Genomic DNA, 144,179 nt, shown 5'->3' on the forward strand with positions numbered 1-144,179 from the left:
CGCTTTAGACCACTCGGCCACTCGGGGCCCCTTCAAAACATTTTAAAAAAACATTTTAAAAACCGTCATTGCAAAACTGAAAACACTCTTAGAACCATACAACTTTATTTAGACTATGACATTTTTCTCCTTTGTCCCTCCCAATGAATGTAGGTTGTCTGAATAAAATTAAAATAAAACATTTCACCTGTAAGAAATCTGACTTATAATATCGCAGACACGCACACCTCTTATTACAGAGATCAAGGTTGTATGAGATAGGTCAGTATATGCAAAGGCTTGAATTATCGCTTGTTGCTGGGAAATGAGAGGAAGCGACCAGTTTACAGTTTTCTATATCAATAGTGAAGGGGGGAGGGGCACATTAGCAACAATGGCAAAATACATTACAGACACCCTCCCCCTTTGGGCACGATTAGCGGAAGAAAAAAAACTTTTCAGATCACCCAGGGCACGTTTAGCGACAAAGGGAATTTAAAATGGAGAATATTGGGCCTATATACCGACAAGGGAAAGTTGGGTTGTTGTATAGGCAGGGTAGGTAAACAAAGACATACAAACACACCTATATGGCAAAGGGAATAAGTATCTTTTCTAGGTATATGAGTGGCCCTGAAAAGGGCCTTTGATGTTTTTCTTCTATTTTCTCCAGTTCTGCAACCATCTCCTCACTTTCTCACTGACTCCTTTCTACTTCTTCTTTTAATGGTCTGGTATACAGTCAGGATGTCCCATCGATCTATATTTTTCCTGCACCGTCATCCAGTTTTCCTTCATTTTGTCAAAGTTCTCTATTTTTCTTTCTGTTTTCTTTATCCTTTCTTTCTTTTGCCCAGTATCTTTAATCTTTTTCACCTCTTCTTCCAGCACCTTTCTCATCATTTCTTCTGCTTTCTTTAATTGATCTAACCCCTATTTTACAAAATACCAATATGTCGTCAAAAGCACCTCACTTTGATCACATTATCAAGGGCCTGATTCAATGTTCCCAGTCTCAGTACTTAAGCTGAATGAAGCCTCTTAACTTTTCTACTTCTTCCTTTATCATGCCGTTCACTAGCTACTTTCAGGCTGATCACTTGACCTGTCACAAAGTCTTTGTTACCCGGATAAAGCGAAAGCGTTGCTTGCTTAGTTAAATTAACGACGTGTTCGCCCATTAGGGCATGTACGTCGGTTTAATGCATGTACGGCAGGCTTTTAATTTGATCGTGGGGGAAGGAGTTTGTGCCTCATCCCATCCCCCACGCATTTATGTGTTCCAAGAGCACTGTTAATTTAGCCTCAGGTCGGGGGACTATTTTAATCCCTAACGACCTGAATAAAGGGCTTTTATAAGTATGAATGGACCCAACACACACTCACGTTCTACACGAAATTTATCAGTCTGTTATCAACTGAGCCAGGTGTCTACAAAAACAGTATGTGACGCCCGTAGCGACTGGTCGCCACTATGACGTTACATCGGGACACCGTGAATTTGGGCGGGTAGAAATGGTTCCATATCTCCGTCACGGTACAGAAAGTCCGGAAGAGGCTAGGGAGGATAGGTACCCGGCAGCAGGCGCAAACGCACAGGGCCCTGTAATGCCATCCCGTACTTAACCAAATCTAGTCCAGTTAATTTAACGGACAATAAAAATAACAATTATGTGTAAGCCACCTGTGCAATTATTCAAATCAACTCAGTCAAAAGAATTGAAAATGATTCATTTATAAAGTTTGAATTTAGTTTAAAAAAGTGTACATACAATAAGCCAATTAAAAACCAATCAGTAAAGTCAGAATGGCTTATGCAAGGTTTGTATCACGCATACAAAATTGGAGAATAAAAAGTTTGATGGTGGTAACCGAACGGATCAAATTAGGATATTGACCAGCGCACCGGTGTAGTTTTTCCATCGACGTTCCCTGTCTTCCAGTGAAGTAATTCTGCAATACTCTTTGCTGTCCACTGCTAACAACTGTCCATGTAGGGCTGGTGGCTCATCTTCTCCCTTCTAAATGGTTCGTTCAAGGCCGCACGTGGATGCTTGGAGGTAGTGCTCTGCAATGTTCACTGGACGATGTTCCCTGGTTGAATGAATGAACATGAAAGTGTTGATTGATTGATTGATTGATTAGATTAGATTATAGATGTGTGCGTACAATTGTGAATGTGCCTCTTGTTTATTCCTGCACAACAGGATATTAATTGTTCCTGGTGGAAGGAATTTGAACCACATCTCACGGAGCACTGTTAATATAGCCATCGTGAGACTAAGTGTTCCTAACGATGTGAATGAAGAGAGTTCATGAGTGGGAATGAACCCAACACGCGCTCATGTTAAAATATGTTATTTCAGTCTGCTATCAACTGAGCCAGGTGTCGACCAAAGCAGTGTGTGACGCCCGTAGCGATTGGTCGCCAATATTACGTCACATCAGGACATCTGGGTTGGGACGGGTGGAAATAGTTCCACATCTCCGTCAAGGTACAGGATGTCAGGGAGAGGCAAGGGAGGAGAGTTACCCGGTAGCAGGCGCCAACGCACATGGCCCTGAAATGCCATCCCGTACTTAACCAAATCCTGTCCAGTTATTTTAATGGACAATAAAAAGTACCAATTATGTGTAAGCCACCTATGTAATTATTCAAATCAACTGAGTCAAATAATTTTGAAAATGATTCATATAAGAAGTTGAAATTTAGTGTAGAAAGTGTACATACGATAAACTAATTAAAAACCAATCAGTAAAGTCGGAACGACTTATGCACAGTTTGTATCACGCATGATTGAAATTGGGAGGATAAATATTTTGATGGTGGTAACCAAACGGATATAATTAGGATATTAAAATAGAGATATTATCAAAAATGGTTCTCAAGCCAAAATGAGAACCATATACATTCAACCAGGCAATATGATTATTGCTCGATATTTTCACATCGAGGTCAGGGACGTCTTCCAGGCAGGTCCGGAAATGGTCTACAATGCTACTGGGGTTGGCGGGTCCCTCATCCGTAGGCAACAACATAGGTACACTTCCTCCAGATGAAGTCAGCCATTTTCTTTTCGCAGTCATGAGTACTTTTCGGTTTCAGCGTTGATACTGGACTTTTGGGTATAACCGGTCACTGGTAAAACCGAGCTTAAGTCTTCGGAGTCGATGGTTAGGTAGTTGGGTCTCCGCGGGCTACTACACGTGTATATGGCCGTGCTCCCTTTTCTTCTATATTGTTGGATAGTCACGGCTCATGTGCAGCATGCTTTTTCCGCTCCCTTCTCCTTCTGTGTCGATTTAGTGACCAGCGCTCCGGTGTAACTTTTCCCCTACAACGTTCCCTGTCTTCCAGTGAAGTTATTCTGCAATGCTTTGTACTGTCCACTGCTAACCCTTGTCCTTGTTTGGCTGGTTGCTCGTCATTACTCCATTCTTAGTGGTTAACTCATAGCCGCACGTAGACGCTCGGATGTACTGCTCTACGATGTTCACTGGACGACGTTTCCTGGTTGAATGCTTGTCAGTGAATGACGCAAAAGCGTGAATGAATGAATGGATTAGAATTAAAGTCGCTTACGCATACTAAGTGCTTTTGCGACTGTTTCAATCTTAATGGGCAAGATTTTTAATTGCTCGGGGCCGTTGGAATGGTGCCACTACGACCCAACTTTTATATGCGATTGTCGCGTTTTTTAATTGCTAGTGAGTCCGGGCAAGAGAAAGAAGGAAAGAGACACTCGGGGTGCGACAAACGCCACCGGAAAACCTGAAACGCCAGGACCTAATTCATCAAATCTAGTCCAGTTATTCGATTGGACAGTAAACGATATTCCAAAGAAGTGTGGGCCACTTGTGTAATTAACCAAATCCTACGAGGCTAAAGATTTTCTTTATTATCATTTGTGTTAGTTTGAATTTTGTGTACGCTGTGTACTTGGGTTTTCCAAATTGTAACCAAAAGCTATGTGTTAGTCACCGTTGGTTTTTTTTTTTTGTTTTTTTTTTTTTTGGGGGGGGGGTCACGCATTTTTGTAAATGTTCCTAATTGTTAATTCTGAAGGCTGTATGGAAAAGATCGTATCTGGTCTATGTGGATAGAGCTATTGCCGAAAGAGGTCTTCAATACCCAAAGGAAGAACCTCACATATTCTTCAGGCAATTATGAAAGTCGTATTCTTTCTTTATTCTCGGTTGGTCATCTGTCTGGGGCTGTGACATCGTCCGAAGATAAGTAGGATGTTCTTGTGTGAACTTCCTTGTCGCTTAAGGCCTGATGATTTGCGGCTTTCTGTTGAATGTTCTTGTGTTCTCGTGTGACTGCCTGATGTTTGAATATCATTGTGCCTTTTTGTGAGCAATTGGTCTGAGATAATTGCTGGGTGATCATTGCATAAGTTTTACGTGTGGTGTGTTAATAGATTATTGTCTGCTTGTAGGTAATTTATTTTAGTTCCGCCTTGTGCGGGGAGGGGGGCCTGGTGACTGGGCTTTGGTCACCTTATAATGCTAAAACTTGGAGGGGGGGAGATCATGGTGTTGTGCTGTAGTTATCCTGATGTTTTGCTCAGACCGATATTAGTGTAAGAGTAGTTAGGGCTTGTTAGATACATGCATGGATAACAAGTAAAAAGGAGAATAGTGGTGAGGTGAAAAAATCTTTTTTCCTTCCCCCAACCCCTCCATCCCCCATCTTCTCAGTGTCCCTAACTTCCCTTGTTGTTGTACATTTATTTATTATTATGTACTATTGTATTATTATGTATATCATTTTTTTTATTAATTATGTTTTTATCTCGCTTTTTTTTTTCTTCTTCACATTTAATGAGTTAAGAGGTGCAGCGTGTCAGCCCCCCCCCCCCCCCCCGGTGATCGGTCTGAGTTCGCACACATGCATTTTTCACCCCTCACCAGTAGGTTTGCACTCCGCTCCCCCCTTGGGGTCCTTTCGTATGTGTTTTTTTTTCTTTATTTTTCTAATATAATTAATTATTTAATTATTGTTAGGGGCTATCTTGATTGTTATTAAAACGTTAATATTTTAATTATTTTATTTGAAACATATTTTAGGGGGTTAAGAGGACGGGCGCCTTTGCTGAGTACTAAGGTCCCCAGGGACATATCAAAAGCGTCCGTCTGTCGGTGTATATTTTAACATGGTTCGGTGAACGACGGCCCAACCCCAATGAGCTTGCGCTTAAGCTAGCAGCGTCCAGGTCTTGTGTGGCTCCTTTGGCCCCAGGGGTCGAGCGCGGCATTCATCCTCATACGTTTATTCATTGGTTGCTGTCAGATCTTGATATATTTGTCAATTTGTCTTAAGAACAGTTATTATGTTTTTATATGTAGTTTCTATGTTGACGTTACGTTGGATATCTAGGAAATCCATGTACTTAAGGGGGTGAGAAATCCGATCCTTTTTTGGTATGCCTGAAGATCAATTCTCTGAGTGTGGTATTTAGGGCAGTTATTGAAGACGTGTTCCAGGGCCTCTGTTGCAGTGCAATCCGGACAGTTAGTTTCTGTTTGGTTCTTTGCTGAGGTGTTTCCCAAAATGTCATTCAGTAAGGTTTTCCCGGTTCTTATCCTATTAATAATCTTAAGGTCAGAACTTTCCAGGTTTTTTGGTAATGTGATGTTCCTAGTGACTTTTTGCCACTGATAGCATTTTCGTCAGTCTGGCTTTATATTTGTGAAGTGCGGACTTGAATGTAAGCATACACTGACACCAAAACTCAAACTTACTATCCATTACATGGAATGGGCGAACCTAAAAGAAACACTCACTCACTATTTTACCTACAAACACTAACTACAAACACAAACACACAGACTGTTTGACAAGCTACTGAAACGAAGTGCTTATAGGCATGCTTCTATTTTCTGATACAAAGTGAAAGAGACGTCACTAGCCTATCTCGTATACCTAAAGTTGGATCCAATATACTCTATCGCGAACACTCAGTCTGTTGTTGTCATATGTCTATGCAAAATAATGGAATGTGTAAAATTAAACTCTGCTTGCACAGGCCTGACCCAGATTGTATTATCATGTATTTTGCGATTAACCGAGGAAAAGCCCAATGTAATCACAGATCATGTTATCTTGAATTGAACGGCGAGGAAAAGTCCAGTGTAATTAGGTCGCCTATTTAAAATAAAAAAACGCCTACCCAGAAAGTCAGCTTCTGCTGGTCAAAGATTTAATCTTTCTGATATTCTGTCATATACCAGCGGAGCATATTTGTGGAGAAAATTCACAAATGGTTACAAGATCAATAGAGATTGGCCTTTGCTGTTAGTTTGGTATGATCTGTTGCTAGACCTGTATTGGAAGGAGTGAGTAGCTATGAATAAAAAAACTTCAGAGAAATTAGTATGTTCCATCTATTATCATACCTATGAATGTTTTCCACTTCGTATCATCAGTGTTATCGATATTCATTAATTCCTTCTTTGTATCATTGTGAGCTCGTGCAGCTTTTTTTAAGCCCTTTGTAGGCCCGTTTGTGATCTTGAGTAAGAAGGCAGACGGATTAGACACGTACAAGAGCGATCACTTCAGAATGCTTCACTGATTAGATAACTTAGAACCTTGGTTTCGTCATTCATAAAGTTAATAACATAAATACATTTAATTTCTTTTGATTGTATGTTTGAGATATTAAGGGCAAGACAGGACAGGTTTTGAAAAGAAAGAGCTTAATAATATTTACCGGCATGTATTGAAGGTACAAGATGGTTGAGCGAATAAGAAGCTGTTTAAAATATTATCTTTAATTATTCTTAAGATTAAGTATTAAAAAGGAAAAACAGTCACAAGTATTACAATAAAATCTCCATATCGTTACGGACAAAGAAAATGATCTTTAAGACATAGACACTCTATGTGCGATGCACAACTTGAATGTACTAGAGTTTCGCCGTTTTCAAACTAAGACAATGTCTCCACCTTAGAGTGCAAGAAAACGTTAGCTTAATACCAAATTCTGTCCTTGTGTACAGCACGTGATGCTGAACTCTTTCCCCTCTTCACCCACAAGGCTGGTCCGTGATTGTATTAAATTTATGGTGGCAAAACGAAAACCGTAAATTTGTATGAAACTGAAGAACCAAACCTGCCTCATGCAGAATTAACATTTTATAATTTGCAACCCAATTTCTATTAATGTTTATCAAGCGACAATGGGTAGACGTTTAGTGAAATAATTAAAGCTACGAGGGAAAAAAGCGAAAAAAAGTGTTATAAATTGTAAAACTCAACTGATTCCACACAGCATTGACAGTGGACATCTTTTGAAACACTTCCTGGATTTTTAACATAAGGCAATGCATGTGCTTAATTTTGAGCTCGTTCCTCTCCGTCCTGTTTAACGTCTTTTGAAGACTGGGTGTGTAAGCACGCTTAGCTTCCTCTCTTCTTTCGCACTAATTATTTCATAAATCAATGTATTTAAAATTAGGTATTTATTTCAGCAAGTTGTAGATTCTAATTCCAGTATATATAAGACTTTGATAATGCTTGTTCATTGACTTTTGAACGCGGTTACTAAATCAGGGAAATGAAATGTGAGCTATTGAGTTGGACAAATACCCATGAGAATAAGAAAATACACTTTCAGGATCTGCAACAAAGCATCAGAGACAAAGTTGAAACCTTCTATGAAGTTTGTGTTGTTTCAACATTTTAATTGCAACTTGTAAAAGCAATAATAACACTGTGCGATCCAAATTATCAAATATCGAGAAACCCGTCACTTTTAAATATTAACTCAATTGCTTTACATTAATTTAATTTAAAATTAAATAGCGTATTGTATGTGCTCTTTGTATAGTGTTGTTTCGACTGCACTAGAAAGAATGTTTCGAATAACTGAGAGAGAGAGAGAGAATATGATTACATATTCATGCACAACGACGGATCCCTGTCGTGCATTCCTCTCAGATTAGTTTTCATTAGCGTTGTAAATGTATACTGTTCATACATAGTTAATGGTGATTTAGAGATTTAGAGCAGTTATGACATATCCATGCTTACCTACAATTCACTGCAATCGAAATGTCCTAAGAAATGAATAGGATAATTATCTGACATATTAACGGATCATGAGAAATGATGTGAACTTCGGACATTGTGAGTGTTTCGAGATGTCTGTCCTCTGACTATCTGCAAAATCCTGCGTAGTTTATTTATTCGTTTGTTATCTGTGACATTTGTATATCTAAATTTGTTTACGTTAGATATAGAATTTACTATGCAAAAATACATATTTATTATTTTTGAAATTTACATCATGTTACATACTTGCCATCCTTCCCGATTCCTATATCTCCCGTTTAATTCTGTGTTGAAAATGGTGTTTGAAAATGTTGCAAGCTGAAAGGATGAATAATTAAAAAAAATACCACGAAAACTGATATATAGTTGAGTTTTATGCTATTTACACTGATTGTCTTCCTTGACTGCATATTAAAGAAACGTTCTTTTTCCAAATATATGGGATCACTCCTGATGATGCACAGTGTCGGTGCAAGCTTAAGTTTTGACCTACTGTATGGTACACGTACTCTTTTAAGGTGGGATATAAGAATCTTGTGAGATATATTTACAAGTGTAGGATAATTATTTCCGTAGATATTTCAATTCTATTGATGCATATCGGAATATGTGCTATATAACACTGATCAGCACGTCTCATCGCACCTATGTAGTATATTTCACCCCTGAGCCATATTGCAAGTTTTATTTGGTTATATACGTGACACAAAATAAAGTGGACAAGCGCTTTCCGTTTCTCTCTCTCTCTCTCTCTCTCTCTCTTGCATAGTAAATTTCTAATTCACTCAATATTTTTCTTTATAGTCACGTCCAGCTATTATTTTACTCTCAGTGGAACGTTTCAATTACTGGACCGATTGACCGACTGAGTTAAAATGGTTGACGAGAGCTGTGTTGGCCTACATGTGGCTTTTGTGAGTATTCATTGTTTATAAAGCGTAAACTGGTTCACGTCAGCTGTTTCGACAATATAATTTAATATACTATCACCATACTGGCTGGTACAGATGTTGCACGCCTGGATATACATGAATTATTTACTGACACATTCTAATTTTCGTTGTCATTATGGCTACAACGTTTACACGAGTAAACGGCTTATTTTTGTTCACTACCTATAAAAGTTTACAAAATTGGTACCCATGTAAACAAAAATGCAATTAGCTGTCATTGCCGCAAGAAATACCCATTTCAAATAAATATAATATTTCATCATCTCTACTTAAGAACACTGTTTAATGTTATTTTTCTGGAAAATCTTTTCTTACAGATTTTTAGTTGGAATCCTGCATCTCAACTAAAAAGTCAAAGTTAACAATAAATGGGTGTAGAGCACATTGCACGTGATTACTGATGATGCGGACAATACTTTATTTAATCTAACATTATTTACCTTTAAAATGAGTTTCTTAACGGAACCTCTGATTATGAACACTTTATTTTAAATAAACATCGGTTCAAGTTTTAAAACCACCGTCCAGTCACTTAGTGTAGTTCTAGTTTATACAAAAGCATCCCATGCCCGTGACCATATAATACATCAATCGCTTTATCGGTTTCATTATGTACATGTATGCAGCAACAACAAAAAAAATATCACAAGGATGGTGGGAATGTTTGACCTAAATTGCAAGATATATTTTCAGCAAAGGCATATTGAATCCTATAAAGATTCCACCCTTAGTTGCTATTGTAAGTAATTTTTGTTGACTGTTTTTTTAAAGTAGTCATCACGGGCATTTGTCCGCAGATAAGAAAACATTCGTCTTTACATTTGTATGTTCCGTCTTCCTTATTTTGTATTGAGTTAATCTGGGCACACACAATGCTATACAAGTATTTGAAGTGTTTGGGTCGTCGATAAGGGATCGATCATACATGGTTCTTAACTCTTTGAAGTGTTTGATTATATTGCTCCCTCTCTCTCTCTCTCTCTCTCTGGGTGGGGTTTACAAGCTATAATCAAAAGGATATATTGATATACTGCACAATGGATTTGGGGGAATTGAATGGTAGTGGCGACTGCTCTACCCGCGATGCCTTGGACGCCCTTGCACATAGCTACATCCACAAATTGAAAGAAACGTCATTATCTAACGTCACATACGTAAACCAGGGTCCAATATACTTAACAGCGAACACCCAGTCTGTTGCTGACATGTGTCTATGTAGAACCATGGACAGATATGTACAATTAAACTGCTTGCACAAGCCTGACCCAGATCGTCTTATCGTGAATTTTGCGGCGTAGAAAAACCCAGTGTAATTAGGTCATATATTTAACACGAAAACACTAAACCAGAAAGCCAGCTTTTGCTGGACCAAACTTACATCTTTCCGATATTCTGTTACGTACCAACGGACCCTATTTTTGGAGCACACTCACAATTAGTTATAACATGAATAGAGATTGACCGTGTGTGTGTGTGTGTGTGTGTGTGTCGAATTCCGCTAACGCACTGATTGCTGTTGTTCACTGAAGGAACAGCGGTCCTTTGCGAAAGATAGCCAATTCAGGTTCAATTATTCATTTTCTCAAAGTGTTATTTAGAATGAGGCATTATAATTCTTACGTATCCTTACGCAAATGTTTAAGAGACATGAAACAGAAGTTTGAAATATTCATTAAGTATCTGATTAGTACTGTGTTGGTACTTGTGCTGTGTTAAATCGATTAATATAGATAAATCTTATCTTTTAGTTCTTGTTTTATAATATCTAACACGTATTATAGCAACTCATAACGGGACGAAACTGGCATGATGGCATCATGTAACAGAAGGCCGTAATAACCGAGTCACTGTCATGTCATTATACTAATGTGCGGTTTTATCATGTAAAGTCAGTATTTGTCTTATATATATATATATATATATATATATATATATATATATATATATATATATATATATATATAATTCACATCCTTTACCTCAAACAATAAATATCAGCAAAAACACCAACATTAAATTCATACAATCAATACGAAATCTAGGTGTTACCCTGGACAGTACACTCACATTGCACCAACATGTCATGAACATATGCAAGGCTGCATATCTTGAGCTGAGACGCACCAGCTCAGTTCGCAAATATCTTTCAGCTGACGCCACTAAAACACTTGTGTGTTCATTAGTACTTTCAAGACTGGACTATTGCAACTCAATTATGTCTGGTTCATCTCAATATCTAATCCAGAAACTTCAAAAAGTTCAAAACACAGCAGTTGGGATCATACTTAGAGTACCACCATCAGAGCACACCTCCACGCTGCTCTGTACCGTACACTGGCTATCCATTTGATCCAGAATCAAACACAAAATTTGTTCTGTGCTACGTTTCACTGACGGATTCCAGTCCAACATACCTATCCGACCTCACCCATGTGTACACACCAGCAAGATGCTTGCGCCCCTCTTCTGACAATCGTATACTCATTATTCCCACTATGAAAACACAGTCATATGGACAGCGTTCTGTTGCATACCAGAGCCCAGCAACGTGGAATGAATTGCCCACTGAACTTAGACACAAAGACACAGTGATCCCCTTCAAGAGTGCTCTTAAAACTCACTTATTTCGACTGCAAGAACAAACGTAAAGACTTAAAAATGTTTCCTACCTTACATATTTTCAGCATGTTTTATGTTTTCTAATTTCATGGTGTTTGTTTTTGTAACTGTAGTAGGAGCATACATTTTATAATTTTATATATTCATGTTTTAATTAGGCAGAGGTAGGTATTTTATTATTTTATGTAGTTAATATTTATTGATGAGTGAAATAAAGTCATCAGTTGCAATTATTGTGTTATTCTCATTTTACACATATTTAGTTACTTAGGTAACCTTGAACCAGGATTACCTGTTCGAGTTTTGTTCACTGAGCAATGACGCTACCCAGATTACTATTCATGCTGGCTTGTTTTATTGTATGAAAAGTGGTAAGTAACTTTCTGATTGGTTAGTTTACTACTTGTCTGTATAAACAGCATAGTATGAACAGCATATTAGTGGTAGTCAGTCCATTGGCGCTTCTGAAGGGTGCTGGTCATGGCATTGCATTGCATTAAGAAAAATGCCTGATGATTCTTTTGCTCGAAGGAAAATGTGAATTGGCCTTTGTCCCATATGATAAGGGTGTAACAAAGCAGGATAAATGTATCAATCTCCGCTTATCAACCTCAATGCACAATAAACCCAATAATGAACAAATACTGGACTTGTATCGTCTATTCAGTGAGGAAGGCAAGTGCTTAACATAATCATATCATTATATGGGTTTTTTTATGTTATAGGTGTTGTCTAATGTTGTAAAGCGCTTAGAGCTTCTGAAGATTAGCGCGCTATACAAAGTCCTCGTTATTATTATTATTATTATAGTGTGTGTGTGTGTGTGTGTCTGTGTGTGTGTGTGAAAAGCGATTAGGATGATATCCTCGAGTTATTTGGCAAACTATGATAAGGAAATGCCAATGAGTCAAAGATATACGTGCTCGTTGAACGACGAGGATTTCTACCTATGCTGATAGGAACCTTTTTAAAACTGGCTGCCAGTATGTTACAGTTTATTGCTGGACATCTTTTAGAAAGAGTCATGAGACGAAACAACTAACAAGGGCACGTTTCTGGAAAGCCATGACACGTGTACCCATGGATCTTCTATTCTCAGCCTAAGAGGCAACATATTACGTCATCTTCTCGTTGTTTCCGGTTTCGTTTTTAAATGTTTGATCTTTTGATGACAGCAGGTGGTGTAAGTGTGATTTGACTAAGGTACCCTCTGCCTAAGAATAGAGAGCTCCAACACAAAATGAAGACCATCCTCATCTTTAATTTTTGAAAATTATCCCGGCTAACATTGACTGAATTGCCAGCTTTGTTTTTTCGCAAAGAACTTCAATATAGAGAATTGGTTTGTTTAAATCTGGCTTTTTGCCACACATTAACATAAGTAACTATTAATTAAAAACGTCCGAGACATTAGTATGTTGTATCTATTTTCTTATGCATGAGTATTTGTCCCTTCGTATCCTTAGTATTATCGTTATTTATTACATATTTGTATCATAGTGAACTCATGCAGGTTTTAAAAGCCTTTTGTAGCCCATTTGTGATCTTGAATAAGAAGGCAGACGGATTAGACACGTACAAAAGCGATCACTTCAGAATGACTCACTGATTAGAGACGTACAAGAGCGATCACTTCAGAATGTCTCACTGATTAGACATGTACAAGAGCGATCACTTCAGAATGTCTCACTGATTTGAACACGTAGAGCCTTAGTTTCATCATTCCTAAAGTTAATAATTTAAATACATTTAAATTATTTTGATTGCATGTCTGAGATAATACAAGCCAGACAGCACATGTTTCAAAAAAGAACTTAAGAATAGTTACCGGCATGCATTGTAGATACAAAATGGTTGAGAGAATAAGCAGCTCTTTAACAAAATTATATTTAATTATTATTAAGATTAAGAATTAAAAAGGAATAAAGATATACAAGTGTTACAATAAAATCTCTTCCCATTTATGGACAAATATATCTTTTAGAAAAAGATATTCCGTGTACGCTGCACAACATCAATGTACTGGAGTTTCGCCGTTCTCAGAAAATATCTCAACCTTAGAGTACAAATAAAAGCTTAGGTTAATGCCAAGTTCACACATTATTTTACAGTGTGTGAAGCTAAACTCTCGCTGAATGTATTAAATCTCTGCTGGAAAAACGAAAGCCCTAAACTTATAACTAACTGAAGAACTAAACCTGCCTGATACAGAATTAACATTGGATATTTTGCAAAACAATTTCTACCAAGCTACAATGGATAGACGTTTAGTGAGCGTATTAATTCTACGACGGCAAAATTAAAAACAGAATTATAAATTGTACCCCAGCTGACTCCACACAGCATTTACAGTGGACATGTTTTGAAACACTTCAAGGATCATAAAATTAAGCCAATATCTGTGCTTAATTTTGAGCTTGTTCTTCTCTCTGTCCTGTTTAATGTCTATATAACATATGTGTGTAAGCACTCTTACCTTCCTCTCTTCTTTAATTCTACTTATTTCATAAATCAATGTATTTAAAGTTAAGTGTTTACTACAGAAAGTTGAACACTCTAATCCCAATATATTCTGTATAAAAGACTTTAATAATGTTTGTTCATTGATTTTTGAACACGTTACAAAATCAGAGAAGTAATGAAAATGAAATGTGAGGTATTGAGATGGAGAAATCCTATGGCAATAAGAAAATACACTTTCAACCTCTGCAACAAAGCATGAGAGACAAAGTTAAAACCTTCTAAGAAGCTTTTGCAGCTTCAACATTTTTATTACATATTGTGCAATCAATAACAACACTGAGTTCCAAATTATCAAATCTGGAGAAACCGGTCACTTTTAAGTGTGAACTTAATCGTTTTATATTTTCCGACTTTAATATTAAATAGCATATTTTTTTGCTCTATGTATTGTATTGTTTCGACTACACAAATAATGTTTCGAATAATTGAGAGAGAGAGAGAGAGAGAGAGAGAGAATAAGAGAATAATTACATATTCATGCACAACGACGGATCCCTGTCGTGCATTCCTCTCAGATTAGTTTTCATTAGCGTTGTAAATGTATACTGTTCATACGTAGTTAATGGTGCTTTAGAGATTTAGAGCAGTTATGACTTATCCATGCTTATCTACAATTCACTGCAATCGAAATAATATAAGAAATGAATAGGATAATTATCTGACATATTAACGGATCATGAGAAATGATGTGAACTTCGGACATTGTGAGTGTTTCGAGATATCTGTCCTGCGTAGTTTATTTATTCGTGTTATCTGTGATATGTCCTCTTCCTGATGAATGCTAGAGTGATTCTCCGAACCGCATTTATTTCGGCTGATAGATTTCCAGACATTTTTTTATATCGTGAATATTATGCGTCTTGTCGAAAACTTTACTGTGTGTGACTTCATACAAGCCCTAAAATGGTATTCAATACAGCGTATATAGAATCTGTTTTGATTCGTGAAATCGCCTCTCACAAAGCATGAGTCACAGGCGCAATCTATTTTTAGTTTCGATTACAGTCTGAATATACCTCCCCGTTTGTTTGTACCCCACTACCGATTTAAAAGACGAAGGGCACAAAGGATAAAAGATGCACAGAACTTAGTCTTTTCATTTATTGATTTATAATTTCAAACACCTTATCGTCTTTGCGTTTCATTTCAAACGGAAGTTTTCAGTGTAAAGGACGACCGGTCATTTCCTGTTCCTTATACACAGGGTCTCATATGATTGCTTACAATTGACCTGTCATACGTGTACTATTTAATAACTACAAGGGATGATACTTGTCTCCTTGATGGCGCGACCTATTTAAGAATAAACGCTGTTATTTCAAGCTACGCTTTGCGTACCTTAATAAATTTGGTACAGATATTTAGCGCAGGCATTCGACTGTGTGTCCATATCAAAAGTTTTACTTAATATTATACCTTTAAGAAATGCCAAATCATTTTCCCACGCTACTGCTCGACATGGCCCTGATCGCGACCGCTTAATCTGCAAGTGAGAGCCCGCTGAATGGAATACTGTCATCTCATTGGTTAAAAGATAATGACGTCGTGTATTTATTTATAACTTTTTTTTCAGTTGGCCAATGAGAAGGTAGGTTTCCATTCAAAGCGTTGTTCTTGCATTTTAAGCGGGCGCGAAAGAAAAATAAGCATTAGATGCAGATAAACAACAGAAATATTAAGTTTAAATGTATATATGTTAATAAGATACAGACAAAGCTGTGTTAAACGACTCCTCAGTGGACCATCTGGGAATTAGCTTTATATGCAAGTGGTTGCTAATGCAGGTTTGACTGCATTTTATATCATAAACGATAGTTCACATCAGTAAATCTGTTATTTAATGTTTAATTCTGGATATGTGAATTGTAATGAAAGTGCAATTTCCTACCTTGAAAGTGGATGAGCCTCTTTTTGCATGCTGATCTTATTCAAACATTGTTCGTTTATAGTGTGCCCAATCGAGTACAGCAAAGACCCAGATCTGCGGGTGCACTTTATTACCACAAAACTGGAGGTACTGTTTGCAACTGGCTGGAGGCAAAACACGGATGAAATACAGCAATGTGTCTGTTTTACACGTGAAAGACATTAAACATCACTCTTTTATAACTTCCTCTGTCCCATAGTGTCGAATTCCCTTATGAATGTTTAAAGGTTTTCAAGAGTGAATATTTCTAACAATGATATCATTTCCCAGTGCACAGTTCAGTGTTGATCTTCGCCATATTCGGGCACATCAATGCATGTTTTCTTCCTAACGCTGCTATTACACCTGCATTGATATATCGAGGTCAGTTTTGTTTATATTAGATAATACAATTAATTACGAAAATATAAGACTAATGATCAAGGTTCTCGTCTTAAACACGTATATTTCGGAGACTATATACTATTATGCGTGAAAAATGCAAACATTGTAATTAACTCCACGTGAGTATGACCATAGGTGACAACGTACCGCCTGTCCAGTTCGGTCGATATCGACTTACTCCATTATTTGTGAGTTGCGGCAAAACAAAATGTCCGTTTTATGCATTTTTCTGTGACAGCTGTAGATTTACCAAGAAAAGTTTCAAAATTATTTTCGTAAAGTAGGGAAAGCGCATGTCACATGTTATATATATCAAAGCAGTTGTTCAACAGGGAATATGTTGCTATGGTACGCGTTCTTCGGTACTGCCACATTAAAAACTCTTCGTCAGTGTCAGTGCTTTATAAAATTCTCTCTAAACAACGAGAGAGAGAGAGAGAGAGAGAGTGAGAGAGAGATTGTGCAGCATAAATTGGGATATTTCGACATACAAATTTTATTATAACTGGAGGTAGATATTCCTTGGTTTAATAAGACACAATGAATATAGAAGCTTACTCCATTGGGGAGCGACACCAATATCTTGTCGGACTGTCCACTACCACTTCGACTAAAGATGTAGGCACATTAACGAGTCGTAGTCAATTATCTTTCAAATAGGTGGAACCACAGAAAAACCCGGTCCCGATAGTGGGTTACCTTCGGAGTTTATCGTTAGCCAGACCACTCTATTTGTTGATCAGTCCAGCGATAAGCAATTCTAAACACTACAAGAAATATGTGTAAAGTGTCGAATTTGGAATTGTATTGTACCTTAAAGTTGAATGGATTGAGCGTTAAAATTGTATCACATTTAAGCCAGTAAAGTCTTTGTAAAGGGTCACTTCAACCTTTCTTCCTTTCTCTCCCTCTCCCGTGTCAGTTTTAAATCTTGAAAGGCTAGAATTTATGACTTAGTGAGATTGACCAGGGCATTGCTACGCTGTCCTGAGAAAGTAAACATCTGAGCTACCAACCTTAACCGCTTGATAGGAACCCATGTCAAATTATCATTTTCAAAGAAAAAATGATATGCCCCGTACTTCATAGATTTTATGCTGTCTGAAATCTGACGGAAGAAATGATTATCTCGTGGACAATTTAGAAACCGCTTTTTACAATTGGCCAGAGTAAATTAAGTTGTACACTTTGAAAGTAATGTATTTTTACAGTGACGACCTTAGTCGAAATATTTTAGTCTGAAATCCTGAAGGAGGAGAAGCCGCTTCTAGGACGCCTAAAAAGAATAGGGCTTTCCTCGTTAAACAAGAAAAGGGGATCAGGTGTCTGTCTTGTAAGAAAAGACAAGGTTTAGTGCTAGGACGCACCATTTCTGAAAGAGAACAGCATTAAGATACTCAATTTTAATTTTCCACGTCATCTTCTAAATTTGATTCTTTGTTTTATGCAAATGTATTTGATATGACTGGGATCCATATTATGTACTGTTTATTCAGTTTCATGGAAATCTGTTGATGCTAGAGTTTTTATGCAATTTTTCTCTTTAATTTTATCGTTACCAGTTCACTGATAGCACTGACGATTGCATGCTATCCAAATTTTAATATGTGTAGGATTTCATAGGGTTATATGAAATAATTTTCTTTGTCTGTTAGGACGATACTGATTATCGTGAGTTAACGATAATCGCATTTTTATATCTGATTCTATGATGTTTGAATAATCTTGTAAGTTAGGGATAGATGTGAGCTAGAATTTGCGAATTTAATGCAATAGTAATCGAGCATGTGATAGCGTAGGTAAAGAGACAGGGTAACGTTAGATATACCGCTAACGTGTTAATTATGGCCTGTCGCTGTGAAGCGAGGGTGATGTAGTACCGGATTAGTTCAGAATGTATGCAGTGTGGATAGCTAGTATGCTTCTGAGTAACGTAAGTGAGGGAATGTTATGTACATGTAGAAAGTTGTACATATGGAGATTTAGAGGTAATTTTGTCCTCTTTAGGAACAGCTTTCTGGGTAGAGACGGGACAGTCCGAAGACAGAAGTCCTAGAAAAGCAGTTACGAGTTCAGAATAAAGAACTAGGAAGTCTAGGGAGAAGGGTTGAAGCGTAGAAAATAGGAAGGCTCGAATAAACAGGAAGACGTTGATATACGGTCACGGGAGGAAGGTGATGCAATAAATCGTAAACATTGCGCTCTTTTCACTGCTCGTTATTATGATGAAATAAATCCAAAGTAGACAATGATATTAAATTCTTTTGACATAGTTCAGACTGAACTAGAATTGCCGCTATTAATTCGTTTTGATTCAATTTGTTATTTTTCTTGTCTAAGGGGGCTTGTATTGCATTAATTCTTCCCAATATTCTTGTTCGGTTCTAGGTGAAATTCTATCTTTCCACTCCCACCGGGCTGTAATAGCGAGGGAGGTCGTCCTCTACATAACGCCAGCCAAATCCAGTTAACCACCCCTGTTACTAAGAGTGGGACGTTGCAACATGTATCGCTGAAAAACAAATATTGTCTTATTTTACTTTTCAGTGAATCAAATTATATACTACATGAGTTCTACAAGACAATAAAATTGCCATTTGTCTTATTTTCCAGGCTAATTAAAATAGTATATATTACTACTTTTGGACTCCTTCTGTTCAAAGCTTTAATGCAGACCTATTTTATATCACATCTTAATGCTATTAACGTTATTTTCTTATCCGCTTCGTGAAAATCTCCTGATTAGTATGGCTTAGTGAGTGTCTGATTAGTATGGCTTAGTGAAAATCCGATTAGTGTGGCTTAGTGAAAATCTGATTTGTGTGGCTTAGTGAAAATCTGACTTGTGTGACTCAGTGAAAATCTGATTACTGTGGCTTAATGAAAGTCTGATTGGTGTGGCTTAGTGAAAATCTGATTAGTGTGGCCTAATGAAAATCTGATTAGTGTGGCTTAATGAAAATCTGATTTGTGTGGCTTAATGAAAATCTGATTTGTGTGGTTTAATGAATGTATCCTCAACAAAACATGCAAAGGACATGCTGCAATTTTCTATTTAGTACATAGAACAAATAACTTTATAAGTCAATACAAAAGAACAACTTATTGCCTTATTATTTGTATTCACTCATTATAAGAAAAGTAAATATATGCACATCAAATATGCAAACAGTTTTTTGTTTAAACTTTCAACAAAACTTTTTAAACATTGCATATATTTCCTGAAAAAAATTTGAATTAAATAGTCACGGGGTAGGTAGATCGACTTAAATTTATAATAACTGCATCAAAGGACAGAGTCAGGCCTCGTTTAAAATAAAGGATTAATACATCAATCAACAGGTGTGTGTATGTGTGTTAATCAGAAACAATTCCCTTTAAAATATTACATCATATGTTCTATTGCGACAAACTTCAATGCAGTTTTCTAAATCATTACATTTTAAAAACCGTCATTGCAAACCTGAAAACACTCTTAGAACCATAAAACTTTATTTAGACTATGACATTTTTTCTCCTTTTGTCCTCTCACAAGTAATATCTTGGGTATAGGTTGTCTGAATAAAATTAAAATAAAACATTTCACCTGTAAGAAATCTGACATTTATTATCGCAGACACGCACACCCTTTATTATAGAGATCAAGATCGTAGGAGATAGCTCAGTATACACAAAGGCTTGAATTATCTCTGGGAAATGAGAGGAAGCGACCAATAGACAGTTTTCTATATCCGTTTCACAAGTAAATGACGTTTAAATGCAGGATGGTTTGGAATGGTCTCCGCTAAAAAATGTAGGCAACAACAGCAAAATTGATCGCTCCGGTGGCCTAGTGGTTAGAGCGTCCGCCTTGGATGCGTAAGGTCGTGGGTTCGATCCCCTGCCGAGTCATACCAAAGGCATACAAAAATAGTACTAACAGCTTCCTCGTTTGGCCATCAGTATTACGAGGTTAGTGTTAGGACTGGTCGGCCTGGTGTCAGGATAATGTGACTGGGTGGGACATCACGCGACATGATGCCCCAGTGTTAGACATCACTATAAACTGCCACACTGCAGACATTGTAGCGATATAACTGAAAAATTGTTAAAGCTATGCTAAAAATCCAAATCACACATACACACACACGCGCGCGTTTCACATGTAAATGACGTTTATATCCTGCATGGTTTGGAATGGTCTCCGCTATTGAAAAAAAAAGTAGACAACAACAGCAAAAGTGTTTTCGACGGGTGTCTCAATCAGTCGTACAAATATGCTGCAATTTTCTATTTAACATAACATATCACGATAAACGATACGGTGTGTGGCCTTAGAGGCCTTTTTTAATTTGAAACGCATTTTTATTTTGTGTAAAGTGACTTTTTCGTGTAGAGCACCGGCAAGTACCGACGTAAATTTATCGCTTAAATTCAAGCTTTATTAAGACGATCTTTGCATACGTAATTGAGGAAGTTAATTTTTAATAATAATAATACTCACATGATTTGTCTTGGACAAAGAAGATAGTGTTTTTTGTTGGTTGTAAAGAAATTATCATAATATCATAAAAGTTGATATATATCTTGGATGTGTATCAGGGTTTAACAGAACATTCAAAATTGACAAAGATGTCCCGTACAAATATGGATTAATAGTGCTATTCCAGTACAGTCCGCCCTTTTAACTCAAATGTGAAATGCACAGTTTGTATGCACGTAACATTCCAATAGTCTCATATAATAATGACACGTGGTTCGTGAAACGAACTAGAAAATACAGATATGTGGCATTGATAAAAAAAATTTTAAAAAAGCGTTGATCTAACCGAACCAAATTCTTCGGTGAAAAAAAATCCACAGAAATTTTGAAAATTAAACATACAAGTAAATAAAAATACTACCTATGTTATTTGTTTAAAGCAAAAAAGGAATTGGGAAGATACACTATAATTAGCAACATCAATGTGTATGTTGTGAAATATTTTTTTCGTTCAAAAAATGTTGTAAATCAATGTGCCAATACGGATTTAAATGGCAAAATTTTGTGGCATACGTAAACGAAATATCATTAAACAAAAATTAAATTTATAGTATATGGTAATATTTTCGATGTTAAACTTGTCAGGTCAATTGCCCCCGACATTTTCGGCCGATCTAAAATGCACCACGCTGTTAGTTAATTGGCATTACATACTAAGGGAGGCAACTCATGAAATCCAATAGATGTCGCTAGGATAAAGCACTAGTATATCTGTTCGATCCGCCAATGTGTAGATCATATCGAAACTTTGGCTAGCGGAGACGTATCCAGTTGAGAGATTATAGAAATAGTGGCCACTAGGGGACATTACTCTTTGTTAAAAGTCACCCATTTTATACGAGTTAAATTTCTTGCCCGGAAGTTGCGTTTACATTGCAAGAATGGCTGTATTGAGTCTGACGTGTCGCTGCTGCAGCAAAATATGCTTCATCTTCATCATTTTCTATACGTTGATTTTTACAAAAATGGTGTGCCCTGAGTCAGATGACTTGCTTAAACATCAAAATGTGAAAAATTTTAGTGCAAGTGAAGATGAGAGACTTCGACCAACCATTATTGTTGCAATTTTGGTCCGTAACAAAGCACACGTATTGCCATGGTTTTTCGGGCAGTTGGAAAATTTAAATTATCCGAAAGATCGTATAGCGCTGTGGTGAGTATCTTGCTTATTGATAATATTTGCTCGATGTCGGTTGACATCGGAATGAGTAGTCTCAGGAGTTTCAAGAATCTCACACACTTGGCTGCCTATATCGACACTGTTCCACTAATTTATGTGTAATAAATATACTTACTGTGCTGTGTTTATCCTGGCGGAATGACAATATGACACTAGCAAATGGACGCATTTTCATGTTCCGTTGACATACATTTGAATTTTGTTGCAATGTGACGGTAGTCGAGGTATGCCGAAATTTGTTAAGAGGTTCATGTGTGGGGATATGTTTCTTGAACGAAACAAAACGTTGCTTACAGTTCCAATAGGGATAATATATTTTTATTCAGTTCGTTAAAGATTAATATTTCACCTTAACCCGATTTTGGCATTCCTGGCTTTCATCACTTTCCAGCCAAGTGAAATGTAGACCAGCAAAACTTGAAAACAGGTCCATTTCTTTTGTGAGAATTTGAATTTGTTAGAGAAAAGACATCAGGGTAAGTAAAGTCTGGCAGAAACATTATAACTTTACTTTGTAGAAAAGCGTTGTTATTGGTTGCCAGTTGTGTATGATATTTCTGAAAATGTGACTTTCATTACACTGTTAGTCGACATCAAAACACGCTACACATCGCTGTTAGTTTGGCCGTAAGGCCCATCACCCCCCCCCCAACAAAAATATTGGGTGATGTGTCTTACATTGTAGGACGAAGTCTAGTTTTTGTTGTTTTTGTTTTAGGTTTTGTCTTAGGATAGCTGAATCTTTATAGATACATAGATCCATATGGATCGTCAGACTACGACTAGAACACTACTTTGTATTCCAGTCTGGCCTCAGGTCCAAAGTAGACAAATCCTGTTCTGACTAAAACATTGGGAGTAGGGTAATCGTTTCCTGTCCTTAGGCAATTTTATTTAAACTTTTTTCAATCGATTGGCACAGTCGCAATTGTCAGGCAAAAAGTCATGAAATTGGTATTCTTTGACAGGGATTAATATTAAAAATGTGAGTGTTCTGAAGGATTTAATGACATTTGTCAAAGAAAGGGTGATTTTACTTACCATCCTCATATAAATGTCAGCCGAAATAAGTGTATTAATTACTAGCGAGAGTCCGATAGTTAGAACTGATTGGGGGGTGGGTTGATATTCCTACAATATAAGATATAGCACATGTCTTACTACCCAAATAATGGGCTTATATAACATGTCCCGAGTGAACAAAGTTTCAGGTATAACTCACACTTGGCAGCCCATATCAACACTATTGCACTAATTTATGTGTAATTAATATACTTACTGTGCTGTCATTATGCTGTGGAATCAAAACCCTACACTAGCAAATGGATGTATTTTCATGTTCCATGGACATACATTTGAATTTTTTTACATGCATTGGTAGTTGAGGTATGCCAATGTAGGTTCATGTTGTGGATACATTTCTTGTACAAAACGAAATGTTGCTTACAGTTCCAATAGGCATAAGATATTTTTTTAGTTTTGTTAAAGATTAATATTTCAAGTTAACCTGATTCGGCATTCTTGGCTTTCATTGCTTTCCAGCCAACTGAAATGTAGGCCAATGAAACTTGAAAACGGGTCCATTTCTTTTGTGAGAATTTGAATTTATTAGAGAAAAGATATCAGAGTAAGTAATGTCTGGCTAAAACATTATGACTTTACATTGTAGAAAAGCATCATGATTTTAGTTGCAAGTTGCATGATTGTAAAAGTCTGTACATATTGGTAAAACAACTGGCATGATTGTAAATGGCTGTACATATTGGTAAAATAACTGGCATGATTGTAAAAGTCTGTACATATTGGTAAAACAGCTGGCATGATTGTAAATGGCTGTACATATTGGTAAAACAGCTGGCATGATTGTAAATGGCTGTACATATTGGTAAAATAACTGGCATGATTGTAAAAGTCTGTACATATTGGTAAAACAGCTGGCATGATTGTAAAAGGCTGTACATATTGGTAAATGAAATGACATGATTGTAAATGGCTGTACATATTGGTAAATGAAATGACATGATTGTAAATGACTGTACATATTGGTAAAATAACTGGCATGATTGTAAATGGCTGTACATATTGGTAAAATAACTGGCATGATTGTAAAAGTCTGTACATATTGGTAAAACAGCTGGCATGATTGTAAATGGCTGTACATATTGGTAAAACAGCTGGCATGATTGTAAATGGCTGTACATATTGGTAAAATAACTGGCATGATTGTAAAAGTCTGTACATATTGGTAAAACAGCTGGCATGATTGTAAAAGGCTGTACATATTGGTAAATGAAATGACATGATTGTAAATGGCTGTACATATTGGTAAATGAAATGACATGATTGTAAATGGCTGTACATATTGGTAAAATAACTGGCATGATTGTAAATGGCTGTACATATTGGTAAAATAACTGGCATGATTGTAAATGGCTGTACATATTGGTAAAACAACTGGCATGATTGTAAATGGCTGTACATATTGGTAAAATAACTGGCATGATTGTAAATGGCTGTACATATTGGTAAAATAACTGGCATGATTGTAAATGGCTGTACATATTGGTAAAATAACTGGCATGATTGTAAATGGCTGTACATATTGGTAAAATAACTGGCATGATTGTAAATGGCTGTACATATTGGTAAAATAACTGGCATGATTGTAAATGGCTGTACATATTTGTAAAACAACTGGCATGATTGTAAATGGCTGTACATATTGGTAAAATAACTGGCATGATTGTAAATGGCTGTACATATTGGTAAAATAACTGGCATGATTGTAAATGGCTGTACATATTGGTAAAACAACTGGCATGATTGTAAATGGCTGTACATATTTGTAAAACAACTGGCATGATTGTAAATGGCTGTACATATTGGTAAAATAACTGGCATGATTGTAAATGGCTGTACATATTGGTAAATCAAATGGCATGATTGTAAAAGGCTGTACATATTGGTAAAATAACTGGCATGATTGTAAATGGCTGTACATATTGGTAAAACAACTGGCATGATTGTAAATGGCTGTACATATTTGTAAAACAACTGGCATGATTGTAAATGGCTGTACATATTGGTAAAATAACTGGCATGATTGTAAATGGCTGTACATATTGGTAAATCAAATGGCATGATTGTAAATGGCTGTACATATTGGTAAAATAACTGGCATGATTGTAAATGGCTGTACATATTGGTAAAATAACTGGCATGATTGTAAATGGCTGTACATATTTGTAAAACAACTGGCATGATTGTAAATGGCTGTACATATTGGTAAAATAACTGGCATGATTGTAAATGGCTGTACATATTGGTAAAATAACTGGCATGATTGTAAATGGCTGTACATATTGGTAAAACAACTGGCATGATTGTAAATGGCTGTACATATTTGTAAAACAACTGGCATGATTGTAAATGGCTGTACATATTGGTAAAATAACTGGCATGATTGTAAATGGCTGTACATATTGGTAAATCAAATGGCATGATTGTAAAAGGCTGTACATATTGGTAAAACAAATGGCATGATTCAGCATTAAGGATATAATTTAAAGGCAGGTACTTGTCACAAAGTCTAAAAGAAGTGTTTGAAAACTTAATCCTGACTGAAGATATTTTTTTAATATATTTTTTGCAGGATCAGAAGTGACCATAATATAGACAACTCATCAACAATGCTGAGAGAATGGATAGCTGCCAATAGACAGTTGTACCATAGTATAGATTTTATTCTTGAAGAGGACTCTGGTGGTATTTGATCATTCCGTGTCTATCCTACATCAGAATCTCTCATTACAATTATTTTCAAAATAATACCACTTTCCAAAATTGCCAGCATTCATTCAGCAACAGTTTCTTTGTAAAAGATCAAATCTTGTGTCACCATCAGAAATTGTCGCATTATCCATTAGCTAATAATTTTCTCACATGGGCACTAAATGTAGTGACGAAGTAAAAGGAAAATTTAAGTGTTATGAATGCACCAAAACGAAGATAATTTTTTAAAATTTTGGACAGTACTGAAATTATTTTAGTGGTAGGTGACCTAGAAACTTATTCCTTTTAAAATCAGTCATATTTCCTTGAGACTATTTTTCTTTCGTTCAGTTAGTGCTCTCATTTGATACGCTTTTAACTTAGTGCTCTTGAGAGGCTTTTCAGTGCTTATTGTTTCAAATCTATCACAAAGAATCACCTTCTTATGTGCCCTTTTTTCTTTTAAATTATTATGCTGTAAACTGCCTTTATTTTTGAGTGAATCCTGTTTACAACTTGATATGTGGAAGGGGCCAGAATGCCCGTAGCATGTGTCATGTGACCTCTTTGACCCTTCAGAGGTGCCTTTGGCATAATGAATTGCCAGTTTCCCTGATGGCAGTCCCAGAAAGCTTTATATTTAACATAACAATTTCTTGAGGATCAGTATTTCTCATATTGGAAAAAAAACATTGCAAACAATGGTGCTTGATAAAAGGTTTTTAAATTTGAGAAAATTTTTTTTTTACATAATAGAAGAAAAAATGTTGAAGTAATTAAAATGTGAACATTTGATATGTTCTGTAATGCAGATTGTATAGGTGACTCTTCTGAGTTTTGTCCTGACCACTTGACCAACCCAAACGTATGAAGTCAAAGTAAGCTTTCACACCTGGCTCAGTGATTTGATTGGTCAGAGTGTTATTAGAATGTGTGATATTTGCACCCAACAGAGAGGTCAGTTCAGATGAACTGAACATAGTAGTCCCGAAATGATAGTACCTTACTCTGGATTGACAAGCATTTAAATGATATTCATCACAATCACCATTTTTTTGTTGTAATTGTTAATTTTCAGAGTTCTTATATTCTATAGGAGCATCATTGATTGCATATGACATCTACATTGGAGAACTACTGTTCATTTGATAACCTATGGATCAAGTTTTCTTTTGGGGGAGAGAAAGCAATTTAGTGCTGTGAACATGCGTTTTTTAAATTGCCTTTTTGCAGGGTACTCCGATGAGCGTGGCCCCTGTGATTGGTCAGAACAAAGGTTTGATAATGTGATAAAGTTACGCCAGCAAGCTCTTGAAGCTTCCAGGTCCAAGTGGGCAGATTATCTCTTTGTAAGTATGAAATCTTCGTGCAGCCTGGTCCAAGGCTGTGGAGGTTTTGGGGGTTTCGATTTCGGTATTTTTAAAGACAAGAGACAAAAATATGCCAAATCCAAGATAAGTTGTTTCGCAAGGTTTTCTGGTTTCTTCCACCACCAAGACATTTTTAATTAATTAATTAATAAATTGAGACTTGTGAATAAAAGTTGGCAGATTGTTAATGTATGGTACAGTCAATTTGTATAAATACATACTTTTTTCTATGATTGAAATTTTGCAGCCGGGGGTCCTTTCAATCACTTTGCAATGATGGTGCCATAACATGCTGTAGGAAGCTTGTAATAAATACTATTCATACACAAATTCATATATGTATCTTGTATGCACTGAAAATCAGTTATGATGCTTGGACACCATTGTCACTTAAGGTACTGTATGCTTTTTTAAGTGAAGTACAGCTGCAGACAGCATGGACCTGCTCTGACATCGCATAATGTGCTTTCAGATCTGGGTAATAGAAGTTTATTTGGACTATAAAGTACAGCAAGCAATATAGATTCAGATCTGTGGGTGCATTATACTGTGTTGTGTGTAGTTGGGCTTGACATTTAAACAAGTAATTGCACAATGCAGTTAGTGATTTTTCTACACTGGCCGTGGCTTTGTCCCATCGTTTTGGTAAAACATTACAATTATTAAAATAAAATGTTCAATCAGTCCTTTATATATCTTTTCATTTTTATTATTTTAGATGCTGGATGCAGACATTATGTTACAGAATGAAGATGTTTTGAATATTTTAATAGAGCAGAAAAAGTAAGTATAAATTGTACTCCGTTGATAGACCAGTGTTGATGAAACATAAATTAAATTATACATGAGTATAATAATAATACCAGAAGGTGACATAATTATGTATGTGGAAACAGTACAGTAAAATACATTGTAAACAGCCATCTTGAACAGTCACAATTTTTGTACATGATGTTCAAACTTTGCTTTGCCTGTATTAAATTGCATACACTGTTCTTCATCAGATATACAAACTCACTTCATTCTAACTGTAATTTAGTTTGTTTTTATAATGTCAGTAGCACTATTGAACTGTATTGTGTAGTTATCATTGTAATTGTTGTCTTTCATGTTAAGAAATGTACCTTGACTATTAATAGGTCACTTTCTTAAAGAGCACTATCACTTGTACATATGTCGAAATTGAGATATGAAAACACTTTACTAGATTCTCTTGTTCATTAAGCCATGAAAATAGATATATGTACGTGTTTATGTGTGTTACATCACCACACCCAAAATAAATCACTAATCAACTTTTCATGCATAGGTGCTAAAACTTTTGTTGGGTGGTTTTCTTGTTAAATTTATTAAGTATTCTATGTTAGTACTGATTGAATGTTTAAATCTAATTTTAGGCAAGGAATTAAATGTTTCAGAAAATAACCATACAAAATGTCATATTTTGTATAATGTGTACAAAGTTTCGCTTTAATTAATTACATATATGCTTTTATTTAAAAACAAGGCTTCGATATTGGTTTTTATTGTAATGTCCATCACAAAAAACATATAATATTAAAATATATCTTTTCCCAAAATTAATTTTCATGTCAGTGCACTTTATTTATGTGCTTGCATAGAACTAGGGTCTAACGGCAAACAATATAAAAACTCTAATCTGCCATCATATAATGTGGCAGCGGATCAGGGTTTGTGTTGTTTGTTTTATTGATTGGCCCTAACAATCTGCATAGGCCCAAATCCACTGGCACCTTATGTCATGGCAGATCAGGTTCTTTGCATTTTGATCTAAATTGCATGTGTGTAAGTATCGTATTTTCTAGCCCCTAATATTGCTTCATTTTAACCTGAACTGTGTGCCATTAAAATCATATAAAAAAAGGCTCGTTAAGATTTGTATTTGGATGTACCTCTGCATTTTTTCACATAGTTTGCTTGTCAAGTACTTTGATGCTTTAAAATGTGCTGATTGGGAAATGTAAATTAGACAATTGAATGTGCAATTTTTGGATGGTAGCATCAAAATCATTCATTATATGTTACATAATGTAGGCCAATAGTGATAGTATGATACAGTTATTAAAATGAGCAGAAAGTTGATTCGGATGATTGACAGTAAGTCATAAATTGCTAAAGATTCCAAGTGTTCTTGCTTACTTTGCAATGACTTTATCCTTTTTTTTTCACATATAGTGTAATTGTAAATATTATATTTGGATGAGAAATTTTATTTTTAATTTTTGAACAGGCATTTACAACCACTTAATTTTTACATCCAGTCTCTCCAAAGTTCAAAGAGCTATGAAACACTTCAGTACAGAGTGATGTCATGTCAGTGACATGGTAATGTGATGATGACAGTATTTTCGTCTGTGTAATAAGCAATGACGTTACAAAAGCAAATCACCTTGGAGGTGATTTTGTTATTGCAAATTTAGTTTTAGCAGCAACATGTCAATGGAACAATTGACACCCGTAATAATAAAATTAAAACTACCATTGTACAATTCAGAAATACACGATTGTTATCCAAAATTTGTTTTAATTTTGTTAATGAATTATTTTAAATGTAATTCGTATTAGTACTAGGTTATGACAGTGCAAAAATAACATAATAGCATCAAAGTTTCGGAAAGTATATCATGAATTATGCCATAGTGGAGCTTCAAGTTTAGCCATTCAAAAAGTGCATTAGATGCAGACTAGATATCAGTTTCAGATTTGACCAATCAAAAAGTGCATTTGATTCAGACTTGTTAGCAGTTTCAGATTTGACCAGTCGAAAAGTGCATTAGATTCAGATTAGTTTTGAAATTTCACAGCAAGCACCAGTGAAATACATGTGATGTATCTCATTTGTGGGCAGAATAATACATTTGTAACACATTCACTTTAAACCTTTTTGGAGCCAGTTTGATCTCCAGCTGATGCACTTGAAAGAGTGAGCGATCACTGTTGTACGGTTATTGCTTTTTATTAGCTTCTTTAATTTATGAGAAATTACTTTCCAGTCGATACTCAGTAGATGAAACATAATGTTTAAACCACCACACATTTACAAGCAGCATCACTCTTGCCCTCAAACGTACTCATATTATAAAGATTGTCTTTGTACAGAAATATATCGCAGTTCATTGATCATTACATTATTTCCTCATGATAAAATGCATGTGTATTAATTACATTGTAAAATGTGTATGTATTAATTACAATCAGAATGAAATAGAAGTTGTATTAATTTGCAGGCCAATAGTTGCCCCGATGCTAAATGCCAGTATAGGAGAAACCTATTCTAATTTCTGGGGAGGTGTTGATGAGGAGGTAAGTCCTGATGGTCAATGCCATCATCAGAGAAACCTATTCTAATTTCTGGGGAGTGTTGTGAGTAGGTAAGTCCCAGTGCTCAATGCCAGCATCAGAGAAACCTATTCTGAATTTGGGGGCGATGTTGTGAGGAGGTAAGTCCCAATGCACAATGCCAGAATCAGAGAAACCTGTTCTAATTTCTGAGGATGTGTTGATGAAGTAAGTCTCTGTGATCAGTGCCAATATGGGAGAAATCTGTACTAATTTCTGGGTTAAACCACACAATTAAATACATACTGTTATGAAAACTTTTGACCCAAAAAACCCCACATATTTAAGTATCCATAAAAATGACTTTCTTTACAAAATCCAGTAAGTTGAGTCCCATAAAAATAAAATGATATTACAGTATCTTGCTTTCATCTTATTCCTGTCTGTCTGTTAGCAAATGAGTAACACATGCGATGTTGGCCTATTTATGTTGTCCATGTGTTGAATTCCCAGGGACTGGGTTAGGGTCCTCATCTGTTCTGGAGCCCATGTCCCAGTGAAAAACATTTCTAAATCATTTAAAATTTATAATTCAGCACATATAAAAGTTATGCTCCTAGATTCTGATTTGTTCTTTTAATAATGTACTCGTTGCCTGATCTTCACTCTCCAAAAAAACAAAAACAAATTCCTATTCATAGCATTGGACATAAGACTCTAATATAGTAACACAATACTTGAATAACTTAAAGGTGTCCAGAGTGACTGAATGGTCTAATATGTCCACCATTACGGATCACCATTTCACCTCTATATGGGTTTGAGCCATGCTCCTGGGCAAGTGAGAAAGCTTGCCAGTAGCTATCCATGGGATTATGGTTCTTCCCGGGGTTTTCCCATGTTCTTTCTCCACCAGTTATACTGGCAGCCATGTATAACCTATATTGTGCTGAAAATGATCTTAAACCCCATAACAGCTTTAAATATGCCAATTATTAGAGTAACAAGAGATCATATTTCAAAACCTATAGTAGCTAAAAATTTATACAGAAAGTTAGTTTTCGGGTTTTGTCCATTAAATATTTACATTGATTTCTTGTATTTTCAGGGATATTACAAACGGGTGCCTGAATATTTTGACATTGTTGGTAGAAAAAATTCTGGCTGTTTTGTGGTTCCAATGGTCCACTCTGCGGTATTAATTGATATGCGACTTAGAGATTCACAAAAATTGTCATACATGCCATCTCCCTACTACAGTGGACCAAAAGATGACATTATTATTTTTGGCAACAATGCGCGATCACAAGGTTTGTAGATTTTCAATTACGTGATGAAATAGAATTGTACAACACAATGTGTGTAACGCACATTCAGCACAAATATAAGGAAAAAAATGTATATCTTAACAATAAGTCATGACTCAAAGCAGTTTACATTGCTCAGTTTTAGTCTTTCCTTTGTACAAGTATGGGTACACTGCTCTTTTGACTCCATTCCCCATGAGCTGTACAAATGACACACAGTATATTAATGGCAAATAGTTATTGAGGAATATCCCAAAAAGACCGTCATAAATTGGCATGAACATGCAAAGGTATTTTGAGATTTTAATCCATGGTTTTTGTCTCATAAAGAAAGAGTTAAAATTAGTTGAAATAAATTGAATTACTATAATAACACAAAATTTACCCAGTGAAATGGATTCCATTGCCACACATATTGTAAATGAGTTGCAGCAGTGTATTAATGAGATATATATATACAGTGATAAATACTTAGACAATCCAGAATATGCATTATCCACTTATGCTTGTATTAGTGACATTTTGTCTAACTGTCTCTTCATCCATTTGTCCGTTCTTGCAAGGTTTTTGACATTACTGCACAAATTCCAGTCAACGTACACCTGTTTAGGTAGCATGTTATAAGTGTGTATGTAAATAAACTATAGCTAAATATTGATACTAATATCTTTAAATTTTGTAACACATTTATGAACTTTTTGTATTTTGACATATTTGATATAACCCGGTTAGCAAGACTGAACAAGAAAATACTTAAGATAGACAAATTATATTTTTAGGTATATCTTTAGCCATACGTAGGTGACTTGATTAGACTTGTTGAACAATAGAACACATTTTAAAGTAAATTTTTAACTCAGTTGGCCATAATGCTACATGAGTTAATTTTAAGGCCATGCATGTATTGTATGTTGGCTGTCCATTAATCTGCAATTGCTTGCTACCATTCTGGAAGCCATATTCCTAATCTGATTTTGATCAAACTCATGTATATTTTAAGGTCATTTATTTTGGGGTAAAAACTCAAGATGGATTTCTGTTATTTCAGGCCTGATTGTGTACTGTCTTGTAGCTACAGGACAAAGTCAGTTTCTCTTGAGTTTCTCATGTTTAAATTACAGATATGTGAGTACTGAAAGTTAAAAAGCATTTATTAAATTTAAAAAAACAATACATACACAGTCAGTTTTCCTTCTAAACCTTGTGCCAGCTTAAAATTGTATCTGTCTGCATGGTTTTAATTGCATGTTTATCCATTCAAAAATTGGGTTGGTGGTTCTTTCCAGGGTTTTCCCAGGTTCTTCCTCCAACATTTATACTGGCCACAATGTATTATGCTATCTTGTGCTGAAACAATGGTGTTAAACACAACAACCATTCAAAAATATGGCCTACCATAGTTTCCGTTATGGTAGCCCCTTTGGACTGACACACATATTCGTGAATTGTACACCCCTGCTGGTAGTTTACAAGCTAGGATAATGTTTATTTTTAAAAATATATGCATAAAATTAGTTGGATATCAATTGGAAGTGGTTTGTTTTAGAAAAATAGATAATCACTCTTTATTTGTTTTGGTTACTAATGGTCGTTAATTATCCTTGTCCATTTAGTTTTTTTCTATCTGTTCCTACTTTTTATATAAATAGAGACATTCTGCAATTTTATATCTTCATAGTATAAAGGGATTTTTAATCATGTGATAATTCAAGAACAAAATGAAAACTGAAAGGTTTTATGGCAAAATTTTCCTGTTGTTTGATACTAAAATAGAAACAACACTTACTTTTAAAAACAATTTTACATAATGAGGGATCATGGCCAGTTATCTTTCCAACAGGTGGAGCCACAGAAAAACCCGGTCCCGATATTTGGTCATCCTCGGAGTTTATCATTAGCTAGAACAAACTATTGTTCATCAATCGAGCGATAAATAATTGCCAAAACTGCCATAATACATGTATCAATGAAAACTAATATTGTCTTATTTCATTTTTCGGTGTATCACAATATAAACTATATTAGCACTACAAGGCACTAAAATCGCTGTTTATCTTCTGTTTCAATTTAATTAAAATAATATAACTTACCACTTTTGGTCTCCTTATGATGAAACCTTTAGTGCCAATCTGTTATATATAAAATCTTAATGCTGCTAACTTCATTTTCTTATCCACTGATTATTGTGGCTTTAATAAATCTGCGTGATGAGTGTGGCCTGATGAAAAATGAGAGTGGCCTGATGAAAATCTCTTAAACAAGAGTTACAAATTAAATGCTGCATTTTCTAGCTAAGTACATGGAATAAAGAACGTAATAAATAAATGCAAAATGTATACCTTATTTTCTTATTATTTTCATTCACTCTTGATAAGACAAATGAATTATGCAAAACAACTGTGAGAACAGTTTCGTAATTTAACCTTAAACGAAAATAAATAATTGCAGTTGTTTTGGTCAGCAAAAGTGAAATATATGGTCATGATGAGACAGATATACTTGGTATGAATTTATAATAATTACATCTATGAAAAGGGTAAGGACTCATATACATAAATGATTAAAAAAGGAATGTGTGTGTGTTAATCAGAAACAATTCCCATTTAAAATAATACACCATATGTTTTATTTTGACAAAATCCAATGTAATGTTCTATATCTTATTGCAGAATTGAACTTAACTCACCAAGAACAATACAACTTTATTTAGACCATGATAATTATCAATTAACTCCTCTTTTCACCTTGATAACTTAGCTTCTTGTCTTTTTTAAATCACCTCACTGACAATAACATCTATAATCCATCCGATTGAGACATTTTATTAAGCAAGGTGAGAATGCTGTATTATTATTGCTTGTTTGTTGAGATGGAAATATATACTGGAAATAATCTTGGACCGATTTGTTCCATGATGTCACCTATTGGTTTAAAGGGAAGAAAACTAGCTACAATCCCTCACTGTTAAGATAGATTTATGCTCTTTTTCTTCTGGTGCTTATCACATTAGTTGACAAACAAATATAGCATAAAAATATTAACCAGTTTATAAATTTAATGTTTTGAGTGTTGTCATATTCATTGATATTTTTTTATTCCTTGCAGTTTACCAGTGCTATATACTTTTTAAATTATTTGTTACTGCATTTTTTTGTCTGTCATTTATTCACATATATATTAGTTTAAAAATAAAAAAAAGTCAATGATAAAATATTAATGAAACTTCCAATAACTATTAGGTGAAACATAAAGTCTTTTTTAGATGAAGATCTAGAAATGAAAATTCCACAGACTGTATCTTAATATACATTCTCTAATGAAATTTAACGATAATTTAGGGAAATACATATATTGTAAAGATTATTTAGAGCATGGACCATGAACAGCGGTATCTTGGAGTTATCTTCCATGCAATCTGATGTAAGTTAGTTTCAATGAAATCCCCCAACATCATCAGGATTCTCAGTACTTTGATATTCTCTGCCTACTGGAAGGTAATAGGTGTTAAGTGTACATGTCTTGCCTGTATATTTACAACATGAACATTATATAATTCTTTTTATTTGCAGGTGTAAATATGTACATTTTGAACACAGCCTACTTTGGTAGAATGATGGTTCCATTAGACTGGTACCATAACCTGTTTACAGAACGAGAACAGTTTGTCTATATGAAAAATGAAGCCATAGGTGGGTACCATCCTGTTGTCATGCACAGGACTTGAATGTATTTATTAACTACCTTTACATTTTAATTTTATTATAGTATAGTAACTTAATAAATTCCGTCAAATAAAAGAGGAATATAATAGGTATGTGCCTGCATAATGTTTAATGCAAGGTGCTAAACATCATTTTCACAGAAACCCATGTAGAATTGGGTGCTAAGATTGCCATTTCAGTTGCACAAAAATTGTGAAAATTGTTCCAGTATAAAATGAATTTATTCTCACATGGGAAGAATATAGTAGGTATTGGCATGACTTTTCATTTTTGGGGTTAAACTTTATTTATTGTATAGTTATGGTGGCAGTTAATATAGGTTATGAATATATTCATCTTTTGGGGTCCCGCTGCCACCCACTTTTTATGGCTACAATCCCTTGGCACCAACGAGTTTGTGTTCAAAACTACACACATAGAACAACCACCCCTCTAATGCAACCATCGGCCAGCATATTAGTGCAAAAGTGTCAAATTTACCCCTCACAAGTGGCCACATTTTATTTTAATATGTGTCCAGAACCAATTAATTCATACAGTAAGGTATGTAATCTATCGTTACTGATGTCTGTTTCCAAGTGTCAGGTTTTTGTTACTGAAAGAAGTGTTGGCTAAAGTCCATGTACCACTTAGTTTGATATCATATCATTATCTATAAACACTAACATTTACAGGAAATTGGGTCAACAATGTTGGGATATAGTTTTGGGCTTCAAACAGCTGTTGTGTGTCTTCTCAGATGAATATTATCGGACGTAATTAACAGGATCATAACGTTGTCAGCAGTGGCTAAATATTTTCTTGGGATTAACACAAAGAGAGAAATTGCCTTAAACAGGGTACCAGACAAGAACTGAAAAGTCATGTGACAGTACATGTATTACTTTATAAACAGACATTCCAAAGTGACATTTACAAATCAAAACCTTTGCAACAAGAATCAGCAATACCCCAGACAAAAAGCAAAGTTGAAATTGTTCACAGTTCACACTCACCAAGACTTCGCTGCAGATTTTTCCCTAGCTCCCAGTGCATTGGCAAACTTCATCTTCATTAGGTACCATGTTCAGAAACACCGAGATTTGTTCTTACGGCTAAGAGGGTGTTTTTATTGTCGGCATAGGCCTCTGAGATGCATACCTTCACAAAACCATTCTCAGAGACTCAGGAATTCATAAGGTTCACATACAGTGGCAGTGTTGCACCTTGACTGCAAGCTCACAATTTTGTCGCAATTTTTCTTCCTATGTCCACCAGATCTTGACCCTGTGTGCCTCCATGGGTGCACCTTTTTGTGATAAAAAGAATCAGAAACATTGTCAACGACTGTTCTTAAGTGGATGTCCATTGGTGACTGTGTTAGTGCTCACAGTGACTAGAATCACAAAAGGTGACACACTAATAAGATTGCAATGAATATGCCTTTCTTAACATGTATCTAGCAATGAAAACATTGAAGGTTTGTGATAGTCAGCCGAGTTACAAACTTAATGTAAAGTGTTTGATAGTCAGTAGTGTTACTTATTTTCAAGGTTAAAGTCATCCTTTGATGAGGAAGAATTTATTTTGAGGCTGAAATAATGACAAAAATACTAAATTTAAGCAATTACACAATCATTATTTTATGATTTATTGATGTGGAAATAGTAATTCAGAAAACATCAGTATTTATTGTAATGAATTCTGGTAGATAATTAGTGTGCACTAAAGTCAAATGAGAGCAAGTTGCATAAAAAGAAATATTCTGTGGTGCAGCTCCTAAAACAGCTTCTCTGGTGACAGCTAGAAACAATTGCTATGAATAAGCTTACATGTGATGCATCAACCATGCATGATATGTATACATATGTACTTGTTATTTCAGTTATGGCAACAGCATGGTTAAATTTAGTTAATCAAGTTGGGAAGTTCATCATTTGTTCACCAAAGCTATAAAAAAAAATAAGTTTTTGCCACATCTTTTAGGGATATTTTTAGCAACATGAGTGATAGAAGTCATCAGCTTAACAAAGTGGAAGCCATGTAAGAGTGGTCTCCTCATGTATAAAAGGATTTATGTCAATCATTTGAAGAAAGAAAAACTGGAAAAACTGTGCATTGTTTGTACTTTGTTATTACTTACAAAGAAATGTCTCATGCTATTTTAATTTCATTCTTAGATGCTGACAATCCTGGTGCAGGGGATGGAGTAGATTTCAAAGGTAATACAAAGTCTGATTCAGCATTATTAACCTCACTTTGACATAAAATCCATCACTCGGTATATATAACCTCACCATGAATTAAAATTCCTTGCTAGGCATTTTTTAACTAATCCTCATTTTAAACTGCCTGGCTACACTGATATAATAAAATCCCTGAATCACCCTCTTTAACTATATTGTAATAAAAAATTTAAATTCCCTGACTAGGCATATTCAATCATATGTTGATCTAAAATCCCTGACTCAGCATATTCAACCACGTATTGATCTAAAATGACTGAATTAGTATAATAATCACACCCAGACATAAGAATGATGAGAAAAAAATTGTGTGTTTACTTATCCTTAACAGGTGGTGAATAAAGTGGGATAAACAAATATGATTGAATCAGATATCATACCAGTTTTTTAAAAATATTCACACAAAGTTATTGTGCAGAAAAACCATTATAAGGAGAAAGGAAAATGATGCCTGTCAAATTTCCAATTTGGCCACTAAAGAGGCCATCTTGAAAATCATTATCACTACTGAATGGGTGGTCATAATAACCAATATGGCCACCATGGCAGCTATCTGGAAAATCTTACGTTTAGTCCTTCAAAATAGAAAGTCATATCAACATGGATTTCTCCTGGAAATACATTACCTAACCATATTACATCAGGATAACTGTTTGTGCAGCCTCTGAATCCAGTCCTCCTAGAAAGATGGAGAAAAAAAAACATCTTTCTGATCTTGTATTCCAGGCTGTCTCCCCTTTCTACCCACTAGGTGGCTACCAGTATATTGAGTTTAAACCAGTTTTTCACTTTAGCTCCACATGCTCCAACAATCCAGTTAATTCTGTCAAGCTATATATATTAAATTTAAACATCCACCTTTCTTTTTCACTGATACAGGAAATTAAAATATTTTTTCTGGTCAATGTGACCTTTTTATAAAGTCCAGTGAATTTATTCATATTTTTTATTATGGTACCTTTTGTTTTTGTCACATTTGACTTGAATTGCAACATATTTTTCAGCAGTGGAATTTTCCAGGCAGTCTTTAAGTATATATATATACATATCTTTCAGTTGATGCCACTATAACACTTGTATGTTCATTAGTACTTTCAAGACTGGACTATTGTAACTCAATTCTGTCTGGTTCATCTCAAATATCTACTTCAAGAAGTTCAAAACACAGCTGCTCGGATCATACTTAGGGTACCACGATCAGAGAACACCTCCCCACTGCTCTGTACCAAAAAACTGGCTATCCAGTTGATCCAAAATCAAACACAAAATTGGTTCTCTGTGCTACGTTTCAATGACAGCCTCCAGTCCAACATACCTATCCGACCTCACCCATGTGTACTCACCAGCAAGATACTTATGCTCCTCTTCTGACAATTGCATACTCATTATTCCCACTAAGAAAACAAAGTCATATGGACAACGTTCTTTTGCATACCAGGGCCCAGCAACGTGGAATTAATTGTAAACTGAACGTAGACACAAAGACACAGTGATCCCATTCAAGAATGCTCTTAAAACTCACTTATTTTGACTGCAAGAACAAACTTAAAGACCTAATAATGTTCCCCACCTAATATTTTCAGTATGTTTTGTATATTTTTTAATTTCATGGTGTGTTTTTTTTTAATTGTAATAATATCATTATATAGGTTTTTTATGTTATAGGTGTTGTCTAATGTTGTAAAGCACTTAAAGCTTCTAAAGATTAGGAGCCATACAAAGTCCTTAATATTACTATTATTATTATTATTATTATTGTTGCATGCACTTTATTTTCTTGCATTATAGAAATGACAACACTGCAGTAAAATGTAAGAGATTCACAGTATTAGAGAACTTTCATGAAAATGTGCCTGCAATGTACATAGTGCACTTCGTCACAAACTTTTAAGGTGTGTGCAGTGTGGACAGAGAATACATGGTTTAAGCTCACTGGAAAACAGCTCAAGGGCTGCAAAGAATAAAGAACAGTATCTATTTCTTCTCAGCATGAGATACTGACTTTACATCCCACTGCAGAATCTTTGATAGGTCTCATGTGGGATGCCAAAATGCCCTTTCTACTCATCATAAGGATTCAAAAGACGTTGCCAGATCTACAGTTTGAGCAAGAGACCATCCATTCCAGCCAGTAATTGGAATTGTGAATGCTCTGTAATAAAAATTAATATAACAATGCAGATCGACATCATTTAGAATATTGTCTCAGTCACCAAAAGTTGCAGAAATCACCAGATGTCTATTGAAAAGATTTGTGACCCCAGTAATGCAAAAGCCTTGATTTTCACGAGTCGGTTGCCACCTCGCTTCTTATCTTATTCAGATACATAATGTTCATAAATACCTAATATTGACAATGATGTTTCCGCTTGCGGCATGTCTACACCACTTTGTTATAAATTGGGTCAGTAAGTTTTCAATGCCACCTCCAAGCTGGTGAGAAACGTTATATTGACTTTCTCACTTCTTGACTTCTTGGCAATTTTTCACTTCGCTAAGGATGATAGTGAACACACACAGGATTCTGTGAGCCACACTGTAGCTATTGCCCTGATGGCCTTATGCAGTCCTGATTTAGTCGGGCAAGATACACTCTTACACTCATTCTCTCTGAAGTCCCACCCTGCTGCAGTCTTGCACACCCTCCCATTCTGGTGTTCCTTCCTTTTACATGGTCAAATTGAGGACATAGCAGGTGGCACAAGAGATGGCCCTACATCTGTAAGTGCAAGCTCCTTTATCCAGATATCCTACTAAGGGTTCTTTCCAAAGAAGGGACAGTTGTCAGCAGGGATGCAAAAGGGGAATTTCCCAAAGACGACATAATAGCCATGGTCTGGTAAATTATAGGAGGTCATACACCTCTACTTCCCACCGTAAATCAGTGAGAGGAGATAGAAAACAATGTTTCTCCTCTAATCCTTCTTCCACCTGTCAGTGATTTAAACTTTCCCCTGCCCGCTACAACCCACCTGTGGCCACCAGACACCTTTTTCATCAGGCTTGGATCAATCTCTTTCCACAATGATTGGGTGATACTAGTTATTACATTGATTCCGTGATACAAGTTATTACAATGATTGGTTGATACAAGTTATTACAATGATTGGGTGATACATGTTATTACATTGATTGGGTGTTACAAGTTATGTCAGAGGAGCATAAAATATCATTTATCAGACCTCCTCCACTTTTGACATCCCACTTCATAACAGAGACCCCAAGCAATCACATGAAGGTGGGTAAATCTTTCACTCATAAAGCAGGAAGTTGTACAAAAGCCATACACTCAAGGCTTTTACTCTAGACTGGTGATGAAGTCCATTGGCAAATTGAAACCTGTATTCGACCTCAGCAGGCTCAGTTGACTTATTTTGACCCTAAAATTTAAGATGCAGATTGCATTTCATTGATGAATATCTGATCAGCTTAGACTTGTCCAACGTGTAGTTTCACATCTTCGCTTTTCCTGTCAGGGCACAGTATATCAGTGCTGTACTTTTCCTTTCGGATTCAACCGCAGCCCTTGGGGCTTCACAAAAACATCAGGCTGTGTAATCTCAAGGTTCAGGACAACCTCCTGCACAGAGGCATAACATTCTTCAAAAACATTGGGTATGTTCAATTTTGGTCCAAGACATGAACAACCCTTTTTCACTCATGTGCAATCTAGGTGAATAATAAATGTGGAGAAGTTGGATCTTATTCCTCTCTCCCAAACTCAATGTAGGCATCATACACGCGTCGGAGATGAATTCAAACAAAATGTTTATTTTGGCGAGGGAGTGTCTTGGCTTGTTCAGTTCTACAGCAGATTTGTTACAATTTGGCTGCATTTACATGTGTCCTCTACAAATGGCTTTTGCGATCTAGATCAGAATATTACAGTACCAACCCACTTCATAAACTTCCTTTTCCAGTGGCAAGACTGGAATTGAATCACATCAGGAATACTCCTCAAAACCCAGAACTATAAATCTTGATTTGTACAGATACCAATTAGTCATGTTGGGAAACCTACTTGCTACTGGACTTTACAATGATCAATGACAAGTGTATGTGTCAAGAGATGGCGCTTCACATCAATCAACCTCCTGGAATTGAAAGCCATCTTCAATGTATCCAACACTTGGGTAGAACACTTGCATGGACATACAGTCCTAATACTGTCAGACATTTCTGTAGTTGTCATGTATCTTCTGAAACAGTGTCATAGTAAGGTATTACCTTCAATTTTGTGCCCAGTACCTGATAGATATTCAGGTCCACCAAATACCATGATGGTTCAACATTTGTGGAGCAGAGGACAACTATTCCACAATGAGTGGTCTCTCCATCCCTCTACATTTTAATCGAGTTTGCACCCTATGGGGCTACGTGATGATAGATCTTTTTGTACCAGGGTGGAATAAGAAATCACCCACCTTTGTCTTCCTCTTTTCTGGACCCAGAATCATGAGCCGTTGATGCTCTATCAGTCACATGGGCCTACACCTTCCCTCCATCTGTCCCAATATCAATATTTGTCCAGAAAACGAGGGACACAAATTGCCAGGTAGTTCTGACCACCCCTTTACAGTGGGACAAGTCCTGGAGCCTTGATTTTAATTCCCTGGAGAAAAACATACCTTGGAAATTCATAGCTAGCCTCACCCTATTAGTAGAGCATGCATCCTCCTCATGACTGACACTGGTAGAGGTAGGCTGCTCAGCATTTCTCTTCCTCCTCTTACTTATTCTCCTAAATGTAATGCATTTAGGTGTGTGTGTGATTAGGATTTTTAATGTAGCTTTAACAATTTTTCAGTCATATTGCTACGATGTCTGCAGTGTCGCAGTTTATAGTGATGTCTAGCATGGGGCATCATGCCACAGACATGTAGCATGATGTCCCACCCATTCACATTATCTTGACACCAGGCTGACCAGTCCTAACACTAACCTCTTAACGCTGAGCGCCTAGCAAGGCAGCTGTTAGTACCATTTTTGTAAGTCTTTGGTATGACTCAGCTGGGGTTCGAACCAACGACCTCCTGCTTCCAAGGCGGACGCTATAACCATTTGGCCACTGGCATGTTTGCAAGAGAAATCATATATTTTAGTAAATTATGTTTCTCGTATAAGTCTTACCTTTTCACATTACAAATAATCCCTTCCATGCTTTCCCACAATGCGAACATCCTTTAAGTTCTCGCTCAAATAAACCCCAAGGCAGGTTTAAGGCAGATTTTCTGGTAGCAATTTGGCTAGTAGAAGGGGAGATAACCCATAAGAGTTGTTTCCCTTCATCTAGCTCTGTATATACACAGAAACGATGTTTTTCCGTCTTTCAGGGGAGGGATGCATTCAAAGGTAATCTACTCAAAATTTTGATTTTTGACAAAAGAATATGATATCTAGTTTTTCTGAAATGAAAATCTTGCTGATTTGCAAAAAACTCCCTGGTTTTGCTCTGTAATATAGAGATAGTTTCAACTTGAACTATATGTTAGAAAGAAACAAATTTCTTATCTTTTTTTTTAATTTATCTATATTTTTTTCAGTCAGTAGAGTGTCCACCCTTGGAGAGACTAGTTAGTTTTGTCGATTTTTTTTGCACAAGTCATTTGTTTTTCAGTGGAAGGTGCTGGCTACAGAAAATCTCCCCATATGACAGTCAAACCACTACCTGCTGATAAAATGGGCTTTGATGAGGTAAGAATTTTTCTCAGGAGAAATTTTGATACAGTTTCCTTATTCTGACTGAAAGATTAAAATGTATAATTAAGTGTCATTATTTTTTTGTTCTTCACTTTCTGAAGTTTCACTAAACCAAGCAACATCTAAAATTAGCTCAGATTTCTTATCCATAATGTTTTTGATGTCTGTTGATGGGTGGGTGAGGGAAAAATAAATTGCTATTCCACTCCAGTGAATATTATCAAAAATATTTCTCTTAGAACATGCAGTAATTCATGGCCTCACATGAAATATGGTTGGTTAAAAGTAAGTGCTGTACAATTTATTTTATATAAGTTATTTACAGGATGCTTCTTTGGCAGGTATACTTGATTAACCTTATTCGAAGACAAGAACGCAGAAAAAGAATGCTATTAAATTTTGAGGAGCTTCAGATAAAGGTCAAAATCATTGATGCTGTGGATGGAAAGTAAGTCGCAATATACTGGATTCATTTTTTCATGAGCAGTTTTATTTCTTTTTAGCATATCTAACAAATATTTTAAAGTGAAGCACTGTGAATTTAAATATTTTTCTTGGTCTTTACAGATGACTTATATTTGATTGGGATTTTACATTTGTCATTGTTAGCAATCAGAAAACCCTGGAAATTTTTTATGCAAAGAAAGGAAAGAATTAATAGTAAATTTATTTTATGTGTATTGGGTCAGAAGTCATTTAATGTAGACACATTGGGCACACAGAATATGTTGAATACGAGAGTTTGTGGGATTGCGTGGATTAAGTGACGTTTAAATTTTCAAGATTTTGATGTAAATATTTTAGTAAAGAAATAATTTTATTTCTTTCAACGAATTTTGGGGTGGGGTTAGTGTAGAAGACCTAAAATGACACTTTTCAAATTAGGAAATATATGATCAAGAGTCTGGGATTTGATTTGTCCACCAGCAGGTAGAGAGTATATTAAATCATGTTTTCTTTTCATCTGTTTGTCTGTTTCTGATTTCATTTCCACACTATAACCCAAGTCATCCACCATCTACAGTTGTGGATGGCTTGCACTTGGACTTAGGAAGAAATTATTGAGTTAAAAGTTGAAAGGTTAATCTCAGTGACTGAAAGAAATAAAATATACTGGGTTTAAGGAAGAAATGGATGATTTTAAGGCCTAAAAGGTCAAGATTCAAGGCATTGAGTCTGAAAGAGAAAAATGATTTCTGCACAGTAATGGATTCTCCATCTACAGTTACCAGTATTTGTTGATTTGACTTGGGTTAAGGAAGAAGTCTAGATTTGAGTGTCCAGTGGTCAGGGTCACTAACTGAAAAACGAAAAGCAATCCTTCCTAATACTAGTTATATATCATATTCCGGAACCTGACTTTGTGGACGACTTGCACTTGGAATAAGGATGAAATCTGTTGAATTTGGGTTATGAAGGTCATGGTCACTCTGACAGAAAAAACAAAAGTGGTTGCTGCACAATCACAGGTATGAACCAAACACAGCAGATGGTTTTCAATGCTGAAGGCTGGGGTCACCATAACTGAAAGAAAAAATCTGGTTTCTGCAAAAATATTTAAGTTCTTGATCATGTACCATCACCAATGTTTGTAACTGATTTACAAGTAAGAAGCCTATATAATTTGGGGTCTAAAGGTCAAAGGTGAAGATCACTGACCAAAAGAAGGAAAACAAATTGCATAATAATTTTAGTTTTTGTCCAATGTTTGTGCAGGAATTTTAGTGAAGGTATATATAAAAGCCTTGTTTATTTTGTATTTGTTCAACCCTATGCACTGTTTCCTCCATACATTCACAGATTTGTCACAGATGTTTTGATCTTTCATTGCTCCAAAGGGCTTCATGTATCTTGTTTGTCATACAAGAAAAGCATATTGAGAAGAAACATGGATTTTGGTGTGGGGATATATATGTCTGTGACTGCATTTTCTTAGTTTTAGAAATTTTATTCTTGCAGGCTCCTCAGTGGGAATTACCTCCCTTTGGTAGGTTAACACCATTGCTTCAGTGTGGTAAATTGGTGGTAAAATGCCACCAGGTGAAAACCATACCCTTGATGATAACTTTATGACTGTTAATTTAGATAATTATATTTATGCTGTTCTTTACTCTTATTTGTCTTTTATGCAGAATCTAAAGATTTTGTCTAATATTCCAGAGGGATAAAGAAACTATTCAGATTCTTTACTTTCATTGATGGAAACTGAGGTAGATGACTTTATAAAACAGCACATGAGTAGACCTCATGATATATTAGTAATGTCTCAGTACAGTGCATCTGAATCAACACAGTCTGGTTCATTTACCATCATTCTTTGAGATTTCATTGCATGCAGTTGGAACTAGTCAGGGTTCTTGTGTAATAGTCTAGAAAGATGATGCTCCATGGCTTGCATGACCTGGGGGTAGCATTATATTCTGAAAGAGCATGAGCTGTGTTCCAATTATTTCCACCAAATGCAATAAAACCACTTGAGGGACCACAGCTAAAACCTGTCTTATGAGGGCACTTATGATAAAACAGTGAAACCTGCCTATAAAGGACAGCCAAGAGTCAACATTGAGACCTGTTAGTAAAGAGTAGCACATTAAGACCTATCAATAAACACCCACTGAATGTTAGTAAAGCTTGTCTATAATGGATACACAAGGGATCATAGTAAAATCTTTATGTAAACAAAACTCCAAGGACCATTAAAACCTGTTTATAAACAACATTACAGGGACCAAACTGAAACCTATACTTAAGGATCAACAATGAAACATATCTATAATAGACACTCATGAAACTTAAGTGAAACCTGCCTGTAAGGAGTACTCATTAGACCTTAGTCAAACCTGTCTATTGAGGACATTCATGGGATCATAGTATATTATGTCTATAAAGGACACATGGGACCACAAAATGTTCTTTATGACAAGGTGTCACATATAACAAGGTACAATTGATCATAAATAACAGGAATGGATCCATGAAAGTCAGTCTGTTACTGAGGTCTCTGACAAGAAAGGTCTTGCTATATACAGCTTTTGGTGTTAAAAATTGACCATTAAAATATTTTCTTTTTTTTTTCTCACAGACAGTTAAATGACAGCTACATAAAGGAGAAAGGAATAGAGATGTTACCTGGCTTTGCCGATCCATATCATGGCAGGTTTATAATTACCTTTCTTTTTTCACGAGCAAGAGTACATATCTGAAGAAGATAACATAAACCGACACACAGTACCCCTTCATTACTATGATTTCCCTTGAAGCCATAATATGCCATATTATAGTGAAACTGCCTTATACCACTACATGAATGGGATCTGTGACCATTGTTACCTGATGACGGGTATTGTGTTAACATTTATCATGAAAGGCCTTATTGCAAAGTAATGCTGTGTATGTGACACTTTGATGTGCCCTACCCTTTTAGGGACCCCTTTTTAATGATATAAATTTATCTTACAATTTCATGTTTGACTGCATACTTATGTTCATCTTTTCACATTGACAGAAGTATATTTTTTCAGATCCATTTTTTATATTTCTTATTAAGATTAACTATATTGGTTTGAAGATTTATCTTTTTATTTCCCTTGTAATCTGCATTTTTCCCAAGCTACTTGTCTTTTTTTGTAAACCTTTGTACGCAGATTTCATTATTAAAAAGAAGGCTTTAATGATTGAAAAATATAGTGTAATGTAAATTTTCATTCCAGTCACTTATCAAGATGTATATTGTTTTCTAATTAGATCATGCACCTCATATTTGTATATAATATTAACTTAGTGTATTCATTTGATCATGTTCTCATGTCAGTGAAGCCTGGCTTTTCCTTTATATCATTTTTATTATACAATGTAAAGGATTGATCATATAAAGAGAATATTAGGTATGATCATTAAAGTACCATTGGGCTCTTGGTTCTCTTTTTCAAAGACATTATTTGTGATAAAAATAAGTATGATTACCTAAACACTGTTGGTATGTTGCAGACCGTCGAGGTAACAATACACTTAATTGGTAATTGTTTTAATAAGCAACCCCAGCCTAAATTTCACCACCAACTTATGTCCGACATAAAATTGTCTAGTCAGATGTCTTAAGTCTAATTTAACATTTATGTTGGTGAAATTAAGTCCTGGCATCACACCTGTGTTCTAACAAACATTTCTTTAAACGTTTCTTTAAATTATGTTCCAGGTAGTTGTGGCAGTTAATTTCGTGCTAAGCCCAATCTATTAAACTGAATCTTCAATACCCAAGATTTCATTACCAAAATCAAATAAACTTGTTTCCATTAACATTGTTGACAGCGTGAAAAAAAGTGTTAGCTAGTATAATTTTATTTGGTTCTGGCTAAATTCAAACTAATTTGTATTGTTTTTCTGTGGTTTCGGATAATAAAATCAAAAAAACATTATTTTTTTGTAGGCCATTGAAAATGGGAGAAATTGGATGTTTCCTCAGCCATTATCGCATTTGGGAGGATGTAAGTACTAATGTGATCAAGAAACAAAGATGTAAATAAATTCATTGGTTATGACTTTCTAAAGGGGTGTATAAAACCTGGTTCAGTGTAGTCATTAAGGCCCAGTTCCAGGTAGTCATTTGTTCCCTGGTCCAGTTAGTAATTAGGGCACCGATTAAGGTAGTCATTAAGGCACAACTCTGTAGTCATTAGGGTACCACTCAAGGTGGTTGTTAGGACACAGCTACAGGTAGTCATATGGCAGCACTAAAGGTGATTATTAGGTCACAGCTCAAAGTTGTCATTAGGTCACAGTGGAAGGTGGTCATTAGGGCACCACTGAAGGTGGTTATTAGGGCACATCACAAGGTAGTCATAGGGCACAACTCAAGATAGTCATTAGGGCACAGCTTAAGGTAGTCTTTAGGGCACCACTGAAGGTGGTTATTAGGGCACAGCTCAAGGTTGTCATTAGGGCACAGCTTAAGGTTGTCATTAGGGTACAGCTTAATGTAGTCATTAGGGCACAGCTTAATGTAGTCATTAGGGCACAGCTTAAGGTTGTCATTAGGACACAGCTTTTGATAGTCATTAGGGCTCGGCTCAAGGAAATCAGCACAATCTTATAGCAGTCACTGTTGTCAGTCCAGCTAGCAGTCTGGCTATAAACATTTTGGTTTCCACAAGCAAACTTTACTGGGAATACCATATATCCTGACTTACAAGTTGAGTCCAGCTGCAAACAACTTGGATCATGATCTGCCATGTAATAATGTTCAGGCAGAACAGGTTCTGTGTTGTTTCTTCTGCTGATTGCTACAACTAAGTACATAGACCTAGATCTGTAAGCACATTATGTGAAGGCCAGTCTGGGTCTGTGCAGTTTACAGTTAGACTCAATTATGAGTGAGTCTATTTGGCAGTAAGATTTCAAGCAGATTTTGGTTTATAGCTTTATGTTGATAACACCTTGAATGAGTTAGATTTTCAGTTGTAGAGGATATATGGCCTCAAGTTGTCATGATTGCCAAGTTTGTTTTCCAGAATATAACTTTACTTTGGATTGTTGGATTTCAGATTTGGCATGCAGTTTTATACTGACGTGACCATTGTTGGGTTTGCTTTTCAGCATTCTTTAACATAATTTACAAATGTTATTGCTTCTAATTTCCCAGCCTTCTAACATTTTCTGAAACTTTGCAACAAGTTGTTGGACTAAAATCAAATTTGGCATGAAGCTTTATACTGATGGGACTTTAAAAGTGTGATTTTCAGTATTCCATAACATTTACAGGATTTATAGCCCCTTATTTCCAATCCTTCTAACTCTGGTTTCAGCTACATAAGTGTGATTGCCAGCATTTTACATCATTTTATAGAGTTATGGCCCTTTGATACAGGATATACTCCCACTTTTATCCACAAAGTTTCTATGCTCAATGATCTACTGAACAAATTGTAGCAAGTGTGGGCCAGATATGGGCCCAATTCCCCATAAAATATTCATGCTTAATTTCCCAATTTTACATTCCTCATGAAATACCCCTAACTTATTTATAAAGATCAAAGACAGGCACAAATAACATTACAAGCAAAAATAAAGTCTTGGAGACACCAGTATCTTCATTTTTTGTGTACTGGAAAATTTCCCAACTCGGTCTGATTGCATGCAGTTTTCCCAATTCCATGACCATCAGCCCAAAGTCAAAAGATGGAAGGAAAATCCTGACTAATGTCTTAGCTAACAAAGGATTTGACAGTTGTGTAAGGTTTGAAGCAGTTTAATCACTATGATGTCAGTTGTGGTAGATAATTAGTTTCCGAGATCTGAACATTGTGTAAAATTCAGAATCCACAGAATCAATACCTTAGCGGTTTTAGAAACTTTTCTTTTATTTCACTAACCAAACTCTTTATATTTTATATCAAGTGTGTAACAAGTTCTACCATAATTGCTCTTATTAAGCACTCTTGACAGTCCTTTTAATAGAATTTTGAAGTTATGTTTCTTTGAAGAAGAAAAAAATTCCTATTTTTTTTCTTCAACAAAATATCAATTTTGTAGCCATTTTTGTTTTACATCATATTAATATACTAATAAACTGGTATGGAATGATATTACACACCAATACAGTTACTGATGGTAGATCTTAACTATAACAATTTAATCCAGATTTTAAAATCCCAAGTTAAACTAACCTTATATCAAATTATGTTTATTAAACAAAATAAACCAATACAACAGATGGGTGGTGGCAGTTTAATGTTTGTTTTATAAATCTGTTATTGTACACAGCTAAAAGTAATCGCAATTGCCTGTAATGGTCACTTTTCTACCTGCTTGCACAACAAATAATGCAGCTATGAAATAAGTATGCTATCAATTCAACATTTGCCTGGTAAATGGAACATTTTAGTATGATATGGCTTTAAATTGGCCAACACTATAACAATTTACATGTAAATATATTTCATTAGCAATAAATCTGTATATTCAACGGATATTGTGTACTAGGGTTTGTAATTGTGATATGTTTTGTATTGGAAATGAGTGACTTGTATCCATCCATATTCAGTTTAATTTCATATATTTATGAACCAGTAGAATTTTTATTTTGTAGTTTTGGCAGGTTGTACAATTAATTAAACAGTACATAAATTTAACCCCTACATGGAAATTCAGTTTTCAAAACTGAGAATTACAGAATTTTGAAAGAAGGAAATTAATCCATGTTATTTTCTCAAGATTTTGTTTCCATTTCTCAGATGGTAAAAAACAACTACCAAAAGGTTGTAGTGTTTGAAGATGATATTAGATTTGAGCCATACTTTCGAACCAAACTAGAGGCCCTGATGGAAGAAGCTGGGAAGAAAGTACCAGAGTGGGATTTGATGTGAGTGATCAGCAGTTTCGGGGGGCAGTAGCAATTGTCTCATTTTTATTTTGACTTTGTTTTTGTATACTTGCTTATAAGTTGACCCACCCCACCCCCAGCCACATGTCTATTTTAGGGCTGCAATAGGCCAGTTTCTCTTCAACCCTTATATAAGTCAGTTTGTATTTTGCAAGTCAGATCCATCAGAAAGAGTGACTTCTCATCGGTGAATTATGTTTTGCACTTTGGAAAACTAAATGAGCCGAACGAGAGAGAGACCATTAAATCCGTTAAAATCCATGATATTGACATTTTAAATCCATTTATATGATAATTAAATTAATTTAGTTATAAGTCACATGCCTTTAGAATAATAGTTCAGAATGATCCAGTTCACAATATCCCATGATATGGTAATTCCACATGTCTTACAACAAAGTTAAGTCCACAGGTTTGTGAGCCACAGTATCCCATTAATGTCACTATCTGATGTCATCTGTTACGAAGTCCAGGAATTCGTAATCATCTGATAACATTCTGAAATCCTCCAGTGTCATCTAGACATTGTAAATCATTATTGTCTAGTCATCATAAATGTCATCCGACCTCATTGCCTAGGCTTAGTGTCTGAGCTTGGGCTCTGCAATAGTGCTTTGATCATATATTCTTTGAATCTATTAAAGGCTGCAACTGAAAACATGTCAAAATTGCATGGCACAATCACAGGGAGAGGGAGTTCAAATGACCACCCTTTTACTTGGCACTGAGCAAGTATAAAACTCAGGCTGGATCAAAGGGTTGTCGTGTGGGAAAACAAAAGGTACTGCCTTTACAAGGTAAAGGATTAGGGTTATACATTAATGAGGAAAATGTAAAACTCTACTTGGCACTGAACATCTACACATATGAAATTTTTGGTTCAATCAAAAAGATTGTCTACTTGAAAACAAAGTGAGTATTTCGTTTACATGCCAAGAGCTTTTTGTGTCTTATACACTTGCAGAAAACTTGAGAAATTTCCTTCGGGAATTAAGTCCAAAACATTTATTGTATCAAATACAGCATTTGTGCAGCAGAACACAAACATTAATACAAATATAAGTTGTTAGGGCTCCACTTTGCTTTGGATAGTATTTAATTGAACTGTAATATTTTCATATTAATAAGATCAAAATATCTGTCGATAACAAGTATTGTGTAATGAATACCATTATGAAATCAGTGTTTCCCTTTATGCACATTTGTACATCAGGGATGCATGCTGTAGAAAATTGATGCACACATTTTGTTGCTGTACGTTTTTTTTATGCAAAGGATTTTCATAATGTGATCAGGATTTATTTAATACCCGATGCATTGGACGATGGATGGCATTGTATATACCTAGAGCATGGGCATTGACTGGTTCCCCGCTTTGTTTGCTCCCTGCCTTGCGCTCCTCTATTCATATAGCAGAGTGCAATGCATGGAACATACGAAACAATGAACCAGACTAGCATCATGCGATTTCCATCGAGCTCAGCAAGCTGTCATCTAGATGTTTAACCTCAATGCTTGTTGCACAAGAAAATGATCTCCAGATTAAAACATCGTGCACTAAGAATCATTAGCGAAGAAAGTGAAAGAAGCAGAACACAAAAGAGTAACTGTGGATTTAACTTTAATGAAAAACGGAGAAAATAATTCCCCTGACTGGAATACAGCACATCCATTAGGATTACCAGTGTGACTTCTGATCACGTGATTGCGAAGACTGCAGAAGTGAATAGGGTTTTAGAATTTTTAAAAATCTGCACTTGTTCGCCCCAAGATATCTGGAAAACACATTATAACCCAAGACATTCTTTCACAACAAAGAAATCAGTAAACTTGCAGAGACAAATGTGTTATTTGGATTACAAAGTCAGCGGGTCATTGCAGCTTTTGTTGGTTTTTAACTTTGTTGCAATAAAAGAAAGATCTTAAAGTTCAAGTTTAACTTATTAGAAAGAAGAAGAATCATTATCCTCCTTGATATTTGGATAAATGTGTTCTAGGACAAAGTACAATGAAACCAATGATAGTACACATTTTATGAAAGGTAGTAAATTAACTGCCATTTGGTTAAAAAGATTTATTTGGCTTTTTGTATTGGCTTGTGTGTAATGTGTTGGGCTATAATATTGCTTCATATTGATTATAAGGAGACTGTTAAAAGTACGACTTTAAAAGAAAAATGAACTACAGTAGTCCCCCTCTTATAAGGCCACCCCTAGTGCAGCAGGGAAGTGGCCTTATAATGAGGGTGGCCTTTCTAGAGGGGGATGACAAATGCAAATAGTAAATACATATGAAGAAAGTCACAAATACATTTAATTCTAAAACATTTAATATTTTCAATAAAAAATCACATGCATGTTGTGAAATAAATGTAAAACAAACTGTGTCATCATTTTCAAAAGAATGCAATGAATAACCATTGATATAGTTTTAAAAATGTCTTTATAATTATATTACAGATCACATCATCTGTCACTTTGTTGATAACAGTCTAAAACACAAACCAGTCTCGTCACAATTAAAAATATCCTTGCTGTCATATTCCCTGCATATATCATTTAGTCTTTTGCTCCAATCTTCAACAACTTCATTATTAACATCAGCTGATTATCCACTAAGGACAGAACACTTAATATTGTGTCGCACTTGAAATCTGTGCAACCATCCGTTACTTGCAATAAAGTCGTCATATCCCAATTCAACTGACAAAATTGTTGCTTTTTCTTGTCATTCAAATCAGGATACAAACGTCTCCTGGCTCAAACAATCTTCCTTTCTCCATCCATTTCACCTTCATACTTTTGCAGAATTGTTTCATTATCTTTCACAATATTGTTCATCTGAGTCTTTCCAACATCAGTTTTCTGCAAGGATCCTCGACCCCCCCCCCCCTTTTCAGTTAGGTGAATTAATTTGACTTTCTCTTCTAAACTGAGAATTTTTCTTTTCCTCAATGACATGTTGATCTTTTTGCAGTAAGTTATTCATGTTGCCAACTACAATACTGATAAAACAACTTTGTATGCATCTAAACAAATTGCTGTGTTTTTAAAGGAAGTGATCTTGTCACGTGATACGTTAGTCGCAGTCTGGTACCCTATTGTTTTTATACATTTCTTTACATTAAGTGAGAGAAGCCAAAACTGCTTCGATATGTACCATTAACATCACGCAGATTGACCTCGTGGCCGTTAGGATTCATAATTTTGACAATTATTGTCAGTAGTAATATCCACTAATCATCAAAGTGAACAAGCTCAACATCTTACTGAGGGAAGCTATAAAGGCTATCAAACCATTTTCCTGCTGACTTGGGTATTGTACATCGATACTGCCACTTCTCTGCTGTTAATACTGTTCAATAATTGTAATCTTAACAATTATCAGAGTGACTAAACTGGACATCTTATGATATCACAGCAGTAAGGTTAATTGGATTACATGTACTTACCCGTTTGTATGGATTAAAATTTGAGTCTTTCTCGTCTTTTATGGAATAAATTTGGCTTCTCGTGAGGCGTAAATGATATAATATTAACCTTAGTGGTACATGTACTTTACTCAACACTTCTTTCAGCAACGAAAACCTGACATCAGGAAACAGAAATTGGATTACTTAACACACGTTATGAATAAAATACTGGTTCTGGATACATATTCAAATAAAATGCAGCTGCTTGTGAGTGGTAAATTTTATATTATTGCACTAATATGATGGTCGCATTAGCCGGGTGATCTTTCGCCAGGGGTACTTTTGAACACAAACTCGTCAGTGCCAACAGATTCTGGCCTTAAGGAGCGGGTGGCTGCTGGTCGGGGGGGGGGGGCGTTCAAGAGGGGGACCACTGTAATAAAATTATTCTTTGAATGGACAATGCAGTTGTTCGTTAATTGTGCATGTTGGTTTACTTGTATGTTTAGAGAGAGAGAGAGAGAGAGTATGTCGTGCAAGTTGCAATATCCTATTTCAAGCTGAAAAAGTCATATGAAAATTGTGTCAGTACATTTTTGACTCCCACATTTTTTATTTGACCCCCAGTTCTGACACCAGGGGGTTTCTTTTGCCCTCAATTTTACACCCCTGGGGGATACACTGATGAAATGGATAAAGACAGCACATACCATATGTGCATTTTCTGAATGGGAAGAGTGACATGAAAACATACAAATATATGAATTGATAGTATTTTTGTGTCCTGCAAACATCTAGAATTCCAACATAACATTGAGATCTATAAATTATATTGTATACTATATGTCACACATATAAGATGACCCCTGTTCTGCATGAATTGAATTTTCAGTTTTAAAAAATAGGTCGACTTATAATCGAGTATATATGGTAATTGTCAAAAGAAGGGATTGTGTCAACCAGAGAATTAAAAGTATTAGTGCCCCCAGTCATAATATGCTCAGATCTTTTGATTTAAACATGTTGGAAATACTACTAGAGACACCATTGCATATGCATGTGCATTGTATTACACGTGATGATAGCATTCATTATGTTGACTCAGATGAGATCATTTGTTCTTGGTCAAAACATTCTAGAGTATGCTTATACAAGCATAAACTCAGTTGAGAACATTCTTACTCAACTGGTGCATCCAGTACCATACAGGTATGATTTTCAGTATTACCTGGTGTACTTGAGTGCAGGACTGAGTTCTATTCCACATACTAGCACATTTTACACTGTATCTCTCCACTGAAGTAACTGAATTCTTAAAAAATCCACAAGTTGTTAGTTCCCTAAAACAGAAAGTGAAATTTTATATTTCTCTTTTTTTTTTTCTTCAGATATTTAGGCCGAAAGAGGCTGAATCTAAAGGATGAATTTTATGTCACTGATTCACAGACTTTGGTTTGGCCAAGCTATTCTTACTGGACACTCAGTTACCTGCTTAGTCTGGAAGGTGCTAAAAAACTGCTCCAGCAGCAGCCTCTACAGAGAATGATACCGGTCGATGAATATTTACCAGTCATGTTTGACAAGCACCCATAGTAAGTAATACAGACAGTTTTGGAACAAATGAAAAGAAACCTTTTTGAAGGTCTTGGAGCAAGAATAAGTTATGGATTTAATGTTTTCGGAAGGTTTACTTTTGTTACAGAGATTGTTTTGTGTGTGTATTTGATGAGATGTGAAAATGAATTACTACGTTAGACAAACTCGGCCATATTCATTGACTCATAAATTTAAAGATGCAAGGAAAATGTTTTGAGTTTTAATTAAGTCTGAGACAAAATAATAATTACTAACAAATAATGAATAAGCAGAAAGTTACAGAAAAATTAAATTTGTTGTCAAGATGTATTTTAGAAAATAAAACTATAGAATTTAAATGTTTTCGATTAGAACTTCATAGAGGATTATTGGAGATAACTTGAAATCTTATGTCACTTGTTTAGGCTCGAATAAACAGTAACACAAGAAAGAGTGAAAATAACAAGCTTTTAAAAAATAAAATCATTTATTTCCCTGGACAAATTATGTAAAAATGAAGAAGAGAAAATGAACATATGGTTTTATAGAACAAAATCCAAAAATGATCCAAAAAATGATCAGAGAATAAAATTTTAGTAGTCCTAATAACAAAGTGTTCTACTGATTTCATGTAAGAATCTCGATGAATCCAAGATGGAAGATGATGATGTATGCTGCAATCTGTAGTGTTGAAGTCTACTGTTCCTTGTAGAAATAAGAATTATCACTGGTTTCTGATAGCTGAATAAATTTTTATGCAAAAAACTCTTCTTGTTCCACAATATCACATGAACACATATTTTTCAGAAAAATAACAGAATTGATCCTTTTTAATCTAAGTAATTTGAAATAACTCCAAACCAAGTAATTTGAAATAACTCCAAACAGCACAACATACAACTAACAATATAACAGCTCAACTTCTACTGATTAATTCTCCAAAACATGGGTTATATGGGTTTTTTAAAACGTAAACAAGGGTCACGTGATCATCTTCTAGAAGTTTGTAGAAGCAAATACTTGTTACAGCTCACGTTTACCCAGTGTGACCCTGCCAAAAACCAATCATTTTTACTCTAAGAAATAAAAAAATAAAAAATTGTCTATATCTTAAAGACAAGGTCCCATCATGACCTTGGAAACGACCAATCATTTTAAAATAAAATAGAATTTGTTTACGAAGGTTGCTACAAATTCAGAAACAAGGTCAGGATTTAGATCAACACCTGGTGTTTATAAACTAACAGTCAAGGTCGAACTATTTTCTAAAAAATATATAATCTCTAGTGAATAAATTTATATTACAATATCATGTAATGAAAATAAAAAATGTAAAACTGACAATTAAATTCAAATAAATATATATTAAATCATATAATTAAATCAAATATACATAACAAAAAAAGTTCTCACTTTTTGTGTGGATTATTCTGGTACATACATCCTTATAGCTGGAGAGGGGGCTGGATTTGATATTTAAATTACAGTAACTCTTAACATCTTTATTTTCTTTCCTTCATAGTTCTGACTGGAAGACCCATTTTTCTCCACGCAATCTTGTGACATTGTCAGCAGAACCATTGCTGGTGTACCCCACACACTACCTTGGAGAGGCACATTACATCTCGGATACAGAAGATTCAGAAATTATTCAGTCTGGAGATGGTGAAAGCGATGAAAATGAAGTAGTTAAAGATGAATTATGACACAAGATTGTACTAGATTAAGAGGTACACCTCTTTGAATCAATCCATAAGTTTATACTGTTCCAAAAATCATATAAGGATGCTGTATGGAAAAAAGTTTACAGCTTTAGTGTAATCAGTTGAATGGAAATAATGACATTAGCCCCTTGTTGACAAAATATGCAAAACTCATTGAATCACTGAGAAATTCTGTAATTATGGTGAGGTAAAGCTTAATAGAAATACTTTTTAATTAAAGCACAACAGATTAGTAAGTCAATTTTCGGCATAAAAAGGCATCATTCACATATATCATAGCAAAGGTCTAAAGTATTAATTTATAAACAGATTACAGGTGACACATTTTTTCTCTTTATCTGTAAATGTTTTAATTATGCACTCTTATAATGATGTAATTATTTAAACATTTTCTTTTTTCATGGCAGATAAATGCTTTGCATGTTTTTTTTTCTTCCACATGCTAAATAGAGTTTTTGCCACGGTCATTTAATAATAAATTAGCCCAGTATTCTCTCTTTTTCTACATGATTTTGTTTGTTAATATATGACCACTACATTTTTTTTCTTCATTATCAGATACCAGTGGTTTTCTACATGTATATTCAGCAGTTACTTAAGAAAAGATTAAACTCTAGCCATTTTCAAAACTTCAGTCTGAATTATTCATTATTAAAAATATTTTTTTTAAAAGATGTTACTTTGTCGATTTCCATCCAGCATCCATAAATGATCACCAGTTGATTAGAACTTTGTTATATACATGAATGGAAAGATGGAGAAATGTACAGAAGATGTTAGCTACAGTTCAATCAAGTTAGTTGAAAATTCCTAATGAACTCTTAGATTTTATATAGGAGAGGGTAAACAAAAATTTCATTAAAACCATTCATGATGATCCAGAGGCGATCTGTCATTTGTTTTTGTTTTTGTTTTTTTTTTTTTTTTTTTTTTTTTTTTTCTTTCTGAAAGTACATTTTGATCATAATGCATATTGTGATGGAACTACCCAATCAAGTCCATCACTTGAGTGGAATTGGTCTTACCCCTTTTGGATGCTACAAATTATCAACAATTTTTGATAAGTATATATACATGTCAGACATTTGTAGAAACAAATTACTCAAACATTCAAGTGGGTATGAGTGATTCGGATTTTTAATGTAGCATTAACAATTTTTCAGGCATATCGCTACAATGTCTGCAGTGTGGCAGTTTAGTGATGTCTAGCACTGGAGCATCATGCCGCAGACTTGTAGCATGATGTCCCACCCAGTCACATTATCCTGACACCAGGCCGATCAGTCCTAACACTAATCTCAATGCTGGGCGCCATGCAAGGCAGCTGTTAGTACCATTTTTATAAGTCTTTGATATGATTCGGCCGGGGATCAAACCCACGACCTCCCACATCCATGGCTGGTGCTCTAACCACTAGGCCACTGGATCAAAGATTTAAGAATATTTGAAATGTATTTTAATTTTTTAAAACTTAATAGCTGTTTTGGGGAAATGGTTTGTTGGGGAGAGGGGAAGCATCAGAAGGTACCTTTAATTTTATTTTATATGGATCTTGGTGGTAATTGAGAATCCTCATTTTTCTGAAATGGCCCTTGCATATAAAAGGAGTGACATTATTCATGGTGTATTCACACCTTAAAAATATTAAGCGATTCACTTTTGGATAGATTCAAAGTTTCTATTGAACATCTTGTTTTCATATTGTCGGTGAGAAATAAAGTTATTGGGATTATGATAGGCATTTATCACACATTAGAACTCACTTATCCGTGACATTTTTTACTGCTGTTGTATCTTGATGCATTAGATTCCAGTATGTATTCTCTTTTTGATCTTTTTTATGCATGCTTAATTTTGAGGGTAATTCTTTGATATGACCATGTAGCTGTAATGACTTTATTGCTTCAGCATAATATGCATGGCTCTTATCCTTTTTAAGGGGTTGTCGACATTATATGTATATCATTTGTAAAATTATTTTATTTTTGTTTGTGGTAGTAAATTTTCTCATGGTGTTTAATTATTTGTATAAGTGTATAAATTTTTCCTTACAGCCAAATTTGTATTCAGTTAATGAAATACACATGCTGTTGGCAGGTACCTGGTATTTTACGGAAACTAAATACATTGATTTTTAGAATATTCATTAACTCTCAGATGGTAACATTCTCTTTAAGTTCTGTTTCTGAGAAACTGTTGACAGGAATATGCCTGCCTGATACCTATTTTGATTTTCCAATTTAATCTTCAGTTTATCTACTGACACCAACATTTATTTTCTGGGTAATAAATATTTAAATTGACTTTATCAGCTGATCTTTATAGGGGACTGTCCCAGAACATGATCTGGATGGAGTAAGTATTAAATTATTTGCAACATTTTGTTTTTCAAATTTTTTAAAATCAACATTATCTTCTCAAGAGATCTAATGATTCCATCTTTTCCTCCTGTTTGTTGGACTCTCTTTTTGCCTCTACTTTTTACAAAAAGGCCCCACTACCCCAGCTTTTTCTTTTCTTCAGTTTTATATAGAAAATTGATTACACGCTTCAAAAAAAAGCTCTGACAAAGCAAATTCAGATATGGGGTTCCTGTCATGTTTAGCTGGGTATTTAAGACAAAATAGGCAACACAGTTAATGGGACAACTGTTATATTAGTAAGATAATGATTTTTTTTCAAGTTTACAAAGTTATGTCAACTAAAAAATTATTTTTTCAGCAATTCACATAAATTTTATGCTGTTTTTTTAAGTATAAAATATCACTGTTTTGTGCCTACTTTATTCCTCCTTTTTTCACACAGCATTGCTAGAAAGACAGAATAAAAGAAAAAAGATATGCAAAATCTAAAAGAAATGCATGAAATGTCTTTAGAAGTTAATTTCAGTAAATCTTGTTAGACAAATAACAAGAAGTTGTATTGGTACATTGTTCTTTCATCACAATCACTTAAATTTCACATTGGCTTGATTTAAAAAATTTTAAATTCAGTCTGTGAGGAAAATGTGGTTAACTTTCTAGTTAAATCTTGAAAAAGAAATTTCTTTTTTTCTTTATCATTCCCTTAGAAAGTTTGTTATGGAAAACAAAATGGCATAAGTTTTTCATTATAAAGACATTTGAATGTACATTTATAAGATAATGACTCTTTATATTCAGGCAGCCAATATAATCTCTCTGTTAAGTTTAGAATAGTGACAAAAGGAAGCTGTATTATGTTACATGACAACCATGGTAGTGTTTAGTAGTTTGTACTCAGTTCTGAAAATTACCAGAATATGTCGGCATGTGCAATGCATTAAAAAGGTACAAATCTGACATTTAATTGGAAATGTAAACCATTAATTGGAACTGTAAACCAAAGAAGACCAACAGTTTTATTGAGATGACAATTTTAATGAAGTTATTGAAAAAAAATTAACTTTTTTGTGCTGAGTAATGTGTGAAGTTCACTGGAGTATGTTTTAATTTTGCACAGGCGGTGCATAAGCAGAATGAAACAATTCTGATTGTCAACATTATATAATCAAGAAGACCGTCAATAGTCTTTTCTTGGAATGGTTACCATGTCATCTGCTTTCCCACCACCACCACCGCTATCAACACCACTGATATTCAGAGTCAAATTTTAAAAAACACTCATTTATTTCCCTGGTTTCCCTATTCTAATAACTTAGATAATTTGTCACACCCTGCTTCTGAAATGAGCATAATCTTAATGGCATAACATGAGTGTAATATTAAAGATTGTTTTCTGTTTCTTTAGCTGTTAAAATATTTGTAAATTCTGTGGCCATTTAGTATTAATGTAAAGGTATTGGCTGCATTTGTCATTTTGTTACCAGTTTTATGTTTCACGTTTTTTGACAGTTTACAGTTATATAAGACTTCCATTACAAGCAAGCAAGCTGGTGATAAAATACTTTTGTTAATTCTTGTATTCAAAAATTTTTCTATTGAAGATTTCATTTGTTGTCTTTCATGTTTTTAACAAATTAAAATATGCATAGTTTAGATTAAAATAGGTTAGATTTTCTATAAATGGTCCAAGTAAAGTGTTAGTTATGTCCTTAGCTTGATGTCAGAACGATAACACATCCTACCTCAATAATTATTTGGAGGTAGATTTAGAATTTTGTGAAGTATACGATATTTATACTCGCTGACAAGTCCAACTGCAAACTGCATCCACCCACATCTTCTGTCACATAATGTGTGGGCTGATCTGGATGTATACAGTTTGTTGGGAGTAATCAGTAGAACAGACAACATAAACCTAGATATGCCATTGCATTATGTATTGACCAGTCAGGGTCTGTGTTGTTTGCAGTTGGACATTTCTTGTAAGCAAGTGCCTACAGTACTTTTAAAATGGAAAGGTAGCATTTCTAACGTAAATTTTTTTTTCTCCATGTTTCACATGACCATAAAATCATTAAATACGTTTGCTTTTGTTAGAATTAAAATCAAAGTACAGTTATCAAACAAATTAATAAATATATTATATGGGCTGTTTCATTTAAACATACATGATACCCAGGGAAGACATTTTAAAAAAATATGTCAGGGTACTTTGGTTGCACAGAGTTCATATTAAAATGATAAGAAAATTCTAAATTGCATCAATGGCTGAGTACCCCACATTAAAAGTGCCTTTCCCTGGGTCCCAAGTATGTTTTACTGGAACAGCCCATACATTGTAATGTTTCTTGTTGGAAATCGAGATGTACAAATGAAGATTATCTGCCCTGCATTATGGAACAGTCTTTGACATTCTGCAGGTTATTATCTTTCGATTTATAAAGAAAGATACCAATATCAACTCATAAACAATAACTATCTATCAAGTAAATTTTTGATTGTGTGAAATTCTGAAATAATGCTCACATTGATAGTTTTCTAAGTAATTTTAAACACCAATTGGTCATTCGATAGTTTCAAGAAAGTTAGTTAAAATACATATCTAATAAAATTATTTTTGAATATTCTCATTTAACGTTTGATCTATAACTGTCTTATCGTTGAATCCATAGGTCACTGTCTAGTAGCATTACTTGTTAGTTTAATTGCTCAGCACAACACCATACATAATTTAGACATTTAAAACTATAACTGCATGAACCTTGGTGTTTTCTGTGACCAATTAAATTTTCTATTGTAGATTCCTCTGAGAAGGTTTCTCATATGACATGATTTGTATGAAATATCTTACAGAACACTTTTGAATTTTTTTTACTGCAATTTCAACTGATTAGAAAAAGGACCTATATAACGTATCACATAGTTTAAGCAAAGAACTGAGATTTAATCTTTCTTTTTAAGGTTTTGCTATGGCAAGTGTGTTAACCACACAATTTAATTGAATGGGTCTGAGTTGTTTGAATATAAAAGAGTTCAGCAGTATTTACTATAAATGTCATGGAGAGATTATTTTCATTTTTAAATGACGTTTCGTAGTTAGCAAGTTGAGAAATTGTTGGAGTTTTGGAGACTGACTTAATATTACAACGAACCATGGTGCTGGAAGTATCCCAAGATTTTTTGTGAAGATACATAGAAATACTGATGGAGAAATTATTTGTGTATGTGTGTGTTTGTGTGTATATATATATATATATAGAGAGAGAGAGAGAGAGAGAGAGAGAGAGAGAGAGAGAGAGAGAGAAAGAGAGAGATGGACTTGCCAGCTCCTATGATTTTACTGTAAAGCTTGCTGAAACAGTCCATAAAGTTTGAACTTATGGAACAGTATCAAACTGTAATCATTTATAATCCTTGCTGTCAAATCTGGATATTGGTGTGTCCAGCTCTGGTCCATATCCCTCTTTTCATATTAGTTTCAGTAGAGTATGTCAGGGAACCTGACAGATGAACAACACATTGAAGACAAAGGGGACAGTAAGCTTCATGAAGTAAAAATAGTCGGCACAGAAGTATAAATAAAAATGTTACTGATATTTGGCCATGCTTGTTAATAAAAGCAGGAAAGGCAACAAATTCATTTTTGGATAGATAACTGCTACTGCCTTTTGAATTTAAAAAAACAAAAAGATAACGAGTTAGGAGATCATGGGATTTGAAACTGAACAAGAAGTAATTAAAGCTTGAGTGTACTTTATTAAATGTGTACTTGATGTTGCCTGTGCTGCATCTGACCACACACAAAAGCTTTTCAGATGGTTGTTTTCTAGTTCAGCAATAGCAGTACATGACATTTAGTTCCACCACACTAAAAATGTGTCTAACTTGGGCAAAAATATTGACTGCAATTATGAAAAGAGCATTTAGCATTGGCAAGTGTGTGTGTGTATAAATCAACTCTCTTTAAATTTAGTTAAAAGCTGTCAATATGCATGCTGAAATATTTTTAGTTTCATCTTTTGTTGCCAGATTCCGTCATTTTTTCAATTAATGTAATCTCTCTTATAAACTAACACAGAGGCATATTTGGGAAACAGGAAACATTAAATAATCATCAGAAATGTGTCTGAAGATTTCTCATGCAAAATGCATAATCAAAATAAAGCCTTCAAATCCTTTTTTATTTATTGCACATTTACAGTTGTTAAAGCACATTTATATCTTGCAGCGAAATAATCTTTTGCTAAAACATAATTATTATATATACAAATTTGATATGCAGCTTTTGTTATAGTAGTTTCCTCATGATATGACTAGGTGGCAGTGTATTAAAATATATATATATACTTTTAAGTTGAGTCCAACATGCTATCATTTTGTTCAGCCGATTAATCCTTTAAAAAAATACATAGACTCAGGTCTGACAGCACATTATGCAGTGGCAGAACTGGGTCTGTGCAGTTACAGTTGGACTTGACTTTTAAACAAGTTGTAGAGAGTAGGCTTTGTTATTAGACAAAGATATCCAGGCAAATATACTTGCCAACTTTGTCAAAATTAGTGAGTGGGCTTATCATAAAGCCTGGACCTATCTTTCGAATAAATACAGTATTGATTCATATTATTTTTGTCATTACCGAGTGTCAAACAGTATTTTGCAATGAATTTTATATAGCATTGTTGGAGAAAAATATTTGTGATAAAGTTTTGTATACACTATTTTACATTATGTGTTGTACAGTTGCTTGATTGTGTATCACACATTCTAGTCATTGCATATCATCTTTGATTCTGTCACAGCAGATGCATTTGTATTTCTGGAAAAATACAGGCAGGAAGGTTGCATTTGTTTGGTATGCTGTACTCGTCATATCCATGTGTATGTACAGAAATTATCACCCTTATTCCTGTAATGTCAGTCTCTTCATTTCAGAATGTTTAAGATCTCATTTTCAGTTGTTTTATCAGTGATTCGTTTCATTCTTGTTCGTTGTTTTACAAGTCTTTCACTAAATTCGATTTTATCCTAAAACTGAGATATTTACTTTATTATCCTAAGTATTGTACTATTGTATCCTACTTTCAGCCTAATTCTTGTGGACTTTATCAATTTGTGTCCATTTTCAGATTTTGTAACATGCGGTAGCTATCCCATACTTCTGTTATTTATTGGAATTTAACCTTCTTTTAAACTTGATCATCTTTCCAAAGGATTCTGTCATCTGGATTAAGCGGTAAAACTAAGGGCTATGTGCGAGAGGTTTGGAAACCCGGTGAATCAGTTTTGCTATTCATAAGCGAGAATCAACCTGTGAACCTGCAAAAAGACATATATATATATATATATATATATTAATATGTATTAATGCTTTTTTTGTATTCTCTGGAATTATCTGCATGGCTCTTTTTATTTTGAAAGGAATTTGCAGAGCTTTATTATGATGAAATCTGCCGATTTCCAAAGAAATATTAAATTACTGTAAATAACATTGTTATGGCAAGTGCAATCTTATGTCCTTTGGTGTGTTATGCAGATTTCTTTGCTGCTTTCATCAGTTCTGAGAAGTTAACTCAGATTCACATGACCTATGCTATGCTATATCAGTTTTCATGAATTTTGCATTTTGCCCTGGGTTTTTTTTTACTTTTCTTGGAAATGCATTTAAGTACAAGTCAGTTTTTCTTGTCCGGTGCTCTACATTTTGCAAAGACAATTGCAATTTTGCAGTAATGATTTTCTGTGTACTATTTCATGTATCAAGTAACAGTTTGTACATTTGTTAATGTTTCTTTGCATTATTAGTCAAATAGTACTTTAGTATTTTAGGGGGGGCATTGTTATCTATTGCTGTAATTATTGCATACAGTTTACTACAAATAGATCTTTATCAGTATAATTATTGGTTTCTGACTACATGTATTATTACAGAATATGGATAATGAAAATGGACTTTATTATGCTTTACTTTATGAAAATCCTGTTTACTGCTCATAGAATTTATCTGCTATTTGTTGTCACACAGTTCTTTTCATATTTAGTACATGCCTGTAGTTTGTTCCACATGGATGCCTACAATTTTTTAAATCATTCCAAAATACTCCTTGATTATATAAGTAAAAAAACTAAAAATATTTTCTGCTCTGTTCAGTTTGTTTTGGTCTTGCAGGTTGAACGCCATTTTTAAGCACATCATAGGCTTACATGGCAGCCAGTATATTTAATGGAGGAAGAACCACTGACCTATGAGACACTACTGGCAGACGTTCTCAGATACCCATATTGGCCGAAACAGAGGTGAGATGTTAGTGATCTGTAAAAGCAGACACCCAGCACCTCCGCTCTGCTGAGTCATCTGGCAGTCACAATAATCATTGTTTCGTACCTTAAAGATTCAATAGTGCAATAAAATAAGATGACTGTTGTATCTAGCAAACAAGAAACATTGACAAATATGTAAAGCCGATATTAGATTCACAACAGTATTCAATGGCTTTACAATTGGCTTAACTGACCACTGAAAAGCTTCCATTTTGCAGCATATTTTGTTCAGTCAGAGCCAGAAATTGAATTTTTCACATTAATGAGACTAAACATGATAGAAAAACTGCTGCCTGATATTTCTGTCAGATAAAATGGATCCTGTGTGGTTGAGTAGTCTAAGGTACTTGCCTTTAAAGATGTCTCATGCATTGCACTTCTGTCCATGCAAGCTCACGTCTTAGATCAACCAACACGAGTACACTTGCCAGTAGCTTCCCATGGGTAACTGGTTCTTCTGGGGTCTTTCTTCCAGCAGATATCCTGGCCACCTATTGTGTCCTAAAAAATGGTATTAAACCACAAAACCGAATCTTTCAGATAAAAGTATTCTTAAATACCAGAATGTAAGATAAAAGAATCTCAACTGTCTCTGTTTACAACTGTGTATTGAGGATGGATTACAGATTGAATGATTTTTTCTGATTTTAATTTCTTCAGAATTGTGTAACCAAAATTGTGCATAATTCACCATGTGTAAATTTTATAAATTAATACGTTCTAGCATTCTTTGGTTTTTCTAATATTTCTATGAGAACTTTTTCCATTTACAGATGAACAATAAAATTCATTTAATTTTTGTTAATATATTATAAATTCTACAGTATCATTTGGAATCGTGTCAATACCATCGACTTAAGTATATTGCTGATGAACGGATAATCCTAAAACTTTTGAGAGCATCTCTGATGACTCTCTCAGTACGTTCACATGTGATCTTAAGCGACTCCAGGCATATAATTTTTTTATCATGATGTTCAGCCTTAGCTGTGTGAAAAAATAGGTATGAGCAAAAATGCTGATTGATCCTAAACAGCCACCATTTGTTGTATTGTTTACTATGACTTTTCATTAAATATATATTTTTAAGGAGAAAACATGTATATATAAAAATGTAAACAGATGCACATGTATTATATATTGCATTATTTGTATGTGGGTAGCTTTATACACTTGCTGGTCAATAAACTTTAAGATTCATATTTGGTGTTTTTTTGTTCCATTACTTTATTAAATACTAAGTCTCCAGAAGAGGAAAATAATCTGAGTTTCATTAGATTTGAAAGAAATGTTTGCTTCAGTATTTAATTTGAATTTGTTTATTGCCCTGCAATCAGAAAGAATGAAATTAGATTGGCATGTATTTAAAAGACACAAAACTTTGTCCTTTTCAGACAAGTGCCCTGTTTCTGACAAGTGGCCTGTATGTAAAGATTTTAAACACTTGAAAATTAGACAGTGGACATATAAATGCTATCTTTTATAACCATATCTATGTTATTAAACTGTTGGATATGTGTTTGCAAGAAATGTCAGCAGCGTAACATAACACCATATAAGGTCTTTAACGGTGGAGGCTTAATTACCCCTATATCGCCAACTAAATGTATACTTGTGCCTTTCTTACTTGTTCTTGCTCTCATGCCCAAAGTAATGGGCCATGACCCTTTGACTTGTCATTGGTGTGTGTTCAGGCTTTGGGACATTTTTATTTTATAGACTAGCTTCAAACTGTCCTCCATAGAATGGATTTTTACTACATGCACCACTACCCCAGCACACCAGGAAGAAATTAGAATAAATGAGACTGGATGCTTATATTTTACAGACATAAACATATTTGCACCCATAGAAGGGTTCTATATGAATGTGAATATTTATGTCAACAGAGCATGGACATGCCAAGAAATATGGTGGTCAGAAATATGCATCAGTGTTAAGATGTACATTTATGTAGCTCATCAGACCAGTGAAAACAACTTCAGAGTGATGAATATCAATACAGTTAAAACAACTTCAGAGTGATGAATATCAGTACAGATAAAACAACTTCAGAGTGATGAATATCAATACAGTTGTGCCATTAATCACATGTTCTGTGTACATTTTGTCATTTACCAAGTCCCTTTTTGACAAAAGTATTCTCAGTGTTTGTGAGTTGGATTTTAACATGGCTTTAAAAAAAATTCAGCCATATTGCTGCAATGTCTGCAGTGTGGCAGTTTAAAGCACAGGGACATCATGCAGCATAGTCTGAGCTTCCTCTTACCCTTGCCACCCCATTTTTTGATATTTGGATATTTATGTTGGGGTGTAGGGTCAGAGTCCACTCACTATCGAAAAGTTGGAATTCACCGACACCATTGGTACCATTTGGTGTCGGCATGGGGTAGCCGTTTACTAGCTGGCCCAGCAAACTTTAACGACCTTTCATCGAGATATACCTGCATGAAATCGATAGGAATATGCTTTATTTTCTCAAATATCATGAGCATAGCATTCGTTCTGTCTTTAATCCACTGCCATACGAGATGAAAGTAATTGTTGCTGATCCCTTTCTGGAACTGGATCCAGATTATGTTGAGAAATAAGAAATGAGAATTGATTTTAAGCGGGATTTATACTTCTGCATTTCATATGATAAAACTATTTATGAAATAAAATTGTTAATCTCAATACAAGTGTGTGACATTGTTTTGTGGACATAACTAATAAAGATTTGGCAAGACTAGTAAATTTCTCTTTATACTAGACCTGGTATATATATATATATATATATATATATATATATATATATATATATATATATATATATATATACATACATACATACATACATACATACATACATACATACATATATATATATATATATATATATATATATATATATATATATATATATATATATATATATATATATTGTAAGCGACCTCTGCTACCTGTCTGCTAGGAAGGGTTCATTGAAGAAGTTCCATTCAACAGTCTAATCAACAAAAATGTTTAATGAAAGTAACATAACTAAGAAACTGGAAAGCTGACACCAGTACATAATATTCATTAGGATAAGACAAATATACTCCTGCAAGGAAACACTCGTTGCTTGCATTCTTGTATTGTAACAATTTGATACTGACGTTAAGTTTTGATGTCTTGTTCATTTCAATAAAATGTCTCAGCACATAATAGTTTGTTTCAATGTTAAATAAATTAAATATTGATTGAAAAGCATAGTGACCCCAACAGACGAGAGTTGAAGATTTGCTTTGTATTCGTTTAACTCAGGTTACCAGTGTGGTGGGAGATAACTGCACGATAATTTGGAAGATTAAATTACTTAATCATTTCCTACGTAATTTTCCAAAATGCTTGCCTCTGCAGATTGTTAAAAACACGGACATTCAAATGTTCAAATTATTGCTTATTTTACTAGCTTTCACCTAATTAATGTCCAAATAATTCAGAGTATTATTATTACTTTATCAGTCCTATACTATTATTATTATTTAGCAATTTATATGTCATTACCTAAAAGGGTTGTTGGACTTCATAGGTGTTAGTTCTGGTTTTGAACTTGAACGCGCTCTACAGTTATCTGACAAGCACCACTTCAATATATAACCACGCGACAGTACTGAACCAATCAGAATTGGCAGACCGAATCCGTCAACGAATCAGATGTGGCAAACTGGCAAACCTTAGTCTAGCGCAAGTTTGCTACATGAATAAGGTTCAATATATTCCAGCATAAAAAACATTCTCACATCTTATATCTTATTCTGTACAAAACTCTGAGACATAAACTCTGTATCCTAATATTTCTATATAGTTTTCAGTAGCAGTACAACAGTTCTCGAATGAATAAACTGTGACAAACCAATGACAGGGTGTAATGGCACTGAAAAGGCAGTTGCTGGGGAGGTTGCGACTATGCACAAAACAAATTGCATTACGCAATAAATCTAAAAAAATTTGTAAAGTCAGTATATTTAAAATATTACTTTCGGCAATATGTTCACTGTGACTTAATCTGAGTAAATGTATATGAATCACATACCTGTAATATCGAACCATCGAGGTCATGGGTCACAAACGAACAAAAATGGCGTTTATAAGAACTTAACTAGATCGTTAAAAAGTTCGTTTACCGCGAAACACGAACAACCTGAAACTTCATGTTTAATACACGTGTCGTGATGTTCCCATCAAGCAACCAAATGATGGAGAAACACATTTGGCATTAAATGAGGTGACACAAGCATGTAATTTGTGCAAGAAACTGTGCTGAATATAAAATGTCAAACCTTGGCAAGCCAAGTGTGATATAATGATCAACATGGTAATAGCTAAAACTTATTGACAGAGATTTCCTACAGGCATAATAAATATGGGATTAGCCAACTAGTAATTCAGTACAATTTGTCTCCATGGACCGCAGGAAGTCTGAGAACATTCCTATAAACTGGCGCATTATCGAAAATAGGGAGAAGTTATACGTGAAAAGTTCATGCTATCACAAAGCAACTAATTTGCCACAACTACAAGCTCTTGCACTGCCCAAGGTCCAATGAGCTAAACATGTAACACTAATATCTTAAAAGAAACATCTCTAATAACATATGGAGAATTCACATGCAGTAGTAAATATCCACCCCAACCCCATTATGGTGCACAGCTGGTTAATACTGAGTCTATGACACTACCCCCATCTCAAAAGTTCTAATTTTCCTGAATCTGTGCATTGCGTTTTTCAAGGTTCTAGCCGTAACCCTACATTTGCCATTTCTATTATTGATATGATAGAGTCAAAACTCGGATCTCTGCATTTGGCACTTTCTTCTAGAATATCCAGAAACCTGGAACAGTCAGTTATCTCCTGCCCATAAGCAATGATACGGCAAACTTCGTAGTTGTAGTACCGGCACCTCCGGAACGGGTGGCTGGTAAGAACGAAACTTTTTCGCGGAAGCACCAGTTGATTGTAGCGGTCTATGAGCTCCCCCGGTCTATATCAGGGATGTGGCCTGGTGTCAAACTTGCTTCCAGGGTCATGGCAGCATACTCAACAATGAGCAACTTCCTGTCGCCGGACAACTTCTTCCATTACCTTGGTAACCCGCGAATTGACACTGGGCCTGCGGTAAATTCTAGTACCTCATCTTTGTCCCAATCTCTCCTTGCTGATTGAAACAGGGGCATGCACCTAGCCTTCAGTAATTTCCTCGCTCTTTTTTTTGATTTTTGGACATTGGAGACTTCTTTGGAGGAGTTGTAACAACTTCAGAAGATAAAGTCGACATATCTGGTGGAGTCTCTGTAATCTTAGGGATCAATGGTTGACTGGTGATGTTCAAGCTGGAGAGGGTCAGACTTGGAGATGGGGTGGCTGGCTCTGGTAACTCCATCATCATGTCCAGTAGAATATTTTCTGGTTCTATATTATGGTCTCATTGGCCTCGTGAAGACAACTCTACACATCTGGACAGGCTCTGGTCGTCTGCGCACCCTGATAGGCTGGCATCAGATACTGGCGACGAAACCCGCATTGGCTTCTCTGATGTCAGGGGAGTGACAAGCTGTGCTTCAACGAAGTAATTGCTTGATTTAGGCATATCGGGTTGAGAGTTCATGGTTGCGTCTGCTGCTGCTACTGGCCAAGGCTAATCTGGTACATTCTCTGACGCAGATATGGTCTTCCTGTAGAGACTAGTTACAAAGCGGGAAGGAATCCCTAATTTTTGGCATAAGTTTTCCTTAATTGACTCGTCCTTCACCTCAAACCCTCCAGAGCCGGGCCTGGTGTGATTTGCATCCATCAATCCATTTTTTCCTTGAACGGCTCGGGCGCCTGCACCTGTTCAACCAATCAGAATGGCCCTACGTGCCGTTTTAGCAGGCTGACTACTGGTATGCTTTTTCAGATCGTTTATTTATGTTTTTTTAACCTTCTCCTCCAGATGACACCATGAGCATATGACACGAATATGATGGTGTGGCGGTCCAGCCAAGTGGGCCTTGAGATCTCTCTTGATGGAAAATATAGCTAAACATAGCCAGCACATCATTCTGGAAGGACGATAGAATGAACCGTTGTAAACAGCACTGTCTTCTTGTTATATGTGTGCGGGTGTGTGGTATTTCTCACCACACGGTGTTGCTTCCCATACTGGAATTAAATATTTGATGAATGTGTAAAGTGCCTACTGCAAGAGTGTTCCCTTTATAGAGCAATCCTATATGTTTTAGAGAGTTGCCAAGAGGAATCATTAAACTCATGAGAATAACCATGTTATTCCCAATCCCGGTAAGCTCAACTCTGGCTGATCAGGCCAGAGTTTTAGACAACCCATTTGACTCACGGTAGCTACCTATTGAAACAGACATTGTCGTGCCGGCGTCGCCTGTCCTATGTGCCATGCCTCCCCTCTCACGGTATGGAACTCTTTCATCCACTACATCATCCTCAGAAACCCTATAAAACTGAACACAACATCAGGGTAGGTGATCAAGAAAATAAGAAGGAAGGAAGAATATGTACAAATGAACGGAAACTTTCTACAAATCTTTCAGTCATTTGTCCCAATTGGAAATCCATCGTGGTAGGTGCTGTCCTTGATACAGCATCAGCCTGTCAATATGGTATACTTTAGCCGGTTGTTTTGAAAATTTCGTTACCATATAAGTTATGTCATCAATTTTCGTCATAATAAGGTAGGGACCCTTCCATGGTGATGTCATCTTTTGCATTCACCAACTGTTCGCACAGGATTATGAAGCCAAACAGGTTGACCCACCTCAAATGGCCTTTCTTTTGCATTTAAATCATAATGTCTTTGATGGTAAATAGTATTTGGTTATAGGTATTTCCGTGCACGTTTATGAGCTTTTATTTTCTCCTGCAGTTCCACAATGTAATCATCGGGTTGCATTCTCTTTACAACATTTCCATGGACATGTTCCCCAATAACAGCTAACATCGGCAGTGTCACTTCTCTACCCAACATCATCAAATTTGGGCTTTTGCAAGTACTTGAGTGTGTCGATTCTCTGTATGCCATCATCACTTGCAGCAGATACCAGTCCCAGCTATTTTGATCCTTTTCACAGTACATTGTAAGCATGTTAGCAAGTGTTCTATTAAATCTCTCCACAGGGCCATTTGCTTCAGGTCTTAGTGGTGTTGTTCTTGTTTTATTGATGGATAAGAAGTCACACATGCCGCGAAAGTCTTTGATTCGAAGCATCTACCCTGTTCTGCGTGGAGCTGGAGTGGAGTGCCAAACCTGCAGACAAATTCGTTGACAAAGGCTTTGCTTACTGTTAGTGCTTCTTGATCTAGTAGAGGTATGGCGTCTGTCCACTTTGTAAAAGAGTCACAAAGTGTCATTATGTACATGTTACCATTCTTCGTACATGGAAGTGGTCCTTAGATATCAAGGGCAACCTTTTCCATAGGTTCACCGACTAGATATTGTCCCAAGGGTGCACAATTCTGCTTATTGGAAGATTTGCGTGCGGTACATTTGTCACACCTCTTACAGTAATCTTCAACATACTTTTTCACTGCAGGCCAATATAAGTGCTGTTTAATTATTCTCACTACCTTTGGAGCACAAAGATGACCAGTAGTTGGAATGTCCTGGAAGTATCTAAGAACATCACAACTGAGTGCCTCTGGCACGATCAGCTCCAGCTTGGAACAACTGTTGGTGTCATCAACCCATCTTCTGTACAGCATTCTCCCATGCAACTAAAGCCAATCCCATTGTCGCCATAAGATTTTCAGTGAGGAAGAATTTTCTTGTATACGTTGCCATTCCGGACGAGCGACCCTTTCATCCACGGCTACCACTATAGGTGCAATATTTGGGTCCTAGAGCTGCCGATTTCTAACCTCTGATGGTTCCCATCCGCAAAGCAACTCTTAAGTTGCAAAGAAAGTAGACTCGTTATCAGCAGCTTGATTTCTTGTAATAGCCCTGGATATAAATTGCTCTGTTGCACCTGAACAACTCAATTTCTTATCAGTTTCTTCCTCATACTGTGCTGACACTGGTTTAAGTTCAATCAAGTTGTGTTCACTGTTTTCACATGAATCAACTTCTCTTTGAACTTCCTCTTGCCTCCTACATGTGACACATGGGTTTCTCGACATCGCTTCAGCGTTGGAATGTTGCTGACCATGGCGATGTGATACAGTGATATTATATGTGCCCAGTTCCTGAAGCCACCTTGCAACTTGTCCAGTAGGGTTACGCAAGTTCTTAATCCAGCTAATAGCTGCTATATCCGTTCTCAAATATATTTCTTGTCCATACAAATATGAATGAAAGTTTCTTAGAGCCGTAAAAACAGCAAGTAATTCTTTCCTTGTCACATAGTATGACCTCTCATGAACGTTCAGTCTTACTCATATAAGCTATGACTCTTTCTGTTTGAGCATATTCCTGTGACAGGACTGCACAAACAATAGTGTTGCTTGCATCAGTGTCCATAATGAAACGTTTGTTTGCACAGGAATATGCTAGGACATGAGCAGTCTTCAGAACCTACTTCAACCTCTCAAAGGCTTCTTGACACTCTTCGTTCCAGAGAAAGGGTACTCGTTTCTCGCAAAGCCTGTGCAAGGGGCTTGCAATTGTTCCAAAGTCTTTAACAAAGCGTATGTAGTATGAGTACAGTCCCAAAAAGCTTCGAACGTGTTTAACATTCCTTGGAATGGGCCATTTACAAACTGCAGCAATTTTGTCAAGGTCCGTTTGAACTCATTCCTCAGACAACATGTGTCCAGGAAACTTTCCTTTCCTTTTAAATAAAACGCATTTGGAAGGTTTTAATTTGAAATCCGCTTCTTGCAGTCGTTGAAAAACGTGTTCTAGCCTTTCTAGGCATTGTCTGATGATTGATGCAGGGGCTATTATATCATCCATTAAAAGACGACATTCATTCCACTGTAGTCCTCTCAAAACACTTTCCGTCAAACGTTCAAAAGTAGATGGTGCATTTGATAATCCGAAGGGCGTAACCAGGAACTGATAAGGCCAAAACTTGTAACAAGTATTGTCTTTTCTTTATCCTCAGGAGTCATGCCTATCTGCCAATACCAAGAATTTAAATTCATAATACAGAACCATTTGGAACCAGACAAAGAGTCAAAAGAGTCATCGACCCTAAGAAGAGGGTAGGCGTCCTTCACAGTTAGGTGATTAAATTTCCTATAGTCGACACAGAATCTCGTACTTCCATCCTTCTTGGTGACGGACCGCTCCAGTGGCTTAGTGGTTAGAGCGTCCGCCACGGAAGCAGAAGGTCGTGGGTTAGATCCCGGCCGAGTCATACCAAAGACTTACAAAAATGGTACTAACATCTGCCTCGCTTGGCGCTCAGCATTAAGAGGTTAGTGTTAGTACTGGTCGGCCTGGTGTCAGGATAATGTGACTGGGTGGGACATCATGCTACATGTCTACGGCATGATGCCCCAATGCTAGACATCACTATAAACTGTCACACTGCAGACATCGTAGCTCTATGACTGAAATATTGTTAAAACTACGTTAACAATGTTAATCACACACACCTTCTTGGTGACGAGGACAATGGGCAAGGCCCAATCACTATTTGATGGTTCAATGCTACCTAGCTGCAACATCTTTTCCAATTCAGATTTCTGTGCTTCACGTTTGCCAATTGGTTGTCTTCTAGGTGGTTCTCGTACCGGCATAGCCTGTCCTGTATTTATCCGATGTTGTACTCTGTCCGTCTTGCTAAGATCTTCAGGAGTCTTCGAAAAAATATTTTGATATTTCAGCAGCAGTTTTACAAAAGCCTCTATTTCATCCGGTTCAAGTTCAGTAGAACTTCTCTCAAACATATCCTTTAGGTGGTCTGGCAGCTGGTCTACTGCAGTGATATTAGGTTTAATTGTTACGCTGGCACACCTATGCAAATGTTGATTCTGTTCATAATATGACTCGCAGATGCCTATATCAGTGTTCACCTTTAAGATAGTTTCAGAGTCACCACAGTTAATTACTTGAATGTATTTGTCATCAGCTCTTGTATTGGTGATTCCACTGAGCAGACATACTATCTGTCTCACTAACCCTGTGAAACACTTCTATAATGCCATCTTCAGCTAGGAATTCTGACTTTAGGACATGAATTGGAACCCATGTAACGGTGTTTGCTTGCAGTTGTGTCGTCCTTCTTACTGTGATTCGACGTATCATTTCAGCTTCTCCACCAATCCAACAACTTATGTCACCGTTCCCAGTTATAAGTCTAAGACCTTTACAGTCAGTTTTATGAACAAATGTTAGGAGAAAGTCTTGGCTTATGATAACTTTTTCAATAATATCACATATAAGAAACTGATGGTTGAATGTCTTTTCATCCATTTTAATGTCTACATCTATTAGACCATACACGTGTAAGCGATTATCATTGATGTCTTATACAGTTATTGCTTGTTCCTTCAACTGATGTGTGTTATCTATTATTTTCTTAAAGACTCCGTATGACAAAGTGTAGACGTAGAACCACTGTCAATCAAACACTGCGTTTGAATTCCACAGATATGTCCAACTGCATAAAGACAATCATCCCATTTATTTAATTTGTCACCCACTTGACCAATTCTGACATCAAGTGAACTCAAATCGTTGGCTTTGTTTTGACTAGGCCCATCAAGATCCGCCAACTGTTGGCCTAGACAGCTAACGGGGAATCGCTTACCTGCTTTTGGTGGTTGAATTTATTGTCATTTGGTACGACATCTCTGTTTCTTTGATCACGCATATAACCACCATTTTCAGCCTTGTTTTTGTTGTAGAGGGGACACTTTCGAAAGATATGGTCAGGAGACTTGCGCAAGAAGAAAGTTTTGTTTCCACGCTGATGGTCTGAGGAAGATATGTCTGGACCAGATGGATTCAACCCCCTGCTTTTCTAGACGGTCAAGACGTTCAACACTGGTTGAAGAGTTTCCTGGATACTGTTTATGTTTATAGAATCAAAGCAAGAACAATAATTGGTCAAAAGAACACTGGATGTCTTTTTAGTGACTTCATCACCTAGCAGAGATTCATACCTCTGGACAACTTCGACTGCTTCAGCCACAGTCTTGCATTCCTTGTCTATGCAACGACATTTCATCTCGTATGGATGTATTCTGAAAAGCTGATTCATTGCAAGCATTTCTTGAGACTTAGCATCTACGTTTGAATATGCCTTCTGGACCAACTGTTGTAGATCACCAAACAATGCTACAATGGACTCGTCGCTTTTGCGTGCTCTTGATTCCAGAAGTTAGGTGCAACACCACTAAAACAAGCAGCCAATGTAAGTACTTTTTCTTCAAGACTCCATCGACCGAGTTTTGCACAACTTTCAAAATCCCCATCTTCATCTCCACTGAAATGATCAGGTTTCATATAAAATCGTCCCGGCACTGGACCAGGATATCCATCAATCATAACCATTGGCCTTTCTGAATGTGGCCCATCCCGTCCTTTGCGCCCTCTCAATATATCATCATATTCTTCAGCGTCAGGAAAACCATCTCTCTCAACTGGGGTCAATTCATCTTTCTCAACGCATCAACGAATTCATCATCTATTTGGCTGTCATGGACATCATCACCTTGTCCAGCCTCATTCAGTTTTTGCTCTTGTACACCATTAAAGCTGATATCAGGGGAAGAAGACATTGTTCTTTATCAATTACTGATCATAATACAACTCTGCTCGAAAATTTCAGATGTAACAAATTCGAAGTGCCACAACACAACCAATATAAACTGGTTCAAATATATTCACAAAAACAGTTCCACCTCAAATCGAAGATAGGTTGGTTTCGAATCACCGGATGCTGTTAAAAATAGAGCAAAACACTGATTGACACCAATTTGTAAGCGACCTCTGCTTCCTGTCTGCTAGGAAGGGTTCATTGAGAAGTTCCATTCAACATTAAAGTCAACAAAAATGTTTAATCAAAGTAACATAACTAAGAAACTGGAAAGCGGTCACCAGTACGTAATATTCATTGGAATAAATCAAATATACTCCTGCAAGGAAACACTCGTTGTTTGCACTCTTGTATTGTAACAATTTGATACTGACGTTAAGTTTCGATGTCTTGTTCCTGGATCATTTTAATCAAAAGTCTCAGCACATAATAGTCTGTTTCAATGTTAAATAAATTAAATAATGATTGGAAAGCATAGAGTGACCCCAACAGACGAGAGTTGAAGATCTGATTTGTATTTGTTTAACCCAGGTTACCAATGTAGTGGGAGATAACTGCACGATAATTTGGATGATTAAATTACTTAAACGTTTCCTACGTAATTTTATAAAATGCTCGCCTCTGCAGATTGTTAAAAACACGGACATTCAGATGTTCCAAGTATTGCTTATTTTACTAGCTTTTCACCTAATTAATGTCCAAATAATTCAGAGTATTATTATTACTTTGTCAGTCCTATACTATTATTATTATTTAGCAATGTATATATGTCATTACCTAAAAGGGGTGTTGGACTTCTCATGTGACCGAATCCGCCAACAAATCAGATGTGGCAAACTGGCAAACCTCATTATAGCGCTGCTTTGTCAGTTGTTGTAGCGACTGAATTTAAAATTGGCATTTGGGTCATATAATTTTGTTGCTGCTCATTAAAGTGTATAAAATAACATCATTGATTAAACTAAATTCAGATAATTCTATGAAAATTAAGGACATTCAGTTGTATTTGTCATGTGGAGAACGTTATTTTGCCCAGCAACGTGGAACGAATTGTCCACTGAATGAAACACAAAGACACAGTGATCTCTTTCAAGAGTGCTCTTAAAACTCACCGATTTCGACTGCAAGAACAAATTTAAAGACCTACTAATGTTTCTTACCTTAAATATTTTCAGCAGGTTTTATGTTTTCTAATTTCATGGTGTTTGTTTCTTGTAAATATATCATTATATATGTTCTTATGTTTTAGGTGTTGCCTAATGTTGTAAATCGCTTAGGGCTTCTAAAGATTAGGCGCTATACAAAATCCTCATTATTATTATTATTATCATTATTATTATTATTATTATTATTATTATTATTATCATTATTATTATTGATGTTATTATTGTTATTAGTATTATTATTACTATTATTATTATTATTATTATTATTATTATTTTCACTCTTTTGTTGTTAAATTAAACTGTTCTAGACAATGTCAGGCTTGGAAATTAGCCAACAATAGCATCTTTCACACAACCCTGAGATGTGTCAATGTAGGAACCGTTTCGAATTTTATCAAGAGAAGGAATCTATCTTGATGGGACAACATTAAATACTCCATTAATATGTAAATAAAAAATTGATTCATTTTTTTTAAATTTAAAAAGTTTGCTTTTAGTTTACAATATATTTGTTTGAATATCCTTAATTCGCATGTTCTTTAGTCCTAAACTAGTCAGTAAACAGATCATATATCGCATACTACTTTGTTGCACAATAAGTTTGCGATGTTTGTTTTTGTTGGGGTTTTTTTTGAAGGGGTTGGGGCGGGTACGTTAAATTGGGGGAAATCAACCCGATCTATGCATAAGAGTATTTTAGGCTTTCATTTGTTGATGAGTGTACATTTCCTTGTGGTGATAAAACAACATGGTGCAATCGCTCGTTCGGTAAAAGTATTATCAGTTTCATGCAAGTTTTCTTTGTTTTTTTATTTTTTTTATTTTTGCCGTCTCAAAAATCAGCACGAGCCATCTAGTGTACTTAGTATAAAATTGTAAAACTGCTGTTATACAATGTAAAATATTGGAAACCATGTTAACGATTTTTTCTTAATTTACAAATTTTATCTGTATTTCAGCAGCTGCTTTTGACATAAGTTACCTAAATCTTGTTTTTGTTTGCATGTATTAAAAAAAAAAAGATAAAATTTCAATCCAAATCGATCAGTAGACTATTTTTGCAACTAAAGGTTGATTTTGTTACCCTTTTTACACTACAGGTTCCAAAACCTGGAATGGTTTTACTTCACGAAACTGAATATGCAAATATTTGCAACTTTCAATATACTTTTGCCACGTGTCATAACTCTCAATTTATCAGTGTATACAAGTATTTATCTTAAAAGCAATATTCAACATTAACTAAACATATAAATCATTATATGTGCGGTTGCTTTATTATTATTATTATTATTATTATTATTCACTACCACACAATAAACATGTTCTAAATATGATGACTATTTCCGTGACTATTGTTTAACTATGCATGCGAACTGTGTTTTAAGCTCGACCAGTATCCAGATTCTTACACTCCTTGTTGAGAAGTACAGTCAGTTATAGCAATGGCGCGTACAAAGCAAACAGTTTAGAAGTACTGGATCCCCCCACAGGACTATCTATACTGCCCACTACGGACTCCGAAGCTCAAAAAGGGTGAGAAGAATCATCACTTTACACAAAATAATTAACCAAACCAAACCGAAAATTATCAAGAAATGGAAAACAACATGGAAAAACGAGGCATTGAAAACAAAATTCGTGCAACACGAGGCAATATGGCGACGAGAAAAGAAGTCAATTACCTTGAGAAATTCTTCAAGCTGGAAAGAGTAGTGATACATGACAAAAGCTACCTACAATGTAAATACAAGGAAGGAACGCAAGAAATAGACATGAGGCACATACAAAGGGAAAATATACCTTGTCTAACCACAGTAATGATAGCCATGAAAATAGCCCACCCGGAATGTATGGATAGAGTATACTCCATAAACCCTAATGGATACAAAGGCTACATAATAAGACCGAAAGGGAAGAAACCAATATTACCATATGGAGAAATGCAGATTGGGAAAGAAAAAGTGACAATAAAGGAACCAGAACCATTGCTAAGGGAGATTAAAAAACGAACAGGAGAATTACATGTTACAGACATCCCGCTGGAAATACCAATAGAAGCAATAGTCAAGCGTTTTGAGGAAAAATACAATATCCCGGTTAGCTCAGCAAGGAACAGAACGATAGAAACAACATCAATTTTAGACGGAACACGGATATTAGAGATAGAAATCAGTAACATGAAGAAAGTAAAGAGAGCCTTTTACATATTCGGATTCTTAGCAAAGACATGGTACAAAGGATGCATTTTTGACAGAACATGCAATAGGTGTGGGAACACAGGTCACACACCATTTAAATGTACCCAGAACTCGGAAAATATAGGACCAATAATAACATCTACGAAAACAAGCAGCAGACAAATAGGAAATATGCAGCCACAACAACAACAACAACAAAGAACACAAGATGTGCAGCAGCAACAACAACAGCAGCAGGTACAAAAACAGGAAATACCGAAACAAGCAGGAAAAAAGATAGAACAAATACAACAACAAAGAGATGAGCAGAAGCAGCAACAACAACAAGAGCGTTTACAAGAACAAGGACAACAAAAACAAAAACAAGAACAGGAAATACAGAAACAAGCAGGAGAAAAGCAAAGGATAGAACAAATACAACAACAACAACAACAAGAGAGAGAAACTATACTACAGAAAGAAATTGAAAACAATAAAAAAGGGCTAGAAGTCCAACTGCAGCAACCCAAACAGACAAGAAATGAACAACAAGGACAACAACAACAACAAACAAAGCAACAACAGGTGATGGAAAATAGACAAGAAGAACAACAAAAGAAAATAAAATCACAACAGCAACCAGGGTCAACAACAACGACAACAACACCAACAGATCAGCCCCCAGAAAATGAATCACGGGGATGTAAACAACAACAACATCAAATACAAATGCAAATACAAGAAAGTCAACTGCAGCAACCCAAACAGACAGGAGGACAACAACAACAGCAACAACAACAAACAAAGCAACAACAGGAAAATAGACAAGAAGAACAACAAAAGAAAATAAAATCACAACAGCTACCAGAAAACTTAGAATTACAAGGGTCAACAACAACGACAACAATACCAACAGATCAGCCTCCAGAAAACGAATCACAGGGATGTAAACAACAACAACAACAACATCAAATACAAATGCAAATACAAGAAAGTCAACAAGAAAATATCAAGCTAATCCAACAAGATATTGAACATGAGCAACAACTAGAAAGCAAACTACACCCAAAACAAACAAAACGAAGTCTACAAGAAAAAGAAGGGATACCAATACAGCCATCATTACAAGAAAGTGACTCAGAAGTTACAGCTTTCAAATTACAACAGATCCAGAAAACACAAACACCTAGATTATTAGAAACACCCCAAACAAACAGGATACCGCAGCAAAATTCAAATGAAGACCCAGAATTGCTACAACCAATGGAAACAAGCATAGATTTAAGGAAAGCACTTCGAAATAAGACAAAAATGAAAAGAAAAGAAAGGAGAAAAAGTCAAAAAGAGACAGAAGCAAAACCTATGTTCAGCTACGATGAATACATTGAAAGAAAGTATGGAATTTAAATAATTTTAAAAAAAAAAAAAAAAAAAAAAAAAAAAAAAAAAAAAAATAAAAAAAAAATTATTACACTTTACAAAAAGCAATAACACAATAGCTAAACATACAGAATAGCAATCATAACATGTAGGGCAGGAGGGCCTCCCTAACTGGTCTGTGAAGATCAAAAAGGAGAGAGAACCCTCCAAAAAAAAAAAAAAAAAAAAAAAAAAAGACCAGTATCCAGTGCGCCATTTTTGATGCAAAAATTCAAAATTGCACATCCTGGATTTGTCTTTTGAAATGGCTGGAGCTGGTGCACAACCATTCGTAGATAATAAATTAAAGCAACGAAAAGTTCTTTTATTTTCAAAAACTTACTCTCCAGAATGTAAGGCCGTCAAAGGTTTGCTGCAGGAGTATAAAATGGCAGAAAAGCATTTCGAAGTTGTTGAAATTGAGAAAAGACAGGATGTTAATCAGATAGAAGACTATTTCATGATTCTATGCTTATCTGACCAGAGGAAGGTTCGTTTGACATAGTGAAGAAAATTTTAAAAGAATTATGATTGGTTTCAGGATGAAAATACTTTCCATGCTTGTTGGCTGTAACAGTGTAATCTGATTTCGATTACTGCCCCAATTTCCCAGCAGATGACCCGTTTTACGGACATTGAACATGCTATACCATGGTTCAGACTTGGATTATAAATATGGGATAAGTGATTTATCGCTCCAAATGAAAGTTGGATAAATGGGGGTGGGGGAGAAGTTTAGTAAAAAAAATTGATTTTCATTTGCAAATCAATATTATTTACTGAGGTCAATATGATGAAATATTGAAAGGCGTCACATTTTAAAAAAATATACACAAAATTAAAATTACTGATTATTTATTTACTTCTCAGTGTTATTCTCAACATTTTCATGTCAATATATATAATCCTAACCAGAGTTAATTCACTTTTCGCACAGCCACATTATAAAATTTACATAAAGCTGTTCATCGAGCTGTCACATTCCTGATCTCTGAAATGTACTAATTTATGCAAAGTTTAATTCTATTTTCATAAGTCCTTATTGTTAAACATTGTATGATGCTGTTCTTCTTCACTTCAGTAGGAATATAAATTTTCAAATAAATAAGGAGTGGATGAAAATATTGTCATTCAGTTAATTAGCTATTAAAGTGTATTATGTTTGTGAAAGTAGCAGATTTCTAAGGTAATGTCAGCTGCTTACCATTTGTGTTCTGCAGCGTTTTGTTATTCACAGCAAATCTAGTAACAGTTCTTTTTTAATTCAAGGTAAATAAACATTGACTTAAAATATAAAAAAATAAAAAAAGCATTGAGTCAATCTTGGGATTTCTACATGACATGTCAACAAATTGTCTATTGAGACCACTCCAGTGGCCTAGTAAATAGAGTCTGCCTCAGATGCAGGAGATTGCAAGTTAGAGTTATAAAAATGGTACTAACAGCAGCTTCACTTGGCACTCGGCATTAAGAGGTTAGTGTTAGGACTGATTGGCCTGGTGTCAGGATAATGTGACTGGGGGGGACATCAGGCTACATTCCTGCGGCATGATACCTCACTCCTAATCATCACTATAAATGGTCACACTGCAGATACTGTAGCAGTATGACTGAATATTTTTTTAAAGCTATGTTGAAAATCCAAAACACACACACACTTGTCTATTTGAAAACAAAATTCCAGACAGTTAAAGTAAATATGAATGAATGATCCTTTTTTTTCCTTCTTTGGAAAACTACTAACTCACAGACAAGTCTCTAGTATTTTGCACACCATATCATAATCATTATATTCCGAACTGTGAGATTGCAAATATTGTTAGTAAATGGCAGCAGTACAAATAAAAATATTTTAGCCATTTTCTTGCTTGCTAGTTTGAGCACTGCTGTGCATATGCTTTATGACAACATACAGTCTGCTTGACTTTTCCATTGTAAGTAGATTGCATACATTGCACGATGAACCTCATGCGACTGTTAATTTGAAAATGAAATGGCAAGTTAAAGATGGATATAAAAATAAAAACTGAAAATGGCTTTTACTTGAGCTTTTAATGTTTACATTCATGTGCAGTGCTGCAATGATGAGAATGTGATAAAAAAAACTTTTTATTTCTTACGAAACTACCTGCATGTTAATCCCACATCTAACTCTGTTGTTTTTTTTCCACTGCTTTTTGCTGATTGAATACGGATTTAAAAAAGAGTTTACTTTGCTGATCTCTCCAAGTCCCTTGCTAAACATATATTGCATATCTTGTTGAAGGTACAGTTATCTACAAGTCCTTCCTAATGGAGATCCTCTTACCTTTTTAAGGTATAGAATGTCAGATATTGGTAGCAAAGTGCTTTGGAAGTAATGGGGCCCATCTTCAAAGGGGTAGGTGGGTGTGGAGTAAGTATAAATTATATGGGGTCACTGCCTTATCAGCCAAGCTTTTAGCCTTTTGGCATGTGTGCCTTACAATGACTATAAAGCCTGTATATAGTGTTAAATCCTTGACATTAGCTATTAATTTGTACCACTTTCTTCTATATTGTAATATAGTGACGATACTTGAGAAAAGTGACCAGGTTCAATGCTAAACATTCATATTCTGTACAAGTCTGAAAACTTTGAAATAAATTAGAGGAAATCCCAACATTTCATTTTTTCTTTAATTTTATATTGACTGGATCTCAAGGCAGTTCTAGTCTCATCTTTACAAGCTAAGGGTTATCAGTCAATTTGACATCAGCCCTTGGCGTATTTGGCGAGCAGAAACTCTTTTATATAAGCACCCTCTTGTGATTGAAACAGTAAGCACATTAATTGAATGAAAGTGTTCTTTATGTAAATTGTTATTTATCCTGTATAGCAACTCCCTTGATGTCCACATGCAATTACTAGAAATAAAATGTGTGAATGATACAAAAAACCTTGCTTGTGACAAGTTTTATTATCTATGGAGACTTGTATAATTATTCCCATATCTTGCCTAGGGGATACACTGAAAATAATGTCATCCTTGAGTATGTCATAAAGAATATTCCACCATTTAAACAAAATTAAGCTTTCTAATACAGCCAAACCACACTACTAGCAAGTTTTCCTTTGTTTTTAATGAATCGGTGAACACTTTTTTTACTTGTGTAAATTGTTTTAATTTATTTTTTAAAAAGAATATACATATATATATATATATATATATATATATATATATATATATATATATATATATATATGAGAGATGTTAAAGATGTTATTATATTGATTTAAATTTGTTATTTCCTTTTCAGGTGCCACAGTTGTTTGTAGATGGGAAATATCTTGGTGGAGAGAAAGAGGTCCTTTTGATGCATGAATCTGGAGAACTGAAGAAAGTTCTACAAGCTGCAGGGGCCGTGTGACAGAAGAACTGTACTTACAAAATGCCTAATGAAGATGCATTGATCCAATTTTATTTTGCATACAATTGGAGCATCAAATGGTGCATTATCGAAATAGTTTGTTTTTTTATAATCATAAAGACATGTATTTCCTTAATACTTTTAGACCTGCATTTTTAAAGTATGTATGTGAGAATAAATACAAAAATGTAATGTTGTAGTATTGAGAATGATGTAAATCAGAGATATAAAATAATTTTGCTGACTACATGAAAATATGTGTTTGTAGCCTGCAATGGCTTTTAATCTGTATCTTTGATGTACATGCATAAAAAAAAGATTATATTATAAGAACCAAATAAGTTAGAAGATTATTAAATAACTATGTTCATGTAATCGCTTCAATGCAAGGGAAGCATTCATTAGAGATTAATGTATTCTGCTTTCAGTTGTTATATTTTGTTTTCATTAATCCGATCAAAACAGAGAAAATCATATTGTTTTAATCTATAATCTCTCATTTGATCTTTAACTTTCAACCATGTCCTCTGATTTGCTCGGTTAAAGTTCTATTAAGACATTTTGTTTAAAATTTAAATGCTCAATAGGTTATATCACTGAGATATGAAATACAAAAAGCACATGTACAGTACTCAAATTTACAATAATTATATTTTCAAATTTATTCAAAATTTATTTTAATTATGAAATGCATTTTTGAACGTTTTTACTATAGTTTATAAAAAAAAAGGTTTGGTCACTTCAACAGTTAAATAATTTACCGGTACTTAAGAAAATGACCAATTTGTTCTAAGGGAGATAATTCCTCTCTCCCTTCAAGTAGTGCCAATAATTCATATAAAATGCTGTAGAACTCCATCAAAGTGCTGTCTTAAATCAGTTTCTGACTTGTTTTATTTACATCTTCTGAGAAACAAGCATAACAAATTCAAGAAATAAATGTTATTTTCTGATTACGTCTTAAAGAATGCTACACACATTTTTTATATCTGGCATATTTGCTTTGTTTTAAGTGATAAGTTTATATTATTCCAGACACATATAAAAGCCAAGGTTTGGAATATGCGGACTCCCCATAAACAATTTATACTTCAAAGGTAAATGTTATATGTTATAACAGCACATAAAAATAGTCTAATTATTTGTCAGTTAAACGTACATCTTGTCATAGCAATATTATATACGTAAGTCATTTATAAAACAAAAAACAACATGACAACATGTATGTAGCATTGGAAAAATTAATCATGTCCTGTTTGAATATTTACTTTCACTCAGGGGTTAGGCTGGACTGAAAATGAAAGGCAAAGTGGACTGAGTCTCTTCACCCCCCACCCCTACTGTCTTAATAGGGAGAAGTGATACAAAAATAGGTGGGTTGTAAAAGATTATAAAGGCAAAATAAGTTCATTAACATCTGGTATTTTCATGGCTTTGTAAAAAAACCATATTAAATTTCACAAAATACTCACTGGCATTCAACAGCAACTTCAGAATTTATGTAACTGTTCGAACAAAATAGGTGAGCAATACTTGTCCAATGCCATTTCTCATTCCATTATGTTTTTAGGTGTAATATTGAATAATTATATTAATCTTGTCATGCATTTTGTCGAGAAATGTCTTTATTGATGTAGTATTTAGGTTGTCATTGAAAACAATTTGGGATTTCACTAACTTCCTGGATTTTTACATTTGTTTGGTTGGCAATAAAATTGCAACTGCTGGTAGTTGCTTACTCAAGACCAACAGAAATTACTACCTTAGAACAGAGTTGGATTTTAAAGCATGCTTCTACTGTTTCATATGTGCAACAGTGGCTTTTGTAAGTAAAATCAGGTAAAAGATATATTATTTTGGGCAGAATACCAGTGGAGGAATAGAATGGGCAAGACAGGTATCTGTTTATAACAAGTTTGCATTCCTGGCATGTTTAAGTGAAATTCATGGCTGATACGATTATTTTTACCCACCTTACCTGGTAGCATGTCCACAGGTAATCTATGAACCATTCAGTTGGAGATTATTGTTTCAAATGATAGGATGAATTTAAGAGTTTTAACCATTATAATGACGTGGTCAGGACAGCAGTTATTATTATTAATAATGTGCCAATGCAAAGTTGATCAAACTTTATGTATAAGGTCCCACATGGACACATACAAATCATGCATTGAAATAGCTGTAAATACCTTTGCCTCCAAATTTCTTTTGGTATGGCTATTCCAGACCTACAGAGTTAGATGAGGGTGAACATTTTCTCATTGGTAATGAAGAACCAGTTGTTCAGCCTCTATGCCAAATGTCATGTTTTGTTTGTTGGTGGTCTCCAATCACATTGCCTTAAAGCTGAATAATCTACAAAATATTTGAATGTAGAGTATTCCTTAATTATAAAGATGTCCATACAAGCCATGGTGGATGCCATGTTACAGTGAGACCATCTTCTAATGAAATACATGATGCATGTAATTTTACTATGATGCTGTACAGTGAGACAACCTTATAATGAAATACATGATGCATGTAATTGTACTATGGTTCTGTACAGTGAGACCACCTTATAATGAAATACATGATGCATGTAATTGTACTATGGTTCTGTACAGTGAGACCACCTTATAATGAAATACATGATGCATGTAATTGTACTATGGTGATGTACAGTGAGACCACCTTATAATGAAATACATGATGCATGTAATTGTACTATGGTGATGTACAGTGAGACCACCTTATAATGAAATACATGGTGCATGTAATTGTAGTATGGTTCTGTACAGTGAGACCGCCTTATAATGAAATACATGATGCATGTAATTGTACTATGGTGATGTACAGTGAGACAACCTTATAATGAAATACATGATGCATGTAATTGTACTATGGTGCTTTACAGTGAGATCACCTTAAAATTAAATACATTTTTCATATAATTATACTATGCCACCTTACAGTGAGGCCACCATATAAAGAAATACATGATATAATTGAACTATGGTGCTTTTCAGTGAGATCAACTTATAATGAAACATGTGATGCATATAATTTTACTACCATCAAATGAAATCAGATCCATGATCACAACTGCCTTATAAACAGAAACTGTGTTACTGTGAAGGGCCTTATAATGAGTGAGTGCTGTACATATTTATGGTCTAGAATTTGGTATGACCGTTTACCGTCCATACTTCTTGCGATGGCATTTAAATCTAGATTAAGAGTTTTTGGTGTGCCATGCCTTTAGCTTGGTGATTTTTATTTCCATTATTTCAAATTGTTTTCAGATCTGTGATATCTTGATATATTTTTGAAGAAATGACTTTTATTTGTAATTTGAATCTTTGATAGTATTTATTTTTATTACATACAGTATGGCATAATTTATACCAAGATGTCAGTGAAGAAATGTTTTTGTTATATCTTATAGTTAGATTTGATTACAGATTTATATCTTTATTTTACATTTCCCAGTGTAAGTTATTTAGAATTTTTAAATAAATAATGTTGCCTGAATATACATTTGTGACTCGTTAATATTTTCTGCAGTAACTGTTATGGGTACCACACTGCAAACAACATTGGTCCAAATTAGTCTAATTCAGCCAGGTGTTTAATTTGGTGAGATTATCTCAAAATGAGCATCTGGTAATGGATCCAGACAAATGACTGTAACAGCCAGAAACATGGCTCTCCAAAAATTTTATAAAGCCCAGGGACATCCATACAATATGTGTTGGTAATACATGTTTTCACTTCACTGTGAAAGTCATACAAATTTTTAGACCCTGGCACTATAATCTCACTTAGGACATGCCAAGCAGAAGCACTCACTGCTGGCATGCTTTCTTCACCAGTACATTCTACCAGCGTGAAAACAAATGAGTGGACCATTCTAAAAAATTTTCAAAATGTCGGCTGGGCTTATTATCAGCTAAAAATACCCTTAATAAATGTTTGCCAACATTTTTGTGGTTTTTTATATAAAAAGAGGTTATGCTTATCATGAATCATGTGCTTTGGAACAGATAAATATGGTACATTAGGAACATCTCTCTAGTTAACAGTTTTTTGATGTTTGTCCTATACATGATTTAAAATGAACAGCGTAGACACCAAACTATGTAACTGCATATGTGTCTATAATATTTACAGCTGTGTGTGCATTGAACATACCTGTAGATATACATGATTTATTGGTCTCTAGACCATGTTTGAGATTATACTTAAATTTTACTATTTGAAAAAATTGGAAGAAAATTTAATTATAGTGGAAATTATTTGTGAGAAAGATCTCTTTTAATACTATATTTGGTCTATAAATTTTTAGTGATGTTGCAAAGAATGTTAATTCTTTATTCATGGATGTGCAAACTCATTGGTTCGATCCCCAGCCGAGTCATACCAAAGACTTATAAAAATGGTACTAACAGCTGTCTCACATGGCGCTCAGTATTAAAAGGTTAGTGTTAGGACTGGTCGGCCTGGTGTCAGGATAATGAGACTGGGTGGGACATCATGCTACATGTCTGCGGCATGATGCCCCAGTGCTAGACGTCACTATAAACTGTCCCACTGCAGACATTGTAGCGATATGACTGAAAAATTGTTAAAGCTACCATTAAAAATCTAACCCACACACACTCAACCTTGAAAATCAGTTTTGAAATAAACCGAACGTCTTATTTGTATTGCTCTTTATATATATATATATATATATATATATCCTTCCTTAAATGAACTATGGTTTCTAATTGTAAAACATTTTGGTTATTAATATCAGTTTATATATATTAAAGAAATAAAAATGTATGAATCCCAGTATAAACTTTATTTAGATTTGCTTGTAATGTTATGAAGTACCCCTATCTCGTTTTCGTGTAACTATGACAGTTTGTCAATGACTGATGTGCCTCTGCAATGCAAGTAGATTAAATGACTACATGATGTCACTGTCTTTACTGTGCTTGAATCTTTTGGAAGTTGGGGTGGTATAGAGATTTTAGATTAAAAATACATGGACATATTAAATAACAAATATAATTAGCAACTAATGCTTGTTAGTTGGGTTTTATTTTAATGTCCTGCCCTAGTTGTCACCCATAGATGTGTAAAGGCATATAGTTACCCCATTCCATCCATCCGTCACATGTTAGTTAAGTTTTGTGCTTGTGTCAGATTTTTTGGGCATGTAGACTGAAGAATCATGCAACATTATTCTGAAAAGTACAACATCATGCTACATAGGAAAGGTCTATGTGACCTATATTTTACACTGCTGTGACCTCAATTAAGTTTTATTTTGATGTCAGTTTCTCAGGCTTTATTACCCCAAGAGTCATACAAGAATCATGCAGCATATATAGGTATATGCTCCTAGGTGAGTACAACACCATCCCACTGGAATTGGATCACTGTGGCATGCACCTAATGGTTCAGTGACTATGACCTTATATTGTGTTATTTTGGCTGAAAAGTCAGATAGCTTTGTGTACGGATGACTGTTGATGAATGCAGGATGCTCATGATCCTGGAACACATATCTAGTTTTGACAACAACCAGGAAGTAGTGTAGATCATTCCATATTAATGTTCAGCCATTTTGAAACTAATATTTATTTAATTTTTAAGGCTGCTCTTCATATTCATACAAAGTGTGTCATCAAAATAAATCAAGATATTTTTGCTGTGCATTATATATATATATATATATATATATATATATATATATATATATATATATATATATATATATATATATATATAGTTTTCCTTTGTTATTGGTTATTGATGTTGCTTTTGTAACACCATCATATTGCATGAATATGTCTGTCGGGACAAGTGCGTATCCATTCGGCGTATTTCATATCCCTGTGTCAAATTTTTAGGGACTTTACTTATAAAAGAAAAAAACAAACAAACAAACAAAAATTGGCCTTTTGGTATTGAGTTGAATGCCAAGAAAATCTAGGCTAAGTTTGTCTTTACCCAGTTCCATGGTTTGTTCAGTGATTCCCTGTTGCTTTGAGCATGCGTGATACCTGGATACATTTCTAGTTAATATCAAACATTTATTGGCATTCTCTTCCCTTGTGTTTGTTTTTTTCTTCTTCTCTTTACATGATCGGTATGACCGTCTTCCCTGATGTCTTTAGACATGACTCCATATTTCAACTCAATATGATTTACATTAAAAATTGCTCATCTTTCTCCTTGTGGAGTATATAACACCGCTGTAATTTATCAATGACATTTCACTACTCCTCTGGACCGCTCCGGTGGCCTAGTGGTTAGAGCATTCCCTCGGATGCGGGAGGTCGTGGGTTCGATCCCCGGCCGAGTCATACCAAAGACTTAAAAAATGGTACTAACAGCTGCCTCGCTTGGCGCTCAGCATTAAGAGGTTAGTGTCAGGACTGGTCGGCCTGGTGTCGGGATAATGTGACTGGTTGGAACATCATGCTACATATATCTGCAACATGATGCCCCAGTGCTAGACATCACTATAAACTGCCACACTGCAGACATTGTAGCGATATGACTGAATTTTTTGTAAAGCTAAGTTAAAATTCCAAATCACACACACACACACACACACACACATTACTCTTCTGTCTGTATGGGATTAAAAAAAGTCAGGGCAAATGAAATACCAATAGTTAGCTAGGAATTAGAACTCGCTTCTTGTTAGCAGTAGACACGTTGGATCAAGATCAATCATAATATCTCAGAAACGTTTGGATGGTAACTTTTTTGAGCTGGTATATGTTTAGTATGCAATTTATTAAAGGGAATGGGAGGAGAAATGAGCATGATAAATATATTGTGTGATTTGGGGGTTTTGGTGCGTAGACTTCTCGGCACTGTATTGGCATTGTCTGTTGCAACATTTGGTGGACACTCCCGGAGACGAATCACCAAACCCATCAAAGTGATATTCCGATTCCAAACCGTTTTTCAGCTCACACGTTGTTTCAGTTTAACGCGGGCGTGAGTGACAACTTCGTTATTCCGACTAAAATAATGCAGTAGAAATTGGAACATCATCGGCCTTTTCCGTTAAGTTGAGAAGTATGGAGGGGGATTACCGTCATAATTCTATGCGTGTATTTTCTAATCTTCCTTGACGCATTATAGTAAACGGCAGCTTGCAAGTGCTACTTTCATAATTATAGCGTGTATATTGTGTTCTTCATCGATGCAAATTGTACTAGTTTGCAAGTGCTACTTTCCTTTTGCGTTATTGTATATGGCTGATGCAAGCTGGAAATGGCTGTTTGCAAGTGCTTAGATCTACTTTCCTTCTGCGTCATTGTATCTTGCAATTTGCCAACTACTGAGTGAATTTTGTAGTTTGTTGTATTGCAAATGCTATATCAGTTATTACAAGTTTTAATATTCTATTTATTAACTTGCTATATCACAAGTTACACAGATTGCACCTTCTAAAATCATGAATGTAATGTAGCAACAAGCACGTTGAATAGCAAATTAGCATCACGGAAGTTAGCATAAAATAATGCCACATTATGACAAGAGATGGCGCTGTGACACGTCAATTTCTTACAATAAGAATACTATCCTGACCCTGGCAATAAGAGGTTGTAGTACGTTACGGAATGTTTGAAGTTATTTTAATTTTTATTCCAATTTTTTGAATTCTAAAGGATAATTCGTTTTCCTGGAAATATCTGAGTGCTCATAAAGAATTCTTGGACAAAACCATTTCTCTAAATTTTATTCGGAAATTCAAACACCGGAATATTGTTTGTGGATCAAAAACGAACTGTATAAACATCTGTATAACAAGGGCTACAGTATACGTCACCGCCTTCCATCTTGGATTTTTCGTCGGGACTCGAACTCGAATTCATTAGAACATTTCATTACTAATACTTCTATAATTTAAAAATCGTGGATTATTTTTGAATTTGATTCTTAAAACAGTAAATTCTTATTTTTTCATATTTACAGTGTTTTTTCAAGGGAAATAAATTATTTGTTAAATTTTTCAAAGCTTGTTGTTTTCACTGTTTCTTTTGTTACTGTTTATTAGAGCCTAAACACGTAACATAAGAATTCGAATTATATTACCTCATTACAGTCAGCTGATTTCTCAGAGTATTAGCATTCGCAAGAAGCACAAAACAAATGTAATGTATCAAACTGTATACAATTAGAAGTATTTACACAACATTATATTTCCGCTTACCCTTTCCACCCCATTTTTATTTGGACATTTTCTATGTGTAATTGACCGATACCGCACGGTGGCAAAATAGGGTTGCCTCTTACAAGCAAGGTTTCTTAGGACCTAATTGGTTTCTATATTCAGATTCACAATGTTGTCAATTTAGATCATGTTTATTATTTTAGAGTAATGCACTGCAAATTCTGTTTTTTGTTTCAGTAAAGGTTTGAGCAAATTGCAGATAATTGCATCTCAAGGCCATACTTTCTCTTTCTTGTATATTCACGAGAGAGAGAGAGAGAGAGAGAGAGAGAGAGAGAGAAAGTACATTACATAGATGAATATTCTGTTTATTCTCTCATCATTATGAAATTAATTTCTGCTGTTAATCTGCAGTTTACAGTGGCAGTGTGTGTGTGTGTGTGTGTGTGTGTGTGTGTGTGTATATATATATATATATATATATATATATCTCTCACGAAGTCAGGTAAATATTCAAATTATACAGAATTCTTATATTTGTATGGTATGGAAAGTTATGCAATAGCCAGCAAGTATTGTCACTAGTTGTCTGTGACAAGTATCTCGTATCTCCAATTTCATTTTAAATCTTCAATTCCAATACAATAGCAAGAGGCAATTGAATTGAACCAAGGACATCACATACAAGGCATATACTGTAAAATAGCTATATGCTACAAAAAATTAACTTATTTCATTATATAAGAAAATAAATTCTAACATTATGAAATATATTTTTTATGTCTAACATGAAGAACATTTCCAAACAATTATGAGATGCTTTATATCTACAGATATCAAACTGGAAACTACATTTTTTTAATTATTATTTAAAATCGTATTCATCCATATATGAAGCGATATTTATAGTACAGATGTACAAAGTACTTCACTGATGCAACATCAGACTCCTTTGGTAGCAATTATAAAAGTTTAAAATATTGAATATAAACTTAAAACAGGGTGACACCTCCAACTCTTTACCAGCATTTGCTGGAACGGAGTCATGGGGTGCCAACGTAAGAATATAAACTTAACCAAATACATTGAAAAATATACAATGGATAACTTTATTCTAGGAGGGGACTTTAATTGGGTGGGAGAAAATATAGATAGGGGTCAGGAATTAACTACTGATGATTTAAGTTTTAAAAAAGAAATGGAATGGTTTCTAAAAAAAACATAAATTGACAATTATATATTGGAATATAAACATGATATGAAGAGAGTTTACATATGACTATAAAAAAAATAAAGGTAGCAGATTAGAGAAATTCTACGGTACAAATATACAAAATGATATTTATAAACTTACAGGGATTTCAAACATAAAATTGTCAGACCATAAACTTATATATTTAGAAATACAATTAAAGAAAAATTACAAATGGGGGAAAGGGAAATGGAAAATGAATAATCAAATCTTAGAAGAACCTGAATTTATAGCAGAAATCAAAACTGATATTAAAAATTTCATAGAAAAAGGGACCAGGGACATAATCACAGAATGTGATAAATTAAAAGAGAATTTTAAAAAAAGCGATAAGATTTTCCAAGATAAGGAGGGAAAAACAGAATAGAGAAAAACGAGATAAAAATACAATTAGATAAAGGGATGGGGGAGAAAAGGACAAATTACTAAATGATAGATTAAATAAACTAATATAGGAAGGAAAAAGGGGAAGAGAGATAAGAGCTGGGAAATTCACAAAGATATATAAGAAAAAGGGAAGGGCTATATAAAAGAAAAGAACTAAGGGGTGGGGGGGAGGAAAGTATAGAAAAACTGAAAATTAGAGATAATAAAGAAACTCGAGAAAAGAAGGAAATCCTGGAATATATTGAAACATTTTACAGAGATTTATATACATCACAGGAAATAGATAATACAACGACTGAGGAATACTTAAAATAGATAGAATGCGAGATGATCTCACCAGGACATAAAACCTTATGTGATGACTTGACTTCATCTCGACAGAGGAAGTAATAAACAGCATAAACAAGCAAACAAAAGGAAAATCCCCAGGTGGAAATGGACTCACCTATATAAAGTTCAGTGGTGAGTTGTCGATCATCCTAGAATGGTTATAAAATAACATTTTCTTGAGGAATGACACAATGACAAAAACAATGAGGGAGGGAATAATAACTCTAATATATAAGGGGAAGGGTGATAGGGAAGACTTAAAAAATTGGAGGCCCATCTCCCTCCTAAATACTGATTATAAAATTTTAAGTAAAATATTAGTGGAGAGAAGTAAACAAGGAATGGATAAAATAGTTAATGCAAATCAAACATGTGGGGGTGAAGGAAGGGATATACAGAATAATATACTCAGCATAAAAACAATAATAGATTATATACAAGAATGTGGTCTGAAAGGTGCTATGGTACTTTTTGACCAGGAAAAAGCATTTGACAGATTAAAACACAATTATATACAAAAAGTACTGGAAAAGTTTGGTTTTGGAAACAACTTCCAAAAATGGACCAAAATACTGTACAACCATATAATTGCAAGCGTACAGGTAAACGGAGCTAACACGGGAAAATTTGAAATTAAAAGATCAGTAAGGCAAGGCTGCCCACTATCTATGCTATTATACGAAATAGCAATTGAAATTCTAAGTATAAGAATAAGACTAAATAGGAAGATTGAAGGTATTAAAGTTCCAAATATAAAAGACGAAATAAAAATGATACAGCATGCAGACGATTGTACGAACTTTATTAAAGACCAAAATTTCTTTAAACACCTAGAGAAGGAATTTGAAAAATTTGGCAAGGCCTCTGGGTCAAAAATAAATCATGAAAAAACTGAAATACTCAAAATAGGGATCTGGAGAGGAAATCACTCAGGATTACCACCACACCTAATTAAAGAAAGAGTGAAAGCATTGGGCATTTATTTTGGGTTAAGAGAAGAACAAGAAAACTATAAAAAATATGAAACAGAAAATAGAAACGAATGTGAACACCTGGGCACTTACGCCATTATGTCTAATGGAACGGGCCCAAGTAGCCAAAACGTACATGTACGCGAATATAAATTTTATTACCAAGTCTATTGACATAGAAAATAAAAATTTAGAAAAACTGTATAAGGAGATTATTAATTACATATGGGATTTTAAGACCCACTACGTCAAGAGGGAAACATTATATAGAGCACAAGGGGGGGGGGGGGGACTAGCACTCCCCAACCCCATTTGGATAAAGACTGCAAATATCATAAATAAATTTAAAAAGATTAAAGCAATACCAACATCACCATGGGAGGGAATATACATCTACTGGTTTGGGTTCACAATGAGAAACAGGGGGAACATTTATAAAATTAATAAACTTGTAAAAAAAAATTAGAAATGCCAAGAAAATTTAGACATATCAAAGAAATACTAACCAAATATAGGGATATAAAAAGTTTATGGGACCAGTAGGAAAAACTAACATATAGATACATTAGAGAGGAAATAACAAAAAAAAATCTAAAAGTAAAGTAGAACAGGAGAACATAGAGATTAACTGGAAAGAGCATGGGGGCACTGGACCAAATTACGCTCCCTAAAAATACAAAGCCTCTGCTTCAAATACGTGCACAATGCATGGTTGACAGGAGAGGTAGCAGTGAGACGGCACATGGTCAGAGTATCGCCAAAATGTCCACTGTGTAAAAAAGCCCCTTTTAGTAAACTACACACAATGATATAGTGCGAGAGCAGGAAAACATGTAGATTGAAAGTGATAGAAGAAATAAACAAGGGGGGGGGGGAGATATCAAAAGGCAAATATATTATACATGGATGGAGACTTCAATAAAAAAAAACTTCATGCAAAATTACAGAGTACATAGTAGACACCATGATGGCCTGTGGGCAAATAATTGTGATAAAGAGGTAAAGAGAAGTATAAGGGGGAAAAAGAGGGATTATATATATATATATATATATATATATATATATATATATATATATATATATATATATATATATATATTAAAAAAATACAATTCTTACCTAACTTAGAAAACTTATAGACAAAATATACATAGATACAGGGAACCTACATGGGGAAAGTAAAGCTATGACATCATGGGGCTAAGTCACATGGCGCTACGCGAAGTGGACAGGCCCATGAAAGAGTTTTGAAAAAATACCCCATGTATAACATAAACAGACCAAACACAGACATAAAACACAAACAGGGGCTAATTCATAGTTTAATATTTTACTATCTTTAAACCATACAGCTCCCGTACTGTATGGTTTGACCAACTCAAATGTGGAAAATAAACAATTTTGGATTCTTTCTAATACAATATTTACATATATTAATAAAAGGAGGCCTAACTCGACTCGGGAGAAACACAATGAAAATAAAGAAGTGTGGACCTTGAATCGAGCGTAACCTACCTATTGATACTCCTAGAACTACCACGAGTAACGACACATATTAGCACTCGATTAAAACAATAGGAAATAATTTTTTTATAAAAAAAGAAAAAAGAAAGTACACCGTTCTATCGTCAAAATTCAAAAACCAAAACTATTTAATCGAATATAACATAAAAGAATACATCGGATCCTAAATCCAAATTAGTAGAAAAGAAATACAACTGGGAAAAAGAACACTGGATCTAAAATTGCTGTCTCAAACATATATATATATATATATATATATATATATATATATATATATATATATATATATATATAATAGCATACACACAATATAGCACCACTACATATAGCATACACTGAGACTTAGACGACCTCTAGCAAAGGTCACAAAAAAATACAAGGGAAGGAACTTCGAGCAAAGTGGAAAAAACCAGACTCGGACGAACAACCTTTCAGATAACACTAAGGAAACATAAATACCCCATCAAAAATTCTAAGACTAAATTTTTTATATAAAATTCTATTTTAAATAAAACATAGTACATATCTGAGGGGGAAGCACAAAAACATAAAATACCTTTTTATTTTTTTGGAAATGGAGGGGGTGCATCTGTCTGGTGCCCCCCCCACCCAAAAAAAAACAACCAAAAAAAATAAAAATAAATAACGTTGCTACTGATATCCAATAAACAGCTCAATTTGTTTTTATTATTACTGCTACAATACAGTACCAAACTTAGTTGATACATTTGGATATGAAATTAATGTAGTAGTTAAAAAGATTAATATTCTTTTTTACATGTATCTTCTACAGATGTGATTGTTTTCTGTTAAAAGAGTAAGACGCACCCCCCCCCCATAATGTTTTTAAAAAAAACGTTATGTTTTTTTTTAAAGTCTACTCAGAGTTCAGGCCATTGTATCATCCCCCACCCCCGCACAAACATCTTCATTTGTCTGTGATTTTATCATTATTTTATCCTGTTTACCATATAAGCTAATATTGCCATGACACAAAAAATATCAGCACAATACAACAATGCAATAAAGCAATATAATTAAATTAAAACAACAAACAGTCCCGTGTTTAACTTTTCATAGCAAATATGAAAGAAAAATAAATATTTAATATAAACCGGCATTCATAAAAACAATAATGTTAGATGAATTGGTCTTAAACAAAAATTAGCCTACAGGTAGGCAATTTATAAGGAACAAATACCTAGGTTGTCTTGTTACATTGTTCTTATAGATCTATTTGCCAATCCCTTTTGTTTTTCACTTTCACTTGAATAAAACATGAATGAAGACAAGCTTTTCACACAATTTGGCTTTTGGATTGAACATACACTCATAATTGCAAATTCTGCGGAATTAAAACTATAAATTCTGGATTGGCCGAGACACATTTTCTTTTGTATACCACACATACATTTGTAAATTATGCTTCAAGAACAGAAGGCTCATATTTCCTATTGACTGTTTCAAGAATTAATCCAAAAATAATTAATGACTGGATCTGTATTCAATATATACACTGTAAAAAAAAATACTCACGTTTTGGGGATTTTTCTGCGGGCAATAAAATAAAAAACATGAAAAGGATTATATTTTATTTGCAAATGTGTTATATCTGATGTTTTGACCTTCACGACTATTATATTTATGAACCCAAGAAGAAATGTTAAATTTGGCCTGTTATCCCTAATATATTTGCCTTGGAACAATGGATAAGGTAAATTCCATAATTTAAATGTCTTAATCACTCAGCAGAGAGAGAGAGAGAGAGAGAGAGAGAGAGATTCATAAGTTAGTTTCTTCACAGAATAATTGAAACCAATAGCCAATTTCTGACTGCAGCTGTACGATATCTGAGCAGAAAGTAATAGCTAAATTTTAAGAATGCAAGAGATTTTAATTTGAGTTAAAGGCTCCCAGTACTATTCCTCAGAGAAGACATAAGACTGGGTTTCAGAAATTGAAGTCCTACAAGTACCAGTTTGTTATTTTGTGAAAAATTGGGTCATTGTGAGAAAACGGAGACCACCTGATGTACCTGCTGGTGATGAGTGGTCACTGAACAATGAAACTGTTGTTCCTAAGTCGTCTAGACAGGAAATTCGTAGTCAAGCCCATAAAACTCCTTACGCTGGTCATTTTGGTGTCAGTAAGACTTGTCACAAGATTCTGAATAAGTTTTTTTGGCCAAAAACTAAAAGTGATGTTTATAAGTACCATAGATCTTGCCACACTTGTCAAATGGTAGGAAATCCCAATCAGAAGATATCCAAGGCACACTTGTAACCTATTGCTCCATTTAACAAGTCGTTTAACAGAAAATTGGTCGACTGTCGGTTTCTTGACTAATACCAAGTCACTCAACTAATACTTGTTGACCATAATATGTGCGTCCTCAAGATGTCCATGTCTTTTCCTTTGAAGAATATTAAATCAAAAACTGTTCTAAAAGTTTAGGCAACGTGTTTTAACTCTTGTTTGCCTTCCCAAATCTGTCCAGCAATTTTATGTTTGACTATTTCCAACAACTTATGCATGAATTAGACATTTAACACTAATTTTTCTGCCCATCACCCTGAGAGTCATGGGGCTAGTACAAGACTGCCCGAAAGCACTCTCACCTACCCAGATACATGTAATAGAATTATACTGAATCAAACCTTAAAAAGGACAGTGATAAGTAAAATCCTACATTGTATAATTATCGAGTGAGATCGGGAAAGTTTTTCCCCATGTTGGTAATTATCACCAAAAAACAAGACCCCATTAGTAGCCTAAAACAGCAAAAGACTGTCCCAAAACACCCTCATCTACCCAGGATACATGTAGGCAATATAAAAAAGTCATGCCAAATAAAAAGACAGTGATCAGTAAAATTCTACCCTGTATAATTATCGAGTAATATATATATATATATATATATATATATATATATATATATATATATATATATATATATATATACACACACACACACACACACAATAACTTAATGAAATATGCTGTTTTTGTGCATCCCCCCCCTTCATTGATAATTCACTAAACTACTTTTATATTGAAAAGAGCAGCATACTTAATAAGTCGGAAGTATGCGTCACTACATTCATATTTCAAAAAATCTTTTAAAGTTTTTCTTTTAAATTTTAATGCGACAAAGAGGAGCTGAATAATTAGAACCTAAGTGTGCTATATTTATATTTTTAAAATTCTTGAACTAATTTATTATTTTCAATGGTTTGATAATGGTAAGAATTACAATAAATAAAAGGAAAATCTCTTGTAGCATTATGTCTTTTGATTCTGAATACTTCTACTTTAGAGACAAAAGTTTTAAGGGATGCAAATCAGTTGGAAAGCTTTTTTTTAAAAAATACATTCAAAGGATGAAGTTCTGTATGTTAACAATGCAAAGTAAGTATTCGAAAACAATCGTAGACTATCTAATACTTCTAATCGCAAGTAAACATGTTTATCATAATACGAACGTGATTTTCCACAATTTGATTATTTCGGCTTTTACGACAAAATATGTTCCAAAATGAAGATTGCGATAAGAATAAGAAAACCTTTAGGAATGCTTAATTTTTCAAAATGTTGTTTTATCTATAAACATTTTTTATGTGCTACTGATGTATTGATGATGTTCTGAAATATATTATTTTCGCCGGAGCTTATGTAAAATAGTATCACAGGAAAAGATAGACGCCTGTGAAGTGCATCAAATGGGTGACGTACAATACGATCCTTACAAATAGATGTCGTCTGATGAAAGCTCGTCAAGAAGAGTACAAGGGAACACATCATTGTCCTTTCTGATCCTTACTTTACTAAAATAACTAAATAAAGTGAAGAGCGATATCAATAAGAAGTATATTTCTTAAAAGGTGAAGAAAATTCTTAAGTGTGTCAAAACTGGTGTTGAAGATGGACCACCCTGCTGCAGTGTATGCGTTTTTGTTTCTGCAAGGTGCTATACATCACTTAGATCGTCGAGAAAGCACGTGGTTTTAAAGGACGATAAGAACTTCGTTGCTAACGTACACCTTAAAAAGGGGGACTGAATGAATTAAAATGCTTATCGACACAAAATAAATGCCGTAACGCTTCATGGAGAGCTTTAATTATTTCCGGTAAAGGAAAATTTTTAGAAATTTAGAGCGCCGTCTGTTGTCGTAATACCACGCTAATCTCTAGTATGCCGTTATGACAGATGGCGACAAGAGTTGGACAACAAAGACGATACTGCTAAAACTTAGTATTTACATTGTTGCAAGGCCAAACCTGTATGAAAACAGCAGTTGGAATGATGTAATTGTAATATGGCAAGTTATAAACAGAATATACATAACTTCTAATAATTGACATAGCTTTTGCCATACGACAAAACTACAGAATCAATTTAATAGTTGGCAAATTGCATGATACAATGACGCAGAAGGAAAGTAAATCTAAGCGCTTGCAAGCAGCCATTAACAGCTTTCATCAATGAAGAATAGAAAATTCATGACTAGAATTATGAATGTAGCACTTGCAAGCAGCCATTTACAATAATGCAGAAGGAAAGTAGCACTTGCAAACTGTCACGTACAATTTGCATCAATGAAGAATACAATAAACATGGATATAATTAAGAAAGTAGCACTTTCAAGCAGCCATTTACAATAATGCATCAAGGTAGATTAGAAAATACACGCATAGAATTCTGGCGGTAATCTCAGTCCATAGAGAACAAACATCGGATTTAATTCTTCGCCACTGAGAAAAAGAGATCGATGCATCGCAACTTCTCGGACACTTCTTGTTTCATAAATAACCACAGTGGTCCGCACAGCAAACAACTGAAACTATCGGCATACATTCGAGGTATGATCCGTACGAGCGACTTCAAAGTTGGAAATGGCCACAACATTGCGCCAGAAAATGACAAAGTCACAATCGGAATATCGTCGGCCTTTTCTGTTGCAACATGTGTGGTGCACTCCGCCCAAGTCGAATCGCCTAACACATCAAATTTATGTGTATTCATATAACTACTTCAAAGGTTAAAGAGTAGGAGGAAACTAATTGCCCATGTTCTAATCTGCTTTTGAAAGGGATAAACTCGATATAGGAACAAGACTTTTTTCACCAAATAATGTTTTAAACCAATGCCCTGTCGCCCAATCAGTCAATCCCGTGTGTGTGTGTGTGATTAGGATTTTTAACGTAGCTTTAACAATTTTTCAGTCATATTGCTACGATGTCTGCAGTCTGGCAGTTTATAGCGATTTCTAGCACTGGGGCATCATGCTGCAGACATGTAGCATGATGTCCCACCCAGTCACATTATCCTGACACCAGGCCGACCAGTCCTAACACTAACCTCTTAATGCTGAGCGTCTAGCGAGGCAGCTGTTAGTACCATTTGTGTAAGTCTTTGGTATAACTCGGCCGGGGTTCGAAGCTACGACCTCCCGTTTCCGAGGCGGACGCTCTAACCACTATGCCACCGGAGAGGTCAGGCAATCCCGTAAAATGGTGACAATTAAGAAGAAAAAAATAACAAAATATTTAGTTTAGTTTTATATATACAACAGTTAATTCATAATCACAAACTTATTTTCCTTCACAATTTCAATTTTTATACAGAAATTATATTTTGTTATTGAGTTATGCTACGTTTAAAGCCATAATGCGGCAGTAACATCTGAATAATATTGAACCTTGAAAGACATTGGTCCTACGCATTGTTGGGTGCCATTAAAACCTGATAACATCAACGTTTTATCATATTACGAGCCATGTCATATCTCCATCGAACTGAAAAACCACGCCATTTTTGTACACGTGTAGCGAATTAATTCCATGCTGATCGGCGGCATACGTGGGTCAGCCGATATTAGTCGAAAGCTACACAAGATTTGATGACATTGCCGCTGTAAAAACACCACGCTATGTCGGATTTTTTCAGCCAAAGTTCGTGCTTCAAAGTATTCTAGTGTCCAAGCTGATCACCAATATTCACCCGAGTCTTATTTTCCAACGCACGCTTTTTCTTCTCAACTTGTTTTTCTTTTGTTTGTTTGTTTTTAAAGTGGGATTTTCGTTCGCCACGTGCGAATGGTGTTATTAGATTAGTCACTAATCGAATTTGTCGACTGTACCACATCACTATATTTGGAGCACTCCCGAAAAATTACGAACTTCGTTGATCGAATTAGAGGCACGTCTTAATTCTAAACTGAATATTTGAACGTCTTTTAAACCTAACATCTTGATTATGTAAAAGAATGGTTTATGTCAGAAAGCTATTTTTTTAACAAATCATTTCCAGCCTTCCAAGCTTTAGTTAGACTGGAATATAGGTGAAATTTGTGATAAGTGGCGGCATTGGGGTTTGAACATGATATGAATGTCTTAAACAATTCATGTGACTGGCGAGTGACTCATGACAATTTTCATGTATAAGGTGTTGATTTACTCTACTAAATCTCATGGGAATCGAACATTAAACTCTGAGCATTATATCGTATGTGTTATGATTTGCATTTTTAACGTAGCTTCAACATTTTTTTCAGTCATATCGCTACGATGTGTGACAGCTTATAGTGATGTCTTGCACTGGGGCACCATGCTGGATCATTATATGGAGGCCTGAGTTACGGCATTTCGCTACCAAGGTTCCGATATGATAACCCTATCAACACATTGGCGGATCGAACAGATCTTTCAGTGCTTTGTCCTAGCGTCATTTATTGGATTTCAAGAGTTGCCTCCCTTAGTATGTAATGGCAGCTAACCTACAGCGGTGTATTGCACATCGGCCGACTTGACTTAAAAATGATAATTTGGAAGTTTAACTTCGAAAGTATGACTACGTATCTGAGTGAAAGGTATTTGTACAAACACGAACCGTCAGTGGAAAATTGATTATCTATCAGTCCATTCCAGTCGTGTGCTCCTCTTGTCTCGATCATGTAGGAACAGTGTTCAAATTTCAACAGCTTAATTCTGAATCGATGCGTTAGCTTGCCGCCGCATCCAATGAAATTCACAGACCCGAAACACAGAAATATCTGCTCGATATGCTACGGTGTAGATAAGGGTTATCATATCGGAACCTTGGCTAGCGCAGATGGAGTTACGGCAGTTAGAATTTTATATATGAAAGCAATAGATACGATAGATTAAAGGAATTTGTTTCTAGAATAGGACGAAACTATCACGTACACCAATTTTTTTGAATAGATTCTATAACTAAGACAATAGTACATATGTGTTCGGAGAAAACAACCTTATGTAGGTTGGGTTCTTAAATGCGACATGGGAAAAATCGGTATACATTACTGATTTGGTTTGTAGGGTTTTCATTGTCAAGAATATTCGCTTATATCGACCTATATACTGGTAGTATCCAATCCACCCTATATACAAGCTTGGTATAAATGTGAACTTACTAGTAGTGTAGGGGGACGATTCAGGGACAATGGGACTTATCATTATAAACACCCCTGGGACGATATAGGGACTATGTAAATTTAACATGGGGAAAAATCGTGGGACGATATAGGGACAAGGGGAATTAACATGGGGAAAAATCGTGGGACGATATAGGGACAAGGGGAATTAACATGGGGAATAAATCGTAGGACTGTCTAGGGACAAGGGAAATTTAACATGGGAGAAAAAAGCAATTCTAGGGACAAGGGGAATTGAACATGGGAAAAAATGGGGTAGGCAATTGAAACTCTATCTCTTTTCGAGAAATGTGGGTGGCCCTGAAAAGGGCCTTTGGGTTTATGTTAATATGCCATTAACATAAAGGGCATCTGCGGCATCTTCTTGTCCTCAAGCTGCGTCTTACTGCAGGGCCATAAATCAGAGTCCTCTTGAGGCATCCTTGTCTTTCCACATAGACTCTTCGTATCCAAAGACTGGTGTCTGACTTGTGGACAACTGTCCACTTGGATCGGACATACATTAGCATGTCCGTCCTAAACATCATTGAAGAAACAAGGGTGGATGATTCGACTGTGGTCCACATCTTGAGGCGCCGAGAACAGGTGAATCAATGCAGTGAACTGCGCTTATTTATAGGTAGAGGAAGGATTGAAACGGATTGAGTTCCTTGACCAATCCAAACACGCGTTACAAAATTCAGGCAGTCCGCATCCAATCCGAAGAGAGCAGTCTGTGACGTCACGTGGTCTATATAGATTCGCTAGCGCCTGTGCGGTGTTAATCCATGCGACAATGATTCAACATGACGGAAACTCAGAAAACGATCAGTTGGGGTGCACCAGCAATGGAGACCGCCCAAGGGAACCCGGACTTACTTTCAGAAGAGGTAAATTGGGATTTTGTGGATTTTCTTACCTCGCAAGAATTTGTTCCGGAACCTTCGTCTCCTTCTTCATTACCGCACGTGGAGAATTTTAGACAGAGACAGAAAGAAGAATTGGAGAAATGTATACAACAGCAAAAGGAAGCGGAACAAGCTTTTCTCCTACAGCAACAACAGCAAGAAGAAGAGGTAAGAAAAAAAACAACAAGAAGAAGAAGTAGCAGCAAAGAAACAAGGGTGTGAAAATCAAACGGTCACGGTACTGTTAGACATTTTAGCGGAGTTAAGAAGTCTGAAACAAATGTATCAGACTTCTTTATTACGACCGAAGAGAATACGACCTTCCCGAGCTAAACACGCCAACCCTGTGACTAAGCCTACCGTACCACCCTTAGTGATTTCAACCAAATCATCATCATCATCATCATCAACAGTACGCAGTCCAGAAGTAGGCCTCTGCCGTGGCAAAGACTTAAGGCAGTTAAAGTTGATTGCTTAAACTCACCCCTACACCAATAACCAAAGGCCCTTTTCAGGGCCACCCACATTCCTCGAAAAGAGATAAACTTTCAATTGCCAATAACTCAACAAAAAAAAAATAACCATTTTACCCTATAGTACGTGTCTGTGTATGAGTGCGTGAGTGTACGTTCTTATCTTAAAATCAAAAACCAAAGACACTTATCTTTTTATACCTAGTTTATTCTTTTATCAATAGTTACAATCCAATTCACAATTCACAACAGAGCACTTTAAAAAGTACATTCACTTCTTCTGTTTCTTTGTTTACTCTCTCTGTTTTTTAAATTTCTTCACCGTCACAGTCTTTTCCTCCTCCTCTTCCTCCTCACTTTCTTCCCTTCTTCTTTTCTTCTCCTGTTTCTTTTTCTTCACCTGTCTGCTATCTTCCTCCTCTTCTTCCTCTGAAGAATCCCTCTCTTCTTCTGACTCCTCTTGTTTCTTTTTTGGGCAATCTGGAGACCAATGTCCTTTTTCTTGACAATAATAACAGGTATCTTGACTTTTGTCTTTTCTAGATCCTGTTTTTCTTTTTTGACGGTCTGGACACTCTGAAGACCAATGCCCTTTCTTTTGACAGATATAGCAAGTATCTTGACTTTTATCTCGAAAGGAAGGAGAGTAGTCCGTCGGCTGGTCTGAAGAGAATTTTCTAATGACCCCTCGCAAAGCTCTCATGAAACGTTCGATTTGGCTAGTCTCTTCCATCGTTGTGCTCGGTTTGAGAGTGAAATGAATAGTGAAAGGACAAGACACACACCCTTTTATATACGCTGGTCTGCCATGACTATAAATTAGTCTATGGTGTTTAAACTTGAGTCATTTGACGTTTTGCACTCAAGATGAAACGATCCAATTCATTTGAGAAGAAAGAAGAAGAAAGTAAGAGGCAGAAACGTGATCTATCGCCTCGTACCAGGGCTGATGTCTTGGCACAAATTCATGCCAGTGATTTTGAAGAGGACATGAGTGAACAAGAATCCAAACCCTATAAACAAAGTTCGTCACCCTTAGTCAACCCTGAACAATACTATTCCATTCGAGAGACCGAAAAACACTCCTCTAGAAAATTTAGAATCACGGCTTACAAATACACGGTGAAGTTTAAAGATTTCAAGTCCGAAGTACCGTTAGAGAAAGCAGAAGGGTTCATCACTGGGGTGTGGGATTCTTTGCTCACCACACTCAAGCGACAATGTCAACCCAAAGAAGACGACCGCTTGAGACTCTCCATACAACACGACGGTTTGAAATCCCCTGTTTGGATCGAGTTTAGCACCCATGCAGAATTGACCGCTTCCAAAGTCATGGACAAGATTCAACACGTGCAACAATCCAATGACCAGTTTGACATCACCGATGGAAAAGCCACACTCGACATGACCCACGTCTCTCCTCCTCAAGGGACCGGACAACGCAATAATGTGTTATTGGTGAACGACCTTCGCAGCACCAAAAAGAGTCTCGTCCAAGTTCACAATTCTCAAGACCAGATGCGTTTAGCCCGAGCCATCGTGGTGGGACGAACCTATGCCGACAAGAACGACACGGTAGAATGGAAAAGAGACTGGGAGAACATTCGAAAATCGAACCGAGCCAAACAACGAAGTGAAGCAGAATTCCTGTTGCAACAAGCCGGCCTGTCCAAAGACACACCCTGTGGCATTCCTGAAATGCAAAAATTGCAAGATGTCCTAGCTCCATTCTACACCTTGAAAGTGCACCCTCAAGAAGTGCGCGGACCTCTGTTGTTTCGAGGGAAAGACTTTAAGGATGGAAAATACATTCATGTCTATTATCACGATGACCATTTCGATACCATTATCAGTATCACTGCTTTCCTGGGATACGGTTATTACTATGAGAAATGTGACCATGGTTATAATAATCGAGAGCAACACAAACATTGTGGATCGAAATGCTCAGGATGTTTGGCCTCTCCACCCTGTCTGAGGGAAGGGCAAAAACCAGTGCATTGTTCAACTTGTCTGCGCACGTTTCTCAGCCCTGCCTGTTACCAACAACATCTGAAGACGCAAGGTTCACAGCAGAAATGTGCTTGTCAACTGATGAGATTGTGCCCCACGTGTGGACAAGGCCTACGTACCAATAATGCCAAGGCACACGTATGTTCAGGAAAGAAAAAATGTCACATTTGTCACCACATCGTCGACTTGGAACACGAATGCTACGTGGAAAAATACCAACCCCCACAAGAGAAAGAGGATGGACACAAGAAGAAAGGCAATTTCATCTTTTTCGATTTCGAATGCATGCAAGAGACCGGCATTCACATTCCTAATTTCTGCGTGGCTCATCGAGCGTGCGAGAAGTGCATTCAAGAACCTATCTTCAGTCATTGCCCTCACTGCAGCAAGATTCCTGGAGGACGTGAAAAAATCTTTCGGGGACCGAACACGTTAGCCGATTTTGCCCAATGGGTCTTAGACCCCATCGACAAGACGTGGAGCCAAGAGGACATCGAACGTTACGGAGATTGTCATCGTCATGCCACGGTGATGGCTCACAATTTCTCCGGATACGATGGACAGTTTCTTTTGAGATACTATACGGAACAAGGCACTGAGCGTCCTAAAGTCACTTTGAACGGAGCCAAAATCATTTTCATGCAAGTGGGACAAGTACAGTTTAAAGATTCGATGAGCTATTTGGCCATGCCTTTGAGTCGAATGCCTAAAACATTTGGAATGACAGAAATGGCTAAAGGGTACTTTCCACACTTTTTCAGTACGGAAGCCAATCAACACGTCGTTCTACGCCATTCGCCTGAGGCTCACTATTACGACCCCGACAACATGCGTACCGAACAACGAGAAGCTTTCTACGCTTGGTACCAGGCTCACGCCTCCGACCCTTTCGACTTTCAGGAAGAAATGTTAAAGTATTGTCGTTCCGACGTGGACATTTTACGGCGTTGCTGTGGAAAATTTCGAGAACTGTTCATGGAACACGGAGGGGTCGATCCTTTGAAAGAAGCTTGCACCATTGCCAAAGCGTGTTCCTTAGTGTACCGGCAACGATTCATGCCTGAAAACACCGTGGCTGTCATCAGTCCTCAAACGACCAACTATGTCAAACGTCAATACTCGGTCAAAGCCCTACGCTGGTTACATTACTTGTGCGACAAGGAAGACAAATGGATTCAGCATGCTCGCAACGGAGGAGGCGAAAAGACCATCGGAACGCATTCGGTCGATGGCTGGGACTTAGAAAACGCCAAGATCGTGTACGAGTTTAACGGTTGCTTATTTCACGGATGTCCCGTCTGTTACCCTGACCGTGGCACTAAAAATCAGTTTTTACAACGAACCATGGAAGACTTGTACCAGGCCACTTGTCAGCGACGCCTAAAATTAGAACAGGAAGGATACCAAGTGATGGAAATGTGGGAACACGAGTACAATCACCGTTTGAAAACCGATCCCGAGTTTAAACGCCTCGTGGAAAGTTACCAGTTCATGGACCCGCTGAACCCGAGGGATAGTTTGTACGGAGGAAGGACCAATGCCACCTGTTTGCTGTACCAAGCCGACGAAGAGAAAGGAGAAGAAATCAAATACTTGGACGTGTGTTCGCTGTATCCCTACGTGTGCAAATATTGTCGCTTTCCTGCAGGGTAGCCACAATTGTTGACGGAACACATCGACATGAAAAACATTCGACAATACGAAGGTCTGATCAAGTGCAAAGTCTTGCCTCCCACTAACTTGTACCATCCCGTGCTATTTCACCATTGCCAAGGCAAACTGATGTTTCCTTTGTGCCTTACTTGTGCCGAAACGTGCAACCAAGACCAACCTTGTCAGCACACCCAGGAAGAACGGGCCTTGACGGGGACGTGGGTCAGCGTAGAATTGTTCAAAGCTCTGGACATGGGATACCAACTGTTAGAAGTGTACGAAATTTGTCACTTTCCCAAGACACAACAATACCACAAGGGTGACCCCACGCAGAAAGGCATTTTCGCCGACTACGTGGATGCCTTTTTGAAACTGAAACAAGAAGCCAGTGGCTATCCTTCCTGGTGTCACGCTCCCGAAGACCAAAAGACATTCAAAGAGAAATACTGGACACAAGAAGGCATTACTTTAGATCACATCGAGAAAAACGAAGGCAGGCGATCGTTTGCCAAAGTGATGTTAAATTGCTTGTGGGGTAAAATGGCACAACGTCCGTGTTTACCCAAGACGGAGTATTTGACAGAACCTTCCCGCTACTTCCAGATGATTCACGACAAAACCAAATTCATGAAACACGTGGACGTCGTTCGCGAGGATTTGATCTTGGTCAATTACGAAGAAGATCTGGACTTTGTACAAGACGACCCTTTTGGAAATGTCATCATTGTGGCTTACGTGACAGCTCATGCTCGCTTAAAATTGTACGAAGCTTTAGAACTGTTAGGGGAACGCGTCCTGTACTTTGACACGGACAGTTGCATTTACATCTATCACCCGAGTCAACAGCACCCTGACATCGAAGGAGACCGTTTAGGAGCCTGGACAGACGAGCATCCCGACGACAAGATTCTAAGTTTCGTCAGTGGCGGTCCAAAGAATTACGGCTACGAATACCGGGACCCACAAGGAGAAGTGCACACGCAGTGTAAAGTGAAAGGATTGACTCTGAATTATCGTACCAGTCGTGTGGTCAACTTTGGGGTATTGAAAGAAGCCTTGCAATCTGGAGAGGATAAACACTTTAAAGTGACCACCTATCAACCCAACAAGATTGTACGTTTACCCACTCACCACATCGTCAGTCGACCCTTGGAAAAAGTCTATCAAATCGTGTACAGAAGCGAGTGCGACTGCCCAACCACTTTACTTTGCCGTATGGACATGTTGGTATAAAACATTGGTTGTAAGTGGATAGCCACCCACCAGAAGGATGACTTCGCCACAGCAAGAATCGAGTGAGAAACCCGATGAGAACTCCAAGTTCAAACCCTACCATTTTCCGGTTTTCTTGCCTGACTATTGTGATTGTGTCCGTCGATTGGACACGTTTCAAGCATGGCCTACGGATAGGAAAGGATTACCTTCTTCACATATTTTAGCTAGAACAGGATTTGTCTACTTGGGACCTGGGTCAGGATTGGGATACGAAGTACAGTGTTTCGCTTGCGGACTGAAGTTACGAATGGATCTATGTATCTACAAAGATTCAGCTATTCTGGAACATACTCGATGGTCTCCGCACTGTCCTTACCTTTCTATGGCCTTTCCACCCATGACACTACGGTACAATGATGACAGCACCTTAGAAACGGTACCTTCCAAAACTAGACATAAAAAACATAAAAGAGGAACGATGTACAAGCTTGAGACTGCATTGCGACTAGTATAAAAACGGACTATGGTCAAGATCGATAGTTCATTGTGACTACCTACCAAGACCGAGCGAACAAGATGAATACTTTCAGAGAAACACACAACAAGTTTAGAAAGGCACAATTCAAGTGTGGGGTTTCTGAAGTGGAATGCGATTGTGAGCCTTGCGATGGGAACGATGCTGTACGCTGTGACCTTAGCGATGCCGTAAAGCATCATGGGAACTTTGTTCTCACTACCCCTATCATGGAAAGTGATGCTGTGCATGCCAAACCTGAGGGATGCGAAAGCGATGCCGCTCGTCCTGTTGGACACTTTACTGGGTTTCGTTTTAAAGATGGATGTTCATCTTCACGTCTACCCCCCTACGGATGTCATCCAGCTCTGAGTAAACTCCTGTCCATGTCACCCAACCCTCATCGAAACGAACCTGTGAAAGACGAATATTCGTTTCCTGTGCGTTTGTCGGAATACTGCGACTTTGAAAATCGTCTTCAATCGTTCAAAGGAAAATGGCCTAAGTATCTGGGAGGCCCGACCCCCGAAGAATTAGCCAGAGCCGGATTGTTCTACTTGGGCGAAGGATATAAAGTCAAGTGCTTCAGTTGCGGTGTGTCACTTCACCACTGGGAACCACAAGATTCGGCCTACATAGAACATGCTCAATGGTCACCGAATTGTTATTACTTACCTTTAGTGGGACCGAGACATTGAAGTAACTTACCATGTCGTTGACGAAGAAGAAACCAGATTGGTTAGGAGTCAAATGTTGGACATCACCGAGAGCAGTATTTAAACTTCATTTCAAAAACGATATTGAATCATTACCTAAAGAACTGCAAGAGAAGATTTACAAAGAAGTTTGGCAGGGGTTTGCCAGAGTGAAATCTCAATGGGACACTGTAGAACGTTTGTGTCGAGAAATTCATAAGAGGAAAGTGAAGAAAGTCAACCAGTGTGTTAGATTTCTTTGGGTCAAGTGTGCATTCGTTGTATTATATCACTCTAGACCGTTTACATCAAAAGAGTTCAGTGACATTCTTGGACGTTACCCTGAACGGCAGTGGCCAGAAATTACTCACTATGTGGATTACGTTTGCTCTAGGAGAAGATTGTGAATTGTACGGACTGACCTATTCATGGATACTTTACAGGAGAACATTCGTGCTTTGCCTGTGGAGTTAAGAGAACGCATTTACCAAGAACTGTTCAAAATACAAGTCAAACGTAAAGAACAGTTGCATCCGTTACGTCACCAGATCTTTAACCACTGGTACCTGAATGGTATAAAAGAACTGATTCGTCAGAAATTGTTTCAGTGGTCAGACATTGTTCAAAATTTTGAGGTCGCCAATGATCGACATGTTCATAAGTTTGGTTACTTCGAGATTCACCTAGTGCAACGCATTGAGGAAGGCAAGTTAAAGGATTACCAACATATTTTACGTGGAATCTACTTAGCGGAAGAGGAAACTTCTAAACAAACTCTGACGTTTAGGTTACAGTATGCAAGATTTAGATTCCCTACTGGAGAACGAAGATGTCTGGCTAGAAAGTACGTGTATTGCATCTGAAAAAAAGAGAGTATAAAAACAGGCTGTCATGCCACGACTTATGTCACATGTAATTGAACAGATTCCGTGGAAGGAACTCAATGACCATATTCAAACCGTGGATCATTACCATCGATTATTACAAGAACTGTATCCATTCAATTTGGGACGACGCATAGTGTGTGTCTTAGTGACTTGTTTTCTGGGATTTCGTTTACCAGCCGATTATTTGTGGACTCTTTACGAACAGTATTTACCACCCCATTCAACATGAAAGTGGTGCCTTTAAATGTTCACGAGAGACTCCTTTTGCTCAAAACCTTACGTTTTCATCTGGATACTTCTCGACCTCTACGGGAAAAAAAGATTCGTCAACTTTTAGCTACCGAACACGTGTATGACGATGTGTGTGTAGCTTGTGACTTACACCCCCATTGGACAGATGTCCGTGACTGAAAAATATGGGATTTTGAGGCTTGGACCCAAGAAGTGGCCCAGTATGCTCGAGAGTTGTGATCCTTCCTTTCAACGTCCAAAGAAAAAAGTTACTTTTCAACCTGTGTTAGTGACGGTGCCAGAAGAACCCGTCACCCAGTACAGGACTGTCGTGGACATCCCTGAAAGACCCTTTCGGGAGGACACTTGTGTGACCTTAACCCCTATAGAACTGGTCAGAACTTTACACAAAACATGTTGTACAGACACTTGTTTTTATTCCACGTTAATGATTTTCATGTGCCTTTTATCGTTGTACTTAAGCCTTTGGCTTTTATATATTTTTGTCTTTCGTGTTGTTCATGTTTAAAACATTCAATAAACGTGTCCTGAAAAAAGTATATAAACTCTCGTCTTGTTTGTTTTCGTGTCACAAGTGACATTCCTGACACTATGGCTACCTCTGCTGTCTCTGCTCCCTCTTCCTCTACCGTCAAAGTCATCGACGAACACTTAGATCGTGCCAGTTGGGAGGCTTTGTATCTTCGCCATCCCTTTAACATGCTCAGTGCTGGACCTAGCGGTTCAGGCAAAACCGAATTCGTCAAACGTTTGATCGAACATAAACATCATTTGATCGATCGACCACCTCAACGCATCGTGTGGTGTTACAAAGAGTGGCAATCGGCGTACAGCCTCTTGCGAGAAAGTCAAGACGATTGCATCGTGTTTGTGGAAGGCATTCCTAAAGAAGACGACGGCATCGTCTCTGACTCCCGTCAAACCCATTTGGTCATTTTCGACGACATGTTAGGAGAAGACGAAGAAGAAATTAAACTGTGGATCACGCGCAAAGGGCATCACCGTAATGCCAGTGTCGTTTACATCACTCAAAATTTGTTTCAACAAAGTAAAGCCCATCGCACCATCAGTCTCAATGCGCATTACGTGGTCTTGTTTAAAAGCCCTCGAGATAAATCGCAAGTGCAAGTCTTAGCCAAACAGTTAGGGACGCCTTGGCTGACTCGGGCGTACGACGATGCCACTCAAACTCCACACGCCTATTTACTCGTCGATTTGAAACCTACGACTCCCGATGATTTGCGATTTCGTACCCACTTGTTTCACCACCGGTGCCAAGACGGAGGACCTGTCCTGTACACGTCTCCGTCCTCGACTTAATTTCACTCCACAAAAAAATCTATAAAAACCTCAGACCCTTTTCGTCTGTCTCACACAACGTCAACATGACGTCCCTTCAGTCGCATCTTCCCGTCAAATTGATTCGTGCCTTGTATGGTATCAGTCGAGAAAAAAATCCACAAACACGAGCTCGTGTCTTAGAAGCTAGTCTCAAAGAAGTCTTACGATGGTTCACGGTGACAGCACGTCAATTACTCCAAGGGATCATTCAGATTCCTCATCAAACAAACGCTTTTTTGATCGAAACAAAGTCGCTTTGACCCAACTGGCCGATCCTCGCATCGACACTCAAACCAAAAAACAAATCATTTTGAAACCTGGAGGGAGCGGTACTCTAGGAGGGGTCATCATTCGCTCTCTCTTAAGATGGGATCCTAATGCCCCCAAACTTCTCCCCAAGAAAAAAGTCAAACGAAGTTCCAAGAAGAAGAAAAAGACCAGGTCCCCAAGGAGAACTTCTCCAGTGGCGAGACCCTCCTCTTACCAGACACCACCCCGGAAAAAGAAAAGAAGCCCCCAGAAAAAGAAACAGAGAAAAAGTCCCCAGAAAAAGAAAGGTCCACAGAAGAAAACTAGTCGCAAGAGAGGCACTTTGACCAGGACGCAACCTTACACTCGCAAACCACGACCTGCCACGACGGTGACTGCGTCTCCGGCAGCCTCACGTTCATCCACTTCTCCGTTGATGACACCAAGAACTGAAGAGTACTTGGAGACGTTGATCACACCAAGAACTTCTCCGTTGATGACCCCAAGAACTTCCCCAGTGGCAGGACCCTCCAATTTAGTGGCAGTGGCTGCTGCTCACAAAGTACCTTCTCCCAAAATCAAAGTCCAAGAAAGATCGGGCATGTTACAAAGTTTACTGGATTTGTCCAAGCAAGAACTGGCTCGATTTAGTCCGTTACGTACCCCTGCACGACGTGTCATGCCTGTCCTCAAGTTTATAAGTTTATACTACGTAAAGACAATCAGTGGCGACGCCTTCCAGTATAAAAAAGGTGTGTGACCAAGTAGGGTATCAGTGTTTTTGGTGCTCCTGAAGATGTCACCCTCCAGAAAACATCCCTCTTCTAAACAACCCCAAGGAAAGAAAAGGAAAGGACTGCCTCCTCGTTTAGTCAAACATGGGGACATGTTATCTGTCCTGTCCAAAGCTTCTCCACCCCTACGAAAAAAACTCATTCAATCGGCCTCCAAAAAGGTCATCGATACCGTGTGCGAATGTTGTTTGAACGTCTTGAAAGGCACGATCCCTTTGTCCAAACACTCGAAATAATGCTTAGGCAAACATCGTCACGTTCTTCGCCAAATGGTTCAAAAGAGAATTCCCATTCGTCAAAAGAAGAAGATGTTGGTCCAACGTGGAGATATTTTACCCCTCTTGTTAGGCCCATCGCTGAAAGGAGTCTTGGGAACCATGTTGGGAGGACTGGTGGGAGCAAGATAAAAAGGCCCTCTGAAGTCCCAAGATCTCAGAATCGACCCCTGACAACCCAATGGAAGGACGAAAACTAGCTTTAGTGCCTTACAAACGATGGATGGAATACCATCGTTGGCAAGAACAACGCACCCCGCATTTACCTCCCAATCCCAATTTGAGCGACATGTCCCAGTTACAACACGAATTGCAGTCCTTGATGGATCGCCAAGATTTGTCCGAAACAGAAAAATCGCAAAAGTACGGTCAACTCTTGCAACGACTGCAACTCTTTCACCAGAAAGCTTTAGACGAAACAGCTCTACCCACTCTGAAAGATTTTAAGACCTTGATGAAAAGTCCAGCACCATCATGACTACCACCACCACCACCACTACTACCATCCCCAGGGGTCACCAGAATTGCTACCCCACGAAGACCTGAGGAAGAAGAGATGCGAGAAGTGTTTCAAACACCGTCAGCAGCACCCATTTCAAGTAAGATTGCAGCATCCTTGTTGACCCCGTCCCCCACACCCCAACGAGAAGAAATGAAAGCTTCGGTTAAAAAGATGATGTCCTCTCCTCCTTCGACAGAAGTGAAAAAGAAAGAAGGGAAGCCAGAAGTGAAAAAAGAAAAGAAGACCAAAGCCATTCCATTGCCACCTCCACCACCACTACCTTCGACTTCTACTCCCGTAGCCCATCGGACACGTAAATCCGTTTCTAAACCACCCTTTCATCCCACCCAAAGTAGCATCACGGAAGAGTGGGTGACTTATTAACACAACAAAAAAATGGAGAAGGTGTTAGCCAGCATTTACTGCGATCCCTCGCATCCTGCAGGTTACGCAGGAGTTCAAAAATTGTATCGTGCTGCCAAAACTCGACTGAAAAGTCTCCGTTTGCCTCAAGTGCAACGAAGGTTACAAGAACAAGCTACCTACACTTTACACAAGCCCATTCGACGCAAGTTTGCCAGAAGTCGCACCCGAGTGGAAGGCATCGATCATCAATGGCAAGCCGATTTAGCCGATGTCTCTCATTTGGCCAGCTACAATCGTGGCTACAAATATTTGTTTTGTGTCATCGACGTCTTTTCCAAATTTGCCTGGGTCATACCCTTGACTTCCAAATCGAGCAGCGAGTTAGTGCAAGCCCTGCAACGAGTGTTGAAACAAAGTGGTCGTCACCCTCTTCGATGACAAACGGACAAAGGCACCGAATTTCTGAACCAAGCTTTCCAAAAAAAATTAAAGAAACGTGACATTCATTTTTTTACCACCGAGAATCCCGAAACCAAAGCCAGCATAGTGGAACGTTTTCAACGCACTTTGAAAGAACGCATGTGGAAATATTTTACGCATCACCACACTCTGAAGTACATCGACATCTTACCGCACCTGGTGCAAGCGTACAACCAATCTTACCATCGAAGCATTGGACGTGCCCCGCAAGAAGTGACTCCCGACAACGAAGTGCTGGTGTTTGAGCGCCTGTTTGGTACGTCCCCGACGAGGGCTGTCCCCAAGAAAAGTGGAGAGTTGACCGTAGGAGATTGGGTGCGCATTGGCAAAACCAAACGCACTTTCGACAAAGGTTACTATAAATTGGAAGACATGAACGGAGAAGTGCTCAAAGGAACGTTTTATTTGCCAGAGTTACAACGTGTCACCAAAAAAGAAGACGACGTGTACGACATCGAAAGCATTCTCGAACGCAGAACCCGTAAAGTGGGCAAAAGACGTGCCAAAGAAGTCAAAGTACGTTGGAAAGGGTATCCACCCAGTTTTGATTCTTGGATCGACGCTTCGCAAGTCATCGACTATAAAAAGAAATGACCATCATGCCCTTTCAAACAGACGCAGCTACGTCGACCACTCCTTCACTTAGTTCTTCTCTGCAAGATTTACAAAAACAACCGTTGTGGATGTGGTGTGCAGTACGTGTGCCTAAAACGCAAATCGTCTTTTTCTGCCAAATCTTTGTGGTGTATTGTGTCATCGGTGCAGCCATTGCCAATTTGAGTTTGCAACAAGAAGACAAACAATTGTGGACCATTTTATTGAGCAGTCGCGTCGGTTACCTGCTTCCCAATCCCTCCCTGAAATTCTCCTCGAACGGGAACCACGGGAACCATGTGTCCAGTGCCAGTGCCAGTCACCACTCCAATAACAACAACAACAACCCCATTTTAGGCGGAGACACGCCTCTGACGTCCAGTAACCCCTCGGACAGCCACAGAGCTCTGGAATTATGAGTCACCAAAACCAATTTTACTTAACCTTACCCAGTGACAGTTCCATGGAGGTGTTTCCCAACAACACGTTGTGCTGTTACACGGCCAAATTACCTCAGGCCATCCCATTAGATCACGAAGCCCATTGGGAAGTGGCTTTAGTAGAAATCATTCACCCAACCCAAGTCCTCAATGTCCTTCCCAATCAAAATTTTTTTACGGTGGAAGTTCATGACGATTCATTGCAAAAGTACTTGGATACCATGTCAAATATGACAAGAAAACCCCTAGCACAAAAAATCAAAAGTGGACCACCTATCACTTGTTCATTCCCCCAGGCTATTATTTTAGTGGTCAACATTTGGTGAGCACCATAGCCACCAGATTTAATGTCGTGTTTCTGAAAGCTTTGGAGAGTGTCAAAAAAAGTGTCACCCTGGAGTACCATAAAGTAGCTCGTCGCTTCCTCATGAAATTTATTGAAGGGGGTAAAATCATGTCCATTTTATTTTGTCCTGAATTGTATGCCATGTTGGGCGGGGACATGGAGCTGAGGAAGATAGTAGAACAAAAACCCGAATCAGCAGTCATTTACGACAACGATTCTTTTGCCAAGTTTTTTCGTGCCCCGGTAGAACTGAACCAAGGACTGAATTTGAATTTGTGTACTCCGATGTGGTGGAGTACAACGTGGTGGGACACACCTCCGTACCGTTACTGCGTGTCATTCCTTTCAAAGTGGATTATGCCACGGTCGCTGACGAGGAAGGTGGAAACACTTACCACGTCCACCGCGAATTTGTACATCCTCACTATTTGCCTGTCAGCAAGTCGTATTTGGACACGGTCAACATTGCTATAAAAGGAGATCTGCGACAAAATATTCCATTCACCAAAGGAAAAGTCACGGTGAAACTCCATTTTCGAAAACGGTTCTCTCACGACTCGTAAGTCATGTATCCACTGTACCGAGGCGTTGCTCGACAGCGAGGACACGGTTTAGGAGATATGCTAAAATCGCTTTTCGTTCGGTGGCCCCGGTGTTGAAACCGATGGTGACACGCGGATTGCACGCCTTGAAAGATGCGACATTGACACAAGGCAAAGAATTTCTCCAAAATGTCATCATCGACAAACAAAACCCCAAAGAAGCTTTCTTGAGGGCAGGCAAAAATGTCTTGCTGCAAACGGATAAAGACCTTTTGGGCCGACGAGACACACCTATAAATGCCCTGCACGCTACCGAGTCAGGCATTCAGCAAGGACAAGGCAGAAAGAGACGACGAAGAAAACACCCCTTCACCAGACTTCACACGTCTAAAGCTAGAAAGACAAAGAAAAGAAGAACCGTTCGAGACTTAGACGTTTTCGATTATTGAAAAACAGAAAAAAATGATGCACCGAGAGTCCTGTGCTTGTTCCAAGTCAGAACTGGAACTTTTTGCCATGCCCCCCACCATGATGACCATGCAAGAATCCCAGTGGGTGGAATTTCATCCCGTTTCCTCTTTGACGGATTCCGCTCCCATCGAGTTTGAAATCAAAGGACAGCCCGAAGATTACATCGATCTGAACAGCAGTTACCTGTACTTGAAAGTAAAAGTGATCGAACCACCCAACGCTAACCTAGACGCTGATGAAGCAGTAGCTCCCGTCAATAATTTCATGCATTCCTTGTTTAGCGAAGTGGACTTGTACCTGAATAACAAACTGGTCAGCAGCAGCATGGATACTTACCCTTATCGGGCCTACCTGGAAAATCTCTTGACGTACGGAAAAGAAGCCAAGAACACTCATCTGGATGCTTGCGTGGTATGGAAACCTGACAAAGCGACTAAGTTCAACAGCCTTACAATTGCTGGGGATGCTCAAAATACAACGGGATTTGTAGAACGACGAACGAAAATTGCACAAAGTCGTAGTTTAGAACTGATGGATCGCTTGCATCTAGACATGTGGTTACAAGAAAAATATTTGTTGAACGGGGTGGATATCCGCCTGAGACTGAATCGTAGCAGTGCCTCTTTGCATTTAATGGCTGCTGCTGATACCACTTACAAAACTATCATTCAAGAAGCCAGACTCTACGTGCGTCGTGTGGAAGTGTTGCCTAAAGTGGGAAACAACATCAGTCAGACGTTGAGCAGAACGACCGCCAAGCATCCGATCCGACGAGTGGAAGTGAAAACGTTCACGATTCCCACTGGACAGCGTTCCATGATCGAAGATCATCTGTTCCAAGGACAGTTACCCAAGCGTTTAATCGTTGGTATCGTCAAGAATTCAGCCTTCAACGGAGCCTACAACGAAAACCCTTTTGAGTTTCAACCCTACAATGTGTCCAAAATTGAAGTCAGTCGCGATGGCAAAACCTTGTGTACCCGACCTTTCGAACCTAACTTTGGTGCCGCGAAGAATTACTTGAGCTCGTACTTGTCCCTGTACGAAGCTACCGGTCAGTTAGGAACCAACACCAGTCACGGCATTACGTACGAGGATTACGCAGGAGGCTACGCTTTGTGGGCTTTCGATTTCACTCCAGACCAAGGCAGCGACGAGGGACATTTCCACCCTATAAAATCTGGCCAGATTCGTGTGGAAATTCAGTTTACTACAAATCTACCAGAGACGGTGAACGTCCTCCTGTATGCAGAATTCGATAATACCATAGAAATCAACAGTTTGAGAGAAGTCATTCTAGACTATTAGAAGCCATGGAAGACTGTTATCCCTCTTTACCTAGTGGAGAAACTTTGGAAATGGAATGTGAGGAGACCGTGGAAGAAGAAGAAGAATCACAAGACGAAGAAGTTATCATGATGAAGTCAAGATGGCCAGAACAAGAAGCCCATTTAGTCTCCTGTTTTGCTACATTCCTGACAGATGTAATGAAAGAATTGATCAAGGAAGAGTGCTATGGATGTCACAACGATCATCCCAGTCAAATTCAACACGACAAATGTCTGACCTTGAGCCAAGAAGAAAAATTGGACGAATATCTGGACAATGCTTGGGGTGTCATCGAGATAGAATTCGTGTTGAACGAGTGGTATAAAGGCTTGGATAAACATTCTTCTCCTCCATTAACGTCTCTGGAGCGCCGTCGCATCGAATCTCTCTTTGACCAGAGTAAGAAGTCGGATCTAAACGCCTTTTACTTGTCAGACATTTTCAAGCAAAAAGTCAGGATCGAATTGATGACTTATCATTACCTGTGAAGAAAAAAAAACAACACAAATCAATGGATACCTGGGAATTTTATTATCTTTTGAACCACAGTTCGTACACGGCTTCTTGGAATCCTGTCGTCTGTGCTAAAGATGAACTCCCTCATCGCAAACCTCAAGACCATCTAGCTTATGTCATCAACACGGACGACAGTCATCTCCCAGGAACCCACTGGGTAGCCGTCTACTTTCCTCAAGAAGGATGTGTGGAATATTTCGATTCGTACGGATTTCCTCCTTTGGAAGACGATATCATTGACTTTATGAGAAGAAATGCTCAGACCACCCGATTCAATAATGTGAAATTACAAGGCACAGATTCCTTGGTGTGTGGACAATATTGTGTGTATTTTCTGCAACATCGCAGCCTGGGCTATTCCTTAGAACATTTAGTGACTCATTTTGATCCTCGTTCTTCTTCTAGAAACGATGTGAAAGTAGATCAATGGTTTTGTGACCATTATGCTTATCTTTTGTCTCAAGCTAGGAAACGTAGTGTCCATCAATGGCCTAATGACTTCCAACAGTGGAAATCACAATTTCATTCACAACGTTGTCAGCCCTGTTTAAAGTAGAGTGTTAATTGAAAAAAATGTTTGTGATTTGAAACAAATGTTTGATGTTATATTGTTGGATTATTGTTAAAAATGTTATAGTTGTTTGTAAGTGTTAAGTGATTTTGAATAAAAAAATGTTGTGTTTTGAAAACAAATGCCTTTGTCTTTTGTTTGGCTATAGGAATCTTGATTCATGCTCTTTGACTTCTTACTATCCCTCTCATGACACTCATTGAACGTTGCGGCTCGAAAACCGTAGAGGGATGTTTTCCTCCACGTCCGCGCTTTGACTTTAAGAACAGGGGTAGTTTCCAGTCTAACCATCCATTGTCGACTCATCCTCCTACGAAGATGTGCTCCAAACTAGCTAAGCTAAACGAAGCCTACGTGAATTTTCATAGGGTCAGACACAGTCTGATACCGAAGCCAGAAGAGATAGAGAATGTGAGAATGTTAAAAGTCACTGAAGACCTGATAGAAGAGCTCTTCAGAGAAGAAGTGAACAGGGAGAAAGAAGAATGGACAGAGAAGTACAGACTTCAGAAACAGCAGAGAGAGCAGCAACATCAACAACATCAGCAGGAACCTGAACCTGACAGAGGCTTTGTCGATTGTCGTATCGACACCAAAGAGTTCTTCTTCTCTTTCCGAAGAAGCAGACCTATCGTCAGAAAGTCTATCCTCAGAGGACGTCGCATTCTTAGAAACTAAAAGATTGCCATAGCAAACAAAAAAAACCCAGCCCTTTTCAGGGCTACCCCATACTCTAGAAAAGAAATAACAATCGATTTGCCAATGTGTGTATGTAGAGTAGTGTGAATATAAACACTAACTCTTTTTTATAGTGTGAGTGTATGTGTTTGTGTATATGATTGTGTGTTTGTAAGTGCTCACGTAAGTTTGTGTGGATAGTAGATTATGATAATGTTTCTTTGCTGTTTTACTGTGGGGAGAGTAGATTTGGGGTTTGATTGCTTTGCGTATGTGGATAGTATATTGAAGTGATTAATGAAAATTTTTAAATTAGTAATGGGTAGTATAAAAAAGTGAGTGAGTGTTTCTTTTAGGTCCGCGCGTTGTTTGGTTATGATCTAGGTAAGATCAATTTTGTGTTAGGGGGATGTTTTCCATCACGTCCGCGCTTTCAGTATAAATTAAAAATCGTTCGGCATTCTAGCTACCTTGTCGATTGATCAACACCACCAGAATGAACACCAGACTAGCTAAACTGCTTGAACTTCATGTACACCTGGAATATGCCAGGCGTATAGTGAATGAGCTGGCTGCAGAGGCCATTGTAGAAGAGGGAAGGATGAAAGAGGAGGAGAGAAGAAACAAAGAAGAGGAGGAGAGAATAAACAAAGAAGAGGAGGAGAGAAGAAACAAACAAGACGAGAGAGGAAATTTCAGAATCCCAGAGACAGAAAATTGGGATTCTGAAGTCACTTATCCCGCCTCTGCTCTCCCCCAAAAAAGAGTGAAAAGAGACTGGGGAAGAAGATGTGTGTGTGGTGCCAGGCCTGGAAGGTTCCATCATTAACCAGGTGTCATGGAGTTCAAAAAAACAAACAGCCCTTTTCAGGGCTACCCCCAATCTCTAGAAAAGATATAGTAATCGATTTGCCAATGTGTGTAGGTAGAGTAGTGTGAATATAAACACTGACTCTTTTTTCTAATTGCGAGTGTATGTATTAGTGTTTGTAAGTGATCAAGTAGGTTTGTGTGAATGGTAGATTATGGTGTTTTGTAAGCGCTCACGTACGTTTGTGTGGATAGTAGATTATGGATTTAGTTTTAATGATTTGTGTGTAAATAGTAGATTTGGGGTTTGTTTATTGCTGGTTCACGTATGTGGATAATAGATAATATGAAATGAGAAAAGTAGGGGATGTTTTCCTTCACGTCCGCGCGTTGTTTGGTTATGATCTAGGTAATATCAATTTTGTTTTAGGGGGATGTTTTCCATCACGTCCGCGCTTTCACTATTAAGAACCCACAAAGTTCGTCGTTCGCACCATTCTAAGGAATAAAAAAAAAAGATGGAAGTGTCCCAACTGTTTAAAGATTTAAGGCATGTTTATTTTTGGATGGTGGATGGTGAATATGGAGTTGAAAGGATTGAAAGAGATTGGAGGTTAAGAACCAGTGTGCACTACGTGAACGAACTAAAATTAGCCAGGGAGATGATAGAAGGATTAATTGAAGAAGAAGTGAAGAGATTGAGAGGGCTAATAAATCCCCCTTATGTCAGAGTGGGGACATTAAAAGAGGCCCTGGAGAAGGTAGAAGAAGTAAGGTTTTTGGAAGAGATAGAAAAAAGGTCGGAGTGGCCCTTTGTCAAAAGGAGTGTTGAAAGATTGAAAAAAGGGGAAGAAAAGATGAGAAAGGTGATAGATGAAGAAGTGGAGAAAATAAAGGACAGGTGGGCAAAAGATAGAAAAGAAGAAGAAAATAGAAAGAAAAAGGAAGAACTAGAGAAACTGAACGCTAACTGGATAAAAATCCAACAGAAGTTTCGAGCCATGGGTCACCCGGACTGGATACCGGAAAATGAAAAGAACAACAAGAAAGGAATGATGGAAAAAATAAGGGGATGGATAAAGAAGTGGACGAGTTAGAAGAAGAAGAAGAAACCCAAAGGCCCTTTTCAGGGCCACCCACATTTCTCGAAAAGAGATAGAGTTTCAATTGCCTACCCCATTTTTTCCCATGTTCAATTCCCCTTGTCCCTAAAATTGCTTTTTTCTCCCATGTTAAATTTCCCTTGTCCCTAGACAGTCCTACGATTTATTCCCCATGTTAATTCCCCTTGTCCCTATATCGTCCCACGATTTTTCCCTATGTTAATTCCCCTTGTCCCTATATCGTCCCACGATTTTTCCCCATGTTAAATTTACATAGTCCCTATATCGTCCCAGGGGTGTTTTTAATGATAAGTCCCATTGTCCCTGAATCGTCCCCCTTCACTACTCTTACTTAAGTAAATAAACTCACCTTTGTTCACAGAAGAATATAGACATAAGCCGGTCTCCCCAACTTACAGAACTTTATCCAACCACAGCATATTTACGCCGTAAATATGTGATGGAAGTCCGACTCAAAAAGAGATTTGTCTACGTCTTTTGTACAACCTAATGTTCCAAATCAAATAATGCAAATATCCGGTCACAAATACATTACAGTAAATATGTGCATTTCTGCATCCAGTAATCGTCTTTTCACAAAAGTATTGCAACAATGTAATGTTTAGTTGTGATGTCAAATTTCAACGTATAGGCCAACTCAAACCGGTACTGTGCACCGTATCAAACAATGTGACATTACTCCTATTAAACATTTTGTGTTTACAAATATTTTGTCTTTTGTAAAATGTTCTGTTTGCTTGGATGGACGCTTATTCACTGGTTTATAGTTACCAAAAATTTATTAAATACTTTTACTATTTCAACTTTGTTTGGGACTATTTTTTACGCACAATGAAAAGTACAGAGTATGTCACAATTAACGAAATTATTCGTTCTTCTTTCTATCTAAATAATTTCTACTGAAATAAAACTATGTGATAAATATAATCTCAAATGGGTAATGATTTAATATTAAATTTATGAAACTCGTTAAATAAATTCAATATTAAATAGTTGCCCATATATATATATATATATATTCGTTACGTAGATTAGTTGTCATTTTGGCAATATAACACAAACGATTGTAGACCAAGTAGGTGTTGGCATATTCAGTAGTCTCCATTCTCCTGCAAAATTTCAGACTTATCCGCTCTTAAAACCACTTTTGTTTCGGGTGAGATTTGGAATAACAGTGAACTAGGTCGGTCAGGCAACATGCAAGTTTCGTCAAATTTGGTACACATTCAAAATTCTAAACTAAACAGACAAAATAAAATTATGTTTGGTATGTCTGTTATATTTATCGAAACAATGTCAGTTAGGAAAACACGCGAGTTTATTTAAGAATTTAACTCTAGCAACACTGTATTTCTAATTGCGTCCCTTTTCCCGGAATCACTGTAAAATCTCATGTCGTCCAGAACTGATAATGCACTTAAAGTTTCACTTACATTATTTAGTACAGATAATTAGCTTACAACGTTTGGAATTATAGCGAAGCTTAACACGTGTGTAGTTGACGGAAAGTCATCGCCGCCAACAATATATCACGGAAATAATATAAGTAAATTTAAAATAAAAGAAGAAAATCTAAAATGAAACAGATATGCTTGTAAAATAATATTAATAATAAATCTCAGACAATAAAATTAATACTCAAATAAAACAAACGAGGCAAAAACAAAAACAGACAAATGTCAGCTAAAACAAACCATGTACCAATGAAACAAGCAAACAAACAACAACAAAAAATAACAAAATAAGTGGTATTTAATCAATAAGATCTATACTCCAATAAAGCAAGTGAGGCACAATCAAAATAGACAAATATTTACAGAAACAAACAACATACCAATGAAATAAGAAAACGTCAAAAAATAAAAATAAAAATACACGGTATTTACATGAAAGAAACACAACTGGTTAAGCTTACGTAAAATGATACAAAGTGACTACAGAAATATCAGTTTTAAAAAAAATCCCCTTGCATATCCAATATCCATGTGCAAACACTGAGAAATGAACAAAACACGTTTATTTTATTTCAGTATTAATTTTCTTGTTTAAATACCGTGTATTTCGTTTTGGCGTTTGCTTGTTTCATTGTTGTTTGTTTCTGTAAATGTTTGTCTGTTTTGATTGTGCCTCACTTGCATTATTGGAGTATGGATTTTATTGACTAACTACCATTTATCTCGCTTGGGGTTTGTTTTGTTTCGTTGGAATGTTGTTTTATTTCCGACGACATTTGTCTGTTTCGTTTGTGCCTCGTTTGTTTTATTTGAGTGTTAATGTTATTGTCTGAGATTTATTATTATTTGTTTTACAAGTATCTTTGTTTTATTATAGGTTATTGTTGTTGTTTTGTTTTTTTTTTAAATTTACTTATAATATTTCAATTATATGTTTTTGGCGGCGATGGCTTTCCATAGTAAATGTATGACATATTTATGTCAAAATCATGAGTCAGTCCAACCAGGCCTGTAATATTTATTGCCACCAGTCCGTCAAGTACAGCATCTTGTTATCTCTCAGGGCTTGTTTTCTCGGTATTGACTGGCCCAGTTATTACGGGATACAAGATAGTATTTACGATACCGCCTCTTGTTGGCAGTGTTATATATTCAGATACTATTTTTAACTGGCCAAACCTATCCCATAGCCGCATCCGGTACGGTCATGCGCATTTGACGTAGAGCAACTCGAGTGACCTACACTTCTTACATAATTAGAACATTTGTCATTATAGATCGCCCCAGATAATAGTAAACTATAATATGCCAGCCTGAAAGAAAAAGAGTTGAACTGTACGTTCAACAATAAATGAGTGTGTGTGTGCGTGTGAGATTTTTTCCCTCCCTTTTGTCTTCATACTCTGGCATTTTTATTTACTAGTGATATAATTTCAACGGCCTATGCTGAAATAACTGGGTTTTTTTTACAACTAATTATTGCAATTAACTCGTGCTTTATTTTTTCTTTTGTTAGATTGTAACAAATACAGTTGTCTGTTCTAGACACTTTAAGCAACAGGACTATAGATGGACACCCAACAGACGTTGCTTAAAACGAGATGCTATTCCATCAATTTGTACTTGGACAACTGAAGGGAAAGCAAGAAAACCACCTGCAGTGAGACAACCAATTGTAGAGAAGGTGGATAACAACATTTTGGAAGAATTTGAGATGAAATTCTCAACGAATGTAAAAGAAATATCTGGCAAACAGCTCAGATCGTTACTCGATGTACAGTAGAACGCCATATTTTTTTCTCAATCTGCCTATCTTAGCCTCGTTTTCGCGATACATTAATATTCGTGAGGATCTCATTAAGAATGGTCTATTGCTTTATGTTACTGCATCGCGACTCTCATCTAAACTCTGCCCCCCCCCCCCTTATGACTGCATGGTAATGAATAATCCGAAAATAAACAAGTTAACTTGTCTAATTAGCAGCAAACAATGAACACTAAAGGTGGCACATCACATATTAAGCAGATTTCTCAAAGATCTGCTAGCGTTTACGTCGGGTCAAGCAAATAACCAACACTGATATTATCTGTCATTTCATACTGCGCCGGCAGATCGATGTCTATCATTTTTTCTATAGATTTGTCCCAACAAAATGTAGAGACCCAGATCTGCCAGCGTATTACGTGACAGCAATCAGATCTGTGATGTTCATAGTTAGAGTCGGTCTATACTCTAGAATGTACGGTAGTGAGTAAACCGAGTTGCTTCCCGGGTATCAAATCAAGCAGACCAGAGGGATAAACCGATATTGATAAACATACATGAATCAATGACAGCTTTATATTTTTCATGGGTTTACTTTCAGTTTACAAAATATTGGAACTGTTGCTGATTCTGATGCTAGTTCCTGCTCCACTAACAAAATGTAAAGACGCCGAAGAATGATTCTATTGGCGACTGCAATTTAAAAAAGACATACCAAATATTGTGTTTCAATGATATAGATTAATATATTTTGTATCTGAATAATTTATTCTCTCTCTCTCTCTCTCTCTCTCTCTCTCTCTCTCTCTCTCTCTTGTAGCGTCTAACACCATCTTTTTCACCATCTACACACTTGCATTGTTTTTTCCTCTTTGGTTTTCATTTAAGACGGCTAGTTTTTGTCGACCGCGAAAAGTAGTCATTTCCATAATTTCATTTTCCGGTTCTTCCAATGCGCCCTCTGGCGTATATTCTATGACAGTAGCGAGTGCTATCCTCTCTTTGGTTTTCGCATTGAAGGCCGCGTATCTTGGTCCTGCTATCTTACTCTGTTTATGCTTGTGTTTTTCTGGACTAGACGGTGCACTTATTGTTAAATGCGGTGTTGGTGGTGTAGCAGTCAATAGAAGAAGTTCTGGATTTGTATCCGAACTATAATGCCTTTTTCTAGTATTCCTCTTCGTATTTACATATGAAATGCATAATCCGTTGCCTTTCTTTAATTTTAAAAATATAACTATTAATATTACTGTAACCAGCAATAGTACGGCAAGCGCGACTGATAACGGAATAGCATATGTAGGCGGTCCATCTTGATTTTCGGTCTCCGCTGTGGAATTCTGGGTAACTAGTATGATGCAGTTTCGGGGTAAATTTTGATCTTCCTCAACTAGATCTCGAGATGGGAAACACCTATCCACATGTACACTTTTAACACAAACATAATACGTTGTACGTGACTGCAGTCCCAATATAGTAAATGTCATACTGTGTATATCTGGAAGAATATTGCACATAAAATTTGATCCGTTGAACGTCCAATATTGTACAGTAAACCGGAAGTCTGACAATATATCGTCTTTTGCTGATGAATTATGGGAATATGAGCTCGGTGGAATTTGATATGAGACAGAGAAAACCGCTGAGCTAGATTTAACAAATTCTGTTGCAAGATGGAGGACGCCTTCGCACCTTTTACCTGCCCACTCATCGTGGCACATACACTCAGCTTGGGATTTGTTATTTTCCGTTCGAACACGACAGGAACTATTGTTTTCGCACCGAAGCTGTTGACATATCCTTTCAGATTCATCTGGAATAAATAAATAAATAAATAAATAAATAAACGGGGAAGCTAGAAGAGAGAAATGACAGATGGAAAAGGGCCGTCCATTTTACTCGTACGCATGGAGGGGGTAACCCAGACGCATACGCTTGCGTGGGGGGGGGGGGGATGGCTTCTGATAATATACGTGCGCATAAGAAACGGGAGGGGGGAACCTAACCTGTCCGACTGAACCGGCTCAGTCGGCATTTGAATTTTAGCGGACACGAGACAAACTTTAAAGTTACGCTGCTTATTTCTTTGATGCAGCCAGACATTCAACGTCGGCGGACTATGTTTTATTAAATACGTTAATATTATCAATCCTTTATGGTGTCTGCGAGGATTAAATATAGGCCGTTCCATAGAATGGGGGGGGGGGTGCTTCAAGCATACGTACGTAGGTGAAAGGGTTGTAAAAAGGTATGCATGTGTACCAGGAAAGGGGAGGGGTCAAGCTTTGCCAGTTTCGTCCGTACAAACTAAATGGATGGCACCCCCCCCCCCAAAAAAAAAGGAAGAAACAAAAGCGTTGACTGTTGAGAAAAACATTCAAGTCCACTAGTACAGTTTACATTTATCAGCAAGAAATTAATTCATAAAAATTTAATATTTATCCAACACCACTGGGAAAAGTATATACATCTAGCTTTTTAAATCATTAATATCAACAATATATCATAAGGAAAAACACATATTAGGGGATAATTTGTTGATGCTGGTGTTATGGGTTTCAACGCCATTTTTCAACACATAATAGGTTATATAAGCATATAAATTGAAGAAAGAACCTGGAAAGAACCCCCACCCCCACGGGAAGCTACTGGTAACCTCCTCACATACCGAGACTAGAACCCACGTGGAGGACAGAAGGGTACATTTTAAAAGGTCATTTGATTGCATTTTGACATATGATATGTCTTTATTCTAACACAAAACACAATTTAATCTTCGCCTAAATTCAAAAGCATCATATCAAGTTTAATGGCCGCTGAGAGAGAGAGAGAGAGAGAGAGAGAGAGAGAGAGAGAGAGAGAGAGATTGTGGTTGTAGACGGAACATAATTTTGATGTGATGGTTCAGTTTGTAATAAGTAAAAAAAAAAGTATGTGGTTTTATCGGCATTTTTAGCACATGATGCTCAATACATGTATGGCAGTATATTTGGTGGAGGAAGGATGCGGGGAAACCCCGGGGAGAATCGCCTACCCACGGGAAGCTACTGGCAAGCTTTCTCACATACATACTTTGTCTGAGCGCCTGAAACCATTAGGCCACCTTGGGCCCCAGTATTATGTAAAAGAAAAAAAATAGATCATGCTTGGGACGTTTTTACCTTTGAAACATGACTTCAGTTAGGCCGGTGTTATGAAACTAGTGCACGCTGAGGGTAACTCCTAATTTTGTCGTTTTCACATTCTACTGAGTTGTTAAATAGTTATATCGCATTCGACCGAAATGGCGTGCGCTATTTTGTACTCGACTAATTAACAGAAAACGCCATGCTACTTTTGACCAAGTGGTATCGCATAGATTCGAATGAGTGTCACATACGACTCAGCTGATAGCGCGTACTGCCGATTAACCGAATGTAATAAAAAGTGTACCCTCTAATATAACTGTCAGTCATACACATAGGATAAAATAGTACTTTATGTATGACTAATAGTTAAATTGTAAGCAACGATATGAGCCCCTGTGCTGGTGAACTATGTTATTATCCTAATTGCAATAGTTATCCGCCAATCACATAAAGTTTTATATCTTCGCGTACGGAGACTGAGCTGTGCGGAAGAGTTGATGCAAATTCAGATATTTTAAAGCTGCATTTCCATTGGCTAATTAATAAATCACCAGAACAGGACCCTTTAAAAGATGGCTGTCATATCTTCTCTTAGGACAGCGAAGATCTGACTTTAATCAGATTGGAACTGTGCTTAATAATATTTGAAAGAAAGGAGACTTTTACAGAAACAGAATTACCTGTAGCAGCTGAAAATCCAGAACACGGGACTCTTACAGTGATACAGAACATGACGAGAATTTGTACACAGGAATAAGAGCTGACTGTGACCATATTACGTCATGGCTTATGACTTTGAATGCTGTCTGAAAATAGAAATGAAATCAATATGTATCTAACCAGTGACAGCTTGCTACCTCACTTATTTACAAATTATGTTATCTGATATCCGCTGTATCTGAGCACCTGTGGTTAATACGCTTTAATCTTTGCCGGTCTTAACTTCTTTGTTTTTTTTCTTGCCTTTCATTTTTTCTCTGTTTTCTTCATGACTAAGAAACTGCACGGAATTTGATGTGAATGATTAAGGAGACTGGTTTTCAGATCTCTTTTCAGTTTACTAAAGGTATACCTGATTTACAAAATCCAGAAACCGATGTACTGCATCATATGAAGTCGTGAATGGCTGAGTAGTACTGTTTAGCAAAAAATGGAGACAATGCTGATCTTTTGGAAAGATTTATATTCCGACCTTAATCAAGATGTGTCCTATAATCAACTCGAACTGTCAATACCGTGTCTGGCTGGTTCACTAGATAAAGTCTGGAGTTCTGTTGGGACAATGCTGTAAGTTAGCTACGATGTCGTAGCCTCAACTTGATTTGTTGTGGTTGAGGCTACGAACCGATCCCATATCATGTAATGGAGCAACAAAAAAACAAAATCATCACTAAAGTCAGAAAAACAAACAGTGTAGAAATCAACTACATAAGTATAATCATGTTGTGAAAGAAGTTTTGCTTATTTTGAATTTATTAAGCCCTTACACGATAAAATAAATTGGCATGGTTACTCTAACCTTATCCTGTCCGCCATGACAAATAACGCGAGACTCTCGCCGTGACCCCTTTTCTACGTAAGGCTTGCCAGACCATATTTTGGATATTCTACGCTATATTATTATCAATCAAGTGGCGAATAATCGCTTCCTGGTGGAATTTCAAAGTTGCCGATAAACCGTATTTACTTTTAATGCGCAGAATTTCTGACCCAAAGGCGCCACATTTTTACTACGATTTGTTTACATTTCCAAATAAGGCGTCAATGTGGGACACAAACAAACGAGACTGAGAACGGAAGTAATCATTATTTGAAATAATATGGCGGACGATCTAAACGAAAATATCGGCTAAAAAAGGTAAACGAGATTTTACAACTACTTCTACAATGATTTTCGATACTTCCGGTATTAAATAAGAGGACTATTCAATTTATTGGATTATATGCAAGGAATATGTTTAAAGTGTTATTATTAGGCTAAAAGAGCACCGGGTGTGAATCACACCCAGCTTGCTCCATTAACACGTATATGCTCATGTTAGTACCCTGTCCACGAGGTACGAGTAAGGGTACTAATATTAGTACTATGCTGTAAGTATGCAGATAAAGCTGGGACGTGCCACAAACCCTGAATTTGCATGTGTTGTAAACCTGCTGTAGCCTATATACGAAAATTAACAAGCCCGTAAAGTTTTGACGTACCTGCTATTACTCTCTCTCTAATCTTTTATTCAGCCTGAGCCAGCACGTTGATATTTGCATGCTAGCACCAGCAGCAAGCAACCGTTATTATGGGCAACTTTCTTCTTCACTATGATAATTCGATTGTATAGTGATTTCAGACTTAGTGCCGCCACTTATGCCAAATTCACCTTTATTCGTATCTAGGACAGCAGAAATTTAAACACATTAAAAATAAAATAGAAAAATAAACTGGAGCGTTTATATCTATTTTTGTTTCAAAATCTTAATGGCAAAGAAAGCAACACAATCATCAATGTTCAAGTTCTGGAAGAGAAAAAGCATACCGGAATTGGAGTCAGTTACAGTCAGTTTCAAGGAAAAAACAACAGATAATCGAATCTGGCCAATCAGTTGATCACGATGCAGTAGCTTCTACAAGTGTAGTCCGCGTTTCCTCTGACCCTTGCCACCCCATTTTTTATATTTGGACATTTATGTTGGGGTGTAGGGTCAGAGCGCATTCCCTATCGAAAAGTTGGAATTCGCCGACACCATTTGGTGTCGGCACGGGATAGCCGCGTTCTAGTCGACCCAGCACACTCGAACGACCTTTCATCGAGATATACCTGCATTAAATCGATAGGAATATGATTTATTTTCTCAAAAATCGTGAGCATAGCATTTGTCGTGTCTTTAATCCGCTGACAGACGAGACGAAAGTCGTTGCTGAAATTTGACCTGGATCTGTCCATTTGCATTCCGAGTCACATGACTATACAACTCTCGGAACCTACATCTCAATGATATCAGTGGTCATATAGTCACGTGCTATCTTAAAAATTTCCCAAGTTGTTCTACAAAGTTGTTGTTGTTGTTGTTGTTGGGTTTAACGCCATTTTTCAGCACACGATAGGCTATACATGGCGGCCAGTATTGATGGTGGAGGAAGAACCCGGGAAAACCCCCGGAAAGAACCACCGACCCACGAGAAGCTACTGGCAGGCTTTCTCACATACCCACATTGGCCGAATCTGAGACTCGAACCCACGCAGACAGAGGTTGTTCTACATAGAATTTGGACATATTATATAGAAGTCACTTAATGTTTGTAAATAAATATAATGCACACTTAATTCTCAACATATTTATTCTGAGAACAACGAACAGAAACCTGTCGGTATCGCAGCAGGGTAGAGAAAACCATTTTCAAAAAGTACCGAGCACGTGTCAGCGATGTTTGTTTTTTTTGTTGGTGTCACGTGACTAGCACATTGACACGTGCTGTTCGAAGTGAATCTGGTTTTCTTCAAATTTCTGCAACATATACAGATTTCGTCGTTGTTTTCACAATAAATATTTTGAAAAGTTTATGTTTTTTCATTTTTCTATAAAAACTACATGAGTTTTATTTATATATTCGATTTTGTTTACTACAGCAACGCTAGAAATGGTTTGTTGTTGATATCATGTGACTGTATGACCTCTGATGTCATTGAGATATGGGTTACCTCAGAAACAGATCTGTAGATCAAAGACTCGGTGATCTGTTGGTTATTGCATGCCTCCGTGAAGATGCAACAAATGTCAACACTGACACAGTAATTGATGATTTCGGCCGTATGAAGGAAAGGCGATATTCTTAGTTTTAGCAAATCGTTTCGAATTTCTTGGAAGTATGTATAAATAAATCCATAAAAACCTAATATATATTAAGCGACAATGCGGATTATCTGATTTTTATTTGTTGGTAGCATGCGAAGGTTGCAAACTTTTGTGAGAATTTATGACCGAAAACTCTCGTGTTCCCGCGAGAATTTTCGGTCATATATTCACCCAGATGTTTGCAAGCTCAGCATGCTAACAACAAATAAAAAGTCCCAATATGCACACATCTTACAGCACTGGCTCGTACATGTAGGCTGTAGCCTATACACGAAAATTAAGAAGCCCGTCAAGTTCCTCCCTTCCTCCCTGCAAAAAGTTGAAATTACGTCCCTGAGATAAAGGACATAGGAAAGAGGCTCAAACAACAATTAAAGATCTTAACAAACGACACATATGCATAATATCGGATGCTGTATTAAGACAATGTCATTATGTATATGTGTGCGTGCGTGCGTGCGTGCGTGATTCTAAGAAATCCTAATTATCTCAATGTTTCTTTTTATGCGCTTGTCAAATGAAAACACGTTTCAGTTTGTTTCAAAATCTAGTAATTTTACCAATTTTTCTGCAATCCCAATGTAGTAGTGAAATGCATTAATAATGTCCCAGTTTCATATCGGGTCACATGTGACACATTTTAAACAAGAATATTTTAAAAATCATGTCCTGTACCAATTTTGATGTCTAGGCAACTCCGTTAAGTACATTAGTACTTACTGTTATATCCTACTGATACCTGGTTAATACAATCTCCTTTTGTGCGTGTGTGTGTGTGTGTGATTTGGATTTTTAACGAAGCTTTGACAATTTTCAGTCATATCGCTAAGTTGTGTACAGTGTGACCGTTTATAATGATGTCTAGCACTGGGGCATCATGCCGCAGACATGTAACATGATGTCCCACCCAGTCACACTATCCTGGAACCAGGACGATCAATCCTAACACTAACATCTCAATGCTGAGCGCCTGGCGAGGCAGCCGTCAGTACCATATTTATAAGTCTTTGGTAAGACTAGGTCTGGGTTCGAACCTCTGACTTCCAGCATCCTTGACGGACGCTCTAACCATTACGCCACCGGAGCGGTCTTCCTGTTTGATATCGGATTCAATGTCATGTTAGTACCCGGAAAAGGTAAACTCAAGAAAGACTGAATCAATACGAACGCAATTAAATGAACGCAAAGAAAGTGGAATACGGTCTCACAACCTGAATCGATGCAATCATACTGCAACAGCGATAAATGAAACAATATTCAGCAGTAAACAGGAAAACAAAGCTGTTGATCAGAATCATACCAAAATCTCTTGCACAAAAGTCAAGCTCAAAATCAGGCCTAAATGTCTGGCCTAATTAGATCGAACACTTATCCTCTCGCAACAAAGCTATGCTTAAATACCACCTACTAATTGATCCAGATGAAGCGCAGATACAATAACGCACCACCAAAGGCTACGGATGAGTAAGAACTCGGGTGTTTTAGTAGAATCTTTACACTAGCGATATTTGGACTAGACAATTCTCAAACACACTCCTGTAAACACAATTTCCGCACAAACTGAATCTAGTGTTTGCATAACTGATAAAATCGACAAGATCACTGGATGACTAATAATTAAAAGAAAATAAGTTTGGTCGTCTTTAATATCCACAAATACGATGATATATTCTTAAAGTATATTCACTGTTTATTCAGCTTTTATACGAAGGACACAATCTTCATACTATGTCCTAATGGGCGTTGCTCTCTCAAAAGGGGACAAAGTTTAGCTTATATCAATTAAAGTGTATGACATTTACCTGGAATATATGAAACGATTACCCAAATCTCGCTACATAGCGTCAACACATAATGATAAATCCGTTGATTCGCACTATACAGTATCATTATGTATTACTAAAATTGCACACTGACCAACATATCAACGGGAACCTATTTAAGAACTAATGATCTCTCTCTCTCTCTCTCTCTCTCTCTCTCTCTCTCGTTTCTTTGGGACAACGTTCATCTTTTGTGGTTGGAAAATTGAATTTAATCAAATACTGCTTTTTTTAAAAGAGCCCGTCATGTAATACTAATTTATGTTCAAGCCAAGCATTAGCTGATGTTAAAGACTAGTCTCACATAAAGCGGCCAATCATAAACACACTATTAGTAGTTTTACAGAAGAAGTGACCTATCATAAGCAGTGGTTTCACAGAGGAAGTGGCCTATCATAAACACAATCAGCAGTCTCACATAGGAAGCGGCCTATTATAAATACATAATCAGCAGTTTCACAGAGGAAGTGGCCTATCATAAACACACAATCAGCAGTTTCACAGAGGAAGCGGCCTATTATAAATACATAAGCAGTTTCACAGAGGAAGTGGCCTATCATAAACACATAATCAGCAGTTTCCCAGAGGAAGTGGCCTATCATAAACACATAATCAGCAGTTTCACAGAGGAAGCGGCCTATCATAAACACATAATCAGCAGTTTCACAGAGGAAGCGGCCTATTATAAATACATAATCAGCAGTTTCACAGAGGAAGCGGCCTATCATAAACACATAATCAGCAGTTTCACAAAGGAAGCGGCCTATTATAAATACATAATCAGCAGTTTCACAGAGGAAGTGGCCTATCATAAACACATAATCAGCAGTTTCACAGAGGAAGCGGCCTATTATAAATACATAATCAGCAGTTTCACAGAGGAAGTGGCCTATCATAAACACATAATCAGCAGTTTCACAGAGGAAGCGGCCTATTATAAATACATAATCAGCAGTTTCACAGAGGAAGCGGCCTATCATAAACACATAATCAGCAGTTTCACAGAGGAAGCGGCCTATTATAAATACATAATCAGCAGTTTCACAGAGGAAGCGGCCTATTATAAACACATAATCAGCAGTTTCACAGAGGAAGTGGCCTATCATAAACACATAATCAGCAGTTTCACAGAGGAAGCGGCCTATTATAAATACATAATCAGCAGTTTCACAGAGGATGAGGTCTATCATAAACACACAGTAGTTTCACAGAAGAAGCGGCCTTTCATAAATAAACAATTACTAGACTCATGGCATCTTCGCTAGGCAAGGTTTCGAGAACTATATATACACGTTGGCATATCGGGCACATATTTCTGTGCTTCGGGTCTCTAAATTTCGCTGGATGCGGCGGCAAGCCTCCGCATCCAATCAAAATTAAGTTGTTCAAATTTGAACACTGTTCCTTCGTGATCGAGACAAGGGCTGCACACAACTTCAATGGACTGATAAATAAGAAATTGTTCAGTGCCTGTCCGTGTTTGCACAAATATCTTTCACTGAAATACATCTGCAATGGCTTCGCCCTTGTACACATTCATACCTTCGATATTAAACTTTCAAAGTATCCTTTTAATGTCAATTGCCTTCACTGTTTTCGGCCGATGTACAATGCACCACACTATCGGTTAGTTGGCATTACATACTAAGGAAGGCAACACATTAAAAAACAATAGATGTCGCTAGGACAAAGCACCGATATAGCTGTTCGATCCGCCAAGGTGTAGATAGGGTTATCGTAACCTTGGCTAGCGAAGATCGTCTCACGGACGAAGCGGCCTATCATAAACACACAATCACTCGTCTCACAGAGGAAGCGGCCTATCATAAATGCACAAACATTACTCTCACAGAGGAAGCGGCCTATCATAAACACACAATCGGTAGTTTCACATAGCGGCCTATCATAAACACACAATCGGTAGTTTCACATAGCGGCCTATCATAAACACACAATCAGTAGTTTCACATAGCGGCCTATCATAAACACACAATCGGTAGTTTCACATAGCGGCCGATCATAAATACACGTATAGTAGTCTTACAGATAGATGGATAAATACACATGCAGTAATCTCACAGATGATGTGGGCAATCATAAACACACGTACAGTAGTCTCGTAGATGATGTGGGCAATCATAAATGTAGAATCAGTAGTCTCGCAGATGATGTGGGTAATCAAATATAGAATCAGTAGTCTTGCAGATGATTTCGGCAATCATAAATACGTAATAAATAGTCTCACAGATGATTGTTTGTGTGTTTGTTTTGTTTTGTGGCTTACCATTTGTATGCACATGATCACCCAAGCCACCAAAAAAACCGAGAGGAACCATCCACCCATGGGAAGCTACCATGAAGCTGTCCTACAAACCCACATAGAAAAGATGCCAGTGACCTGTAAGGGCAAGCGACTTTGACATTTCGGCCACTCGGTGCTGCCCCCTAACAGACGAAGTGGCTTATGGTAAATATTATCACATATGACGTGGCCTATCAGAGGCGGCGTTAAGAGTACGCGGGGCCTAGGGCCGACCATGACCGCACGGGGCCAGATGATTGGTTATCTCGATTGGTATGTTACTGCAAACACTGATTATGTCAAGACTAGATCAACTTTCGCGATCTGACGCACGAATTTAGTTTTTACATTATTCATTAAAAAAAAATCCTGTTTGTGGACAACGTTTTTTTAAAAATCGAAATAACAATATGAGACCTTAGGCATGAAGCGCGGGCCCCCCTCAAGAGCGGGGCTTAGGGCAGTCGCCCCACTTGCCACCCCCAAACGCCGTTCATGTGGCCTATAATGAATACTGATCTAGCATTTATGTCATGATAGTGGTTCTTGTTGCAAACTATTGTACCGGGAAAGAGGATGGAAAGTTACAAAATAATGTTTGCTATACAAACCCTTGGATTAGCAACCGATGTCAGTCGTAACACAATCACCATATCCAGTGCCGTATTACCCATTATGTACACCAAGGACGTGCTTAGGGCCCCAGCCCAAAAAGGGCCCCATAACAAATTCAGATTAATTATGGGTGATAAAAATAAATTAAATATATATGATCACTGCCATCTGCATGTACGATTATTTTGATTAGGAATGATGGCAACACGGGTAGTTTTCCACCATATTAGCTTTTAATATCGTTTTGGGACTTTGTTTGATTTTCACATCATTTTGGAGGAGGGGGGGAGCACCATAAATTCTTCGGTGCCTAGGGCCCGGCACTGACTATATGCACAATAACATCAAAACTAAAGCCACAATCATCACTGCTACTACAACTATCACATTCACTACTACTAAGGAGCCCCGGGTGGGCAAGTGGTCTAAAAAGTGCTCGCCATTAACAATCACTGCCATCTCACCTCTGGGCTCTAGTCTCGGGCTCAACCACTGCAGGTATGAGAAAGCTGCAAGTAGCTTCCCGTGGGTCATTGATTCTTACCGGAGCTTTCCCATGTTCTTACTCAACCAGTTATGATGGCCGCCATTTATGGACAATCTTCCTCAGCGAAACGGCGTTAAACCCGAAAACAACAAATCAAACAACTACTACTACTATCCATTTATTTACATGTGGCTCTGTTGAGAGTTAACGGCATGCTGCCAGAAGAGCGATGATACTTCATACAACAGTTTGGACATAAACAAACAATTTACCAAGTTTAGTGACATTAATCTTTATCAAGACGCAGCTGTCATGAAATCCATAACATGCGCCGGATGCATGTGTGTGAATAAAGTAACACGTGTTACCTGACAATAAGTCATAATATGTCACAATATGTGATAATATGATACTGCACATCAGACAAAAAACAGAATATGTGTTTTCGGTCGGCCGACCATCCCTGTTTCTCAATGCCCAACCTATTTTCCAGCATGGTAAAAAATAAAATAAAATATTTTTTATATTAAAAAAGCATATATATGTGTGTGTGTGTGTGTGTGACGTTTTAAGAAAAAACACCTGCCTGGTCTAATTTTAAAATGAGTACAATTGGGAACACATTTTTTTTGTCTCAACTGCTGAGCATATCTCATAGATTTATCATTAGGTTATAATCTACAGCTAATTAATTCAGTGTGTTTGTGTAACTCGTGTATGTTGCAGCCTTTTAGTTTGCTTACAGTAGGTCATATTTGCTTTTGCGTCTCCCCTCCCCCACCGTAAAATATGGAGATAAACTTGCCCACCGTACAGCACGTGCGTGCCGAGTACATGTGTGCACCCTGCCGTGCAAAATTCTCCTACACACTTAAGGATAGAGACTTAACGGTTAGATGCGCGTGTGCGATGGACACTTCGAAAAGTAATCTGTACCCTAAAAGGCAGGGTTGCAGGTGTAGTGAGTTGGGGTGAGGTAAAGGTGTGGACACTTAACGGATTTTTATATGACTCACTCGAAAATTTGTGATTTGTACATTCCCTTTCCTTAATAACAGCTCATAATTGCGGTCATGGAACTAAGCAAATTTTTTTCAGGGGATTGTGCTGAAAATCTGCAAACGTAATGTTCTTCAATAAAGACTCGTTTGGGCCTATATCAGCGGGTTTAATGCAATTATTACCTCACACTAAGGTTTTGAGAATGGCGTCTATAAATACTTCAAGATACAGTTAGCGTTATATTTACACTATTATCTCGGTTGCGACGTGTCAGGTACAATAATATGCTGTGGGTAAAAGGTTGCATTTTTGTGGTCAACAGCACTCCTTGTTATCGAGTTAATAAAGATCTTTGTACCTGTATAGTACGGGTACAAAATGGGTATCACCACTCCCGGTGCCCGATTAAACCCAATGGAGGCCCTTAGGCAGTCGAAATCTTGCCCCCCCCCCCCCATTATCTTCTAATACATTTTTTATATTTTACTAACCAACATTTTAATAAACCAATTTTACTACACAAAACAAATATTAACCATTAGTATTGTTATTTAACAAATTAACATTTTATATTATTAAACAAAAATTATTAAATAATTATTGTCGCGGGGCCTCTAAAAGCCGTGGGGCCCATAGGCGGGTGCCTACTCTGAGTATTTTGGTAATCCGGCACTGACCACACCCTTTAAACGATAAAAAAAATTAACTGCATGCCTTGTTTTACATCTAACTTAAGGTTATATAGCATTTGTTGTTGTTGTTGTGGGGTTTAACCCATTTTTCAGCACACGATAGGCTATGCATGTCGGCCAGTATTAATGGTGGAGGAAGAACCCGGGAAAACCCCAGGAAGAACCACCGACCCACGAGAAGCTACTGGCAAGCTTCCTCACATACCCTCTTACAGCATTAGTCTTTATATGAATAATCTGATTCGCGAGCGCGTGTGAATGAGTGATACAGTCATGGTAAATTAATTTTAATGTGATTTCACTATAAATTATATAATCGTGAAATAATATTCTGGACATAGTTTTATTAATTCGTATTTGACTATATTTCTGTCAGTTGTAAATATACAACTGTCTTCATTTCAACGCAGAGACCAGATATGGCCCCCACACCCACCCACCTCACACATCATTCCACCTCTTACAAAAGTTGGCATACCAGAAGAGTATCGTGACCTATATTTAAAAAAAAATATATATATATATTTATCCTTGTGCGACTTTTATTGCTGGCGAGGCTAAAATATGACCTTGTATGAGATCACAGACTGTAGCCAGTACTGACACAAAAACATGTACATTCGCCAAGTAACTTTAGTATACACATCACTGCTTGATTTAAACTGAAAGCAGTTGGCACACGGGATTCCGTGGAGTCAATAGATTGCTTTCATAAGACGCAATAGGTTTTAATAATTGCCCC

The 144,179-nt window shown here is 36.7% G+C and overlaps 3 protein-coding genes across 9 annotated transcripts in view; 2 read left to right on the top strand and 1 right to left on the bottom strand.

Moving 5' to 3' along the window:
* The first annotated feature begins 21,743 nt into the window (after positions 1-21,743).
* On the top strand, positions 21,744-67,515 carry LOC149777850 (glycosyltransferase 25 family member-like). The gene is made up of 15 exons (XM_089938918.1): positions 21,744-22,122; positions 25,802-25,914; positions 27,154-27,269; positions 28,009-28,073; positions 30,539-30,614; positions 31,699-31,900; positions 35,467-35,586; positions 37,779-37,820; positions 43,462-43,538; positions 43,886-43,992; positions 46,627-46,701; positions 47,971-48,028; positions 50,774-50,901; positions 55,723-55,926; positions 57,432-67,515. The coding sequence occupies exons 1-15, from the start codon at positions 21,851-21,853 to the stop codon at positions 57,613-57,615; spliced, it is 1,839 nt and encodes a 612-aa protein (XP_089795044.1). The 5' UTR covers positions 21,744-21,850; the 3' UTR covers positions 57,616-67,515.
* A 13,120-nt stretch (positions 67,516-80,635) lies between these two features.
* LOC149777851 (uncharacterized) lies at positions 80,636-89,731 on the top strand. 2 transcript variants are annotated; one of them, XM_089938919.1, is made up of 2 exons: positions 80,636-82,800; positions 86,105-89,731. In XM_089938919.1, the coding sequence occupies exons 1-2, from the start codon at positions 80,825-80,827 to the stop codon at positions 86,121-86,123; spliced, it is 1,995 nt and encodes a 664-aa protein (XP_089795045.1). In that variant the 5' UTR covers positions 80,636-80,824; the 3' UTR covers positions 86,124-89,731. The 2 variants fall into 2 exon arrangements, with proteins under 2 accessions (XP_089795045.1, XP_089795046.1); XM_089938920.1 differs by lacking the exon at positions 80,636-82,800 and adding an exon at positions 82,813-83,315.
* Positions 89,732-130,115: 40,384 nt separating this feature from the next.
* The window catches only part of LOC149777852 (uncharacterized), a 25,445-nt gene continuing 11,381 nt past the window's right edge, over positions 130,116-144,179 (bottom strand). For all 6 annotated transcript variants that reach the window (XM_089938924.1, XM_089938927.1, XM_089938926.1 and 3 more), the window contains exons 2-3: positions 133,351-133,476; positions 130,116-131,355 (exon numbers count right to left, since the gene is read on the bottom strand). In XM_089938924.1, coding sequence (XP_089795050.1) covers positions 130,388-131,355; positions 133,351-133,444 — 1,062 coding nt within the window. In that variant the 5' untranslated portion in view covers positions 133,445-133,476 and the 3' untranslated portion in view covers positions 130,116-130,387. The remainder of the gene's footprint in view (positions 131,356-133,350; positions 133,477-144,179) is intronic.

Source organism: Sinohyriopsis cumingii, chromosome 17 (assembly GCF_028554795.1).
Source record: "Sinohyriopsis cumingii isolate HCF-2022 chromosome 17, ASM2855479v2, whole genome shotgun sequence".
NCBI classification, from domain to species: Eukaryota; Metazoa; Mollusca; class Bivalvia; order Unionida; family Unionidae; genus Sinohyriopsis; species Sinohyriopsis cumingii.

Bases quoted from the DNA above. Each gene is read 5' to 3' on its own strand.
- LOC149777851 (XM_089938919.1), top strand. From the start codon at position 80,825: ATGGAAAACAACATGGAAAAACGAGGCATTGAAAACAAAATTCGTGCA.
- LOC149777850 (XM_089938918.1), top strand. From the start codon at position 21,851: ATGGCTGTATTGAGTCTGACGTGTCGCTGCTGCAGCAAAATATGCTTC. The intron at 31,901-35,466 runs GTTTGTAGATTT...TTTTATTTGCAG, and splicing joins CAACAATGCGCGATCACAAG to GTGTAAATATGTACATTTTG. The intron at 37,821-43,461 runs GTAATACAAAGT...TTTGTTTTTCAG, and splicing joins GGATGGAGTAGATTTCAAAG to TGGAAGGTGCTGGCTACAGA.